This window comes from Ostrinia furnacalis, unplaced genomic scaffold (genome assembly GCF_004193835.3).
Source record: "Ostrinia furnacalis isolate ACB-3 unplaced genomic scaffold, ASM419383v2 OfSCF2357, whole genome shotgun sequence".
NCBI classification, from domain to species: domain Eukaryota; kingdom Metazoa; phylum Arthropoda; class Insecta; order Lepidoptera; family Crambidae; genus Ostrinia; species Ostrinia furnacalis.
In genome coordinates, this window is record NW_021132596.1 from 715,321 (window position 1) to 859,499 (window position 144,179).

Genomic DNA, 144,179 nt, shown 5'->3' on the forward strand with positions numbered 1-144,179 from the left:
ATTCGTCTTTAGAATAAAAAAAGAAAAAAATTATAAAAGTTTTATTCTTTAGAATAATATGGCGTTTCAAACAATAGTCTGGTGAAGTGAGTGTCTCTCTCCGAAAAGCGGGACCGAGCCTGTCCCGCGCGGGACATTAAAATTTGATTTAAAAATCGGGACGTCCCGCCAAAATCGGGACGTCTGGCAACGCTGGTACTAATGCAGCTTTGTGCCAAAGTTGACAGGATGGCGTTCATTTCTTCTTTTAAATGCGTGGCTGAGTGTATTGAATGGCAAAGTTGTACAGGCTGATTTCTCTTAACCATTTCACTGCGTCTCGAGACACAAAGAGAAAATAATATCCATGTTTGAAACTAGTTCACCCAACTAATACCAAGAGCCCTATTTCTTTGGGACGTGACAAAGATTTTACAAGCGTGTTTGTTTCCTTATTATAAAAGCCCATTCGCACTCCTATTTCGTTTAACCTAATTTAACTTGAACCGAGGATGTTTTGCGGGTAGATTAGCTTTATTGTTTTATTAGATACGAGAAGTTGCGAAACTACATGTCAACTGCTGGCGTTATTTCAGCGCTGTAAACAACTTTGGTAAACAATGTTGGTATATTTTAGCTTTGAAACTATGTTGAGCAATAATTGTTGTTGTGTTTACATTTTGTGTGTATACTCAAGACATATCTCATTCGCTTTTGTCTTATTTGAATTAGTTTACTGCCAAAGCTGGTGTTTGTTGTCTGTGGTATAGGGTGCTACAACAGTAAAAGCGCTTTTTAAAAGCGTACTTACAAAAATAAATGAGTTTTATGTTTTTTATGAGTTTTAATTTGAGATTACTGTTGAGCATGTCAATGATTCATGACACAATGTTGTATAAGTGAGATGTATAGCGTAATAAACCAACTTTTAACGACTCTCTCAACTCTGAACTTGAAGCATTGCCTAATATGTATTGCGATTAAATCATGACGGCGGTTAATTAAATTATTGCGACGTATATGGAACTTGTAACTTCATTTCCTAATATGAATGAACTATTAACGGGACAAGACGTGCGCGGAATTTGCGTAAATAGTTCTTTACAATTCAATTACGTAACTACCCAACAAATACGTATGTAGGTCGACTTATTCCAATTACTATTCCAAACTTTAGGCCTAGAAAATTGAATATAACATCACAGAATTAATCTGGAGCGAACTCGAATTAATATGTTAGATTTAATTAGCAGCCTTCAATAGACGGATGGAACTCGGAACATCGGCTTTAATTATAAAGTTAATTAGGGCGGTTTGATGAAAAATTTAAATCTTCTCTCAAGTTAATTTCAGGGAATCTCGGATTTTCTTGTTCGCGCCTTGAAAGACTAATTTGATTCGGGCGGGAGTTACCGCCGGAGATTTGGTTCTCGACGCGGTGATTTTACATGCCTTTGAACCATGGGTTCGATTTTTATGGTCAAAAATTCTGCTGTTCATTAAAACCATGGACAATTACTCTTATAAACAATAAAACCATGACATTTGTTACATTACCTTGATATTTTATCATATTATGTATGTGTTAGACAACAAACGTCAAAAATTTGTCAAAGCCACGATAGCCAAACAGTGAAGGGACTGGCCGACTCGAGATCCGAGGAACGCGGGTTCGAAACCCACCGTCGCTCGACTATTGTGGTGAGCCCACTCGTAGCACAAGCTTATTTAGCTTAACACAAGGGGCTAATGGGACTATTTAGTAATTTGGGCAATACAAATTGCTAATAATCTTTAAAAAAAAGCCTATACAAAAAACACCGGTTATGTTATGTTTTAGTTACGGTTAAGGCAACTCAGGCTTAGGCTGAGTTGCATCATCTTATTTTAACTTTGACAAACGTCAAAAATCTGTCAAACTCCATACAAAAAGCACCGGTATTGTTTACGGTTAAAATAAGATGGTGCCACTCAGCCTTAGAGTTTCTTAGTCCCACTTTTTCTTGGAAACTAGACAACACCATAGTAGCAATATACCTACATTATTATTACTTGTCTACGGTAAAAGCCTTTACTAACGAATGTTGCTTTTGAACTGCTTCCTCTAACTTCATCAGTAAAGTATGAAATGTTATCATAGTATGAGGATGAGGACCAACTAAGTTAAATTGCCTCCACAATTTTTGATCACAAACTCTGTTCTAAATTTCAAGTACATATCGCCGTCAGCCAGTTAATACCCTAACTGGTGTGGTCTCCAAATTTGTGATAGTGTATAGTTATGCCCGAACTTGTTTGACGAGGGTCCATGCAGGTTATCAGGGCACTTGATTAGCTGAGAAGTGGGGTCACGTCGCAACTTGCCGATAGACTCGTAAACTAGCGATTCAATTAAGCATGTATAGCCAATGGGTGAGATGGTGTTTTGAAGAGGCTGTTCTTGGTTTATAGCTGTATGAGAAGTCACCTTTGTCAGCTTATTATATTACAGGATATACAAATTACAAGAAATGTAATTAAAAGCGAGCTAGGCAGGTAAAATATCTTAAATTATGTCCTAACTTAAATCTTAAAAACTTGTAAGTATTACTCAAGATTGAAGCAAATAAATATATTTCATTTCATTAAATTATGTCCTAAATTGAATATATCTAAATATTCAGCCACTAAGCTACCTACCTCACTTCCTCGCCACACTATCTAGTTTGCCATTATTTAACGTATTCCACGTTTGTATGGTTTATCTGTACAAATTGGGAGTGGACAGGGCAATTTATGGTGACAACCTCCACCTTTGGCAAAAACCATAGAGATTTAAAGCCGGTGGGTATTTGGGTCATGGGGGTATAACAGAAGTGCTATTTTGGCTCAAGTACATTTTGTTGAGTCTATCGGTTTGATAGTTAGATTAACTGGCTTTAGATTTCATGTTCCATTATATTTCTTTTAGATGTATTTCATAATTTAGTCATAATTTTTCATCAGTTGTTAAAATATTCTTAGTTATCCATTAAACAAGGTCTTCAAGACTGATTAGCGTGACAGTCTACATTATTAGTTGATGGAAAACAATAGACCGTCAAAGAGTAAACCTAGAAATAATATAATTATTTAGTATACTAATTTTCTTTGAAGTTTCTTCTGTAAATTTAATTTATTCAGTTATGTAAAGTAATTTCGACATCTAATTAAGTTTTCGTTTATCTTTAAAGAGCAGGCTTTGCGATGTATACGCGGGAATTAACTATTGCAATGTAGGCAAAAAAGACCTACTAAATATTTTTGATAGTTTATGTTTACTTAATGTAGATAAAATAATTTTGTTCACATTCCCCTACAGTAGAAGCTTGCCACAGGAGGAAAATAATTTAAGATATAAATTGAATTTGACATTGAATACACTGACATATAATCAATGCAAATTCCATGTAATTGACATTAACAATTATTTAAAAAATAAATGTTTATTGACAATAGATAAATATAATTATCTAAATAAATATTGTAAAAGACGAATAGCGAATTCGCTATCATATTTTATTAAATATTTAGCCATTAATTTGGCTAGCCAAACTGCTTTTATTGAGCAGACCATGGATGTTCGACCCTTGGAATCTGTTCCAAATCATAATTTAAATTACATCGTAAGACAATAGAGGATAACTCTGGCATACAAAATTCGGGTACAAAGAAATTTAATGGTTTTAATTTAGTGCATCAGAATGTACAAGGCTTCTCCGGCAAAGACTTGGAAATTGTATGTTATTGTATGTGTATATAGACCCCCATCTAGTAACTATGAATTATTTGAAACCACAATGGTATCGGAAACGTTCTGGTCCTCGAGCTGGTCTTCGAGTATGCAGGTTATGATCCTCCATCCTTCTTCTTATTGTGTGCTCACTGACATTCACTAGGCTTGCTGTTTGTAAACGCTGGCGTATCTCAAACGTAATGAGAATCCGATTTCTTGATATTGTAAGCACGATTATCGGGTCATCGCGCGCTGATTTACACCTCAATTCCCCACTTCTTGGTCATCTTGTGTAAAAGGCGGTCTGGTCATGCTTTTTTAATGTGTATCTTAAGTTTGTACGCCATAAATTGAAAGTTTCAGCCATCTCCCGCTGCATACGCCCTTGACTTCTAAGCAACACAATTTGAGCAACTTGAGCTGAAGTAATGGACATTATTCTCAAATTATGGAAACGAGAATAACCCTAAGATTAATTTAAAAACAAAAAACAGAACGCCAAACCCTTACAACATTTAATATCGAATTTAAACTTACCCGTACTCTTTACGCTCCAACAACGAAATACGTTTCTAGAGTCAAAAAAGTTAAACAGACACATTTTTTTATTAGTCTAGCCTCTTAAATTAACAAAAACAAATGTTCTGTTAACATGTCACACGAAACTTAGGTATACAACACCTATTTGGCCTCATATCTGGTTGTTTAGGCTTGGGCCAAATTCCGTGCCGCTGAGTGTAGTTCAAAGAAAGTAGTTGTATGTGGAGACTTTAATATCAATATAATAGAAGATTCCTCTCTTTCAATACGGTTTTTAAATTTATTCAAATCTTTTAACTTGTTAAATCTTTTCTCTGAACCAACTAGGGTGACTCCAACATCAGCTACTTGCTTAGACAATATATTCTATAACTGCTTAGTGCTAGAGAAATCAATAATAAATTTTGTTAATTCTGATCATTGCGGTCAAATAGCGTCTTTTCAACACCATTTTGTGCCATCGAGCAAGGAAATAGAATATAGACCAGTCACTGCATNGGGACCCTACTTTTTTCCAAAATAAAATTTAGCCTATGTTACTCGTGAGTTATGTAGCTTTCGAATGGTGAAAGAATTTTTAAAATCGGTCCAGTAGTTTTTGATGGATAGGCATCCATTACAACTAAACAAACAAACAAACAAACAAAGTTTTCCTCTTTATAATATTAGTGTAGATGTAAAAAAATACTCAAAAGTTTTTAAACAAGTTTGTACTATGGCAAAATCTATTTACATACGTGACAAAATTAAAAACTCTGGCAACAAAATTAAAGCTACTTGGAATTGTATTAATAAAGAAACTTGTAGAATTATACCTCGGGATGACACATTCGCATTAAAAATTGATAATAAGTATATTAAATGCAATGATAAGGTAGCAAACGCATTCGAAGGTTACTTCTCAAATGTACCAATCATAACAACAAGCAATCTTAATTCATGTTCATTTCAGGCAAAGTCTCTTCTCGAAGGTTGTGTTGATGTTTGCAATAGCCCATTAAAATTTAGACAAATAGACCCCATAGTTATTATAAAAACTTTCAAAGAACTAAATATAAAAAAGACAGAGGATATATGGGGCATATCAACAGACATAATAAAACCCATCATTCCTCTTATAGCTCCCCATTTAGCTCATATCTTTAATGAATGTATTAACGAAGGTCAGTTCCCTACCCTGATGAAACATAGTAAAATCATACCATTATTTAAAGCAGGAGACAAAAGTGACCCATCCAACTTTAGACCTATATCGATACTACCTGCGCTCAGTAAAATATTTGCAAAAATTATTTTTAATCAACTACTGTCTCATTTTAACTTAAATAAACTGTTTCATGAAAAACAATATGGGTTCACAAAAGGGAAAAGTACGACCGATGCAGGGGTTGCTCTTATCAAACACATTTTCGATGCTTGGCAGGACGCTTGAAATTTGGCATGCAGGTATCTTAGTAAACTTAAAGCTTAGTTACAACAGGATATTGCAAAATTCCCACGGAAACGGGAGTTAGCGGGAAAAAACATTTGTATGAAAAAATCTAAACCGCGTGATAGATGAAAGGGGATGAAACGGGATCCACGCGTACGAAGTTGCGGGCGGCCGCTAGTATTACATATCATACTAGCTGCCCGCCCCGGCTTCGCCCGTGGTACTTACAGTATTATACATATAAACCTTCCTTAAGAATCACTCTATCTATTAAAAAAATAAAATATAAGGTGATTCTATAACCAAGTGTTTTAATTTTGTCAAACTGGTAATGACGTCAATTTTGGGAGAAGGGGGGGGGGGTCATTAAAAAATGACGATAGGATGATTGTAGGGGGGGGGGTCTAAAATCTGAAAAAATCGATGACGTAATTTATGGACGGCCCCGTAGATATTTCGACCAAAAACATATTTAATAGTAATTATTGAATTTTGACAGTTGATTTCCGTTCGATTTGGATTACCTATTAGGTACTAACTTCTGAAGTCGAACCTTAATTTCGAACTCCTCCTATGTTCTTCTGATTAATTTCGTTGCGGGTCCAATGACAGTTTAACTTTCCCCCGGGACAAACTTGACCTTCACTGGTTTTTATTGGCGGTCAAGTTGTAGATCCTGGCTGCACAGGAGTTGCAGCGGTGGGAACAAGAGCTGGGAATAGTTCCGTTTACTAGCCTGATGCCCGAATGAGTTTTTTCTGTCATAAGAATAACCGCCAAAAACATGGTCGTAGGGTAAAGACCCCGTTTGTGGTCACTGTAACTTTTTTGGTCACTTTGTTGAAATTAGTATCAAAAAACTGTAAAAAAATAATATTTTAAAAAATAGTTAAAAATTAAGAATTAATATAATTAATAATGTATAAAAATATTTTTAATCCCGTATTTAATAGTTAATTCATATTTCGGAAAATATGAAAGGCTTAGTATCCAGCGAGGAAAATGCAGCCAGGAGCCTCGTAACTTTGCCGCGCGAACACTCTTTTATTTTGGAGAAAACAATAAGTTTTTATTTTTTTATTCTTTTTTTAGTTAAGTTTGTGTTTGTTGTAAAATATAATCTGTTTATTTTAATAAAACTGGAATATGTATTTAAAAAAAATGTTTACTAATATTATAAAGAGCAAAGATTTTGATTGTTTGTTTGGAGGTAATGGGCTCCGAAATAACTGGATCGATTTGAAAGATTCTTTCACCGTTAGAATAAAAAAATAGTTAGTAAAAAATCTTCTGTTAAATTACTGTTTATTATTTAAATTAGGTAGATATTTCCTACGCCATTTTCCGCAATTTGGCACTTCACGTCACACATTATGTAATTTACCGAAGCTATTGTCAAATTATTATGTATTAAACAGGACACGTTCAGAAATCAATATTGCTATTTTATAGTTAAGTTAAGACCACTTTTTATTGGCGGTGCGAAGTTCGGCGGGACCGCTCGTATCTAAAGCTCATAGCAGACTTATCAACTCGGAAAGGGATCAACACCGTATTGTCTTTCGCGCGCTGTCAATCGCGAGGCGAGGCGTTTACGTTAGAGTGCGGATAAAGGTTCGGTCAAACCAATGCGAGATTGATCGATATCACTGCACGCCGGCTGATCGCGTGTGATCACGTTGTTTTGGCCGAACCTTAGTGTACGTTGTAGTATGAAGTTTCATACAAAGAATACTGAACGCCTGGAGTAGATAGGGTTAAACGATCCCATTCCGTGTTGATAAATGTGCGACGTCCTTAACCATGTGTATTTCATTTACAGGATACAATAAATGCTTACAGCCAGTTAAAACTGGCCCGTGTAAAAGGCACGTTCCCAGGTAAAGGCAAGATTTCTAATTTTATGTTAGTTAGTGCACTTTTTTGGTGTCGATTTTAAATTTTGTAGTGATTTTTATTTTTTAAAGACTTTATTGCACACACATAAGAATGATCCGTACAAAAAGGCGAGCATAATGCCATATGGCATTCTCTCCCAGCTGACCTTGAGCAAAACTGAGAATTTGAGTAGGCGGTGCTAAAAAGCTACAAAAACACCAATATAATACATAATAATTATTATAATATACATATGTTTACAGGGTGTTAGGTAAATGGGTATATTATGAGCCGACACTAGCCCATGTTAACATATTATGCATATAAATGGTATGGTGAAGTCAGAATATTGATATCGACAATACAATTACGCACGAGCGATAAGGATGGGTAGCTTGGGGTCATTGGACGAAATTCTACGTGCTCGGCGACCGGGCTTTAGCATGAAGGCGCTGGATGCTACTAACCGGACGATCTGGAACTCATTGGGCCTATGTTCAGCACTGGACGTCCTGTGGCTGCAATGATGATGATGAAGAAATTAGTTCTTACAAAATAAAATTGTCAAAATAACTCTTAAGAAGCGTGGTGACTTCATACGCGGGAACCCCGTTTTACCCCTTAGGGATGGAGTTTCTTAAAATTCGTTTTAGCGGATGTCTAAGGACTTACCTGCAATTTTTTAAGATTTTAGGCGTTATAGTTTCTGAGATTTTGACATTAATAGTGAGTGGTAATTCGCTTTTATAGATGACCCACGCTGAACTGTCCCGCCAAACTCAATGACAGGGGGGCGCTACCATCGTTCAACTATATGGTTTTCAACATGGCAAAAATCGGAACCAGCGATCCGGTATTGACGGTGGCGCCCCGCTGTCAATGTCATCGATAGGACAGTCCAGTATTTTGGAACTATATGATTCGAATGTTTCAGATTCGCCTACACCAAAGAGAAGGGCTGCCACAAATTCATATATGGTGGTTGTAAAGGCAACGGCAACAACTTTGAATATTATGGACAGTGTAGGAGAACATGCATGACTCCCCCACAGCAAAACAGTAAACATTTTAATAATAATAAGAGATACATTGTCAAATTATAAACTTTTAATAAAACTGAATAAATGTACTGAAAAGTCTTTGAATTATACCCAAACTCACTCTAATTTTTTTTAACGAATTTACCGATGATATTTGTTTAAGGTAACGGCTACTAGTTCGTGATAGTACGTAAGTTCGTAAGTTTTTTTTCTAGCTTAAATAATAAGCAAATGGAATATTATTTATAAAAATTTTTCATTACTACAAAAACTCTATTATTTAAGCTATCTAAAAAACCAAGTACCAACATTGTGGCGCCAAAAATGAGAGCAATACGAAGCTTCAAACTCTCAGAGAGCCAAAAACAGCCGAGCGGCTTGCAAAGGTTGCTCTCACCGTAAGGTTAGCGCTCCAACTTCTTAAGCTTATAAAAAGGCGAAGGAACGTCTATTTAAATAAAACTTGTAATAGTGGTTTCATGTGTTCCTTGACAATTGATATGGCTTAGAAAAAAGTTATATGAAAACGTAGAATTCCTTTAAAATTGCGATTAATTGACTCACGAAATAGCGTACATATAATTTTTCGGGTGTCCCCTAATAAACTTGCTGTTCCATCATTTAGGTTGCATAAGATAGGTAATTCATTCTTGGGGAAATGTATTACCATATTTAACAAAATACCACACAACCTTGTCGAATTGCCAATAAACAAATTTAAGATACATATAAAAAATACCCTTATGTCCAAAGGGTACTACAAGGTTCGAGACTATATTGATGACAAGGATGCGTGGTCAGTTCAGTCTGCACATATTTGATGTACTTAAATTTGACTATTCTTACCGTTAGATAATTCCTGGCAATAAGTGGTGACTGAGTTTGTTCCGGCGTTTCTTCTCAGCACTTGCCATATGTTTGTCTCGAAGCGCTGGTAGGGCCCAAAAGATAAGGAGACATGTAAAGTGCCCCATAAGGGCTACCTTTTTCTTTTTTTATTATTTTCTATTGACGTTCATAAGTGCCACTTGTGGTCTAAACTGAATAAATATTTTTGATTTTGATTTTGATTTTGAATAAAAACCCAACTAGTGAAAGTCAAGTCTGTCCCAGGAGAAAGTTAAACTGTCATTGGACCTGCAACCAAATTAGAACATAGGAAGAGTTAAGGTTCGACTTCCCTCTCTTCTTCCGAAGTTATGAACTAGTTTAATTACCTAGTTGCTTCATTAGTATTTTTGAATAATAAATTGTAATTCTAAAACAGTAACTAGCTAGTGCCAGCCCTATTGCTAGCTTTCAAGACAAGAGAAAAGCTTAACTAAGTATCGGAAGTTCGCTCTGATTACGATGTTTGATGGTAGAAGCTTTTAGATTATTGCATTAACGTCTTAACGAAAGGAAGGAACTAAAAGCCTAAATAAGCCATCATTACATATAAGGGCAAAGGTGAATTACAGTGTTAGAGGCACTGAGAAAAGCCTCTATTAGTATACTTGTGCTACAAAGTTGAAAATACTGGGTGGAATTTCTCACAAAACTTATTAACTTTCTCACTGTATTACTGGGTGGAACTTTTCATGATTACGTTAGTTTATAAAAAACTTATTAACTTTCTCACTGTATTACTGGGTGGAACTTTTCATGATTACGTTAGTTTATAAAAAAATCCGTCTGTGAAAATTCGTCCCAATTTCAGTATAAAAATTCAGTTTTAAGCAAAGTCTACTTTTAAATCATTCAAAATCAAAATGTACGTAATTACATTAAGTACTTTGTCTCTATGGCGTGCGTATACATTATTATAGATCGTTTTATCCATGAAGACGCGCCCCACCATTCTTCCGCTAATGTTAGAGTGTTATCGGTACACGCTAAATTATTCATGAGTGCACACGCACACTACAATAATGACGCTCGGATTGCTCGGATCAAACTCCCCGCACCCCGCGCTTCCCTCGACCAAAAATTCGTGGATGAAACGATTTTTAATTTGCGTGATTTGAAAGAGTTTATTCACCTTTACTACATTTCTCTCGCTACGAACTTGTAGCTTAACTGCGGAACACGTAGCACAGAGCTACGAAGTTCAGCGCTCGTAGTAGGTATAAGCTACGAAGATTTGCTACAGACAATGGAGCAAGTTTTGTTTAGTTAGTTTGTAATTTGTATGGTACTGGTGGTCCTTTAGTATTACGACCCCACCTAAATTGATTTTATTAGTGATATCGTTCTATAATAATATGATTATACTGTAGTTTGAGTGTAACATTATACGTGAAACGGGTAAACAAATCCAGAAACCAGACACAATAAAAAGTCTATTATTCGAGGGTCACGGTGACCCAATGGGGACTAATGTCCCAATAAAATAGTTACTAACTAGACAAGTTCAATGACACTGTAACATTGCATTGTCATTCAAGTTACATACCTAAGTAGTTTCTACAATCGAACAAAAGTGGGTCACCTTTAAGCATTTGAATATTACTGAGACATGAATATAGTGTCATGGAAGAAACCAATAACAAAATAAGCTGTATCGATCTGTTACAAAAACACCACAATCCTCCCTGGTAATCCCGAAGGAGCAAAATGTATATAGTAAATAATAGTGACGTACGACCGTCTGCCAGCCGATACGGCGCCGACAGAATCGATGCGCGAGCGAGCGCGGGTATTCATAAGTACCTAATTTGTAAGTCTAAACCATAGATCAAGTAAATTAATCGAGCACTTACAATGAAAAAGTACCTACACGATTTTAAGGGCAAAGTTTGCTCAATATTCACCTGTTGTGAATTGTATATGGAGTGCTCACTGTTTAACTGTATCAAGTTCTTTTATCATGTAGCAAGGTAATTATAACTTGTTTTAGGTAAGGTAATTATAGCTTTTTTTTTATGTGACAGGAAGCAAACGAAAGACGGATCACCTGATGCTATTTAAGAATTAATTCCGCAGATAAAACTTATATAGCTGTGAAATCAAAAGATAATTTTAGCTTAAAAACGTCGTTATAAGGTTTAAGTTTTCATGAAAAAAGGGTTTATAATAATGAGCATTAGTCACGAAACTCAAGTGCGAAAAAAGCGAAAATTATTTTCACAAGCAAAATATGAAAATGTTAAACTTGGTTTTGCATGGTTCAATTTTCCTGCCTAATGTTCAAATATATTCCAGAGAACACAATAGCTTCTTATTGCTTGCTTAACGCAAAGGTATGGTAAAATATTCAGCTCTAATTGAGCTTGATGTTAGTACCGCAATTACAGAATCCCTTTTTCTTGCGCAACCAAGAAAACCGGCAAAGAAATAAAAAGATAACAGCTCGGATGAAAAATTTCCTCCCGGGGTATCGCCGAACTCGTTATTTTTTATCTGTTTTCGAAGCAAGATTCCAATTCTGTATTGCAGAAACTCTGCAGTAGAGAAATCACATTGGTTTGCGGTTTTCGGTAACCGTTTAATTTCCTTTGTGAGGGTATGTTAGACGTAAACGTATTTTCGCGTGGAGATACGAGTATAAACCAATTGCGGTTTGAAATGACACGAATATTGTTCTGAAACGGGGACGAAACATATGAACCATTTGTAGGCTTATTTGAATAGACGGTTTCACAGCCGCTTTGGGTTTTTAGGTTTATCTCTGTCCGACCACTCCTTTGTGATTTTATTTGATGTTGGTTGGCAGCGTGAAAATTACCCCTATTTGAATACTTTAGTCACAACTTTAGGCATTTTGTTTGTCATAAGAGAAGAGAAAATTGCGGAAAAGTAACGTTGTGGAAAATATGAAATATTCCTATTTTGTCCTAGCTGCCATCTGTTGAGGGGTAGATATATTTAATCCTTAACGCCACCGCGCCGTGTCCATATTTTTGATCCATCCATCCCTCTCACTGATAAGAAGTTCCTGGACTGAGTGACAGTGATAAAAATAGACCTAGCCCCATGACTCATTTTTCGTTCACATGAACAGTATGAACACAGGATAATTTTTTCCTTCTATTCGATCCAGATACCAGACTGGAAACCACCACAGTGTGATTTCTGAACCATGAAACTCTTAAGTCTGAAAATGTTCCGAGGATATTACTCTATTACTCTCCACCCTAGACCAAACAAAGGCCCGGTTTCCACCAAGACAGAACAGAGTGGAGCCGATCGGATAAGTGTTTTGAATAACCAATCAGATTTCATTACTTCCACTTCTGCTCTCCGCTCCGCACCGGCGCAGCCCCGTTGTCAAATTCTATAGAAAACTAGCTGTGCCCGCGACTTCGTACGCGTGAAAACCCGTTTTCGCAACATTTTTCATTGTTGCTCTGCTCTTATTGATCGTAGCGTGATGTATAGTAACTAACACTGAAAGAATTTTTCAAATCGCACCAGTATTTCCGGAGATCAGCGCGTTCAAGTAAACAAACAAACAAACAAACAAACTCTTCAGCTTTATAATATTAGTATAGAAGTATAGATTAATCCGCCTGACACTTCTCCGCTCCGTTAGGTACGCCTTGGTAGAAACCAAGCCTAATATTACATAGAAACCCAAGAATGGCCACTAAAGTAAACGGAGCAAGGTCCAGAAATTGAAGACACCTTTTCTCTAGTGATTTGTATTTACCTGACAACGAATTGGCTGTAGGGATCTGCCACGGGCAATTTCTCAGAAAAAGGTACGACACTTGTTTTTATGGCTTTAGTTTCGTTGGTGTAAATCACATGGGCGGATATAAATCGTGTGAGAGAAGTTTCTTTCATGTAAGTAATTCAGGCTTTAAGTTGTTATCAATTAAGATAATTTTTGTCATCATGATCAGTCATTCATGCAAGACCTTTCTGGCTTCTTCCAATGATATCCAGTGAGTGAGCCTAATCTTTTTGTTTTTGTTTTCGTTTTTCTTACATTTATTATTTTTAACTTTTTACCAGGAATACGAACCCACGACTTTATGGGGTTACCGCTCTACTGAGCTATGTAGATATTGGCTGATTTTTCAACTGAAAAGTATGTTTTACATAATTGTTTTTATTATTTAAAACAAAACCTCTTACGTTAAGTTGTTAACAAAATAATTGTTATCCAACTTCATTACCCGAATTTCGTCTGCTTAGTCTGCGTAATGAAATATTAAAGCGCCCAAAAGCTTCTGGTTACGCAATTCGCGTAAACTCGTCTCCCAAAAGGTCATTTGTGACAGCGTAACATACGTAACAGGGTTGGCACTTGAATGAGCTTTTGAGTACTGTAATTTTAGGCAACTTTGTTAACTTTATAGCACGGTAATTGTCTTAACGTTTGTGTTAGTAGCGCTTGGCCTTAGTTTAAGTTTATTAAACCATCTTTGTTTAAAAACATTAAGGCGTACAAATGGTCTATAAAGGTCTACGACTTATATGCTAAGCATGAATGGCTCTATTCTGGCCTGAAAATATCTCTGCATAACATTTTTATAACACTTTATATTGACATTTACAGTGAGAGCCAAGTTTACCAGCACGACACTTCTCGTAAAAAACAAAGTCGATTGAAATACTGTAGGTATGGCCAGATATTCCTTTTTTTTCATAAGTACCTATAGCCAAACTGCGAGTCAAACGATTCTGAAACATCAAGAGGCATACATCGGCACTAATGTTCTCAGTATTACTACTATTACTTCAATGTTTTCCAATGTTCCAAAAATCAGAACTTAACCCAGAAACCCAGTATTGATAGTAGCGCCCTCCTGTCAATGTCGGGGTTGCACCGGCTGGGACGGTTCAGTGTTCATCAACTTTTTAAAATCAAATGACATTTAACTTTCAGTTAAGTTACTGACAACCCTATTTTAAACTTAAGTTAGTTTCATGCTGCTGTAGGTACATTACAATGTTGTATAATGTTAAATAAAGTACCCAGTCTAGTTGAACTTTCAAACAACGGCTCACCCAGACCTTGAATTTGATGGACTAATGTTCTTTGTTTGGAAACATCACTAATTTCGTGGTAATTTCAATTCCATTACTGTATTTGACTTTGAACGTTTTTGGTTCGGGGAATTTCGTGTAGCGTACGTTTGCCCATGTTTTATTTACCATTAGAATACCTGGTTTCCACGTATGTAACTTAGGTGATTACTTTCTCATTAACTTTAAATGTCACCAAACCTAATAGTAGGTATACCTAGTATGGTGTGTACGTATAATACCTACCTACCTATATCTAATTTCAGAAAAAAAAACCGGTAACATTTTGTTGAACTTTGAATTCGAATCGAATACATGGCATTTATTTTTTACTAATTACTACGAGAAAAATCTCAGCGTATATCTACCAGTTTTAACTTTCTGTTAAATAAAATGAAGATCATAAGTTGGACGCTATGCGGACTTTTTCAGCATCGTCAGAGAAATTAAAACTGGAATCCTGCTTTGTCAAATATCTAAGGAATGGCTTACAGAAGACCTTTTCGTAAATGAACTTATGCAGCTACCTACATCATACTACTTGTAATATTCCTCTTACTTATTTCGTAATAGACAAAAGCCCCAAAATGTGATGATTTTATTTTCATTTAGTAGGTAGGTATAATTATGTAAAATAACTATCAATGTGACCAAAATGATCGTTTTAACAACACGGGTTGAAAACGACAACGGTGTGGTTTTGGAAATCAAATTCATCATTATCGCCTACGATTATAGACACGAACCGTGCTTCCATATTTTATTCAGGCAACACCGCCACTTGAAATAATAACGGTTATTAGCGGTCATTTCGAATGATTTATGCCTACCCTACACGTGTTGATTCTGAATATATTAAGGTAGGATTTTGGGATTTCGGATTGATTAAACAAAAACTATTACTTCAGTCTTCAAGCACTAAAATGACTACTGAGCCTAAATGGACATGCAAGATATTCTAAATAATAAAAAAGTAAAGGGCTCTTCATGTTTTCAGTTGACATAAGGTCCTATGTCCCCTAGATGGGGCAGAGGGCGTCCACAACAGTCCTCCATCGTGTTCGGTCTTGAGCTTCGCGCTTGATCTCGCTTGGTCTTGCCGATTTTATTCACCTCGACTCGACATGTTTTCAGTTGGTTAGCTGAAAATGTCGGAATAAACTTATTCAGAATAAATGGTACAGAATTACAGTAGAACTTGAGACGGGCAGACTACGTTAACAGAAAGTAGGTTAAGCCGTAACAATAAACTTTAACACCCGTATCCACAAACGATGCTTACTTGAGTGAAGCAGCAAATAGAACGCACAGCGTTGAATAGAGCTCTGTGATTGGTTCATGTGCGCGCACTGTGAGACCTCATAGTGATGTTTGTGAATATGGGCGTAAATATGTTTCTATAGTATCATATACCTGATACAAGATAAGTCGCCTAAGCCTAATACTTATCCTCCTCAGATATATACGAATAACAATACTAGGATAATTTACCTCTCAGTTAATACCACTGAGATATGTCATTCATTAGAGAGAATGTGTCCATGTGTGACCACAATTATCAGTGATTGATTGATCAATTTGCTTTGTCGACGCACTCAATACAGCTGTACGTTATTATGGGAATCATAAGTATGATTGTGATCGATTTACCTTAAGTAGGTAACATTAAGTTGTTTTGTAAAGCTACCTTAAAATAGAAATTGAATAGGGGCACATTTCCAATGAAAATAAGAAATGTTCCCTTAAATTTTCAATTACAAAGTTCCGGTCGAGAGAGCCCATCCAGATTGCTTTAAAGGCATTTCCAATAAACCGAAGATCTCCATTTATATACGAAAACGATTGTGATAAAGCGAACCAGGTTTTTAGGCAACTCCAGCTGGATTTAAAATATTGGCATGAACTCTAAACGCAATTAGCAAACCACAAAATAAAAGAGAATAGCCTAAATTATACTGAATAATCATTTCTTTTTTTTATTTTTCCATTATTTAAAATTATGCCATGTAAAAACGCTTATTAAAAGCCTAAATTGCAAAAAAAAAAAACTTTTATGAATCGTATAAAAAGATAAGAGCCTTATTTTTATAATGGAATAAAATTATAAGATAAACTTAGGCTGTATTGCACCATAAACATCAAGTCTGTTAAACTTTATACAAAAATCTTCTAAATCACTGGAATAACCAGGCATTGAACGTCATTATGTAAAAAGAAAATTATTACCCCTGTACCATCAGCATTAACATCAAAGGAACGCAAGCTATCTTATAAATAAACGTAAACAAGTATATTTTCTTTTTATGATCAAATGCTCTTCGGGATGCTGTTACTTTAATGCTGACTGTACTGTAAATAAAGGCAAACGTGAAAGGTAAGCTTAGCACAAACAACCCCTTAGGTTTGTAACAAAACCCTTTGTTCTCTTTTGGATTAGAAGCCGCAAAAACACACGTGTGTTTAGCCAACTTTCAGGACAATACCTGAAAGAGAGGCTTTTGTTTCGTAAAGCTAAATACACGGGCGTTTCGTCAATATGGACACAAATGGAAATTGTAATGTTTTTGGAACATATGTACAACGTATGTTGACCAGGTGTGCTTGCTACTTCGTAGGAGGTGGTTAGTTACCTAATAAAGTAGGTACTTGTTCCTGAAAATGTACAATGGAATCAACGATATTTATATTTGCACAGAATTTTCATAATATTGGTTCTCTTCATAAAAGTGTGAAGCCAACTCGTGAAGACTTATTTAATTATTATTGATGTTCTGTCATGGAAGGCTGACATGGCTTAATTCAACAAACGGCTTAACGTGTCCTTCACAGAATGAGCACGGGTATTTAAATTGGTAACTTTCATAAATATTATAATGAAGCTTTGCTGTCGGTACTTTGTTATGTTATCTAACAAGAACTTTACTTTATAATGCTTTGAAAGTTTGCAGTTAGTTAGGTTAAAGTTTGTAAGTGGATAACTTGGTCAACTATATTCTGCCTGGATTATCTTGATACTATGGCAGTAACAAACGGTGGAGTTTAGAGTGCCGTCAATTTTGGTTTCGCTCCACCATTTTTGTTCCTTCGAGCCGGGTACTAAATATATAGACTTTATTTAAAGGGCGTCACGCGTCCATCATGACAGACCACTGGGAGCAGGTGGCGTGGAAATGCTATTTTTGGTCCTTCGAGCCGGATTCTAAATATATGTATAGACTTTATTTAAAGGAATTTAAAAGTAAAAATACGTTGTTTGTTCCAGCTGCTCCACAGCGATGCTGTGCGCTTCCATCATGACAGACCACTGGGAGCAGGTGGCGTGGGAGCGCGCGGCTGTGGTCGCGCTCGCCAACGCCTCCAACACCGCACTGCAATGGTTCCTTGACGATAAAGTCGCTAAGGTAGGTTTACAAATACAAATAGTTTATTCAGTACATAGGCCCTTACTAGGGCATTTATACACGTCCCAAATATAGCTTGCCCTACCACTAATTCGGGACAAAATATGGGCTGGTGCTGAGAACAAGCGGCGGAAGAACCACACTCTATCTATAGATGTTTTCACGAAGACGCCCTCCACCAATTTTTGGTCGAGGGAAGCGCGGGGTGCGGGGAATTTGATCCGAGCAATCCGAGCGTCATTATTGTAGTGTGCGTGTGCACTCATGGATAATTTAGCAGGTATCGATAGCACTCAGACATTAACGGTAGAATGGTGGGGCGCGTCTTCGTGGATGAAACGGTCTATAACTATCTTCTTTACCCGACTGCGCCAGAAGGAGGGTTATGTTTTTTATAGTCCCATAGATAAAGAAGATGGATTTAATTTCGCAAGTAGTTGCGCAATAAAAGATGTGATGAAGTGATTACGGATTCCAAACGGACATTCATGAATGTTACGAGTAGGTACTTTGAAAGCAGATTAGAGCCCAGATTAAAGAGAGTACAGAGCGGCGCCTTTTTGTATGGGCATGTTTTTGATAGCATTATTAACTCTACAGTCAGATTTATAAACAATTGCTATCGATTTTTTTATAGTTTACTCTTATAACTACTTCTTCTGGTTGCGGACACTCCTCTTCATGAAAACTACTAGAAATTCTGGGCAACCAAGTTCTTGACCTATTAAAACACAGCTAGATAGAGAAAGTAGAGGTAGATTTACATGCTCTATATTATATGCTGTAACAACTCTGTCGGATTTTATAAGCCTTCAAGGCCATATAATATGCCTCAATCAGACCGTGCCCCGTACCACGGAACATCTTTCTTATCGAACAGGTTGATTCAAACTTTCAATGCCGTTGTGATAATAAAAACATTGAACGGTGGGAACAACCTTCGATGTAATGTGTATTATCAAAGTACGTTCATGTGAACACTAACAGTGGTTAAACATGGGTTTGCTTCAGTATCATTAAATCTACTGTTTGTTTAATGGACTAGTAATTTGTAGAGCGTAACTTATTCAGGCCATTTTCTGTTTAGCCTAGGGCGTATAATACCTACGAGAACTAGGGTTTTCTAGGTTGGGTCTAGACTAGAAGGTCAGTTACACGTGGTCCTAATGTTTGTTCGGCGTCTTATAGGTCAACGACATGACGTCGTTGGAAGTAAAAAGAAAATAAGTCTGGATTTACGAGTAGTACCACTCTTTGGTGTGCCTTTCAGTAAACCTAATATAAATTATGTGGTCAATAAACATGTACAAAACAAATTGTTATAAAAATAAACAAGAACCCTTTTGTAGTCAAAACCATAGGCTTGAAACATAGAAGTCATGAAACGTTTGTGGAAAAATAACCCTTAAAACTTAAACACTAATGCCCGTTTTCACCATCAATCCCTAAGTTTAAAGTGACCCCTATGGTAACACAGTCAGTAATTTCGTTTTCATAGGGGTCACTTAAAAATTAAGGACTGATGGTGAAAACGGGCATAAATGTATTTTCTAAAGTCACACAAAGTAATAAATCTGAAACTTATACATTAAATTGTAACTCACCAGGCTTGATTTCGAAGTGCCGCTTTTCAAAAGTTCGAAGAAACTTCAGACAAGTACAGAAAGTACCAAAATTTCAGACACTGAAATCTCGTCGAGCTTTACAAGAGATGACACTTCTTGAAAAGTACTTTATTGTCCCCGTATTTTATGTGATGGGCGGTTTTATGAGAATATGCCTAACATTAAACTAAATTATTACTGATGTTACTACGTAATTTATTGCTAAGGCTAGTACCAAGAGTTTCTTCACGCGATTTCACCTTCGTAATGTCATAGGAAGTTTTTATAAAAAAACACCTGTAAATAATGAAGACAAGCTGTTCTCAATAGTGTTGTTATAGTACCTACATAGTACTTATGGCAATTTATTGATTGATATTATTATAGTTACTTAATACTCTACATATAGCAAATTAAACATAAAACTCACATTTAAAATCACGTGAACTGCATATTGTTAAATTAAGTAATTTCAATAATACATTGAACCTGCATTCTATGCATGATGTAGGGACTTAGGAAGTATCGCTAATAACAAGAGCATTAATATCTTATGATATTGCAGGTAAGTACAAAAACTATGAACTTTGTCGTCAAGTCTACCTAATTTTACCGCTGTCATTAGAGGCCAGCCTAGTTGACCCAGAAGCTTGCAAAGGTTAGCTGTCTAGCAGAGAGGACATGAAAGAGCCCAAAAATAGGCTTTTTTAAAACCATATTCAGCCGACTAAATATTAGCCTCGCTTCATGTTTTTTTTTCGATTCTGAAACCTCCCCTGTGGTTACGCAGTTGTAATTCGTACCACGACAGAGTTTTAAAACTTTGCCTACTAATTGTATTACTTATTCAAGGCTCTTGAAATGAGCGCTTAGCTTGGGGAGCGACAAATAAATTACCTATTATGATTCAACAAATGTTTCATTGTCTCATTTGAATATTGTTTTATCTCTGAAATAACCCAATAATAAAGTTAAGAATTAAAATAGGCATGTAATTTGATCTAAGTGTCTTGAATTTATATTATTATCATGGTTGTTATGCGTCTGTATACTTTTCTGTTTATTCGTCTATTTAACTCATAGCAAAAATGACGACATTACCATATAATGTCTTTAGTTGCTACTGTAGCAATGAATTGATGGCAGAAGTAAATAAATCGCACTACCAACTCAAATTCCTCCATGTATTGACATAGTCAGTCAGCCAAGGCTGAAATTACCTACTAATTGATACATTCACTACTGGTATACTTTAATTTGTGGAACCTTGAAAAAATCTTGTTAATAACTGGCTGAAGCACTAAAAAAGAAATTAAAACACAGCTGTGCCGACTTAAAACATTTAAAACCCCGGCAATATTGTGACGGCAATTTGGTGACAACAATACAAAGAAATGCCTAGTCTAATTGATTACTTAGAAGAGAAGACAAAAGCTTGAGATCACCTGATGGTGAGCTTTTAACTACGGGAAACTACGTGACTATTTCTACCTCTCGTTCCCACCGCTGTAACTTATCTGTAACCAGGATTTACAGCTTGATCGCCAATAAAAACCCAAACAGTGAAGTTCAAGTTTGTCCCGGGGAAAGTTAAACTGTCATTGGACCCGCAACGAAATTAATCAGAAGAACATAGAGGAGTTCGACTTCCCTCGGAAAGTGGAGACATCCAAAACCACAAAACAAAACTAGCCGACCTGAACTGATTTTCTTCAGGCTTGTTTAGTATCAGAAATATTCGCAATTAACACCTAGTAAATTCTCAATTCCAAAACTGTCCTAATCCTAAATTAGTCTGAAAATTCCAATTTGTTTGTTTATTAACAAAGTTATGTTCTATCTCAGGTAAGCTTACGTTGAGCCCGACATAATTTTCCCAAACCTTGGCAATACGCAGCACGCGACGACACTGGAATACCAAAATAAACCCATAATTGAGTTCCCCGACCCCTTTCATTAGGGGGACGAATATTTATGTCTCATTTCCGAATTATGAACATTATGGGGACCTTGACTTTTTATAAGTTGCCGCGAGATTTCATGGTGTTTTATGGTGATAATCGGTTCTTTTATGGTGGTGTTATTATAATAGAGAGAAGATAAAACGCAAAGAAAAGTGTCTTGCCCGTCGGTGTTATGAAACGACGCTTAAGTAGGTACCTATTTGAAAGTAGATTACAAAAATAATAAATAAGAATACGAAGTTTTTGAGCTTCATCACAAATGTTTGATGATACTCAAGGTGGTAGAATTTCAGTACGAAGGGAACAATGACAGTCTTATACTTTTTTCACTAAGTTTTTCTCACGTAAATAATTAAATGATACACTTTCACTAAGCCTGAAATATAAAGTGCCAAGATTTCTATAAATAATTCTGAAATTTCGACAATACCTTAATCCATTCTTGGAAATCCTGAAATTGATGTTTTGTGTTTTGAACAGAATCGTGTTGCTAAGCAGAATAAGGCTGAGTTGCACCACCTAAACCTAACTTTAATCGTAACTATAACATTAACCGGTGTTTTTGTATGGAGTTTAACAGATTTTTGACGTTTGTTAAAGTCAAAGTAAGATGGTGCAACCCAGCTGAAGTAGCACAGTAGCTCTAGGCAGGTCTATTTTAATAACGGAAATATAGGTGTACCAGAATCTCATGGCAAACAAAAATATTGGAAAAGTGTGTTTTTCATATGGCAATTGTCTATGGTTTAATTGTCACCTGTCATTCCTGTCAAAGAAAATTATGAAATCTGTCAGCCGCTGCAAAATTTTTGTAATCTCTTCTTGACTGTTTGTTATTTTTGTGAAAAAGTCGAAAAAGTTCAAGCAACGCATATTGTTTTCAATGTGAATTGTAAAATAAGTTATAATTCAAAGTCAATCTTTGATTCTAAAGCGCGCGTCGAGTTGACAGTAAGTTGGACTGAAATGTTTTGATACATTTAGTTTATTACCCAACTGCGTCAGAAGGAGGGTTGTGTTTTTTTATTTTATTCTTACTTAATAGCTGCTTTATCGGGGTTTTCAGGTATATCTTACAAATTGGTGCAGATGTTATGATGACCATGTAAAGAAAATTGAAAAAGATTTCATCAAGCAAGACTGAATAATGCAGAAGTTTCTAATTTTTTCTTCTAAATAAACTTGAAATAAATATTAGTAAAACTAATAATAATTGTGAAATAATCATGAAAATATCTCTACAAATAAATAAGTTACAGGGCCCTAAAGTTGAACTATTCACGCAATTTTGATCGGTGTATTCACGACAGTCATTCGGAGTACAAACAGTAAATCACCCCTGATCCAGCCAGTGCTGTTGACAGGTTTAATTTTTCAGCTAGGGCTTTCAAGATTCTTTCTTAGTATTTTGTAACCTTTTTTTTAAATATCCCAGACCTGGCCATATACAAAAAGAACAGCACCGCCTATGTTTCAGTTCCACGCGAAAATATGTAGGTAATTTAAATAATTTATTTCTCAGACATTTCTTTATCGATTTAAAAAAAAACTTCACCGTCTTTTAGTTTTGGTATATATTTTAATCCCATTCAGAGAAATATAGTGTTTTTAACATCAGAAACTTCTCCATTGAAATGCTGGAAGAGCAATTTATTTACAATACCTCTTTATCTTGATCATCTGTCTATTGAAGAACAAGAAATGCAAGTGGAGTTCTTAGAATCGTTTTCTAGTTCTAAATGAAGTGATAAGTTAAAAGTATGATGCATAATAAAATTAGTTACTTAAAGTAATATACGATTTATTTAATTTCCAAGACATTCTGATGTATAACAACATTCTTCATACACATACCTACCTAAAATGTATATTCGTACTTCATGTTCATTAGTATTAATTAAAGTCATAAAAGTAAAAAATTAAACAGTATCAAGATCGTTTATTCCAATTTCCCCAGTATTGCTCTCAACAAAGTTTATTTTCCCTATTTGCCATGAGATTCTGGTACACCTATAGCTTAGCATGAATTATTTTCCCATGAAATATGAAGTTTTATTATACCTAAAGATTTAATACTTTAACATTTTTTTTCTGTTATATCGAGAGATGTAGCTACTTGAATTGTGTGTAAGAACTCGTAACATTTTCGCAAAGTAGAGTGGGAAACAATTTTCTTACGCAAACAAAAATCCGTGCCAAAGCACCTTTCCGCGCACCTATGCTTTTTCAGCGAAACGTAGGGTATATGCCAAAAGATTATTCAAATAAGGATACAAAACTTTAGTAAATACGAGGTATGGTAATACGAGATATGACTAAGGTTTTCGACTGAAGTTAAAAAAAAAAAATCTAAGAACTATTTAAAAAATAAAAAATGTAAGTATACTTAGTAGCACCTGTGGAAAGTCGAGGCGGGTCGCTAGTGTTAAAATAATGTGCTTTTAGGACCTATTTAAAGATATACAAGTAACAATACATTTAGCGTCTTTCTGTTCACAAAAATCAGTGGTTTCAAAGGAACGGACGACAAAGAACACTAATGACCGACGTTGTCTCTAATTGGCATCTAACAAGCGTTAGTACAGCCTTAAATGTGATGTTGTACAGCATAGAGCTTCGGGAATAATGTTATAGCTACTATAGTAGAGAGTGTACCCAAGCTTTATCTTATATTTTCCTTTTATTTTTGATTCCTGTGTAATCTTTAATGTATTTTTTTCGTCAGCTAGTCAACGAGGCCCTATTAACTTTTTTCAAACCATTACATGTTTGTTACCTACCTATATGTAGTGCTTCGATTAACATGCATTCGATTTTTCAATCATCAGTTAACTTTTAACTGAAGTATAAACTTGTAGACATATTTCTTATACTGAAACTGTCAATATGCCAAACTTATTATTCAGTTAAAAGTTATCCGACGATTGAAAAATCAGCCCTAACACTGGGTTGCACCATCATACTTTAACTTAAACAAACGTCAAAAATTTTAAATTTCGCACAAAAAACACCGGTTATCGTTATAGTCACCGTTAAAGTTAGGTGGTGCAACTCAGCCTTAAAGGTAGGTACTAAATTATGCATAAAGCTGTGTGCTTTTATGCAAAGGATGTGCATGAATTATGCTTACGTGATTCTGAGAATGTACCTTGCATTAGCATTAGATGCAACTAACATAATAATAACTCTAGTGTCGCGTTAGAAAATTGCCCTAGATATCGCTTCGCATTTTCAGCAATAGGAATGCATAGATTAGGTATTATTTTATTTGGGCCGGCCGTTATTTTCACTATTTTTTTTATTTTAGTGTGTGGAACCTGTGACCAGTTTACTTTGAATTCAATCCTCCATGTGAAAAGTGATAAAAACGAGGTTATTCTGAGTTCTCGGTTTTGCTGCTGACATATTTTGCACAAGTATCTACTACCATTGCGAATTATCGACCGCAACTACACTGCGAATTTATCGACTGCAACAAAGAACTTTATGGTCCCAGCACCATGGGACCATGGGGTGGCTCTTATCGGTCGCCTTGACCCCATCACGCGACCTTTACCGATAACATACTTACCTACTCGTAGGACGTTATCTGCGAGTGAGGCGAATAAAATCCGATGGCACCATAGAATTAATGAGGGTTTTTAGGTTATATTAGGTACTTTTTATTGCAAAAAATACTCGCCTTTAGGCTACTAAGGTACTAAAGTTACACTGGTATCGAGAAGGTGTCAATTTTCGATATTATATTTTTAGCAAAATTTGATGAGTATTTTTCGTGGCGAAAATTTTCCTTGAAACATACGAAAATTCCTAGCAAGCTTAATTCGATTATTTACTAGAACATACTTATCTTTACTGGCGTATCTTTTATCAGTATTAACTAATACGCAGTTATTATTTCATTAACCACGAGCTCTTTGTAATAGGTAGCACTTAGAACTTTTTCAAACAGAAACATTTTATTAAATTTCACGCTCACAAAGTTTCCCAAACAGACAGGCAACAGTATAATTGGACATTGGATATACAAGCTAGTTGGAATTATAAATTAATAAAATTTGTCTCGTAATCAACTAATGGAAATGGCTATACTGCAGTAATTACAATAACCACTGCGGTATTTTGTTATTTCCTATCTAACTTCGTTGCGGGTTCAATGACAGTTTAAATTTCTCATGGGGCAAACTTGGCCTTCGTTGGTTAGGTTTTATTGGCGGTCATTCTGTAGGTAGATTCGAACTACACAGGACTAAAGGTGGGAATTGGTATAGTAAGTATGGGAAATTGTAAACCGTACCCATCTACTCGTAAACTGGCTGGCTGTGTTATATTTTAAATCAGTACCTAACGAAAAGTTGCCTAGAGCCACAGCATTTGTATCATTGTCGAAGCGAATTTATCTTTATTCTGCGTTTGTTGTGAATTTTGAAGCTCATAGCTTTACAACAACAACAACAGAAGCATGCAAACAAACTTATTTACCGCATTTAGCATTTTGAAATGTTAATTATGTGTAACTAATCTCACAGCCGTCATATTTTACCTTAGAACCTCTTAGATACTTTGACATTTCCTATTTTCCCCTTTAAAGCCTTCCAAAATTAGGAGACACTGTAGGGCTATAAAAACTTAAATTTGTAGAGACAAAGGCTTGCAATATCAAGGCACACTACAGGGACAATAAAAGTATTGTAAATATAAATTTAAATTAGATTGTTTAAATTAAATGGAATGCTATTTTACCCAATATTAAGCATAATCCTTGTATTGCCAGAGCCTTGGCAGGGTTCTTAGCTTTGTGCTATACATAGAAGACTGCATAGGAACTAAATACGACAGGCCATCAAGGTAAACTTTGATGCATCTTATGTAACTAGTGAAAGCCATTTTACAACAAAAATTGATAGTCTGATGTTATGACACCCTAGTGGTCCCTTGAAACCTCCCTAAGACTTTACTATTGTCTCGTTTTATCGGCATTTCATGGATCATTTTAAACATTAACTATTTACTTATTGTCTTTCTGAGATGGTTTGCAGAGTTCACTCCGCATTGCGCTCTACAACTTTCAAGAATAGAAAATCCTGGATATATCCAGCTGCTCCCAGCTCAAAGGAGCTCTACACTTTTAGTTCTTACAAAATAGAAAATTCTGGAGAAATCTAGATGCTCCTAGCTCCATACCAAGCACGTAAATCGTCATATTGCAAGACACTGTTGTTTAAATATTCAGTCGCTGAAGTGAGCACGCGTATGTTTTCCGATGGCAACCGTCACGTGCTGTGAATCGCTGAATACGTGATTAGTGTCCATCTATAGACTGTAATAAACATACATTCTTAATAAATTAATAATTCTACTTATAACACGTTTTTTCAGCAGCTAATTATGCGATTGCGGTCAAATACCTGCCTTGGCAAGCATAAAAAAAAAAAAAAACTATCATTTCATAGTAAAACAAAGTCGCTCTCGCTGTCTGTTCGCTTACATCTTTTAACTACGGAAAGGATTTTAATGTTTCAGCAATAGATAAGAGTGATTCAAGAGGAAGGTTTTATACCCGTGCGATGTCGGAGCGGGTCGCTAATTAGCAATAAAAAGTTATGAGTAGGTAGGTAAATTAGTCAATAAACAAGGCCAAGAAGAAGGCCAGGTGTAAAAACGAAGTGTAATCTTAGTAACATGTGCGTACGATTCAAAATAAAGCAATGAAACACCACTTTTTAGTCTGGCACTGCATATTTGAATGCTAATTAGGCTTGGTAAACAAAGTAATGAAAAAGAAATCATTTGGTTTTAGTACTAAGAAAATACAATGAGGATAAAACCGAGTTATTCACCGTAGAATCTGGAATAGAATCCCTGCCATTGTACTAAAGTTTCATGAGATGCCATTTGTATCCCAATGACTCATCAGTGACAAACATAATATATAGTTTCTGCACCGGAAACCGGAGTAGCTGTTTCCCTATAAGAGTCGTTTTGGCTCAAACGAAATGGGGAAAAATATAGAGAACTAGCGGCCGCCCGCGACTTTGTACGCGTGGACCCCGTTTTTTTACCGCCTTAGGGGTTGATTTTGCTAAATCCCGTGTTAGTAAATGGAACCGCCATGCAAAATTTGAGACTCCTAGTAGTTGTAATTTCTGAGATTTCGTGGTGAATGAGTCAGTCAGTTCGCTTTTAATAAAAGGTAGAGAAGTTTCGCGAGTTTTATATGAAAGAGGGCTTGTTTCGCGCGTTCGTGTCAAGGCTCTAGCAATTTAACTTCAATGAATGGAGTACGAATTTATTGATTAAATCGATACCTACAGTTAATCGCTTTGAAATGGACAGCGATTATCCTTAATTGCGTACCAACGTTTTTAAATGTATTGGAATGAAACGTACGTTTTAAGGGCCACATGAATATTTAAATTGTGATTGCTCATTACTTACTTTCTAAGGCAAAACACAATTATAATTCTTTGAAACATGAAAAAGTTTGTCGTAAAGGCCATCTTGCCTTGTTCCCAGCGAGGGAACTAGTTTTTAAGCTAACATTCGAGTTACTTTTAGCTTCTATTTTACGACCAATGCATGGTATACTAAACAAAGCCTTCTATTCGAGCCTCAAACATAGCTTGCTATATCACTGCTGTGGATTCCGATACTTGCTGATGCGTCGGGTCAAGGCGATCGAGGCGCCAAGTGAATTTAAGTACAGTCGCTTTGGAAATAAAGTTTTGATTTCCTGGTAATAAAGACTCTTTTCTACCACTAGATTAAAGTATGTTAGTTGCTTTAATATAAGTGACTTCTACATAGTATGGTGTGGTAATAAATTCTCCTGACAGACTTGCGATTGTGCGAAGCCCCTTCAAAACTTCAGACGTGTCTCTAAAGCTTTATAATTTGTGATAGAGTCAATATCGAATCAAATGAAAAATAATCTAATGAAAGAGGTAGGTACATAATAATAGGTACTTGTTTAGGTACATGACATTTTAGGTAAATGCCTGTATTAAGAATCAGGGGCTTGGGATATGCTAGTTAAATGCTACGGGACTATTCCCACCTCTCGTTCCCACCACTGCAACTCCTGTGTAGCCAGGATCTACAGCTTGACCGCCACAAAAACCCAACCAATGAAGGTCAAGTTTGTCCCGGGGGACAGTTAAACTGTCATTGGACCCGCAACGAAATTAATCAGAAGAACATAGGAGGAGTTCGAAATTAAGGTTCGACTTCCCTCCATTGCAAAGCGGATGACAGGTGACAAACAAAGGTTTAAAACCTTTAAGAAAAAGATTTAGTTAAATGCTAGACATTAATTTACTTTAAGCACTGGATTTAGACCAAAATTCAAAAGACCGAATTACAGCTTTACCAAGCTAAAATATAAATCTTTTCCAGCGAGTAATCTTCTACACTAAAATTAAGAGAAAACAATTTAATAATAATGTTTGTAATAAGCTCCGAAACTGCTGGACCGATTTGTGAAATTCCTTCACCATTAGAATCACACATTATTTCTGATGAGCATACTAAGTGGTACGAAGTTCGCCGGGTCATCTAGTCCTCGATAATATTTTTTTCTATTGCCGAGTGTACAGGCGCCTTGGGCACTGCACCCCGCTTGTGCACGCGAGCTTGCATTCGAAGGCCCCGTTTATGGCTATCGATTATGACCCAACCTTAGCACAGTTTAACTTTCAGGGAGTTAAAAACTGCTGATAACTGGTTTGGTTTCGGTAATGTTTGTCAGTTAAAAAATATTTTTCTGCCTTAGGTGTAAAATTCAAATATAGGTTCTATGCTTTAAATTGAGCGTCGAATTTCAATATTTAGTTCCTTCACTCCTCGATGAGTAAGTCCTTACCAATCAATAACCAAAATTGAATTCTGAACGGTTCATATTACGAGTATGTTTTAATTGTTTTGGTGAACTCTTTTGTGTGATGTATTAATGATTTAGTCATTGTTATCTGTAATACGAATTTAAGCTCACTTACTAGGTCCGGTTCCAGTCGCTCTTGAAATCTATTCCATAACAGAATTGGACACTTGACCTTATTTCGGGTTGTCTCTTCTTCATCTTAGCAGACAAAGAACCACTTGAGTTGGTTTCTAGTTTCTTTAGGATTATAGTAACTGGAGTCCCACCTTCGGGCACACCAGCGCCGCCAAGACAGCTAGGAGTCGGAGTGGTCCCCATGGCCGAAATCGGTCGGATGGATCATCATCATCATCATCAACTGGAGTTAAATTGCAGTTTCATTAGAATATTGCTGAATTCGACAAATAAATATTAATTATGATTTTCCACCTACTAATTGTAAGTCAGTATGCCTATAAACCGATTTATTATGAAAACACGTGTTACCCAGTCCGGGGAAGCCTTATAAATCCAAGCACTAAGCTACATCAAATTGGCAAATGGGTCGAGTAATCGTATTTGTACTTAATTACGGCTAAGATTTGGTAAACATGTGGGTAGAACCGTTTTGATTAATTGTGGGTAGTTCTGCTCTGGTTATATTTAGGAAATACTGTAAATAATAATTTATTGTTTATTAGACTAGAATTATAAAGTTGCGGGTCCAATGACAGTTTAACTTTCCACCGGGAAAAACTTGACCTTCACTGGTTGGGTTTTCATTACTTTTTATTGGCGGTCAAGCTGTAGATCCTGGCTAAACAGGAGTTGCAGCGGTGGGAATGAAAGGTGGGAATAGTCCCGTAGACTAGAATTATCTTACGTTTCGCTTGCAAGTAGACGATCTCCGCTCAAAGATTTTTCTTCGTAAACACATTTTGCGTACCACTTAATTGGTGTGCGTCGTAAAGGACAAAAGATCTCAAAATAATCTTTCAAACGTAAACTGTCCTCTCTACAATTAATTTAATTCTTCTTGTTACAGATCGAGGAAACTGGTCACAATAGGAAGGGAGCTGGAACCTTTTTAGTGCCGATGAACGGCGGAATATGGACCATGTGCGTGTCTCTGGAAGGTATACCAATAGAAAAATAATGTACCTAATACTCTACAAGTACCACACAACAAAATATAAGACACAATTTCATAAAACGTTCATATTGAAAACGTTCGCTAAAGGTCAAGACTTCAAGATTCTCAACGAAATTGATTCTATTCGTCGTTACAAGACGTTATGACCTTACATTTGAAATAAAAAAATTGATTAAAGTGACACGAATTTCACCGTAGTCAAAATGAGTTTGCCGGATTTTTCCACTTTAACGAATATTCTTTTGCAAATACCAAAAAGATTTTGCCACGACATATTTCTTCTAAATTAAGGAATAATGTTTGTTAATCTTATACCTACTTTTAATCCTTTTTAGAGGAAGAAGTAAGAATGCTGTCAAGAGTCGGGTTCCCCACAGAACCGCTGTGCACAAATTACTTAGCGGAGAGCGATGATGAGGAGCCTCGGGCAGATTGGCAACATCGTAAGTATCAATCAAATATTTTTTATTTTCTTAAAAACATGTAGATAAGTAACATGTGTTCTCGTATCATACATCTTTTAACTCTACTCCTAGCTGTTCTACATTATTGTTGTCATACATTATAGTTCTATGATCTATCACACAAGGCTCTACCTACAGGATCAATATCAGCAAAAGCATAACATATTTCAAAATTACCGAATCAAGGTAAATTAAATAAGTTACTTATTTCTTTATCTATCGTAACAAACCTTCCACTAACTTAAAATTACGACTTCAGTTAGCTCTTCATTAAACTCTAGGATGTTCCTAAACTGTTTCCCAACACCGAAGGCCGTGAAAATAAGACCCTGTCAAGCTATATTAGCTCCCCGACGCGAATGAGCGCTTATTAAACGAATCCTTTAGATCCCTGCCATTTTTCCCTCATTTCCCCTGACCTTGGCAACTCGCTGGCCTAGAAACTTAGCTCGTTTATCAAATTATTTCGACGAAAATGAATGAGTGGAGTGACAGCGTGATTTATTTGCAAGTCACAACTCTTGTTTTTTATGAATATCATTATGCATGAGGTTTCGAGTGAACGTGAAAACGAAAATAATTTTATAGTGGCAATTTTTTGACACATTTTTGTTTAATAGAATGTTCGAAGTATACTGCGTCGTCATGTTAGTACCTAAATGAAAACATATACGTGTTAAAATTTTTTATTGCACGTAGTATGATAGATCGCTTCCTAGTGATAAAACCGCCTAAAAAACCACTTTTGAATTACTTATAAATTGTAAAAATTGAAGAGCGTCTGTGTCTCAGGTTTCATTTAACGGTGGTAGCTTTTATACTCGGCTAAAAATAAAAGTTAATAGAATAGGAAGATAATACCAATGCCTTAGAGTGAAAACCTCTTAAGTGTAAAATAATTAATTTTCCAGGAGAAAGATAAATCTGCGTGCTGTAATCTGTAAGATTGACCGAAATTAATAATATAAATTAGACTTACGCTCTAAGGCGACCATACGGAGTATCAGTACACATAGAAACCGACACTAAATTACTCAACAAAAATAAAGGCCCCGGAAAACTTGGCTTTTAGGGCAGTCCAAGTTCTGCAGCGGCTTATGAATACGTAATTAGCGACTATTCCGATTCTGACGGCTGACTGGAGCACGGAATGCCTGAGTGGGCTGCATTATAGGCTGTTTCCCCCAGTTACTTTAATGGCAAACCGAGTTTAACGCTCTATTTGTGTTTTCAAGTCAAAGGCTTAGAGAAATGCGTTTCGTTTGTGGCGATTAACTTTTGTGGTGAGCGAAATTAAAATAGTTCTTCCGGCGACTGGGACCACTCATATATTTTAGTACAAAAATATTTTTTATGGATCCAGGGACCGGGACCGCGGTCCCAGTTTATTGCGGTTCCAGTAGCCGGAAACCTCAAAGTTCCCATTAAAATTAATACAAGTCTTGGTCATCATAGGAATATAGAAGTCACTCATCAGTCACCACGTTAAAGGCCGATTTTGTACAAGATTTTCCTTAGATATGGCGTGATTGTTGTGTCCTTCACACGAACTAATCCATCCACCATCCTTCCACCATCCCCCTGCCGTTATCGGGAAACCAGACGCAGGTTAGCGTATCCCTATATTGTTGACATTCCACCAGCTCGCACTAAGTGCTTCGATGACTCTTTTATAATGCGAACAGCTCTAGGGACTGGAATTCGTTGCCTGCTGCTGTCTTTCTTCCCGAAGACTATAATCCGGGCCTTTTCAAGGTGAGAGTGAATAGGCACTTACAGAGCAGATATGTACCATCCTAGACTGCATCCCACTTAACATCGGGTGCGATTGTGGTCAAATACCTGCCTTGTTTTGCATTAAAAAAAGTCCTGATACAATTTAAAGGCTTGCCATCTCCAATGGCACTTTGGCGTATTTACAATCAATATTTTATCCAATTTTCCAGGGATGCAGAACCTATCAATATCGTGTGCGCTCGTGTGTCTAATCGTGCTGGGCAGCGCGGCTTTGGTCGGCGCGTTCGGGATATGCAAGCACCAGATCAGCGCCGTCCTCATTACAGGAGTCATGTACCTCTTGGCTGGTGAGTAGACAGTACTATAATGCATATTAAGAGTAGGCGCATACCGTTGATTTTTAGTTGGCCGATAGTTGTGCCCGATTTTAAATTGTATGAAGAATCGGCCAAATCGAATCGGCGTAGTGTGCGCACTCCCATACATGCCCAATGCCCATACTGACGAAAAATCAACGGTGTGCGCCTACTCTTAGTGTATTAGTAGAAGTTTAAATAAATTCATTCAATACGAACTAATGTAGGTACACATTTCCAAACGTATCCGCATTTCGCTCTTACCGGCGGATATTTTTGTCTTTCTGAATCTTTTGTAAAACTTTGCGTTAGTTAAAATTACTGGCACTTCTGTGAACATTACTTTTTCTTTTTTTTTTAATCCTGATTTCGCCAGTATTTTACTCGTAACATGGCCCATGGCCATAATGGATCTTCACTTGTTTTTATTTATCAACTGTTTGAATGATGCAAACTTTGCAAAACGTTCCAATATCGCGATTCTCATTTGTTTTTGTTGATCACCTGTTGCAACAAAGCGTTCTGTCCTTTCTTTATAGGTCTCTTCGCAATGTTCACCTTGATGATCATCCACTTCAAGAGAATCCAGCGGGTGTCCACCCGAGGCAGTTCCCACGGTGACCACACAGGGGACGGAGTGATAGGCCCTCAGGCTCCTGCCCTCTCCCTCTTGTCAGCTAGGGAGTTCTCTACCGCCTGGTCACTAGATCTAGGCTGGGGAGGCGTCGCATTGGCCACCACGACCTCTTTATTATGGATACTGCTCTCAAAAATCATGAGGTATAACCCCCTGTCTGCCATGCTGCTGTGAATGGGTAGGGTAAGAAGGTGACAACGTCAGAAGTCTACAGAACGAGTAATTTGGTAACAATAGAACGGTGGTGGGCGCGATATTTGAATGTGAGCACAAGTAAGGTACCTACGAGGGGCGGCTGAAAAGTTTTGAGCCTAAGTATCTTCAAGTGTTATTATTGACTCGCACTAAATTTAATTAATTTGCCAATAACCTACTTGGTATATGTACAAAGTTTCATTTCATTAGCGTCATCACGCTTTTAGTAATTAATTCGTAAACATCATCATGTCTCAGTCATCCGCGCAATGTACGAAATTGAAGTACACAGTTGTCATAAAATTCCTCAAAAAGAGGAACAAAACGCTGACGGTAACATTTGATGAGATGTTTACAGTTTATGGGGAGTCTGGGCCTTCATTTGCCACCATGAAAGATTGGATCCGATAGTTCAAGCATGGCAGGGAGTCGCTAAAAGATGACCGCAAGTCAGGGCGGCCAGATTTCGCCATTAACGAATAAAATAATGAAAATTAAATTAATCTTGCTTTAGAGATCAGCGAATTAAGCTGTGACAGATAGCTGAAGCCATAGGAATTAGCATGGAACGTATTGGCGATATTTTTCATACTAATTTGCACATGAAATAGGGGTGCGCGCGATGGGTGCCAAAAATGCTCTCGCCGCTCGACATCCAGCGTCGAGTCACAACTTCGTAGGAGTTTTAGTACATCTTTGGCCATAATCCTAGCAATTTTTTTTCTCACATTGTCACTATTGATAAGTAATAGATCCGGCAGTACGATGTAGAGTCAAAATAAGAGTCAATGCAATGGATTTAAAAGTGAAAACGCCGCCGCGGAAATTCAAAGTGGAGTGATCGACACCCAAGCTCATAGACACTATTTTTGGGATTGTGGAGGAATTTTATTCATTGACTACCTATTTAAAAAAAACTACAATAAACGGAGATTGTTACACTGTACTGTTGATAAGAGTGCGTCAAGTGGTTGTTGAAACATTGAGAGGCAAACTGCCGAAAGGAAATCTGTTATTGCAAGACAATTCGCCCGCGCACATCGCGCATGTTGCATGGCTTGCCCCAGGTAAAATTGGATTTCAAGAAATTAATCACCCACTACACAGTTTAGTCCAAATCCCTAGCTATTTTGTCTAATTCTCAAATTGGAAAAAAGACCTTCAGGAACGAAGATTTTTTAATGACAAAGAAATTAAGGCGACGTTAAAGGCTCATTTCGAAGGCAAAGATTGCGAATTTTTTTTCAGTGGGTTAAAAGCTCTTTTACACAAACGTAAGAAGTCCGTTGTAGTAGAGGGAAATTAAAGAGGAAAATATATTTTTTATACTTTTCTATCGGCATTTTTAATACCCTAGGCTCAAAACTTTTCAGCCGCCCCTCGTACATACACAAGAAGTTCCGATAACAATCCAAAATTGTCATGGTCTCTAAAGAAAAATGCAACTTTATGTTATGAAGAAAAAAACCCTATCGGATCACCAGAACGGATTTAGGTTTAAATTACTCGTAAGTACCTTTTGACACAAGAAACAACGAAAAGCACGTGGATTTAACACTACAAAAGCTACGTAAAAATAAAGAAATACCCCGAGGAGTGAAAATATGGACCAGTGTGTATGGCGTTGTCTTAAAACAGTTGGTTTTTTTTTTACTAATAGATAGTCAATTAAGCGATTTTAAAATTGTCAAACTACAAATGCAGTCAATTCAATTTTAAAAGCCTCGGAAAGATCTCATCTAACCGTTGTGTTTTTAAGATGTTTCCAGCCATGCTTTCATTCTTACTGCAGATTTTTAATACTAAAGTCCTGAGAAATACGATACTATTATTTTTAATGTCAAGTCCTACGCTTTAAACAAATAACTTGTTATAGTAATAACTATGGTCTAGCTTTTACCTTAATCAGTACCTAGCGCCCGTATTCACAAACGATGCTTGCTTAAGTGAAGCAGCAAATCGAACGCACAGCGTTGAATAGAGCACTATGATTAGTTCGTTTGTCACCCTGTGCGTCCACGCGCACTGTGAGACCTCATAGTAATGTTTGTGAATACGGGTGTAAGTAAAGTATGGGAGCGGCACTGAAGGGTGTTTTTGTAACGTCAAACGTCAGCGAGACTTCAGATCTCCTTCAGATTTATATGACTTACTTGACTTATGGTCCTATGTCCCCTAGATGGGGCAAAGGGCGTCCACAACAGTCCTCCATCGCGTTCGGTCTTGAGCTATGTGTTTGATCTCGCTCCAAGTCTTGCCGATCTTCTTCGCCTCGTCTGCCACAGTGCGCCGCCAAGTTTGCTTGGGGCGACCACGCTTGCGTTTTCCTTGGGGGTTCCAATCCAGAGCCTGCTTGGGGATGTGATCGGGATCCCTTCGGAGAGTGTGGCCAATCCAGTTCCACTTACGGCGCAGATTTATATGCTCTGTCATAATAATTATGTCAATGTCACCCCTTCTGTGCCTCTCCCATACCTCGGGCACTGACTGAGTTGACCTATAACAAGTTTAATATCTGCGCAAACTTTACGACAGCATTGGCAGTAAAATATTCTAGTTAATTTAATACTGTTCACTTAAAACTTTTCTGTATATTGAAACAAATCCTAGCATTCGGGTTTCGCAGAAATAAATAATAAGGCTTTAGGTCATCGTTTCTCAATCTGAAACAAGATATCTAAAAAAAAAGATAAAATAGATTTAAAAAAAAGTTTATAATCAAAATAGCCACTCACCATTGAAGCTCTTAAAAAGAAAAAAAATAAGTTAGGACCTTATTACGCTTTCAAGTCTTTCGTGAATAACATTTTATCAAAGCTATTATAATTAATTAACTAAGTCATTTCATGTTTGTAACTTCGCCAGTTTTTCAGATAAATACACTCAGCGGCACGGAATTTGGCCCAAGCCTAAACACCCAGATGTGAGGCCAAATAGGTGTTGTATACCTAAGTTTCGTGTGACATGTTAACAGAACATTTGTTTTTGTTAATTTAAGAGGCTAGATTAATAAAAAAGTGCGTCTGTTTAACTTTTTTGACTCTAGAAACGCATTTCGTTGTTGGAGCGTAAAGATTACGGGTAAGTTTAAATTCGATATTAAAAGTTGCAAGGGTTTGGTGTTTTGTTTTTTGTTTTTAAATTAATCTTAAGGTTATTCTCAATTCCATAATTTGAGAATAATGCCCATTACTCCAGCTCAAGTTGCTCAAATAGTGTTGCTTAGAAGTCAAGGGCGTATGCAGCGGGAGATGGCTGAAACTTTCAATTTATGGCGTACAAACTTAAGATACACGTTGAAAAGGCATGACCAGACCGCCATTTACACAAGAAGACCAAGAAGTAAGGAATTAAGGTGTATGTCAGCGCGCGATGACCCGATTATCGTGCTTGTAATATCAAGAAATCCGGTTCTCACTACGTTTGAGATACGCCAGCGTTTAGAAACAGCAAGCCCAGTGAATATCAGTGAGCACACAATAAGAAGAAGGATGGAAGAACGTAACCTGCATACTCGAAGACCAGCTCGAGGACCAGAACTTCTCCGATACCATTGCGAAGTGCGACTTACGTTTTCTAGAGAACATGCAAATTGGACGTTAGACTAATGGAGTTAATCTCTTTATGAAAACTGTCTGTTCGCGTATTAATTCTTCTCCGCACCTTCTCTATACACTTTCACGGCCGTCTGGAGCTCTTAAGGTGACTCTGCAATCATCGATCCATAGAACTTTACTCCATTAGCCTTGGACGCATTTGCATGTTCTCTAGAAAACGTCAGTCGCACTTCGCGAAGGTATCGGAGAAGTTTTGGTCCTCGAGCTGGTCTTCGAGTATGCAGGTTATGATCCTCCATCTTTCTTCTTATTGTGTGCTCACTGATATTCACTGGGCTTGCTGTTTCTAAACGCTGGCGTATCTCAAACGTAGTGAGAACTGGATTTCTTGATATTGCAAGCACGATAATCGGGTCATCGCGCGCTGACATACACCTTAATTCCTTACTTCTTGGTCTTCTTGTGTAAATGGCGGTCTGGTCATGCCTTTTTAACGTGTATCTTAAGTTTGTACGCCATAAATTGAAAGTTTCAGCCATCTCCCGCTGCATACGCCCTTGACTTCTAAGCAACACTAGTTGAGCAACTTGAGCTGGAGTAATGGGCATTATTCTCAAATTATAGAATTGAGAATAACCTTAAGATTAATTTAAAAACAAAAAACAAAACACCAAACCCTTACAACTTTTAATATCGAATTTAAACTTACCCGTAATCTTTACGCTCCAACAACGAAATGCGTTTCTAGAGTCAAAAAAGTTAAACAGACGCACTTTTTTATTAATCTAGCCTCTTAAATTAACAAAAACAAATGTTCTGTTAACATGTCACACGAAACTTAGGTATACGACACTTATTTGGCCTCATATCTGGTTGTTTAGGCTTGGGCCAAATTCCGTGCCGCTGAGTGTAGATGAATAATATTTTGTACTCATAAGAACTAAAAATAAATAATATATGATAATAAAGGTTGAGAAACGATGTTTTAGGTGATCGCAGAGCTTGCAGCCGTCCATTGCTATTTAAAGTTATCGTTACGCCTTCTTTTTAAAAACTATACTTTTCATAATACCTGTTATAACAATTTTAAACTTTTAAAAATATTATCGATGTTATTCGTATCGTTAAAAATTATTTTATAATATTTAAACATCTGTTTATAACAACAGTTACAATTTATTACTTATTTAAAGTTTAAAACTTATAATGAACTTAAAATCATAAAATGTAAAGTCATCATTCTATAATTGTCAATTTCTTGAAAACAAGCTTGAAAAAATGTTAAATCTGATACCTATGTTAAAATTAATTTCATGTCGTCAAAATGTCAACGAAATAATATATTTTTGTTCTTGATGAGCTGAATAAAAAAAACTACGCATAATCAGTGACGAATGCAATAAAACAAAAAAGAGTGTGTTGTTGAAAGATAATGGTGCTGAGATAAAAATAAAAATTTTAGTTAGTTCAATGAAAATAGCTGAATTAGGTAGAGTTTTAGTTGTAGCGAAGTTGAATAATTTATTGAAATGAATATTAGTTATGTGTAGGGAAATATTGAGTTATAATCAAGATAGACCTCAGATCATAGAAGGTTACTAAGAGTTATTAGTATTTATACTTAGAAGAAGTTAAAAAAATCTAATAATAAATTATCAATTCCAGCTAAGCAAGGCAAAACAAATGGTCGAAATGTGTGAATAATAAAATATTTGATGTTTTACCCCTAAAGATAGAAATTCGTGAGTAATAATTAAATATAGTTAAATTAATATAAATCGCAACGCTTTATGAATTGAATTAGGTGTAATATACAATTGAATAATCATTCATGTCCAAATTCACACATTTTGACAAATTGTAAATAGTTCTGCAGTCTTAACAAAAAGAGGCACTAAAAAAATAGCGTAAAAAGTTGTACCCATATATTTTATTATGATGAGCCTAATAAGATTACCAAAAAATCAGCAAATCAGAAATTTTGTTTCATTTTCGAATGTTCTGTAGTTATACCCTTTTTCGTTAAGGCAGCAGGCAAATTTGCCAAGGGTGTTTGTTCTCTTGTAGCTGAAATTAATTAGCTTTCACGAATTATGCCAAAATGACATCAATTTAGTAGAGTTCGTTCCTAGAGATATTTAAAAAAAACGAATCGGTATCAGCATGGCTACTCCCTATAATGTTCTCTGAAGTAAAATTATTATCCATTCCATTCCACTCACTCAAAGCAAGTTGTTCGCATGAGCGACAGAGATGCACATACCTAGCAACGATATGGAAACAGAACGTTAGAGAGTAGTTACCAACTAATATACCTCGTTTGGTTATCCGCAACCACAGTTAGTGAAACGCAACAAATTAATAAATGGCCAATCTTTTGTGATTCGCAGAAAACTATCTCAGGAACCGTATTAGTTAAAAGTAGAACTATTATATATTTTACGACTCTACTATACTGTAAGCTCTATGCACTGTTTAGTTATACAGTCTAGCTAAACTAAATTAATTCAGTGTAAAGATTTCTAGTCTTATAAATTAGAAAATCATATTTATTATGTATGCTGATTTAATTTTTAGCACTTGGACCATTGTAGGTGTTTTGTGAATATCCAATTGCTTATATGTTTTTAAAAGGAACGAATATAATTTACCTGTGATTTATTATAATAATGTACCCTTAGATTAATAAAACGCAACGCTTTATGAGAGTTTTTTTAATCTAAGAATGTACCTGTCAATTTCTTGCATGTTTTGTGAAGTTCTTTTGAGGTATGAATTGTGTATTTCAAGTAGTATAAAAACAATTGTGAAACAAAATTATATTACGCTTCTTGGATTGTAAATGATGGTTATTTTCTCTAATACAAACGCGAACGCTTGTTTCACTAATCTAGTCTACCAATCATTCGTAAGAAACAATGGTTTGTGAAAATGTACCTAAACGGTCGTTAGCCTGTGAGACAGGCGCCGTGAGTAGGCTTGGTCTACACAGGACGATGGGGCACAAGAAAAATACCTTTTGAACCTGACGGTGATTCAGTTGTTGTTAGTTTCAGTTTGAGAATGGCATACAATCAACTCAATCGATACGTTATCGTATACTCTTCTTATAATATACTCTTAATCGCGTGGTGGTTGACAAATCAACTCAATCTTTACGTTATTATATTTTATGCTCTGAAACGAGTACAGTGATTGTCAAACTGTTTCTAAGCTTTGCTGAACTTTTGAAAGGTAACCTAAAAAGCTTTGGTCATTGACTCGAAATAACTCTCCTTTTAAAGCAACTAAAATGCTATACTGGTTTTCAGTTACAGTCAATGATGATCATTAAATATTATCATGGACAATTTTAGAAAGTATTTTTAACGAAATATCAATGAAATACGTAGAATACTTAGTGTGATCTCCGTTACATACAATACAAAACAAAGAAAGAGACATACCCAAGCAATTTTGGTTGTTTTATCTAACAAGTAAAAAGAAAAACTTTGTCACTTTCAATCAAATGTTTATTTCACGAAGATGAAAAGAGACAAAACACTTTTTTCGTTAGGTAGTCATAAATATTATACTACTTAAATTTATTTTCACATGCCAAATCCGCGCCTGTGTAGACCCCGCCTTACTAATTAATGTAAATGAATAATCTACGCTTCACGCACTTTTATGAAAAGGCGTTACATTGTGATGTTTATTTCTCGGTGTTGCTCGGCGTTGTGTTGATACTTCTTTTGTACTTTGAATGCATAAAGCAATATTATTTTGTTTATACACGGTTGTTTTATTTCACTCTCCCTTTTCAGAAAGAATATCTATGCAATAGGGACGCTGGTGGGGCTCAATCTCCTTTTATGCGATGTCCTACAGTGGGACCACTATACGAGTCTCTCAAATATTAATTTATTTATGTATTTATTTTAGAATTACATTGCTAGTCAGCAGGTATTATAAAAATGTTGTTTACTATGTCTGCTGCGAAATATAATTTTCGAAAGCCAAAGCCATGGATCAAAATATTCAAAAGGACTTTCATCCGATCACAGGCCTACCTTTGTATGTATGTGTTAACATTTTTGAAATAATAAAGACTATAGCGGACCACACCACATGATGATACACCAGACAATCGTGGTATTTTTAAAACAAAACCTACTAGATCTTGCAGTATTGTTTTATGCAATAGGTACTAAAACTGCTACCAATCTATTATGTAGGGGAGACCTAGGAGAGTTGTGACAGAGGTGAGTTGTGACAAGGACGATTTCTCCTTACTTAATAAAACTCATTAAAACTCATTTATTTCTGTAAATAGGCTTAAAAAAAGCACTTTTAATATAGTTAGGAAGCTGGAAAAAATGCTTGTTTGTCGCTTTTAAGACGCTCTTCTTGACTAAGTACCTGCGGGCGGCGCACGAGGCACGGTTTCGTAAATATGACGTCTGTGTACAAAAAAATTCGAAAAGTAAGTTTTTCGTCAAAATTTTATTTCAATTTAAATCATGTTTTAGTATATGTGCACTGTTGTGTTATTTTTTCTCAAGTTGCATGGTTATTCAGGTCTCAAAATGTAGCACTGATATTTTGTGTGCGCATCGTGTTTAGAAAATAAAAAATATTATTCGAACCAAGTCGTCATTTCAAACACCTAGGAGAGTTGTGACAGCCTGTCACAACTCTCCTAGCTTACTTAATTTTTCTGATGGGCCATTTCCACGATGTTTTTAGGTGTTTTTTTGTGTTCTTAATAATTTGTTTAATTGCCTGCTGCTACTTTTTTGATTCTGAATACCTAATAACTATACATGAATGCCATATAGAGGAACTGTTTGCTGGAGTCGAAATATAGGACCTGGCTTATGAAGTGATTAAGTTAAAAACGGTTAAAGTTTAAGATACGCTGCGACCTCTTACAATCTAAACTTGTCAAGATATATTAAGAAGAAATAGGCTTATCAAGTAAACCCAGAAGGCGAAGCTCCGTCTATGGATTATACCACCGCGACTATTTTATTTTTACAGAAGAGGAAGAAAATATATTAAGTGACTATATTATCTAAAAATGTAATAAAAAAAATCCAGTGTCGTGGGAGAAAAATGAAAGCTGGAGAAATATGGCTCAATCTGTGTAACGATATCCTATAACTATTTGTTTTAATTGTTACTAAAGGATGATTAAAGTACTTTTTTTCTAAAAAATCATATTTGATTGAGTATTATGGTATTTTTATATCTAATAGATGAAATACAATGCTGTCACAACTCACCTCGGTACCTGTCACAACTTACCTCGGTGCTAGGAGAGTTGTGACAGAGGGAGTGGTCTAAGATTTTGGTGATTTTCTTAGAAACCCTAATACTTTAGTTAACTTTGGTGATTGTTTTAAAAACAGAAGGAACGGCGCTACATTAATTTGTATGATTCATAGCTGTCGAATGTTTTTTGAGCGAGATATGGCCCCTAAAGTAAAAATTGTCACAACTCTCCTAGGTCTCCCCTACTTTACCAGTTTTACGAACTCTTAAATTAATAGGGCAGTAACTTCGAGCCGATGGCCGTTGGGGCAGGAAAGTTCTCGAGTGGCGACCACGGGCTGGAAGACGTAGCGTGGGCAGGCCTCCTACTAGGTGGACCGACGATCTGGTGAAGGTCGCGGGAAGAGCCTGGATGCGGGCAGCGCAGGACCGTTCATTGTGGAAAACCTTGGGGGAGGCCTTTGTCCAGCAGTGGACGTCATTTGGCTGAAAACGAACGAACGAAAGAACGAACGAACTTTTAGCTCTGTGATTGGTCGGCAGAATATAACTCGAACACGTTATTAAAACAAACTGTATTGCTTTAGAAATAAAACTGAATTCTATAATTTTGAAAATAAAATATGTTTATTACGCAATGTAACAATCTTAACTAATGTAACTATTATTTACACGATAACTTGAGTTTTCTTAAAAATTAACTTTGCTCTCCGCAGGTCGAAATAAAACTTAAGATAAACAAAATAAATACAATATAGAATATTGAACGACATGTTTTAAATACGACTACCTAAGTAATGTAGCAATGAAGAAAAATAACAATCACATGTCTTATTTCCGAATAAGGCGGTGGCAATTTGCCATCATATTTTGGACTTTATTTTATTGTCCTAATGTCCAAAACATTTTACGAGAAAGACGAATAAAGGGTACAGAACACATTATACTGACCTCCATCCCTTTTACGCCAATTTTTCAAGTATATTAACTTCAGATCAGTTTTTAAAACTTTTTATTAATAGGGGCGTGGCCTATTTTGGACATTGGCCATTCTTTCTCTCTCATTATCCTGGCTTTAATACAATTTATATAGCTTCAGTTTTCATATTCTAGCTTTAGTATAATTAATAAGTATAGCTTCAGTCGTCGTCTTGTAGTAATTGGTCTTCTACATCAATATCCTCCGCCTTTCGTTTCTTGGCTTTAGGCCTCTTTCCGTGCATCATTTCGAGTTTCATTTTCTTTGCCTGCTTTTTCTTTTCCTTTAGCTGTAATTTCCTCTTTGCCGCCTTTTCTGGATTGTGCACTTTTTCTTGTAATAGAACCTGCAAATAAGGAACGAGATTACATTTCATTTTGTATCAATATGACACGTTATTTTAAGCTTGTCCAAATGACGCGTTTTCACTCGAAAATTTTGTAATCGGGCGATCGTGAGATACTAGAGGTCCAATATTATTATAATCTATCTACGTGCAGTAGCGCGACTGCAAGTGGGTAGTTAACTAAAAGTAGCAGGTAAACGGGACTATTCCCATGCACCTCTCGTTCCCATTGCTGTAACTCCTGTGTAGCCAGGGTCTACAGCTTGACCGCCATTAAAAACCCAACCAGTGAAGATCAAGTTTGTCCGGGGAAAGTTGAACTGTCATTGGGCCCGCAACGAAATTAATCAGAAGAACATAGGAGTTTTTACCACCCAAAATAAAAAAAGGAGTTGGAAGTTAGGGTTCGATCCAGTGTAAAGCGTAACATACGTAGTAGCGTCCAGTGCAATGTAATAACATGATGTTAATACCAAAAAAGAGGACCGACGACCTCATAAAGGTAGCAGGAAGGCGTTGGATGCAGGCCGCTACCAACCGCGCGATATGGAAATCATTGGAGGAGGCCTATGTTCAGCAGTGGACGTCCTGTGGCTGAAATGATGACCATAAAAGATGAATAGCAAAAAATACGAACCTTTTTCCTCTCAACCCTCCTAATATTCAGTCTTGTCTGCACCTCAGCCACTAGTTTCCCGTACTCTATATCCCCAATCTTCCTTCTCAACTTCTTGCCCAGCCTCCCCGCGAGTTGCTTGACAGGCGACGCGGGCGCCCCCACGTCACCGACGGACAGTTCGCGCACTATCGGCGGTAGGATGACGTCAATGATCTTGTTTAGGTCGTCCGTTTCTAGCGAACTTATGAGGTGGGTCCACATTGTGAATATTGATATTCTCTGGAATAAAAGATAAAGACTTTAGGCCATAAAAACAAGAAAGTTGATAGCAAATGGGGATTGAAGACTGAATACTTTGATGAAATTTAAAGTTTACAGTCTTAGCCCCATTTTTTTACTGTTATGTGACGACCTTCTGCAATATATCATCGATTCATCAATATCTATGCAAACTAACTTATCAAATTAGTATATTATAGATTATAAAAACTATATTCTGTTAAAAAATTCATATCAACGTCTGCTTAGTTAATTAGTAATTTCAAAATACAGGTGTGTCCTTACATTTAGCTAACTATGTAAAGTTCTTGCAACTCACGAAGGCGAGTGAGCTTTACTTGTGGTGTGTACGTGTACATGCACATAACGATAGTGTAATGTCTATCAAAACTTTTGAAAAACGAACAGTAGCGAGCCACCACACATGTAAAACTCACTCGCCTTCATGAATTGCAACAACTATATTTCAAAACATACAAAATATAGCCTGACCAGGAACATAAAAACCCTGGCATAGAGGCGCGTCAATTGCATTTGATAGTGCAACACTGAGTACAGTCGTACATGTGTTAAATTAATAGGCAAAATTTATGTAACAGGATTCAGGATTACGGGCTAATTTGATATTTTCATAAATTAACGAAAAAATATTATTAAAGGTAACCTGGTTTAAATAAATTAAATGAAACCATCAATCGAGCTAGTAGGATTTATTTTATTATTCATCAATAATCAAATTCAAAACTTGAATATTCAACTGCAATGTCTGCTCATGAACGCTTCAAACTCGGTACTTCTATCCCAATTCCATAAAATTCAAAAGTTAGAAAGTGACAAAAAACTTTAAAATAGGTAGTTGAAACAGACTACAGCTAATTTTCATAGTGGACTGTACTATACGATAAACATGTCAGTCAATTTGACAACCTTTGTCGGAAACATTATTCAATGAAAATATTGTCCGAACCGTAAGTATTTCTCTTCGACAAATACATTAACACACTGTGAACCACTTTTCTTTCACGACTATAAAAATATTTTAGCAATTTAATTCACAAAATCAATTGCACACATTTAAAATAAAGTTTGTTTACACTTTGACAACAATAGACTGACATGCAAGGTGACATGTCAATGAAGTTTTCAGTTACTGTTGCCATTAAAAGAAATTAGTACCATTAGTTTTCCACAATATGGCGAGGGTTTTTATGTTCCTGGTCAGGCTATACTTACAATATTAGTAGAATTAGGCGCCCTAGCCACTTCAACGTTAACGGCTTTCCTAAGCTTGAACAGTATCCAGCGGAGATTCACTTTGGCCGTGGTCTCCGCTTCCTCCTTACTCTCCTCCGCTATGCATTTGGGGGTTAACTTGAAACTGGACATGTTGTGGACTAGCTTCAATATTTGGAAGAGTACTGATGTCACCTGAAATGGTATTTGAGGATTAGTTTGAAGTGTGCATTATTTTTGATGAGGCGTACAGTCGCCTTTACTAAAAAAAAACAACTTGGTAAGATGCCACAGTGTTGACTTATTCGATTTTTCCTCCAAAATTCAAGTATTTCAGACGCAGGTCTGTTGATGTTTTTACGGTCCAAATTCTCGTTTACGATCCCCATAGACAAGTTGCAAAACTTGACAGTTTATATTTCGAAATCGCTCTATGGAACGATGCAACTACATACAAAACATTACCGGAGTGAAATGATTTCGGAATTACAACTATCGCGTTTTGTAACTTGTCTAGTAAGAGTAACAGGTCTACAGAATGAAAGCAAATTCCAAAAGTAATGCTTTCAAAACTAACGCCATAAACTAAATTACCACTTCGCAATAAAACACAGTGGCGCCGCCTAAAGTTTAGTCTCTAAACTACCAAATACAAAAATGTTTTAATACAATCTTACCTCCTCAGCCATTTCCTTAGTAACGGACGGCGTGAACTGCGCACATAGATCCAGCACCAAACTCCTCAAAGACACCTCCGTATCATAATAGATGAACCCTCTCTCACTTTCAGCTTTCTTCTGCACCACCAGATCCAACTCCTCAACATTCACAGCACAGAGAATGGTGCCCAGAATCTTAGCCGCGCGTAATCTTACCCACGCGTGTGGATACCCCAATAACGCTTGACACTGTTGAGCTAAGTCATCAAAGTCGCTTATAAACTTCTTATCTTTGATGCTATTCGAACAATTTGTTGTTATCCTATCAATCAAGTTTAGAATCTGAATCAAACTGTGGTCTTTCTCTTTCTGTTTTTCTTCGTCCGTTTTGTCGTCGGATTGCTCTAGCCGTAGTTTTACGAAGCGGCCTTCGGTTATGTCGTTGCTGAGTAGAAGGATTTTGCTGCTGACTAGAGAGAGGACGGTGCTGAGGCGGCTTTTGAAGTCGTCGCCTTCGACGTTTACGAAGCGAGTGCTTAGTTGCGCGGCGAGCTCGAAGTGGATTGGCTGGAACAAATACGACGTAGGTTATTAAGGGATGATTGCCATATTCCATGGGATCAATGTTTGTAAAGTTTTCATTCACTAATGTGTAAGATAGCGTTAAACATGATTGGGAAGTTGGGAACCGTTGTCATACGCCCACAGACTTAGAGATATATTGCTATCAGGCATCAACATCACTAAGACGCATGAATGAATGAACGAATGAAACGTTTACAATCTACTCCAATCTAAAGTATATTGCATTTTATACCTAACAACTAACTACAGTAAAAAATAATGATAAATGACTCTTGGCCTCCGACAGTAAGAATCTCCAATTTGGTCTGTTCTGCGCCATCTCAGCCAATTATTGACGTGAGGACCGCGCATTCTCTTAGCGACTTCGTCCCAGTTATGCCTGAAATGACCAACCGGTAAACGGCGCCATGGTCGTCCTAAGTACCCAAACAATAAAACTAAACACAACATCGGTTCTAAACTCACTTGGGTATCCTGGAAGAACGTCAGCACCAGATCAAACAGTTTATTCCTGTCCAATGTGGGCAGTCTCTTGAGCATAGCTTCTAAACAGGCGGCGGCGGCGGCGCGGCACTCGGGCGCAGAATCGTTGAGCATTGACGCGCCGAGCGCTAGTAGGAGGTAGTCGCCATGTTTGGAGAGTTGTTGCTGGAAATTATCACAGAATATCAGTACCAATATAAATAAATGTTTACCACAGACTTTCAGTATCACTATACAACCCGGTCGAGTTAACTGCGCGTCACATCAACGCTCTGGTAAGAATGGGTCGAATGCGGGAAGGTGTGCGGGTGAGTGCGAGGAAGAGTTCCAGCGAGGTGCGCAGTTAACTTGACCTGGTTGTAATTATTATTACAGACTATCAGTTTTACCATCTGACAATAGGGTGTTGTAGTGACCTTGTCAATTTATCAAATACTTTAAAGCTGTCAAAACGCGATAGGATTTTGTTACGATAATTATGATTTAGGATTATGGCGTCATCGGGTCACGAACTGAATACTCAATAAAATATGTTTTACAGACATTTGAAAAATATCTTGGTTTTTGAAGTTTAGAATGAAGTGTTTGTTAAAGAAGGCGTCTTGCATTTTTATTATTGACGCCAATTACCCAAGGCCAATATAGTTAACGTTTTCATCTTTATTTTGAAATAGAGTTTTCTGTTAAAGTTATGACGTCACTTTCTGAATTGTCTAACTATTCAATACTTTTTAGTTGTCCTATAAACAATGGCACATTTCGCATAATAATCACAACTCACCACTGGGAACTTATTGATGATCATGTCCAGGAACTTCAGAGATGATTCCCGCCCGTGCTGTAGCTCGAAATTAAGCTGGGACACGAAGAACTGAATGAACTTGTCCATCTTCTTGCCGGGCGAGTAGTTCGTTAGGTACGTCACGAATATTGTGCGGGCTTCTTCCCTGGAAATAATTCAATAATAATAACATTAAAGTCGCCGACACAGCCCAACGGATTAGCAAGCTGAAGTGGCAATGGGCAGGGCACATAGTACGCAGAACTGACGGCCGATGGGGCAGAAAGGTTCTGGAATGGAGGCCGCGTACCGGAAAACGCAGCGTGAGACGTCCACCTACAAGGTGGACCGACGACATCGTAAAGGTAGCAGGGAAGCGCTGGACGCAGGCCGCTACCAATCGATCAACATGGAAAACATTGGGGGAGGCCTATGTTCAGCTGTGGACGTCCTATGGCTGAAATGATGATGATGATGATGAATAACATTAAAATAATTTGTACGGCGATTCCTACAAGACCATCACTTGGTTAAGCCGTGAAGTCTTCTTTTTCGTTACCGGAACTGCAAGTTTCAAGAGTCCTTAAGAAAATAAAATAAAAAATAACATAAGAATAATCACACTGACAATAATAGTAACTGAGTTTCTTGCGCTGCTTCTTCTCCGCTGGCCCATTCATTGTCCCGAAGCAGTGGTAGGGTTAATACTGGGACGTGTAAAAGTGCTTTTTAAAAGCCTATTTGCAAATATAAATGAGTTTTATGATGAGTTTTGTGAACTAGCGAATTACTCAATCTGTATTGAGTGGTCATTGACATTATACAGGGTGCCCCCAAAACAAGAAACAACAGGTCAATGACAGTTTCAAACTTACCTCGATTTAGCTGATTCACTCAATATACAGATCTTGGATATCTTTTCCATAACTTCATGCAACTCTGTAGAGACGAGTTTCGCTTCTAGAATAGCTTTCAGCAGAGTGAATGAGTTGGCTTGACGCTCGTCGTTCATGCAATCTTCTTCTGCATATAGGAGAAGCGTTTTAAGCTGTTCGGCCTCTAATTTGTAGTACTTCACGTTTCTGATGAGGACTGTGACTGCCTGTAAGTGAACACAAAGTACTTTTAATAACAATAACAGTAATAAATAACATAATTTGGTCCCTATTATGAGCATAATAACGACTAAAAAAGCCTGTAATGTAAAAGTCTGTGATAGGAATTAGAGCTATTACATTACAAGCAAATGTTTCCAGTATGTTTTTCATAGATCACAAAGCAGGTATTTGACTGCAATCACACCTGATGTTAAGTGAGGTGCAGTCTAAGATGGTACATACGCTATACGTGCCCTATTCACTCTAGCCTTGACGAGTCAATTAAAATGGGAGGTTTCACAGTGAAAATGTAAGAAAAATTATTATCTTTACTGACTTACCTTAAATGCATTCCTGACTAGATGATAATTATCGTTCTGCTTACTAATCTCAAACGTGGCATACTTGTGTAAAATCGAAAATATCGTTTTCACCACATCCTGTATCATTTCTTCCAACGTCGGCGTACTAATTCTAATAGTCCAGAGAGTCAAAATGCATTTCATAGCCACAGTCGTTACTTTGACATGGTCGCTTTTCAACGCATCAACTAGCAAAGGTATCAATGGATCTACGAATGCTTTGCAGTCCATTCTTGGGACTTTCTCTCTTTTGAGTATAACATAAAGAATATTCATGCTGAATTCGACTAAAACGTGAGAGTTGGCTTTGCCAGAAGTTTTTACGTTCCTCACTTGCGACTCTTTACTTCGTTTAGGCGTTTCTGGGATGATGAAGCAGTCTGGTTTCGCTCTAAGCATTTTTTCCTTCTGGGCCTCAGTTATTTCCCTCTTAGGTGCACCTAAAACGAATTCTGGAATGCTCTCCGAGGCGATACCGTGAAGGAATATGAATAGAGACTCGATATCAATGAATTTGTTAGTGACTAAACCACTTGATATGTGCATAAGAGCTTCTTGCACTTTTAAAACCATCTTTTTGGAGTGGTGCTTTTGTAGAACCTCTTTGAAAGGCAATAGAAGGTTGATCAAGCAACCCTCTGTTATATTTTGGGATACAATCATAAGAGTGACGTAGCTTTTCTTGCTGGGCTTTGCTTCGGGCGTTTTATAATGTAGCTTGTCCACTTCTTTTTCTTCTGATAAATCACCAAATAAATCATTTGTGCATACATCTAATATGTAATCCAAATTCTCGTTTAGTTCACCAGCTTTGAAGTCAGATTTCAAAGCGTCTAGCACAGTGTGTATTGTAGAAACTAAGACGTGACATTGGAAGCCTTTCGTGAGTAGTAAAGTCAAGTGTTCGAGTAAGATGCCTAAGTAAGAAGATCCGACAGTTATCATGATTTTTTTGACGATATCTCTGGCTGCGATACGCACTTGTTTCAATGGAGATTTTAAGAAGGAACACAGTTTTATGATGATGCTGGAACAAAAAAAAATCCAATGAGCATAATAACGAATAACGCCTGAGCAGACGACGCCGCATCTCTTCAGTCTGCCCGCGACCATGACTCGTGCAACCGAGTTGAAACGTCGGGAAGGTAAATAAATATCTTATTTATCGTTATAAAAGATTTTGTTGCAAAATTCCGTGGAGTGATAAAATTTTATAATAACAAAATTCGGTATTTTCGATTCGAAACAGTGCACAGTGTAATAGTTTTGGACAAGATACCAAACTATTCCCACCTCTCGTTCCCACCGCTGCAACTCCTGTGTAGTTTAGATATAAAGCTTGACCATCTTTAAAAACCCAACCAATGAAGGTCAAGTTTGTCTTAGGGGTAAGTTAAACTGTCATTGGACCCGCAACGAAATTAATCAGAAGAACATAGGTAGGAGTTCGAAGTTAGGCCCAGAACAGACGGTGAAACGCAACTGCAACGAAACTGCAACTTTCTGATGAATGAAACTGAAACTGAAAGTTTCAAACTGGTCGCGTCATGTGTGGTCTCTCAACGGACGCTATGGCAGAAACTTAGATGCAACTCAAAAGTAACTAGCAGTTGCAGTTTCGTTGCAGTTGCGTTTCACCGTCTGTTCTGGGCCTTAAGGTTCGTCTTCTCTGCAGTACAAATCGGATGACAGGTGACAAAACAAAGGTTTAATAACCTTCAAGAAATAATAATAATAGTGTCAAGCTGAACACCACCTTACATGATTGTATTAGGGTTCACTTATCATCACTTACCCAGGCAGCTGGTGCCTCAAAGGCTCTCCAGGCAGTCGCTGCAGCAGTTTAACCAAAGCAAGCGCAATCGGCACTCGCATCATTTCTTCCTCTTGCCGTTCGATGCCCGTGCGGCGTCTGTTCACCTTGTGGGACTCCTCGTGATCTGTCATCTTGCCTATTGCTCTGGAAACAACAAGTTAGATAGAATAGAAAATTTACTTGACATAAAAAATTAAAGAAAATAAACATAGAGAGAAACAAGTGGAACATCCGTGCTAAAAAGCCACAGTATAATGAAGACATAAGAGTGTCTCAACTAGAGATGAAACGGATATCCGGCAACTATCCGGTAGGCCGGATATCCGGCCTAAATTTACTATCCGGCCGGATACCGGATAGTAACTCACTATCCGGCCGGATACCGGATATTAAAAAACTACAACAATTTCCTATTAATGAAATGAAATACTTTAATCTTAGAGGTAAACATCAATAAAATGGCTTATAATAATGACCGGTTTTATTTCAAGTCCAAAAAGTTACATAAAGCCATAATATTAAGGCCTTTAAAAAAAACTAATTTTTTTTCTGGGCTATATACTCTAATGACGAATACACAAATAGTAAATACAGGGTGACTTTTGTATCAGTATCCAAATTTTAATATAATAATCTATGAAGCGAAAGACAAAACACGTATTTTTTATTTTTGTATCGTCCAGTACAAAAATGTCAAAATAAAACACCCAGAAACAGTCTGAAAAAACACTTACACCGTGGTCACGGCTCACTCGCTTACGCACGCACACACGTACGCGCCTGCCCGCGCCGCATTTCATTCATTGCGAATTACGATTTATAAGTTGTCGATTTTCCCTTCATACTTTCACGGGCTTAGGACCGTCAAAATGCAAAAGATTTCAAAGTGGTAATTAGTTTTAATTAAACAGACTTACTAATTTATGGTAGAAAAATTAAATACCTACGACAATAATTACGCTATCAAAAAGAAAATAAAATCACCGAGAGCGGTAACAAAAGTACTTTTCNCATCGTTACGTTGACCGCACGAAGCCGCGACGGAACGATCGGCGCGCGCAGCGATACGCGCGTCTCGTAATGGGTTGCGCGGGCGACTGATTGAAGCGCCGCGCGCGCGGCCAGGCCGGCCGGTCGAGCGTTGCCACACGTTGCCAGCTCTCCGCTCGACCAGCTCTCCCGCAAAATGTTTACGCGCTAAGCGCGGTAACCACACTACGTGATTAATTGGTTAGGAAAAAAATAGTTGATGTTAAAATTTGACCTACCTATTTTTTATTAAAAATGTCATCTATAAACGATACCTAATGTCAGGAAAAAATTTGGATACTGATACAAAAGTCACCCTGTATACACGGTGGCCAAAACAGTGAGGTACATCAAGGTGTATCACCCTCATGTGTATAATACGATTTTGCTTAGTTTAGGAGATAGAGTTAATTTTGTGATATTTTAAAATTCCATGACCTAGTAGGCTTTAAAAAAAATATCTTATTTTTGGGTTGATTTTTCTCAGATTTCTTTTTTTTGACAGATTCGATATTAATTGCAGATATTTGAAAAAAATAATCACCTTCCTATCTTTGATGCAAGATACAAAAGTTTTGCTAGAAACATTAAATATATAAATAAAATATCATCATCATCTCATCATTTTTCACTGATGGTCTGATGTCATGATGATGCAGTTCGGTCAGATTACGCAGCAAGTAAACGAATCACACACTCACGAAGGCAACCGAAATCGCCCGAATTTATCTGCCCCCTAGACAAGTGGCAAAATCCGACATTCTATTCGGACTGATTCGATTTTCAAGTGTGACTAGTCTAGTCTACTAATAGACCCACTGATCGCGTTCGAAGCACCTGTGCGACGCTAAACTCGTCACGACATGCAACGAGACAATGGGCCAACTATCCGGCCGCCGGATATCCGGCTATCCGGCCTAGCAGCTGGCCGGATATCCGATATCCGGTATCCGGCCAAACTACTATCCGTTTCATCTCTAGTCTCAACACAATCTATACTAATATTATAAATTAGAAAGTAACTCTGTCTGTCTGTCTCTCTTTCACGCCTAAACCACAGAACCGATTTTGATGAAATTTAGCATAGAGATAGTTTGAGTCCCGGGAAAGGACATAGGATAGTTTTTATCCCGGTTTTTGAAACAGGGACGCGCGCGATAAAGTGTTTCTGTAACAGACAAAATTCCACGGAAAGCTAGTTTTTTATAAAAAGAAGAATATGAAAATGAAATCTTTAAAAGAACTGACATTATTACTCTGAGCAAATGTTTATCAATAACTAGAATATTAAATCTGCATGGCTGTTGCTGTTTTTGGAAAAAAAGGCGTTATCGACTATCACTAAATAGGTCAGGCTCTAAGCAGTAAAAAAATATGAAAACATTGACGGAGACAAAAATAATTAAGGACTTACCTATTTAATTGAGGGAGTAGACCAGCTGATAGTGACTTTATAATCCTCTTGGCAACGGAAGGTGAAACACTTGTGATCCGTTCAAATGCTGGCACGTCCGAAACTTCTTTAGACGAATCATCTTTCTCAGCTTCATCATCTGCCGCTTTCAATTCAGATTCTACATCTATTTCTACTTTGTCTTCTTCTGGCGTTTCATTCTCTTTTATTTCAACATCATCTGTTTCAGTTTTCTTCTCAACCACTTCGGCATTTTCACTTGTATCAGCATTTTGTTCTATTTTAGCTTTCTTTCTGCCTAATTTTATGGTCCCAGTTTCAGTATTAGTAATCAAAGCTTTTGGCAAATCGATGTTCTTAACTTTAGAGAAATCAAAGTGGAAAGCATCCAGGATGCCTACTAATATACGAGTCAACTGCTTTTGATGTTCTGTGGAATGACGCATTTTGTTCAAATACGTCTTTAATATTACTTCGTAATGGTACCATGGAAGTAACCTGCAGGAAGTCGAAATGACTTCGATGCAAGCATCTATCAACGTATTTTTGTCTGTGTACTTGTCGTCACAAATATACGTTGTTGCTAAAGGTAGAATGAAATTGGTGAGCGTCCTAGGAGTAGGACATTTCGAAACCTTTTTGGCAACTTTGCAGAACTTCATCAGAGCTCGAACTCGTCTATGCATTTGTAAATGACACATGTTCTCGAAGAAATCTACTTCAATATCTTCCTTGTTGGTCAGATGGGCGAGGTCAGATAATACCACGTCTGCGTCGGGTGATTCTCTGGCTAGTTCACCAAGCAACGCGATGCTTTCATTTCTGAGAATTTCGTTTTTCGTGTCTCTAATCCCAGAGGAAATCAGAGACAGTACTGTGTCTCTCACAAGGAATTGCCCATCAGTCATAGACCAATATTTGGAAAGGAGTTTCGGAAGAATTCTCTTCAAACACAGACCAGCTCCATCCCTAAGACCAATGTCCTTCTCAGTACGGATAGAGTAAAAGCAGTTGTTGACGATCAGAATCGCAAGATCTAAATCGATTTCGTTATTTTCTGAGAGCTGATATATTTTCTTGTAAGCGTCTATTCTTCTGTCAAAATCAGGCTGCTCTATCCACCTCTTATTGTATGCGTTCATTTCAGTAATGATACTAGCCATTCTGGTTAAGACATCTTTGTTTTTATCAGCATTCTCAGCGATCGACGAAAGCAATTTGATTAAGAGTTTCCTGACATCGACTGGTGCGACTTTATTGAATAGAACCGCTATGTTCTTTATGTAGATTTGGGGATTCGTGCTGTGGCCCAGTAAGTTTATTATAGTCGTCACAGCATGCTCCATGTTTTCTTCAGCCATATTCATGCACACCTTTTTGACTAGAATTGGCAACAACAAATTCAGCAGATCGTCGCATAACTCGGGTGTCGTGACTAATTCTGTCACTCTTGAGAGGATGAGCAAGTCTCTTCTATTAACGGTGTTCGATTTCGCCGAATTCGCTATACGTCGCTTCATGACTTCCAAAATACTTGGAATGTGCGGTATCAATATAATACTTCCAAAATTTATTTCCTTTACATTCTCTATGCTTTTGCTGTCAGTAGTAGGTAAGACGTTGAATGATTCTATTGGAGGAACTTCTTTCTCCTCATTATCTTCTGCTAATGTTAGCAGTTTCTCTATCATGTCCAAAATAGTGTTAACAACACCAGGAGTTGTTTTGGGTGCTAACAGCAATTGAAACAGTGCAGGCAATGGGCACAAAGTATTATCCTTTTCAGAAACTGTCACCAACAGAACATAATACCTTGGATTCTGGCACCATATGTTCAACAGTTTTAACAACGCTGTAGGCGTATGGATTCCTTCAATGTGTAATTTTGGAATCAATGGCCAAATAAGCGTCTCGTAAATGACGTACAACTCATCATTGCTCCAAGGATATTCATGAAACTGGTCAAATAGCTTTCTAAGTGTTCCCAAACAAAGTGTTCTGAGGTTCTTCATAATTTTGACATATCCAACATGGACTCTATCTCCTTGGGATAAAACAGCACCAACTAAAGAGCATACCGAATAGAATATTTTAAAGAATTGGTTCTGCAAGTCATCTTTCAAGTAACCACCAAAGTATTCCTTGACCACCTCAAAAAGATTCAATATACTGTGAAGCTTTCCAGGACTTGTGATTGATTTCAAATCCAAAGTAGCCATTGTGTTTTCGAGTATTTGCCTGGGCTCTAAGGTCAATTGTTGTTGTAAATGGGAAAAAGCCATTTCAATAAACATTTTCAACTCGTTTTCATTACAACCAGCTAGATATCTCATCACAAGGGATCTCCTCGCTTGGCCACCGCCTTTCTTATCCGCGCCTAATTTCGAAGTCATTTTTCCATAAAGTATCCTCAATATTATTGGAACAACATGCTGTCTGTCATCAGGCTGAATATTCTGGGAATCTTCTGTGATCTTAAACAAAGTCAGTTCATCTTTGAATTTGTTCTCATCAACCAAGTTGTACAAATTGCTTTTGTATGGAGTGACACTTTTATTTTTGTAGTTCAAAACGCAATCTAAAGCAAACTTCTGAAGTCCTGCATTTTTGTGTTTCAGAAACTCCATGTAAAGTTCCCAGAATACTGGTTCTTTGTGGAGTGCTCTAGGATTTTTGAATTGCGCCAGAACTTGCATTATGTTTATGAGTGTTTTGAAAATTATTTTGCCTGACGCTGTTTCTTTCGGTTCCTCAATAACTTCTGGAATATCTTCTGCATTTGCAGCATTTTCAATGGCCGACTCATCGACTTCCATTGCAGTATTATTACGAACTTCAACATCAATTTTCAGCGCATTTCCACCATCATTCCTTCTGTATTCACCCTCAATAAAGTTCAAAAACAATACCACTACATCTCGATTCTTAGCTTCACAGACTTGGACGCAGTTGGTCATGACCTTCAAGATCAAATTCCTGTAGTTGTATACATCTGGTCTCTCAAATATACTATTGTATTCTGTATACAACTGCCTCAGAAAGCTGTAGTTGGTGTCTATTTCACTATCGAATTGAAACTTCTTTAGATCCTTCTTGGCGTTTTCGAACGATATCGTCAATGTCTTGTAGAATGGTGGCCAGAATTCTTCCGCGGTAAGCGCATTACCATATCCAGCGATAAATTCTGAGACTGGTTCCCAGAGCAATTTGAAGTTTACATACAGAAACCCGAGCATATAGTTCAATGCAAACAAATGAAAATCTGTTTCTTTAGCAAGAGTGTACTGGGTGGTATTGAAGGTCATTTTTTGCAGCATGTTTATCTGAGCCCTGTACTCTTGGATGGAAGGTTGGATGGACTCTACGGCAAAGCATCTACTGAATATGGAAAATCGTTCAACACTTCCGCCAACTTGCGCAGTCTTTTCTAGCTCTGGGACATTTTCGAATAGCTTGTAAACATGAGTTGTCAGCAGACGAACCTGAAATGAAAAAGTGTAGTTGAAGAACATAAAAAAAACTACCATCGTAAAAACCATCATAGACTGCATCTCACTTAACACCAGGTGCGATTGCGGTAAAAATACCTGCCTTGTTATGCATTAAAAAATCTTTAACTCAAGAAGTGTTATAAGGATTTTTCCATAGATAGATACTTACAATATGAAAAGGCGACGACACGTTATTCCTCAGATATGAATCAATCAAAGAGAGGTGTGCATAAATTAATCCGTTTTCCTGTTCATATGCTGTCAAATATAAGTCCAGAAGATGCAATGCTGCCAAGTAATTAGGATCTGCAGCATATGGCAGTATCACACACAGGAGCATTTCAATATCACAGATGGTTTTCAACTTCTTGCAACTGGAAATGTGAATGGCACTTTCCAAAGCGTTTGCTAGTATAAATAACACTTGTCTAGCACACCTGGAAAGGGCCGTATTATCGCAGTGAAATTGGTTGTTCTCAGACTGCACTGCAATGTTATAAGTGTTCAGAACTTGCAGCAACTTTGCTATGAGCTTGCTAAGTGTCGTCACACAGTAATCCACATCTTTATTTTCTATGTGTGGCAAGCAGAAAAGAACATTCATTAACTTCGAAGGGTTTTCCACAATATTCTCCATATCGTCATTCAAGACAGTATTACAATGCTCCATGAAGTCAGGAAGACCAGCCCCAAAATCAACTGGGTATTTCACCCATTCGAAAAGTTTTATACCATTCATGGATAAAGGAGACTTTCTCAAACAAATCTTGGTCAATGTACACATTGCTTCATTGTCAAAGCCGGACTGAAGAACGAAATTAAGGAATGGGGGCAAAATGTGCATGTCAAACTGTGCATAGTCAATGACATTTCTTACAAAGTTAATCAAAATATTTGGGTAAGGCAATGGGAGTAGGACTTTGACAATGATCCCTGCATGTTCCTGGGACAGTGATACATTTGGAGATAAAAGCAGTAGGGCACCAATTTGGGCGCACACTTCGAGTACATTCTCAGAGAACTGTTCACATATAACTTTTACAAGCAAGAGCACAAACTGTGGAGGGTTGGTTAAGTATTTTCCATTCTGGTGTTCAACAACTTGACCTGCAAGCCTCAGAATGTATTCTAGTCCTTTACTTTCTTCATCATTCTCATTCAATATTTCTTCAATAAACCTGAGAGCACTAGACCAGAATATTGTGTACTCCTTGTGAGAAATAGTTTGTAGACTGTCTTCAATGGTTTGTGTGAGGACTTTGAATAGGACATCTTGATACTGTTTATCATCTTTGAGTGTCTGCAGTAGTAGTGGTAAGAAGGTGTCTATGCAACTATGGAACTTGTTACCAACTCCTTTTATCATTTCAAATAAAAGATGACCACATCCAGTGATAGCCTGTAAAATACAAAAAAATAAGCTTTACAAAAATTTTTTTTTAAAAGTTAGTCAGCCTTAGGTTGGTAAGAAAGTCTAAGTTGCTAAAAGTAAAATAAATACTTACATCATCATTTGTCTTCAAATAATTTAATAAAAGCTCAAGAAACTTCTTTTTATCTCGTATATCTCGGGCAACAAAAGCAAAACTTTCAGCTGCAAAATTGTTAATATACTGAGGATGTTCTTCACTAAGTAACGGAATTATTCTTTTCAGGACAACTGCTATGTCTTTCTTTAAATTCGGTTTTAATATTTTGAAAAGAAACGCCAGGCAAACCAAAGTCCATTCCAGCCTGTCTGCATCTTTTGTGTTTAATAGTTTTATGAGTATATCTAGAAATCTAGGAAACTGTGGGTAGAAGTCGTTGCGTAAATCCTTTGCTAAAGATACCAAGATTCTGAAAACATTAGATACAAATTAGTTTATAGTAGTTTTGTAAATAGATGAAAGAAATGGCATAGTAATTAAATATCAAGGTTAATCAAATAATAGGGTTTTATGTAAAATTCTATCCAGGACAGAAATGTAGCAGCATTTCTGCCCTGGATAGCTAGATGCATGCTTGCATCTTTGCCTTGTTAACACAATTTAGTTTCTTTTATTTCTTAATTTAGTAAACTTAATCCTATATTACTTGACATAAAATAGATAAATCACTTACTCCAATAAAGGCTGCAGACACAACTGATCCTCCAAATTGAGGTATCTCTCTAAAATGTCAAATACTTCTTCTTTTTTGTGAACCAGCTGAGGAACTGTGATGATTCCAAACACTTCTTTACGGAACTTCTTAAAGTTTTCTGTCAAGTTGAGAGCGTACCATTTCTGTATCGCCAGGTGAAAATGTGTGTCGTTTTCATCAGGATGCTGTGTGTATGCATGCTCGATGTGGTACAGAGCTGCATGACGGATGTCAATTGAATTGATACGTTCTGCAAATGGTACAAACTGCAAGAAAACATAAATTTGTTAGTGTTAAACCCAGAGAAAACTATATTTTTCTGCCAAGCAGAACAAATGAAATATTACACATGTTTCTAATGATCTCTGCTTGTGTTATTGATTATTTAATTTTGTGTACCATGTGTTTAAGGTTATATTATTATGAACTTAAATACTTAATTAGTATAATCAATTAGCTAAAGTTTATTACTCTGTAAGTTAGAAATACTAGTATATTTTTTGGGGATAATTTGGTTCCTCTTACGACTTAATTTCTAAGAACTTAAAACTTTCCTCAAATGTTGTGGTATTTTATTAAGCTTTATTAAATTAATAACCTAAGGTGTATCATTTATATAACAATATATTTACCCGGAATGTGTTTGTAGTTTTATGTTTCACAGGTTTACTCTTCATTTTTGTAAGTTTTTATCACATTAAAGTTTTTACAGAACGTAAACAAACCACACGTGGGGCTCCGGCTGCAAGTGCAACTGTCAAAAGTGTCAAAAAAAGTGACATATTCAAATTTTTATTTCTCGAAAAAAAAAATGCTAGAGACGTGACATCACCGGTGCGCCAAGGATTTGTCCCGGTATCGGTAGGTGACTCCTCATCGTCATAATGGGACAGTCTTTTATTCAATTTTTGACTTAGGTTCCAGTATTTTCAGTCCAACTTGTTGTGCAAGTCCACTAAATCGCTTTATACGTGTGTGTGGCTACCATAAGGGTCAAAACGCCACACGAGATGTAAGCGCAGGAATAACAAGTTGAATGTACACTTAGTAGGCAAATAAACAATTTGAATTTGAATTTGAATTTGACCTTATGAGTATTTTCCTCGTAGATTTTCCTTGAAGTTGTCCATGGGCTCGAATGAGGATCATTTCGATTTTTAGCTGTGAATGCAGATTTATAGGGCTAAGAAATCCTTAATACACAGTGCAAAAATTTTTGTTCTACGACAAAAATTGACGAAGTTATGGCCAAATTACTAAAAAAGTTCACTGACCGCCCGGCGCGGGGACGATGACGTCATTATATCCGATCCGAACGCTGCCGGCGTACTGCGTGGATAGAAAATATTTTTTTCTAGCCAAATTATCAGTTTTAGAGAAAAACTTGTAATGACATTTATTCATCAGAATAAAGTAAGCTATCGATAGGTAATTTTTAAAAATGGAAATTGTGAAAAATAACGCAAAAAATCCATACGCTCATACGATTCAATGGCACGCAGAGACGCGAATGGGGTCTCCGCGGTGGTATATTTGGGGGGGGTCTAGATGATGATTACGTCATCGTTAGTTATTTACGTTTTTTCGGGGATTCCCGCAAATAATACATATGCGTAGGCACTCGCTTTGAGAACTGATTAGGGGAACTACCGCAACATTAGGGAAATTACCGTGCGCTATTCACTTGTCTAATAATTTACTCTCGTGCCGACACTGCCCATTGAAATTTGAGAGTCGTAGTCCGCATATTAACCTCCCGCGCGCGTGTTTTGTTTGGATACTAAACGTATTGTAAGCATTGAAACTCTATGTGTATCAGTTAAACCTAATATTTTCATGAATTTTCCTATTTTAAAAATTACAATATAAAAAACATTTATAACTAAAAATGTTTACGTAAGCATAGGGGGAGGGGGTAAGTGCATTGCTTACTTTTGATGACAAGGGGGGCGGGGGGGTAAAAAATGGTAAGAAATCTGCTTACGTAATACTTGAACCCATTGCATCGAATCCTATGAAAATGAAAATGTCTAAAAACCACATTTTCATAGGATTCGATGCAATGCGGAGACGCGGTTGGGGTGAGTGTAACTTAATGATTGTTTGTATTGAACATAATTAGACATAGCAATACTTATTTTTCACAATTTTTATTTTTAAAAATTACTGGTCGATAGGTTACTTTATTTTGATGAATAAATGTTATTAAAAGTTTTTTTCTAAAACTGATAGTTTAGCCGGAAAAAAATATTTTCCATCCCATTAGTACGCCGGCTGCGCTCGATTCGGATATAATGACGTCACGCGGCCTTGCGTACGTTGACTTTTAGCGGCAAAAACGGCTTATGTTTATTACTTAATATCTTCGTAAGTAATGGTCCGATTTGGATAATTCAAAAAGATATATCTTTCTTATGTCTTAAAGATTAACGTAGATACTAGTTTTATTGAATTTTCTACAACAGTACTGATCCTCATTGGTACTGTGGTCTGTGATGATCTTATTCAGATTAACAATGCAATGACCTTAATTAGTTGTTTTTTTTAAAACAATTTACCGGTTTTTACTTTTTTCGGTTCATCAGTAGCTGTCACTGTCAGCTGGCGTTCGCCGAATTTTTTTGTTGACAAGTGAATTGAAGTGGTTGGTGTTTCAGATTTATTTAGTTAAAATTGGAAATATTTACTTGTGACTAAATTGAAGAATAATCTTACAGAGTTTATTTATTTATTTGTACCATTATACTGTTCAATGCTTGCCAGGATTGTGAACTCTTTGCCACTCGGCCTATCTCAACAGATAACGAAGCTCTATTTTCAAGGTAAGAATAGAATTTTATCGTAGGTAATAGGTTTGTAAACAAAATAATATTGCAGCTCTAATAATACTTTGATGTACTGAATGTATCTGTTTTATGTTACTGTTGTTTTTATCCAACGAAAACGATAGAACCGTGTTTATAAACAGTTTGAACAAAATAGTTTGCGTTTTGTGTATCATGTTTTACACAATAAATAAAGTATATACTTTCCAGAGTAGCATTATTTTGTTTAGGGTAACATGTTGTAAAAACAAACAGATTATGTGTATAACAAAATTGGTAAACCATTATTTAAATGGTGTGTACCATCTTTTCAGTGCTTTTTTGGCTTACCATACCATCAATGATAACAAATGCCAAGTTATCTAGCATTAACACTCGCTCCTCTACACAATCCAACCACTTCAAACATCTCAATTTATTTGAATTTTTCTTATTTAAAATTTTCAGCTTTGGTCCGCAACCAACGTGAAGCTCACAGCGCTATTGAGCATCTCCAGTACAAAAACATGGATGTGAAAATTCTGCCTGCCTTGCAAGACAACTACATGTACCTCATTGTGGATAAGGCCACAAAAGAGGCTGCAATCGTTGATCCTGTGGACCCTGGTGCTGTATTGAAGGCTGTGGAGGAACAGGGTGTGAATTTGACAACTGTGTTGACTACTCATCATCATTGGTAAATGTTATGTTGTTACCAACTTCTAAATTAGCTTCCTCTTATAATCATAGATGTAGGTATATCAGTCAACTACTTCTTCTGTTGCTATTTTGTTCTGAAATGTTAAATGAATCAACTACTTACATTTTCTTTACACTCATTTAAATGAGTTCTATAAAAAAAAAAATTCACTGTGTCACATAAAAAATATCTTCCAAATTACAGGGACCATGCAGGAGGCAATTCTGACTTAGTGAAACAGCATCCTGGTCTTCAAGTGTACGGTGGAGACGACCGCATAGGTGCCTTAACCAAGAAGGTTCAACACAACACTCGGTTCAATGTTGGGAACCTAAATGTGCAGTGCCTGTTCACACCGTGCCATACGTCAGGCCATATCTGCTACTTTGTATCTGCTCCAGAAGAAGGAAATGATCCAGCAGTTTTTACAGGTGATTAAACTATGATTAAAATAATCTTGAATCATATTGAATACCCATTTAGATGTGTCTAATTTTAGGTTTAAACGGTACTAAATATGTATATCAAATTATTCCAGAACTTTAAACTATAGTCAGAAAATTCCTGTCTTTCAGGTGATACACTGTTCCTGGCTGGATGTGGCAGGTTCTTTGAGGGTACAGCTGATCAGATGCACCAGGCTCTGATAAACATACTCAGTGGACTCCCAGACCAGACCAAAGTGTTTTGTGGCCATGAGTACACTTTACAAAACCTGAAGTTTGCATCTCATGTAGAACCTACCAATGAGGAGATAAAGAAAAAGATGGAGTGGTCTAAGGACATGAGAGAGAAAGGCAAACCTACAGTAAGAATATAAGAAATACTGCAGTGTGTATGTTTTTGCCTTTTTAATTAAGAATGTAAAGCTATGTTTTTTCTTGTAGGTCCCATCAACTATTGCAGAGGAAAAGTTATACAACCCATTCATGAGGGTAAATCAATCTTCAGTCATGAAGTTTGCCAAATCAAATGATGAGATTGAAACCATGAAAATTATTCGCCTCCACAAGGACAACTTCAAAGCTTGAAAAATATATTAAGTATATCAACAATGGAATCGTAGGCATTTGATTTGGGGCACAACCACAAGGACAACTTCAAAGCTTGAAAAATATATTAAGTACTAGCAGCCGCCCGCGACTTCGTACGCGTGGACCCCGTTTTACCCTTAGGGGTGAAGTTTCGAGGTTTTTAGGGTTTACCCGGAAATTATTCAAACTTTTCTCGCTGTAAAAACCATCCTTGGACTTTAACAAACATTTTAAAAAAAGAATTGGTAAAATTGGTCCAGGCGTTGTTGAGTTATGCGCTTACCAACACATTTTGCGATTCATTTTTATATTATAGATATCAACAATGGAATCGTAGGCATTTGATTTGGGGCACAATATATTTTTATTTTATTGTTGTGGATTTTTGTTATGAAATAAAAGTTAAAATTTTACAAGTACATTTCTGTTTATTGTTGTTAAACAACTCAATTCAGTTCCTTACATAAGCTGGAGTTTGTATTATTGATACCTTTCAAGATTAAAATTTGTAGCAAGTTTACAATGAGTTTCAAAATACAAAGTTATAGATTTATTGCTTTTCAAGCTTTTGCAATTCCAATTTACTAAAATCTGTATGAATGATGTACAAAAACTTGCCTTTATAATAAACTCAGAACCAGACAAATTAGAGATGCACCGAATGTAGATTAAACCGAATACGAATGTTCGGCCGAATATTCGGTTCAAAATGTACCGAACCGAATATTCGGCCGAATCATTCGGTTCAAATTTGATTAAAACTTAAATTACCAACTAATGTTGACTCTTAAAGTTTCTATAAATTTGTTTTTTAATTTCATTTGTGAACGGATGATATAATTTGTTTATTGTTGATTTTAAAGAATTTTATTTGACTTACATTGAATTAAAACTACAAATAGTTATAACAATTCCTAGTTCACCATTCACTAGCATACCTACATTCCTAGATAGATATTTATTTAAAAAAACTTATTTGATTTTATAAACATATTTGAATACTTGTGTTGGTTCCTTAAGATAGTAGTTATTACATTACAACTATTCTAAAAAAAGTTTTCTGAAAATAGTTGTTTGTTACTCAAAGCAGTTTTGGCAGTGTCCTTAAATTTTTCAATTTCATAAAAAATAAATTTATCTTTTTATTTCACAATAAATAATTGGTACAAGTAGTTTCTGGTTCATTTTCAAAAACTATAAAATACTTTCGCTATAAACCACACTTATTTAGTAATTAGTTAACCAAACTGTTTAATTAAATATTATTTTTTTAATTGTTAACAATACTTTTAATATTCGGTAATTATTCGGCAATTCAACCGAACATTCGGCCGAATACGAACATGAAAAAAATATGCCGAATGTACCGAATACGAATATTCAACCGAACATTCGGTGCATCTCTAAGACAAATACTGAATGGATTTTGATAAAATAATAACCACCTTTGAATTTGGAATGGAGAAAACATAGGTAACGGTAGCAAAGTTAGCTCAAACAAGTCTAGGCTGAGAGTACAGCCTTATTATAAAACGGTTATTCCCTACAATTACAAATTGCACAACTGAAAAGTTGCTGATTTTTTTTAGTTTTATTTCAATGCAATCAATGACGTTTTACAATAATTTATTAACCTAAATACCTATCTAGACTGAGATTTAAGTGAAAAAAATTAAATACAACCTTCATTGTCATTTTAGAAACCTTTACCACTAACTCAAATGCAACTTTCTTAGTGAACATTTCTGCAGAATCAACTACAGTTCTCTTGTTGCTATTACAACAACATTATTCATTATTATTAGCCTATCTTAAAGCTGACTATCACATTAAAATTAGGTGGTATCAGGGGGCTTTTGTCATTGTTCCTTTTTGATGTTATATGCAGATAATTCTTCAACATATTTTTCCTTTGATCTTTCAAATCTAGCAACATATACCTGGAAACATAAATTTTTGATTATTTACATTACATTACAATGAACTACACATCATCGCTTGCCTCTCTAACTGACGTAACTGACATTTTGCAAAATTTTCAGGCGATTAGACAGATCGATTCGTCTTGCAAAACTGATTATGATGGTGTAAACTCAAGTTTCGAAAAAAATGTCAGATACGTCAGTTAGAGAGGCAAGCGACGACATTAGTCATGAAAAATAGCTTACAGATACATCAAGAAAAATCTCACCCTTTTCTCATCTGTACTAAGTGATCTCCACCTGGAAGCCAGCTGTCTGGTCACTTCAGGTTTAGATAGCTCAGTTCCCATCTCAGAATTTGCTTCTGCTACTAACAGTGGTCGCTGTTCTTGGCAAAATATGAAAAATGCATTGCAAGGCTTTTTTGGTGCATTTGGATCTCTTTCAGGCTGAAAAACATAAATAAATCTTTGTGTAAGTAATTAAAACCCTGCTTTTTCTGATAACTATTTTCCTTTTTTGTTATTTAATTTTGCTTAAAAGCGAAATATATCCTTACCTTGTCAGCTTTACTTTTTCTCTTAGGTCCAGTTTTTTTGCCACCTGCTGTGGTTTGCTTCTCCGCTTGCTTTGAACTAGTTTGGGGTTTGTTCGTGGCGCGATTTGGCTTGACAATCACCTCGGGTCTCGATTCCACTTCCATCGACGCTGTTCTAAACCCATCTCTATGCCTATCCAACCTCTCTATCAACAATTTGATATCCTTACGATAGCGCTTAGTTACTGTCTTCGCTTGGTGTATCCTGCAACATCATCGAATGCCAATACATTCACAAGAACCTCTAACACCGAATAATATCGCTAAAAACACGAACCTATTCACTATTCGTTCATTATCCTGTTGCAAGACTTCACATCGTTCCAATAACAACTGATATTTTCGCCTATAAGTTTCTTCTTCGGGAGGTAAGCTAACCATATCCTCCGATTCGTCAGAAATATTCGAACTAAGCTGCTGGACTGTCATTTTAATTTATTTCACAGCTTCAAAGTTCAACGCGATCAAATTTCTTTTTATTTAGCTGTCGGCCTGACATTTTGTCCTATTTTCTAAATGTTGGTATTACACCAACGTTCGGATACGTCGAAACTGTGCATCGAAACGACAAAAGTAAATAAAAAGAGATCATAAAATTCTATACATACTGTAGTTTTCTGGAATATCCACGTCTTACTTGAATGGAATTTCGCATATTTGCGAAAACCCCTTGAGAAAAACTCAAAAGAAAACACAATTTCTTTACAGATTTTTTCAATTGTATAATCTGTGGGTTTATTCTACTAAATTAAAAAAAATGCACTTCCGGAAAATGCGACAGTCAAGACGCGGGAAATTCAAAATTTTAATAGCTAACATCCGGCGTCACAAGCCGCGAGCTGAAATTACCGGAATGAACATCGGTGTCCAAAATCGCATTGCGGCCGCGATTGCGCAGTTGTTGCGCAAGTCACATAAATATTCTATTTATTAACTTCGCAGTTCACAGCCTCATGCCACTCAAAACAAATTTTATCTCAGTATTTTATATCTAAATGTATTCAGACTGTAGTTTATAATAATTCGACTGTAAAGATTTGTCCTCGGATGGTTATCTACTTCGCAAGACTGCTACAAGTTGAGTGGATTATTAATAAATATTAAGCGGTTAGAGGTTAAGATTAAATCTGTGATGATAGCAAGTTTGTGGAAGTGACGAAAACTATTTACCAATGAGTCCCAGAAACAGAAATGAGATGGATTCTGGCGGTATCGAAGCGAACTATGTTTATTTATTTCATATTGTTATTTCTATTATATTTATTTTATGCTCTGAATTCTTGTTTAGTTGACGAAAAACAGGTGAGTCGATTTAAATAAATACATTTTCATTAATTAACTTTGATAACAAATTAAGTTTAAATGCGCAGTAGGTATATGTAAGCAACAGTAATATATTTTTGACGCTGGTGTCTTTTTTGTTTTTTATCCACAACAAAGATTTTTTGAATAATCTACTTTCAGTTGACGATCAAATATCTGTTTTTAAAACGTCACATATCGAGCTACAAAAGCGCTACAGTGCGCTTCGCTTCACTGCTGGGACTGGACTGGTCGGAGAACAAGTACAGACGGCTGAAGAACCAAAACTTGGTGCCGGTGAAGAGGCTGCCCGATGCGCTTATTATAGGAGTAAAGAAGTGCGGCACTAGAGCGTTGCTGGAGTTCTTAAGGTATTTTATTATTATATTTAAATTATGTTATTAAAAAAAGGAGTTCTACACGAGCTGATATTACAAACACAGCCTACTTAGAAGACTGATTAAAAACTAGCATGGCGCAGACCACCGATTTTTAGTTGGCCGATAGCTTAGTTGAGTCGGGCTGTTAATCAGTATGGAGATGTATGAAAGTGCGCACATTACACCGATTTGCTATCGGCCGATTCTTCATTCAAATTAAAATCGGGCCCAACGATCGCCAACTAAAAGTCGATGGTTTGCGTCTAGGCTTATAGCAACTCTACTGTGGACTCAAAACTTAAAAAGTCCCCAAGGTACTTTACTTAGCCTTAGTTTTTGAGGGTAGGTAAGCTTAATTTGTGTTCCAGGTTACATCCAGATGTCCGGGCTGCAGGATCTGAAGTCCATTTCTTTGATAAGTTTTACCACAAGGGATTCGAATGGTACAGGTAAGAAACTTATTTTTCGTATGCAATAGTGTCACATCTCAAGAAATTGATTTTTCGAGAAAATAATATTTTATATGCGCAAGTGATTAAATATCCTGCTTTAGAATAAATTTATAAAGAACTGAGCCATGAAATGTCCTTTTTTATAATTATTGTCTTTATTTATTTACTTACTACACCGCTAATATAAAGTTTCAACCTTTTAGGGACAGAATGCCCCCTACCCTCGAGGGCCAGATCACGATGGAAAAGACGCCTTCGTACTGGGTGACACGTTCGGCCCCCAAAAGGGTGTACGCTATGAACCCTTCAGTCAAACTGTTGGCTGTTGTTAGAGACCCTGTTACAAGAGCCATTAGCGATTATACGCAATCTGCCAGGTAAATGTGTCTCTGTAATCTGCAAATTAATATTTATTTTCAGAATTTGAAGTAACAAAAGAAATAGTAGCAGCGACTTCAAAACATTTTTTTTTAATTTTTTGATGGCCTAATGATTCGACTTATTTGCATTTTGGAATAATTTAATATTTTTTAGCAAAAGACCATCCCTTCCACGCTTCGAGGATCTAGCTCTGGTCAACAGCACAGTTGGCTGGGGTGGACCCTGGTCAGTAGTGGACGCGTCGTGGCCACCAGTGAGGCTTGGCGTTTACGCGAGGCCACTTCGACGCTGGTTGAGGAGATTCCCGCGATCAAAACTATTGCTGATCAGTGGAGAAAGACTGGTTGCTGATCCAGCTGCTGAAATGGCTAGAGTGCAGGTATAAAACTGGTGTTTAGGTTTCAATGTCAATATTTGTTACGTGTACAATTTTTTGTTTTCAAAAACCTATACTAAAAATAAAATGTTGCAAAGATGAACTACATAGCCTGGTTTTTTCAAATAATTTTAGAAACATTTTTACAGGAATTCCTGGGTCTCAAGCATGTGATAACAGAAAAGCATTTCTACTTCAACTCAACTAAAGGCTTCCCTTGCCTCTTGAAGTCAGAGAGTCGGCCCACTCCTCACTGCTTAGGAAAAACTAAAGGAAGAAGCCACCCTCATATAGATCCTGTGGCTATTGAAAGGCTAAGGGACTTCTATAGGCCTTTCAATGAAAGATTCTACCAACTTTCAGGTATAAACTTTGGATGGCCTTGATAAACTGTTGTGATTAATGTAGTATACGGCCAACGATTTATAAAGTTAAAGTGCCATCATAAAATTGTAATATAAGTATGTACTTGAGGCTATATTGGTGCATGGAAACTAAACAACGAAAAATTATGTATACGTTTTGTTTGCAATGAAATGAAAAATAATAGCATTTAAGAATAGTTAATTTAAGTACTAAATTATTGGTTAAAACATTAGTTCCTTTTAGTCTAAATATATTCTGCACATGAATGTAGCTGCTTCCAGTTCCTAGCTTTGATTAAGTATTCCTTATACATGTTCCATTGATTTTCGATGTTTTTTAGCTTCATAATTTATACGATTATGAAGCATGTTATTCAAATATCAGTTTAAAACTATCACTGTCCGTAACTATATCAATTAACGCGTCGACTAACTTGTTTAGCTTTAAATCGCAGTAAGTAATCTTCCTTCTAAAATATTTAATTAATTAAGTTAATATAATGACATAAGACCCCGCGTATCGGGATAAGGCAAGGCAGAAAAAGAAGAATATAGATAATAAGCCATATTGTATCGTCAATAATTTGGCCGAGATGTCATATTTATTTGCATTCATCAACGGCATCGTCCAAAACTTAGATACATTTGGTTTTAAAGAGTTGGAAATAACTTGACAATTTACCACAAAACGAATTTTAAACGATGGTTGTGTTAAGAGGTAAACGAAATGGATTAAGTAAACGTCATATTAATAGTTATTGCAATAATTGTCATATTTCTTTGCATTCATTGCAACAACGGCATCGTCCAAAAGTCATTTTGGTTTTAAAGATGTCTAATAGTACGTAATAATAAAATATATATAATAAATCTAACAATTATAGTGGTAGGTAAATGTAGTGGACGTAGTGGTGTAGTTTTTACAGTCACCACTATTATTATGGAAATGCCTGAAAAAGCTCAATTTGTAAGTTATGACATTGTTGCACACAAGGAAATGTAGAGTTTAATACATATAACGGATCGTCACCTCTTGTATAAATAACATTGTGATAAACGTGTTTGTCTGTTTAAGGTATTTAATAGCATTTCTGTTCTGTTTCTGTGATAACCTTAAGATAAACCAAGCATAGTTTACCTACTTTATTTGTACCTACAGGTACTCGACACTCGAATTATGTCAATACTTTTTATTGCGTTGCTTGCGTAAGTTCGTCATATTATAGATAAAATATAAATAAAAGTATTAAATAACAGAAAAAAAACAAGATATTGAAGTAATCTGCTGTTTGCTTGATTAACTATAATTAAAAAAATATCAACTATTAACAGAATTTTGATCAGATTCTCAATTTATTCTATCACAGGTTTTTGAAAATTGTTTGTGTATAATGTACAACTGGTACAACACACAACCTCGGTAGTTCGGTAGTTAGATAAATATGGTAATGTCACTATAGAAGAGACATTAAAATTAAAAACAATTAAGTACCTACTTTTTAAGAGAAAATAATAGCTCAATTAAAACACCTATTATAATACGATATTTTTAGATAGACATAATAATCGTTTAAATAATAAACATCGATATTTATTAGTAACATACCTACCTAAACTTTGATTCCCATTGGGGGTTCAAAGTTTAGGTAGGTACCGCTACCTCATAACTTTAATATTTTGAGGCTACATGCGAAACGAAACCAGATCGAAACTTAAGTATGAGTCCTGCCTGAGATTAGTTAAATTTTTAAAGATACAATAATCATGAAGTCTTGACTTGAACCTACTTTATTATGAAAATTGCACTTTATGATAACTCGCACAAAGCAAATATCGGCTTGTGATAAATATTGTCCTTAATATTTAATGAATGATACGGCGGCGGTCTAGATATCGATGTTTATTATTTCTTATCGATATAAGGCTCGCATTAAGAAACGACCTTCAAGTACGAATCTACAATTAAAAATAGATTCAAGTTTGTGATTGGTCGAAATATTTAAATCAACCAATAATATGCTTGGATCTACGTACGTCGATAGAATTTTGAGCTTTAAAAACTCTACAATTAAGCTCAAATTCGATTAAAACCCAAGCATAGATTCGACTTGCGAGAGGTTTCAACGAGCCTTAAGGCGCGCGCGCACGGGTCTTTTGTGACAGTATGGCTCTACATATACAGGTTGTTAGGTAAATGGGTATATTAGTAAATTTTGTAAAATCCGGTTTGTATGAAAATTAAAAAAATTAAAATGAAGATTTTTTTTTACTTCACCATACCATTTATATGCCCATGTTAACATGGGCTAGTGTCGGCTCATATGCCCATTTACCTAACACCCTGTAGAATAAGTACTACGTTGTTTCTTTTTCTCTTTATAAAAGTGTAAAAGAGAAAGATATGCTGTCACAAAAAGTCACCCGTGCGCGCAAAGCCTAGTAGTTATAATAATTTGCACTGAGCCATCCCAACACACGTGCCATGTAGACGCTATCAATTATTAAGCTTGCCAAGTTGTTAGATATTTAAAATAATAAAGTTGCCAATGATATAAAACCTTGTTTTATTTATCTTCACATAACATCAAGTATAAACAGTTTCACTTAGAATAAATAAATACCCGACACTGGGCAAAGTATGACATAAGTTATTCTAATATTTTTCCAAATTGGAAACCTGTTTTCGGTAACCCTAACGTGATGACAATTAATCAGTGTTGAATTTAATACTATAGATACACAATAAAGTTAAAATTCCAGGTACTGACCGCTTGGAACTGAGGGCTTAGTGTGATTTTACATCAAAAGTCGTCAGTAGTAGTGAGCGCGTTTAAAAAATCCATGAAGATTTTCTTTCTTGAAAGTATCCGCTAGTGACGACGTTTTTATGTAAACTCACACTAAGCCCTCTGTACTACATTACATGACTATTTGGATTGATTATTAAATTGGACACACAAGTGGTTCTTCTTAGCATATTTAGAGAATAATGTAGGCATGACATTTTAACAAGTAAAAATGTCAGCTGCCCACATTTTCCTTCAATAACTTTTACAACCTTACTATTTATTTGTAATAATAAATATTGTGTGTTTATACAAGATTAAACAACCAGTGGAGTAATAAAAATTATAGTATTTCAATTTTCAAAGACGGTTTTGAAGAGGAACAAAAATGCAAAAATCACACATACTTACACATAAATATACATGCACATTTAATTATAGATTAGGGAGCGACCCCCGACAACATATTTTTATAAGTGTGGTCACTGCCTAATTGTAAATGTCTCTTACAAAATACCAAGAGCCCAATTAAGAAAATTGACAACAGCAATAATATTGATCTTGCACCTAAATTTTTTTTTCTTGGCTTTCCCGGTTTAACTATATTATAGGTCGCTAGCAGCAACACTGTGTGATAAAAAGAGATGCGTGATGCTGTCGCCGTCACTTTGTGCCGTTACGTCAAACAGAACCGTTTTTTGCAACTATTTGACAGTTCGTTAGCATTTAATGGTACGCTGAAAATATGAACTCGAAGATTTTTTTATGAGAAATAGGGCTTAGTTCACTAGTGACTGCGTAAAAAAGTGACATTAAATGTACAGGACCCCTAGCGAATGACAGATTGTACAGCGCCCCTAGCGGATGACGTTTAATGTAAACTCAGACAGACTAAGAGCGCTTTCACATTTAGGCGATTTAGCAACGCGACAGTACTTATTCTTATCTATGAACGCGACAAACGCGCGACAGACGCGCTGCCGAAAATTTCATACTATGTGACAGCGTATGCTCACATTATAAAAACGCCTCTGCCGCGCTGCAATCGCGCTACTAACGCCCTAATGTGTTCATTGATTGAACAAAACAGTGAAATAATATAATCCTGACACTGACCCACAAATACGCAAGACGTCAGCGCGACAAGCTTAAAATACCTGTTAAATTATACAGACAATCGACAAAAAAGATAAAATACAAATCTTTGTGCAACCATCAACCTCAAGTGCCTTGTCTCTGGTTGCGCGACCAATAGCATTGTTGTCACGTTTGTTAAATAAAGCTCTTAACTTTGTCTAAATTTTGAATATGTAAATACATGCATAGCACACATAACTGACTAGGTCCAGCGGTCGTGGAGCGGTACATAGTTATACGCTATGCATGTAGTAAGTGCTTATTCATTTTCATAGAAACCCAAAAGGCTTTCAGCCTGTTTGGAAACTCGTTTGTTGCGTTCAATACGTAAAATTGGATATCATACCTACTTAATTAATAAGTCTTATCACATTGTAATAATAAATAGTTTACCGCAGCTCGTTACACGATACGTAGACTGGCAAATCGCTAGGGTTCATCTGTAGGTAGGAAATTGATCCAATACCAACTACAGCGAATAGGATGGTCACATCGTCTTCATACTTGGCGTGGAGAGATGCAATGTCCACACCGAGAGGGCATGCAGCGGTTTCTCTGAAAATAAAAGAGCAAAAGTGAAATTGAAATCCGCATATTCATTATTTAATACAATTATAGTAAATAAAGAAATTAAGTTTATACTTACTCAATACACACAATCCTAAAATGCGGTTTTGGTCTGCTCGCCTTCCGGAAGTTTTTGACATCTCGGTTGTAAACATCAAAATCGATTGAAAGATAATTGTTTTTATCGATATCACTATTATTTTTTATGATACTCAATTTCTTCAACACGGCAAGCATGTCAGTACAATCATCCAGTTTCACCAAAGCCTTCAAATCTATGTTATTATTATCCATCATTGCTCTGGTATCGAGAAGTGCATTTGTATCTTCAATATTTTGTAAAAATGCAATTTTAAGATCTACCCAGTTGTCGAATGACTGGTTTTTATAGAATTCTGTTATGAATTCGTCATTCTTTGTTTGAATAATTCGCGCAATCATAATATCGCGTTGAGTTACTTCAGGCCTGCCAAAATCATCGTCATTTGGCACCCATGTTTTTTTGAATGCCTTTTCTAAGGAAACTTGATTTGAGCTGCCTGTCTGTGCAAGAGAATCGCCTCTAGTATTTCGAGCTAGCCTCCTCAGGATGTTGAAAGGATTTCTCAGTTTCTTTCCCGTATTCTTCGGTTTCACTTCAACAACCGAATCAGAATCTGAGTCAGAATCCAGGTTAATGAACCGCTTATCTATCACTTGAAAATTTTCGTTCATATAAATTTCAGCTTTGAATGATTTGTTGAATGTTTTGATGAGACCGGACAGTGCTCGCCGATGTCTGCCAGATGTTTTATTTTGGACTTCTAATGATCTAAGAGCGTTTGCCATTTGTCGAATTTTGTTCAGATTTTCATGAAACAAATCGCATTTCTCGTCCTTTTTGGGTTTTTTGGCAGTAGATGCTTCATCATCATCCAAATCAATCACTTCCACTATGTTCTCATCGTTTACAACTTCATACTCTGCACTTAATCGTAACTTGGTGAGATATCTATCATTGTAAGTAGTAATGATTTTCTGGAGTGCCTGGATATTCTCAGGTTTCACATTTCCATTGTCGCACAGGTGTTTGAGTTTTGCTGCCAAATTTTTTATGGCCTCAAAATGTAATGATTTCGGTGACGCCTTTCGTCTCTTTCGCTGGTTTTTTTGAGTATTTCTAGGTGGGTTGTTAGAGTACCCAGGGAACGTTGGCATGTTTTGCATCCTTGGGAAAAATTGAGATCTTGGATTGAAGGGCATGTAGGGTCTTTGGTAAAATAGATTGAATTGGTAATAGTGAGTGCTGGGTCTGTAGTACGCATAATGTCTATAAGGTCCGGTGGGTCCGAATTTTTGGAAAAATGTTTGCATCGGACGAGGATTTGACGTGGTGGTCAAGCCAGAACTAGTTACTCTTTTAATATGAGCTCCGTTCACTTCATCTGATAAACTGTATGTTGCTTCGGACACTGTGTTGCTATTTTTCTTTCGAATATTCTCTACATTGATAACATAATACAATTTGTTCAAGTAAATGTTGTGAGGGATGTAATCATCATTTGGCACTTTTATAGTAGCAACTTGGTTTTCCAATAAATCAGGGCAATTCTCGAATTGTTGGTGAATACTTGTTTTAGATGTTTTGTCTTGACGATTCATAAGTTTATGCAACTTCCATTGACAGTACCTTTTTAAAGGGTCTATATTTTCACTGTCATTTGTTGAGCATGCATCAGAAACATTAATATTATTCATTGTTGCTCCACGGATTTGGTTCTGCAAACTTCTATCACTGTTAGCATTTGAGTCTGAAAATAATAATTGGTAATTTAATAATTATGTAGCAGTTTTGTGAATCTTATGGATATACCTATTTGTTATTAAAAAGCTTACCTGAAGTTTTATCTACATCCATTGATAAATCTTTATTTGTCTCCTCATTGGTATTATCATTGGTTTTCACTTCATAGGTGTTGTTATCACTATCTTTCTCTTCAGAAATAATAACACATTCTTCTTCCATCTCCTTATCACTAATTATAACTTTGTCTGCATTTTCTTTAGGTTTATCTGGTTCATCTGTTTCTATCACAATGGGCGTTTCAATCTCCATCTCACTATCTTTTGTTTCAACATTAGATTCTACTTCCAAGTTATTATCACCAGTTTTTTCTTCTTGAGCATTTTCTTCAGGTTTATTTTCATCTGCTTCTGTCACGATTGGGATTTCAACTTCCATCACATTATCATTATTTTCAATTGTATTGTTCCCATTAGATTCTTCTTCTAAGGTATCACAAGTTTTGTTGCCTTCTGCATTTTCTTTAGGTTTATTTTCCTCTGTTTCTATCACAATTGGCGTTTCAACCTCCATTAAACTATCTTTTGTTTCAATTGTATTGTTTACATTAGATTCTTCTTTTTCCAAGGTCTCATCATTAGTTTTTTCTTCTTCTGCACTTTCTATAGGTTTATTATCATCTGTATGTGTCATAATAGGTGTTTCAACTTCCATCACACTATCTTTTGCTCCAATTGTGTTCAATTCACATGCATTTTTAGGTTCATTACTGACAATGTTTAGGTTTTCAACCATTTTTTCATTGGTATCATTGTTTTCTGACTTATTGTCAGTAGTTTTTTCATCTGAAGTTGTAACTGTCTCTGATACATTGGTTTTAGTAACATTTTCAGACTTTAAATTGTCACTTTTATGCTCATTAACTGGTGGTTCTACTTTGGGGACGTGTTTAAAAACTTTGTACCCCAATCGACTTAAAGAAGCATACACTTTGTATTGGACGATGGTAATGTCATCAGAAAGTAACAAGGAGTAGGCTTGCTGAAGTGATACTGTTACTCCATTATATTTCAATACCAGGCAATTCTGAAATAATTTATTTACTTATTTGACTTTATTCGGAAAACAAACAGTTATTTGACTTAATAACTAATCTGATATAAAGCTTTACACTAATTATATGTTTTCACGCACAATAACTGAGAAAATCTGTATTACAGCTAAAATATCTTAAGTTTATTTAATTTGTAAAGTATTTTTTTTTTTTTTTTAAATATTATTACCAATTTGTATTGCCCAAATTACTAATAGTCCCATTAGCCCCTCGTGGTAAGCTAAATAAGCTTGTGTTACGAGTGGGCTCACCACAATAGTCGAGCGGCGGTGGGATTCGAACCCGCGTTCCTCGTATCTCCAGTCGGCCACACCGACCCCTTCACCGTTCGGCTATCGTGGTTTTATTATAAGTGTGTTTTAAAAGCCTATTTGCAGAAAATAATTTACTTTTAACACTTTATTAAATGAATTTTGAAATTAGGTAGCATTTTGGAACCGCAGCAGCAGGAGACAATAGACGTCTAAACATTCGCATTGCAAATCTTGTGACATACATTAATAATAATGATAATTTCACTATAGCACTTTTCTGTTTAGTGACGAGATATAAAAAGTAAGTACAAACCACTTCAATCAAAAACAAGGCTTCTTCAGGTCTCAGGTACAGCTTCTTATCTCGGTGGTGTCCAAAGAACTGCCAATGGCTACCAGACTGCTTGGTGACCTCCGCAAGTTGAAGCTCATCTTGCCACTCTGCGTGGCTCAGTATACCGCTGAAATACAAAAACATAAAATTGTAGACACACTACATGTTTACAAGTATTATTTCATATTTATTACATGTACCAACTATTATTATATTTTCAAATCTTTTATGAAACAGAAATCAAATCATATTATAATAAGTATTTAAAAAGATTTCTAAATTATGAATTTAAGGTTTTGTGTTTAAAAGGATAGTGCCAGGGTCTGGACCAAGTGCTGCCCAGAATCAACCCATAGTCCTTTTTGTTCCTCGGATCAATACTAATGTGTAAACCGAAGCGCACTGCAATCTATCCCTGGAGTTAAGAGAAAAAAAGAGTTTTGTTTTGAAATATTTACATACAAAATATCATCGATGTATACGTACTACGCATAAGATTTCGCGATTTTGGCATTAAATAACACTCGCTATGTTGAAGTTAACCATACTGCATCCGTACACCTTACTTTAGTGCGACTTAGACATTCTTTATAAGCGATCTAGCGCTGTTGCAATAGTTTGGTTACTTGACAGAAATCGTTATTTCCAAAATGAATCAAGAAGTTTTAGTTCTCTATCCTTGCGAAAAATCAATTTATTGGTGTATTACAATGGATTATTGAAGTTATTGTAAGCTAAAACTTCTTGCTCTATTTTGGAAATAATTAATTTCGGTCAACTAACCAAACTACTGCAACAGCGCTTGATCGCTTATAAATAATGTCGAAGTCGTACTAAAGTAAGGTGTACGGATGCAGTATGGTTAAGTTCAACATAACGAGTGTTAATTAATGCTAAAATCGCGAAATATTATGCGTAGTAGGTATACATCGATGATATTTTGTATGTAAATAATTCCAAACAAAACTCTTTTTTTCTCTTAACTCCAGGGATAGATTTCAGTGCGCTCCGGTTTACAAATTAGTATTGGCCTGAGGAACAAAATGCACTATAGTTTCTTTCTGGGCAGCACTTGGTCCAACTTCCATACATGGATTGGCACTGTCCTTTCATAATTTTAGTTTGTTTTTATTCCAAATGAAATAGCACAGCCAACAATCAAAAAATATATTTGAATTTTATTTTACTAGTCTTACAGTCTTCATCGCAATTATATTCATTATCATTTTACTCTACCATAAAACATAATCTATAACTCCATCTTTTTGTAAATAAATAAACTATTTTTTTCCATCAAAACATACAATTATCAGCTCCAAAAGGTTCAATATGTGTGACACCTACGTAATAATCGATACTCAATAGGTAACTACCTCTTTTCAATCCTTTCAGCCTCGACCAAGTGCTTTCTCGCCTCCAAAGCAGATTGTATCTGTTTTCCCTCCAGCCAAGATCCATCCGGCTTCACATCTTTCAGACCTACCTCAGGTAAAGTCACATCGATCTTGATAGCACCTTTATCCACTATTTCTTCTCCCCTGGCAAATGAACAACCATATTGAATCGGTACAACAAAAATAATCTGAAAAATGTTTACACCAGAAACATAGCACGCAAACTTACGATAACAACTTGGATTTATCCATTTTTCTACAGTATTCTTACATTGGTAGTAAATTAAGGGGTATCTAAAACAATTTTAAAACTGAAATAGTCCCAATCAACCATTTAGTCTCAATTAATTTTAATAAAACAAATTGCTGAACCACGTTCGGAATCGGCGAATTTCGACGAAAACTGTCAAAGTGACAAATTAAACGTCAAATGAAATTTTATGCGTTCCGATACACGCCTAATATGTGTAAACGGAGTTTTTGGCAAGGTAAGGTTATAGGCATCGTCTAGTTACTGAAATAAATAGTAGAATTCCTAAAAAGTGAATAGCAGAACTAGTCAAGTTCACGAAATAATATGTGCTAATTCTGCTCGCTGCAGGTGTTGGACTCAAACTATTTTTTAATAATAATAACCTTCTCATATGTAGTATCATTAACTCCTCGTACTGAGCTATTATTATACCTAGTTGTGTTACAAGATTTCACCACAATAGTTCAACGGCGCGGCGGCGGGGTTCTGGTAATGGGGGTAAGAATTAAATTAAATAATATTGTACAGTCTAAAAGCCCTACAGTCGTCTGGGGAAGTCTTGGGGTAGTTATCCCTTCATNCTCTAGTAGGTACCCATAGTACAAGCTTTGCTTATTAGCTTTGCACCTACATGCGGCATGCCAATTACATAGTATATTGTCTTCACCAAACGCGTATAATCATAATTAGTGCTCCAGTTACTATGGTTGTCGCTATGGTGTACTCATGTCGTGTCTAATGGTCTTGAACTAGCAGTATTTTCATTGGCAAAGTCTCAGGTGCAGTTAATAAGTTAGAGAATTCAACAACTGATATTAAGTAGGTAAGAGTAGGCGCACATCGTTGATTTTTAGTTGGCCGATTGTTGTGCCCGATTTTAATTTGTATGAAGAATCGGCCAAATCGAATCGGCGTAGTGTGCGCACTCCCATACATGCCCATACTGATCAACTGCCCGACTAAACTATCGGCCGACGAAAAATCAACGGTGTGCGCCTACTCTAAGTATTCTTTGTTTAAATTACCTCAATCTCAACTGATGTAATTTAATCAGGTTATAATAAGAAAAGACCATTAATGTTGGAAGAATATTTTAAACAGCACGTCGAATTAAAAAGCACGTCACTATGTTTGTGGTTTACTTATGTCGCACGGTGGATCGAAATGGCATTAAAGTGGACATAGGGATTTTTTCCGGAAAATCGAATTTTAAAAATTGCCAATCGATAGTCCTTTGCTCACTCATCACGACATGTCATATCACATTTTTCTCTAAACCTGATACTTTAGCTTAAAAAAAATAATTTGTGTTTTTTTTGTATGAAACGAGACATAAAGTGCTAATTTTCTCCGAAGACCTGCTAGATCGTGACTTGAAACAANTTTCCGTCTTTGTTATTCTCATTGCGCGTCATCTTGGCGTCTGACAGAAATATGGATATGAAATCACTCAAAACTCAGTCGACGACCGATTTACTAGTGTTTTGCTGAACTAAGCTTTGTAACAAAATCGAATGATTTGCACAAAACTTATTATTTGGTGCTGTAGAAATATTCAAAGTGGTTGTTGCTTAAAAGCATCACTGCCAAATGAAGGGTTATAGGACTTATAGGTACCTATGTGAATATAACAACGTTGAGGAACCCTGCCTACAGTGTGTAGACAAATGATACTATTCCCGGTTTTGACATTATCTCTACGCCTCATTTAACTCCATTAATCTTTGTATTCACGAGGAAATCCGAAGTGAAACTTGGATGATTCCTATTTCCTATGTATGTAGGTATGAACGTTTGATTGAATAAACTCTACAGAAAATACGTAGCAATTATATTGTTTATGTATGAAACATTTTCTAAGCCTTCAAAATATAAAGATCTACAGGGTGGAAACGTTAAGTGATCTCACTCGATTATTTCTAAACTATACAAGATATCGAAAAATTGATTACTGATTCTGAAAGTGCTTCACAAGCTCTTTCAAACGGTAGCAATAATAGGTTACAGAATAAACTGGATCTATCCGAAAATTCAATGTTTTCAGCTTCCATACATGTAGTTAAAACCACGTAATATTAAAAACTATAAACCAATGTTTTAAGTGTTTATTATTGAATAAAAAAAACTTCTATTATTGTTTGGCTGGCATACATTTAGTATGGAGGCTGAAAACATTAGATTTTCGGATAGATCCAGTTAATTCTTTAACCCAGTGTTTTTCAACCTGTGTTTGTTGTTTTAAAGATCGATTTATCCGAAATCAAATTATGCAAATGCATAAATGTTTATACAGGGTGTTAGGTAAATGGGTATATGAGCCGACACTAGCCCATGTTAACATGGGCATATAAATGGTATGGTGAAGTCAGAAAATGTATTATCATCATTTTAATTTTTTTAATCTTCATACAAAATAAATTTTGTAAAATCCGATTTGTATGAAAAATAAAATAATTAAAATGAAGATATCAATTTTTTGTCTTCACCATACCATTTATATGCCTATGTTAACATGGGCTAGTGTCGGCTCATATACCCATTTACCTAACACCCTGTAGATTGAATAATTCGGTCCCTACAACATCTTTGTAAAAGGCATGAAAAAAAAAGCGAACGGTCGGGGGGTCGCAAAATTTTTTTTCATACTAGGGGGGTCGTGTCATGAAAAAGGTTGAAAAACACTGCTTTAACCTATTATTGGTACCATTGGATAGAGCTTGTGAAGTACTTTCAGGATTAGTAATCAGTTTTTCGATGTCTTGTATATTTTAGAAATAATCGAATGAGATCACTTATCGTTTCCACCCGGTATGTATTTAAATACAAAGAAGGAAATGGAAAAACCATGTGAAGTTTTCCATATCGGCTAAAGACTAAAGTTTCCCAGATTTAAAATGGTCTGAAAAACGCTTAGCTGTAATTTCGCCGTAGTATAATTTTCAGTGGTGCAAAGCAAAACGATAAGTACTGAAACAAAACACGGTGCACTACAGAAGTCAAGTTCGCGTGACCGCATCGTAGCTTACGCCATACGCTACGAAGTTGTAGCCACTACGCGGCTACGTTGTAGCGTAGCGTGTCGGTGCATATGGCGACGCGTATCGATCGCGGAGACAGCCGAGTCCGCCCGAGCGCGTTCGACCGCCCCCGAGTCCGCCCGAATCGCGTCCATACATAGCGGAAGTAATGAAATGTACAGAAAGATATGAACCGGAAAAATTGTCGCTCTCCTTTTTCTTCGCGTCGCGTCTTATCCGGGTCCCTAAAAAGGCTTCCTTTGTCGGTTTTTCCTTTCAACGCATTTTTCCCCGGATAACGAATGGATGTTATATGCAAGACGACGTTTTATTGTCTCTCTGTTTAATATTCTTTAAGCTGTTTGCGTTTACGTGTGTTGTATTTTCATATTTTTTCTATTGTAATAAGAGTCGGAATGAGATTGTTTAGCTGAGCATGTAGTAAAGTCATTAAAGTTTGAGTTAATTGGCGTTCATGGAGAAAGGTCAGACAGGGTGTCGCTGGGAGTTCCCAGGTTACGACCGCGGGCAGCACGGGCTGGAGGCGGTTTGACGTATTGTTACGCGAGTAACCCGCCCCCGCCGCCCGTAAAGCTTACTACGATAGTCGTAGATTCACGCAAGGCAACGCCGGCCGGCATTGATCCTCATATTTCCATTTTGCTTTTAAATTTCGAATGTTTTTTCGAAAATAAATCGAGTCGCCCGTTCGCACCCGCCCGCGATCGAAGGAGGGGGGTGGACGCACCCCGGATACGTATGATGTTATTTATGGTATATTTTGACGTGCGCGCTCGCTGCTAACTTCAGGCCGTGCAGGATAATGGGGTGATGGATAGTGTTATCGGTCGCTATTCACCGAGAATCGTGTTTAAATCGTGCTTTTATTATTGTCGTGTGCTGTGGAAAACCCAATAACTTACAGGATTAGCATAAAGCTGTGTTCTTTCAGTGATCGTAATAAGGTTGTACCGACCGGCGTTTTCTTCAATGCGGGCTTTTATATTGAATCGCTCGAGACAATTGGCTTAATGAATCTTGTTATGTTAAGAATAAATTGCGAGCTTTTGGAAAAGTGATGTGATTTTTGTGAATAAGATCGAGATCAGACCACAATTGCTACTCGGAAAAAACATAAGGTTAGTGTATTTAATTTTGTTGTATAGATTTTATTTTAAACTGCTAATAAATTATATTTACCAACTTAATTAGGTATAGTAAATATAAATGACTTAAATAAAACCATCAAAATAAAGATCCAAAAATTTTACTTTTTGAGTTTGGAATAAGATCTACAAAAGTAACAAAACCCCAATATTTAAATGTAATAAAATCAATACCTATGTAAATTAAAAAAATGTGATAATTTAATATAATGAAACGTGGATTAACTACTATTCCCGTGTATTAATGAAACGTCTTCTTCAGTTAAGAAACGCAGGCATATTAATTTAAACAAGGATGTCATCTGTTTACATTTATACGGTAGGTGCACTGATTACGTTCTATTGCAGCTACATAAATAAACCAAGCGACTTGCATGAATATTTTACGTTTAACGCCATCTATTATGCACCTTGTGAAACGCGTATTAGTTTCTGATCCTGCCGCGCAGAGCAGCGCCAAAGTGTCAGTCGCCGACACGCCTGCAGTCACGCGGCGTTGACGCGCGTCGCAACATGTTTGCGTGGGTGTAGATCGCTCCGTGATACCAATTAACACTACTGTGTTTGCTTCCTTATCAAATCTAATAAGTGTATATAAGATCGTTGTTGTGATTTACCGGCAGTACCTGCCACAGATAAAGCTGTGTGCGTGTGAAATAAATGAGAGTGCAACAATTTGTGTATGTGTTTTGTTGTTGCTGCGACCGGGGGCAGGATTTTGGCCGTGCAGTGAAGGTCTAGGGCCGGTATGAGAAAAATAAACGGTGAGGATGCAAATTCAAGAAAGCTTGAGTTTTGTTTTTTGCATTGCATGGAGTTGGGCTTAATGGAATGAAGATATACACTTATAAAAATTCCTACCTCAAAACATTAAATGGACATGTTGCGGTCAAAGATAACGCAATGGACATACGAAACGAACAAGTCAAGCAGATAACTTTTATGTTTTCAAATAAGATAACCTTTTTGCGAGCTTCGCCTCGATACGGCGCGGGTTGGGGTGATTTTAAATAACAGGGGAACGTTGAATGCCGCTACCTTTGGTAATAATAACAGTAGGGAAACACGAGTACCTACCGAGTCAGGTCATTGATTCACATCTGCGCCGGTGGCTATCAGCTGTGTCAATTTGAAATACAATGACATCGTGTTTGAGTTCAATTATTTTCCGAATGACTCTGAGGTTTGTATCAAATGGAAATCTTGCAACGTTATGTCACAAAAACTTCCAATTGGACAAAAAGTGTACAAAAAGTGGCACTTGCTCAACTTCGGCGTAACGATGAAAGTAACATCTCGAAATAGAGTTGCCCAAGCGAGGGAAGAACGGTCGAAATCATTAACCGTAGCAGATCCCATACAAATGGCCCATAAACGTAATCCGACAATGTTTGATGGGTCGCCGTCCCCGCCAAGGCGCCTGGTTACGAAACCGGCGGACTGCTAGGTCGCCGGGTCGACGCACAAGACGATAGTCTCGTCAAATGGCAGAAACAATAAATAATAAATCGACGTTGCGTAATAATAAGCTCGACATAATCGCCTTTGTCTCCATAATAACCGTAATTATGTTACACCAAAGCTTATATCATTATTGACCATTAAAAATATCGTTTCGTTAACGTCGCCAGTAGTCAATAAAAAGGTCCGCTTTTAAGAGCCTTTAACCAGGTGCACATAATGCCTTGAATTATATTCTTCGGTTTAATATCCATGGCGTCCGAGGATGTCACACGCTAGGAGGCAGCAACAAGATTTATAGTTTAATTATGAAGACTCAGCCGACACCGAACATCTATTTGTTTTAATAACACGTTTGGCTGGAGACGCAATGCGAGACACGGTGTATTTGAAATACATAATTGTTATACGAATATGCTCTTATCATCGCTAAATTGGAGACGAAGTTCGTTATTGGGAGTTTTGTGTGCTGAAGAAAATATCATGGAGCGGGTTGGAGAGGTCATCGCCCGCTTAGTTAATATGCCTGCACGTACCGGCAGAAAATCAAATAAACAGTCGCTTTCATCTCCGGTTTATCGGCGATGCACTTCTTAGCCTTGCACTTGGGTGAGTGTGTTCAACTGTTCACTCGCCATACCCATTACTCAGGCGATCGAAGGTTGTCGACTCAATAACACTCCGTTTCTAAGTTATTTAAGATGAGTTTAGTGATGATTTACTAACAACAGAAGTTTAGAACTCTTACGAAGTCCGAAAACTGTGGATTTACCTTAAAATATTTATAGATTTGTTTTATAATCTTGGCAAAAACCCAGGCTAGACTTTATGGACTAGAGCTGGTAATTGCTTAGATATCTATTTATTAAGACCTTAATTATAAAGAGTACGAGTAATTGCGTTTTTAATAAGACCCATTGTCCAGTAAATTATTGTGTTTATTGCTTCCTGCATCGGTTACTTACATCCATATGGGTAGCCACAATAATGTGTGGTCTTTGTATATTACGAAGGCAGTTGATTCTTGCTTTGTCCATGTTTGTTATTCATTAGTGGGAAAACTATTGCCGACAATCATACGTCTAATAACCGATAATGTCTCTATTGATTTTACCAGTGGTTCGGAACAGCTCTCCAATATTGACAATGAGCGGTAGTTTAGACGCTACTACGTGCTTCGGGAGTTGATGAGGTATCTACGTGACTCCCAGTTCATTGCTCCAGTTTTTTGCCACTTGATCTTGTGAATGAGTTTGCAGACCTTGGACGAGACAAGGATCTTGGACAGGATTTATGGTTACAAAAACACTTTACGCGTGCTCGGACACTGTCCGCACATAATGAGGCGACTTCTTATCTAGTAAATTACGGCTTTTGATTCTGGCTCGGTTCAAGTTTGAGTTGGTTTAGTTTTTTATAAAAGTCATGCGGGCACGATCATTAGACCGCATGGAGTTATCGAAACAGGTTATCACTTTCAACCGGCCGTAAATTGCGCTGCGAGATCAATGGGTGTATGTAACTAGGCGTGTTACGGCGCGTCAGTGGCGTGAATGCTGATTTTCAATACGGGCACATTAGCAGTAGTTGCGGTGTCGTCGTGCGTGATTGCCATGTTGATTGAGATCGCACGGCTGTCACAAATTGTCGCTCCAATTCGCATGTGACGGGAATATGTTTCCCTACACAGAAAGCGGAGAATGTTAACATGGCAACAACTGCCTTATTTATTTTCATCTAGGCTTTTCGCCTTCTTTAATACCAGTGAAAATGTTCTAGCAACACGGTTTCCATGTCTCATAAAAATCTTTCTTATTTTCTATTCATCGCGCAAGCTTTCTTGTTAAATAAGAAGCTTGAAAGTAAAATACTAAAAGGCGAAATATTTTTTCTAAATTATTTCTGGAAATCATGAAACTTTAGTAGTAAAGTTCCTCAATATATTGAGGTCCCTATATTTTCAACAGGTTTTTTTTTATCAGATCAGTTATCAGAATAAAAAATGTTAAGCTAAAAGGCGTTGCTAATCCGATTAACCTCCATTGCATCCGAACGTTAATGAAGATAACGTCATTTATATTCTCAATCTAGAGGACAGGTGAACAGGGATACTGGCTCTTGAGGGGGGTGTGATATATTCAGAGCCCATTTAAATATTCCCGAGGGTGATAAGGGGAAGGGATGCGTGTCGGTTAATCAAGTAACGTGATCCATTTATCTGGAGCACTCTTGATATGGTGTCGGTGAACTTTAGAATATTGTAAGCCCATTTGGGCACGGATTGAATATGGAAGCGGAAGCGGCATAAGCGCCTTACGAACTGTGAGCTCGGAACGGATCAATTTAATCCAAAGTTATGTCGGCGATTTGTGACTAATACAGTGCTTGAACGACGTGATCGAAAATTGTTTTGGTTAAAGTTGAATGAGATAAGTTGTAATAACATGTTGACAGAGTTTCCCACGTTGTTAAGTGGCTGATCAATGTCATGACAATCGATGTTGATAGTCGGATGCCTTTGCAAGTATTTGTGTCACAGGCCACAGCCTCGAGTGTTGTCAGTCTACGAGTCTGCTCATTTCCGCTATTGAGCCATTCCGGAGTGTTTGCTCGTGTTATCGGTTTCTTTGAGAGCACCTTTGGATGGAATTCGATCGATCGCAATGCAGTGAAATTGGAAACAAGCCGGCGGTGGCCGGGTGCTGCATTTGCCTGGTTTTACTGCATTCGATCTATTTACGGGTTTATGAACGCCGATAAACTTGCGGCGCGTTGAACCGGGCGCCGAACAACTTGGCGGTACGTCCATCTGCATTTATATTTATTGTTTTTGTACACACGGCAAGTCATATTTCTGTCAGTGAAATCGTCTAGATAGCTTTGGGTTGTGCAATGAAAACTCAGCAATTGCTTGAGAGCGAATTGAGGATATACGAGACTATTGTGTCATAAGCGTTGTATTTACATTGCATAGCAATTTATTTATGCAGTTCATCAGTATTGCACGTAGTGTGTTTGATTTGATGTAGTTATCTGCTTGATACGAATCTATTTATTTTTCTTGGATTATTTATTAGAAGGTTGTCTCAATGTCAATTATAGGCGACTTTGAACGCAACAGAATACATTAAATGTTTATTATTTAATGTATTTATCTCACACAATGATACTTTTAAAGCATTACTTGTGATTCCAGTTAATGTGAGCCATAACATGTTGCAAAATGATCTAGATTCCTTTTTTGTACAGTCATATGCACCTGGTTATCTGGAGAACAACTGATAGCCTTATTGAGCAGATCAACCTACTGTACCCACCTATGTAATGAATAAAATTGTCACTGCATTATTATTTATTTAAAACGTAGTAGAAGCTACGTCTACATTGAAAGGATATAAGGTAAATGTTGCACCAACGCAAATTATTGCAGTGTCTGAACTACGGCCAGCTTTATCAATAAGATCTTATCGTGGCTAGACCCTTGGTGTGGGTGTATTCGCCTCTAAAAATGCAAAATAAAACCATACAAGTTGGCAACCGAGTGGATAAAGAGACATCGCAGTAATAAGATCTGATAAGCACACCGAATTACTGAAATCAAGTAACTGCAGTTACAGATGATAATGATCATGCTCGCGTAAAATGTTTTTAATTTTATTGAAGCAGGTTCTGTAAGAATCTTCCTTAAAAAGTCGAAGCAGGCTTGACTTGTAGATCAATATGATATCTTTAAAAATAACATAATTATAGTTTCTTAACTAAAAGAATGAACAGCTGCTGACGATAGTATGAAGGTAAAGTGAAGGTTTTGTGTAAAAATTATGTGTAAGAAATGGAAAACATGCAATAAGTTATGTAAAGTGAATAGCTGTACACCTGGAACTGAGTTCCCATAACCATTAAACAGATACTGACATTTTGTAAAGTTGTCATGGACATAATATCAAAAGGGATCGATTTTATTGTTATCAAATGAAATCTTTTGCGCTACCTACTCAAATTGGAATAAAAGTCTTAAAAACGCAGTTTAAACTACAAGTTATCGTTATGGAGACACAATTTGAATGCTACACGTTCACGTGCGCCGGATATGACGTCACAGTTATGGCACACACGTACCTACCTGTTCTGCTTGACCTTCACCTATAATTTAATGTGTTTTAGAAGTTGCACCAAAATAAAAGAAAATACTCTTAGCTGCATAAAATGAGTTTTTGCTACAGAAATAGCTACATTTGTTCTGGTTTCATGAGTTTTATTCAAGCCCAAGGCTGTATACTGAATTCTGCAGCCAGAATAAAAAATAACAAGCAAAGTTTTTCTTTTTCATTCTAGCCCGCTTGAATTTACTTATACATATTAATCATAGCTCTTTGTTACTCTACTAACGGTTAAGTTTAAGCATTAGCAGTTATTTTAACGCATCTCAATGTACAACTGTTACTGTTGAGAGCATCTATTTGAATTGCAACTTTCACTGGCAAATGTGTTTGGTCCAGATCTGTCACTATCGAATATCTTTTTAAAAGCAAAGCAAGCGGCACAAAGGCGTGCATGGATTCTTCTGCCCTAGGGTTATGTTGGGAAAATAAATAACCATTATGTATGACTTTCTTGGTTGATTAAGCATGGATCGTGAGTCACGAGATTGTCGAAAGCCTTCTAGCTACCGTGTTGTAGCAACGCCATGTTTTGTTCCTCATCGTTAGCAAAGCATATTATGAAGTAACGGATATCCTGTCTTGTACGACTTGTACGTATCAAATTCCCGTCAAAGGTAGTGATTTCGCGCTAAAAACCAACAATGCCGCCAACCTTTACACAAAATATGCGTTTGGATACACACCAAAACATACACTAAAATCTGAAAATGTAAGGAGCGCACCTCCAAATTGGTGATAACGAGATCATCATTTAAATGAAATAAACTTATTTAGTTTAATTAAATCTATAAGAGTAGGTGAACAACTGCACTTTTGTAATGTTTGATTTGTAAAATAGTTTGTCTTTTACAAGTTGGATTATTTACTTCCTCTTCCCGTGAAAGCCGTTGTTGTTTACTCTTAAACGTCTAAATTAGCAAAGGCGTTTCATTCTTAATTCCCTTGAAGATCTCGTGCACGGTTCACACGAGCCCTCCCCGAGACAATGGCTGCCCTTGTGGGTTCAAGATCACGACCGCCTCTGCGACCGTCGGGCCCGACGCGAATATCTTATGTAAAACGGGCGGAATTAATATTCAGACGTTGCCTTTGTAGCCTATTCGACGTTGGAAAGCAGCATCTTCCACGGTTATTGTTCTTTTAGAAATTGTCCGTGCTGGCCGCACAACGTTTTGTGTCAACGTTAGCTTTTATTATAGTAGCGAATAATGTTAGCATCTTTGTATTGTTACGTGTTGATGGCGTTAGAATATTGCCTACACGTCAATTATGCAAATAAAGTGTATTCATTTTAAATCCATCTTACGCGTTTTAAAAAGAAGATAGCATTTTAAATGGCAAAACATTTTAATTTTAGATAACCTACTGCCATCAGTGGCTCACTATCTATGTTAATTTTTGCACATTTTATTATACTTTTGTTGGTAAGAATAAACTGTAGCATTTTTGCACATTTTAAGATCCTATCTTTCACTGTGTAGGCTTAATTTTATTTATAGTGTACAATTAAGTAAAATTGAAAATATTTAGTATTTGATTACCATAGTAGCACAAATAGTAGTACCTTGTATACTTGCCATGTTACACTGTTGAAGGTAGAGTCATGAAGAGATATTTTCCCAATCTATCATATCTACCTACTACCACTTTGCAATTTTCTTGAAAGTCAAGCAGATATCGGACCATTTCTTACAACTTTCATACTTCACAGCTTGCTAAAGCTTTTTGTTATCGCCTAGATACTTTACTAATACCAATATATTGGCAATTTATTCTAATTTGTACAGGATTCAGAAGGCATTATAAATAAACAATCCGATACAATACACAGACTGCATTGAATGCCGGCTTCTTCAACTGGTTTTCGTACGACTAACAATCGTGAAACTCAAATAATTTTCTAGGTAGACCAAACTATCTGAGAGTTTACCTAGGGCATGAATCGGAACCTATTTTATAAGGAAACTATTGTGCATTCTCTTGTCGGTTTGGTGACCACTTTAACTGTCTGTTACACGTTTTGTTTAAACAATTGTAAAGTTATCATCATTCACTAAGGCTGGGTTGCACCATCTTACTTTAACTATGACAAACGTCAAAAATCTGTCAAACTAAATACAAAAAACACCGGTTATCGTAATACCTAGTTACTGTCAAAGTTAGGTGGTGCAACTCAGCCTAAAATGTAGTCTGTGATTGCTACTGATGAAAAGACTCCCACATTGAATGATAATAGTCTATACCAGCTTGATTCTAATGCTAATTCGCAATAATAATACTCGTATGAATGACAAATATGAATGAATAAATTACATAAACTATATCTAGCCAGACTTAACAAACCTTGCATGAATGTTTTTAAAACATACAAGCATACAGAAGATATACGTAACTACCTAGATATTATTTGTTTGGTAGGTACTTGTCCTCTTTCTGTATTACCTTGAAGCGTGTGCTGACCTGAGGCTCACACTATTTGTAGATATTATCCCTTTTTAGATATCTCCTAATTTTAACAAATTGATCTTTATTATTTCCATTGCGTCAACATTTACTTTTAATTAGGTTTCAAAGTCATTCTACTACAGTCTTTCGTTTTAGTACGGTACACAACGAAGCCAAAATAAATTCCAATGAAAACGAGACATCACTCTAACAACAGGTTCTCTTCACTGCTATCATTATCAGGATAATAGCGACACACAGCCAGCCTTGCGGAACTGGGCTTGTATTAACATTCTTTGTTGAACTTTACATAACAAAATATACCGTACCTATTTTTTAAATGTAAATTCAACGTACGCAAATAAAGCAATGTTGGAACATTTGTTAAACGCTATTGTTTTAGCTTGCTTTAGGTCTGGGAGTGTAATATTTTCAATTTTAATGCAATGCAGGTACGGCAGGAAGGAAGTGTTGGTCGTAAGAGTTGATGTGGAGTTTATAGCTCTATATTATGTGCGGGTAGCATTCATTTGTCTTCTGGAAATGAACATATTTTAGTGGTTTCGTACACGAATATAATCAAACGTAAGCACTCGTAATTGCTTGCATTTGTTTTTATGTTGGATGTTAGTTTTAATAAGATGCACTTAAACTTACTTATTCGTAACTACCTGTTACTTTTTTTTACTTATTTGTAGTTTGAAACGCAGCGGAAATTAAATAGGACAGTTACTAAATAAACTTTTCATCTAAAGTTCACTCGTAGTAAATAGAGAAGAGAGGAACTCATCTATTTTATTTCTATAATTTCTTATAGCTTAAAACACGTGATTTAGTTAGGAACTATCTTACTACTAAAAGAGAATTTAATAACGATTCAAATTTAATTGAGTTATAAATGGGTTCAGTAAAACTATGTAGTTCACCAGTACAAAAAGTTCGTAAAGGGAAGCCATCGAAAACAATTTACCCCAGTTTTTTGCTACACCTCGAATCGAAAGTGCCATTGTCAATTTTCGCTATCGGCCATATCACCCGCCCCGCCTGTATCGAAAAACAATGGCGGCGAAAGTACTTACGTTGCTAACAAGGATGGCTTGATCAAGATAAAATGGTTTTTTATTAAATTTTCGAACACTCATAACATTGTCTTTCTACCAAACTACGCTTAATTGAATGTACCGAATATCTGATAAGATCTAGAGATTTTGGTGTTTTGGCTTTGACACCTTCTTGGTATACCTAATAGGTATACCAAGAAGGTGTCAAAGGTGAAAGGTATTACCTATAACCTCATGTCATTCCTATAAAATCCCTTTGGTATGTATACCTATGACCTCATGTCATTCTTATAACATCCCTAGCGTTTCCTCGAAATGCGGTCGATATAAAGAAGTTAATATATCCTAGACACTTTGAAGACATTTAAAAGTCTCCCGGAAGCCCTAACTAAGTAAAAGCTTATTATGGGTACCAGTTATCAGATTTCATCAAAAAGTTTACACATTCATCAATCAATTAATTATTGTTAAAGTTACATGTACTTACGCTAGTGTTTGTATTGTGCGGGGATTGAACCCGCTACCTCTGGCTACTTCTTTGTCGTATTCTCCACCACTGCATCAATCGGTCGTCAAATCTTAAAAAGTTGTAAAAATTACAATATTATTTGACACTCGTTAATTAGCCCGGTATTATTATCGAGCATAATAAAGTTCAGACCATGCTTAGCAAAATCTAGGGTTAGCAATCAGTCAATCGATAGAGTTTAAGTTTATGTAACGGACACTAACTGGAAGCGTCAAAAGTGACATAAATAACTCTTGGCGGATGCAGGATTATGCCGCACAGTCATGTGCGAAAGGCACTCTACCGTTTAAGATTTGCTCTATGATGGCAAAATTTATGGCGCTATTAATTATTATGGGAAATAGTTTACGCAGTATCTGATTACAAAGGGTTAGCCAAGTTTAAAGTTAACTAAAAGGTGTTTTATTAAAAAGTTTAGTTTTAGGTGATTTTTCAGAAATTGTAGAATTAAGTTTTACAGGTTATTCAGTAAAAAATATTAATAGTGACAATTTAAACATTTGTCATAAAGTGCACTTAAACTTGAATGTGATTTATTATTTGTTAAAAAAAATGAGTTTTAGCAAATGTTTCTCGATAATATCCATGAAATCCATGAAACGTTTTTATACGACTGGTCACTTTTCGAAATTAGATGATCAATTGTATTCATTTTCCATCCATGAACACAAATGGCGTACTTAATTTTTTGTCGGATTCTCCACCACTTCACCAATCGCTCGTCAAATTTGACAATTGCTAATTAGACTGGTATTATTCTCGAGCATAATAAAGTTCAGACCATGCTTAGCAAAATCTAGGGTTAGCAATCAGTCAATCGATAGAGTTTAAGTTTATGTAACGGACACTAACTGGAAGTGTCAAAAGTGACATAAATAACTCTTGGCGGATTCAGGATTATGCCGCACAGTCCTGCGCGAAAGTCACTCTACCGTTTAAGATTTGCTCTATGATGGCAAAATTTATGGCGCTATTAATTATTATGGGAAATAGTTTATGCAGTATCTGATTATAAAGGGTTAGCCAAGTTTAAAGTTAACTAAAAGGTGGTTTATTAAAAAGTTTAGCTTCAGGTTATTTTTGAATGACACAACCAATTTAAGAGTTCGCAAGTTTTGAGCCCTAATTACTTTTATTAAATTGTATAAAACTTGTTTTGTATATTTTTCTTTATTATCTATTACATTTTTAACTGAAATATTTTTAAAGTTACCAAAACTGAATTACATTTTAGTTACCTACGACTCCAAAATCAGTATCAACTTCAAGTAATAAGGGTAGTAAGGGCGCTAATAAAACGGGGAACGTTCCTGAATAGAAAATCTATAAAATATTTAATAATGTAGGTCAGATTGAAATCTATAGGTAAATAACCAATTTTCAAAACTTCCAGTAAACTTTCCAGGTAAAACTGGTATGACTGGACTACAGGGAGACTTGAATCCCACGCACTACCCCAAAATGGTGGTATTCATATTAAAATTCACAAGCTATGTTTTTGTGTGCGGCTGTCCATACAACTTTGTCACTTTCGAGTCGTGAGTCACGAACTCGGCAACGACTTTCGTTGCAGCCATCCACCACTGTCCTTCGTCATAAATTGCAAATCGTTACCTTATCCTTGCACTGGGCTACCAAAACTTTATTATAACTGATACTTACCGTAATCAAGAGGAGTTGCCGGAAGAAAATTCAAAAATTCATTTCGGCGACTTGGGCAGTTGCACCGTGGGCCAAGCTGAAAGTAAGCCAAGTTGCGGGAAGACTCCTAGTACAACTGATTGTGACCGTATTAAAGTTTAACTGATATTAGTTAAGTGGCCAATAAATTCAGATCTGGAATTTGTAGGATTTGGATTATTAAATGATACATTTCGTTAATTAAACCATACTCATACCTACATAAAATATGTAAAGGGGTTAACCATTTATTTTACCACATAATGTGGCACAAAATAATGTGCTTACACATGGAATTATCTGACTATACAAGAGTCAATTGCTTCTTGTGTTTTTCAACACGACAAAAATGTATCCATACTACACAATAATCTCACATACAATTACGATGAAGTATACCTATTCAATTTCGACATTTTTTAAATAAAATTAAATAAACTTTCTTGTCTTAATTTTTAAAGGCCTCAAATTATTCCTCCCAACCTAAACTCAAGTAAATCTTCTAAAATGCTTAGAAAAAAAGATACAGTAAATTATTAAAATACGGAGCTATTATACCTAATTGGTGCTAAGCCCTTCCGGCAAATAGTACCTGACCCGTTTTACGGCTAGACCGGGATCGCGTTGTTAGCAAAGGTGAAGGCTGAAGGTGCTATACGACTTTTATGCGGCACTGACATTTAGTGGTGAAAGTAGGTTGCTTTTGAAGACTAGAGTATGACTGTGACCCAGCCTGAAAGATGCTTAATTAGTGAAACACAAAACTGTTTTTCAACTGATGAAGAAGCAATCAATCAATAAATAGGTAGAGCATCTTTAGTCTTTACTTCAATCAATCTATGTAAACAAAACTCTACTTTGGATCCCAGGAAACGGCTGCGGGTGACTTATGCCCGTTTTCACCATCAATCTCTAATTTTTAAGTAACCCCTTTGAAAACAAAATTCCTGTTACCACTTAAAAATTAGGGATTGATGGTGAAAACGGGCATTAAATTCTTTATTTAAGGCCAAAAGTGGCTCTAAAGGCAAAAACATCATCAATATCTATAAAAGCCATAATAATAAAAGTCACTAAGCATGCTGGCCATTAATATTAATAAATAGTTTCTACTCCTTTGTCCGGTTTGGCAATATTTTAAAAACGTAAAGCTTTTTTCTTTGGTCAGCGGTTGGCATTGTTGACGAAGGACATAATGCCTGTCTTCAGAAAAACCGTCGGCGCCAGCCCGTTTCAACAAAAGCCCTAACCTTTTTGATTAATTTATTCACAAGTGACATACAAATGAATCACTTTACATTGCATGAATGATTGATTTTTTATGTATGCAAATTGTTATGTGTATGAATACTTCGGGCAGGTTTCTTGACGCATAAATACCTACCTACTCCTTCGAGAAAGACAAAGTATTTTAATTACCCTAAAAACCGTTCGTCTTACGATTTTAAAATACAAGTGGTGTTTATTTAATTAAAATAGTTCCAGAATCCAGACTAAACTCGTTTCGTTCCAATGGATTATCACTAACAAAATCCTCTTCATTCCGCTTTGGTGCTAAGCAGCTTCCAGTAATCCTGGAGGGCGGCCATCGCCTTTGAATAAAGCGTGCTCCAATTTTGGTCACGTTTATTTATCTGAAAACTGCAACTCATCAAACTTTAGTAATCAGCGCCATCTTTGCATGGTGTGCCAAATAAGAGTTTTTCATAAATAATTTCCATCTCAATCTATGTTTGACTTCTTAATCAGTTGATTGCCGTTCGGAAATCGATCTCAGGTGACGGGGATAAGGTCGGTTGTTGAATGCGGGGACAGTGGGAATCTGTGAAGTACTTAATGTTTTCAATTCTGTATAATCGGTTTAGAATTTGGAGAGTTTGGCGGCAGTAATTGGATTGGTCGAAGTTGGGCGCCTCGGCGGGGTGAATTTTTCGAAGGACTTAACCGCGGGGCTTAGGAATCTATCGGCGGACGTATCGAGAGGGAAGCCTGGCAATGGCCGCGTTATTTTAATTAGCGAGTGGTGTGGCTCTGTGGCAAAGTAAATCACATTAAACGGTTTACGTTTTGCTACGCGTTTTCAATGGAATCAAGCCTCTCTGGGCTTTTAGCGGAGCTGGTATCGCGTAAGTACTTTTTTCTGTTAACATTAGTCATATTGTCACGTTGCATTTAATGCAGGTATTACAAAAGGGTAAAAAAGTGCCAAAAGAATGTTGCGTTGAGTTATGAATCATTCCATTTCTGCTCTAAAAATACACTTTTAATCTAGTTAAGTTCAGAAGTTTGTAAATAAAGTTCGTTTTACCCAATACACCCAAAGTAAAGTCTTTCCTGCAGCCTTATTACTGCAAAATTCATGGACAAATTCATAGATAATTTCGTCATGCAGGTCTTATGTGTGCCGCAGACGCCCCGCTAATGCGTTGCGATTAATGGGTGCGTTAGGGTGACGTAAGTGTCTCTTCAAAGTTTAAAATGTGTCTGAAAGGCCATACATTATGCACTCACGCTTTAAGAGTAGGCTGTGTTAGTAAAAGGGCCGTGGGCGATGTCTGCCTTAGAGCACATTTAGACTAGTAATTTAACATAATGTAGCACCGTCATAATCGTAACGTTAGGCTTGACATTTTTGTCAGGGAGAAAACCGGAAGCGTGGTGACATAGACTAGGTAATAATAAAAAAAAACACGTCAAAATTAACCCGTCCGCTATCCATGAGGTAAACCTTGACTTCATAAAGTTCTACTGAAGAGTCCATGAGATTACGTAGCTGGTAACCAAACTTTGACTTCTTAATTAAAGGAGTGGCGAGCTAAGCATTAGACCCCTCAGGCAAGGTAGATGATAAATGCCAGATTCGGTGGTGTGCAAGTGCATGCATAGGGAAAGTCATATAATCATGGTATTGTTAACTTTAAACAAAGTGCTAAAATATCAGCGTTGCTTAGCGAAACGGTTAGGGGTAATCCTGGAGTCATCAGATATTTCGGGAACAAAGTATGTACTACGTAACGAATTTTGTATTAAAATTTTATTTGCACCATTCTGTTGCGTTGTCCTAACTCTAGGGACAGCTAGGAACTGCGATGTTTTCCGCAAACAATATGACCCTAGCCTTTACAGGCAAGAGTGAATAGGCACTTACTAGGCAAGAATGTACCATCTTAGAATGCATCTTCATTTAACATCAAATGGGATGGTATTTGCGGTAAATACTATAATAGAATACCCAATAAAAAACCTGTTTCAACAAATTAGGAGAACAGTAGTTTAAAGTTTTGAATTTACTGTAAGTACACATAAAACGAAATTCTCTATTGCGAAACTCGGTCTGTAGCGCTGTGCGAGCGAATAAAAGCTTCTTTACAGAGCCTTTAATTAAATTTATCTTTTAAAGTTCACTGCATTAGCACAGTTTTCTAACAACATTAATTGCAGATAAAAACGCGGTTCAAATGGCAAAGTTTTAATAGTTGGAGCTTATTGGCGGTGTTCGATCACTGCCGGGAAATAATTTGAAACTTTATCGTAATGAAAAATGTGTTCAATCGTACTAGTTGGCACCCCCGCCCGCCGTCACCGGCCAGGGTCGACAGAAACAAACATTTGAAGGTATGTAGCAGTTACGATAATTTAATCTTCCAAGGATGGATAGAAAATTGTACACAATGCACACCACATAAAACTGACGATAAGGAAGAACACAAGTTAAAATATTGGCTGGAAAGAGTATTGATCATGACAGCTGTTTTTTCTTTAAATTTCAATCAATTCGAAAAGAAAAAAAACTTATTATGTCAATTTAATCAACCTATCTCAAAAACTATAAGAGATACTTTGATCAAACCAAAAATCGTTGAAAGAGTTAATTAGCATGCATCACCTCTATTTTTTTTAGAATTTTATACCCCGTAGTTATAAAAATAGAGGGGGGGGGACATACTTTTTACGACTTTGAGAGCTGATATCTCAAAAACCGTTCACTTTAAGAAAAATGTTTTTTAGAAAACTTTATATCATTTTAAAAGACCTTTCCATTGATACCCCACACGGGTATGTACATCGAAAAAAAATTTTCATCCCTCAGTTACATGTATGGGGGGCCCCACCCCCAATTCTTTTTTTTACTATTTAGTGTCATAATTTTGTAGCGGTTCATACAACACATATTCCCATCAAATTTCATCACTGTAGTACTTATAGTTTCCGAGTAAATCGGCTGTGACAGACGGACAGACGGACAGACGGACAGACGGACATGACGAAACTATAAGGGTTCCGTTTTTGCCATTTTGGCTACGGAACCCTAAAAAATGCAAAAATTTTAAAAATACGTAAACAGTCCTTTGACCGATCTTCATGCGAGAAAATCGCGGTCTAAATTAAGTAATGTCTGCCAAATCCGTATCAACCCTACTCGTGAAAAATATTGTTATCGATTGCGCGCAGGAAGCGGAAATATCGCGAGAAAAGTTCAAAGAGGTGCTGCGAGCGCGAATGGCTGCAGTTCATTCACCTTTACACTTGGCGCGGTGCGTGGCGATTTCATGCGTGACTTTTTTTTTGTGAAATTTGGTCAAGGGATAGAGTTTTCATGAGCTTTTCTTTTTTTTTATGCAAAGGCAATGGGATTGAACATAATGAACATGCTGAAATGATTTTTTTTATTATTTTTTTCGAAGTGTATTTGATTTTTTCTACATAACTTTTATTTGCATTTAGTGTGTTAAATAAATGTTAGCTCAAAATATAAAAATAAAATTATAATAAAAAAAAACTTTTTTAAAAACAAGCTTTATTCTCTTAATGCAGTTGTACTAAAACGAAAAAAATAATTTTATGCAATGTTCAAGTAATTTCGAAAGCTTGTATCGCGCATGGAATTTATTCTTCTTTTCTCTGTTTGCGCTACAAGCTTTCGAAATTACTTGAACATTGCATAAAATTATTTTTTTCGTTTTAGTACAACTGCATTAAGAGAATAAAGCTTGTTTTTAAAAAAGTTTTTTTTTATTATAATTTTATTTTACACTTTTTAGTTTTATCTCAATCTGGGCCCTGGTCATCATTTAGCACCAAAGTGCTCGGGAAGACGAATCCAACGAACCCAAACTCGATAAGTTTCCGCCGTTTCGTTTAGGAGTTCCTATGGCCACCTTCTGACTCTATCATCAGACCAGCTCAATGGTACCATAATATTGCATTGTCATCGTACTTGCATAAGTATACCAAATTGCAGCTCAATCGGTTAAGGAGAACTGGTCTTAATTTCAGTTGCAAGATTTGTCCCACACATACTAACAAGTGAAGTCAATATAAAGCTTGTAAAAAGCGCTACAAGCTTTCGAAATTACTTGAACATTGCATAAAATTATTTTTTTCGTTTTAGTACAACTGCATTAAGAGAATAAAGCTTGTTTTTAAAAAAGTTTTTTTTTATTATAATTTTATTTTACACTTTTTAGTTTTATCTCAATCTGGGCCCTGGTCATCATTTAGCACCAAAGTGCTCGGGAAGACGAATCCAACGAACCCAAACTCGATAAGTTTCCGCCGTTTCGTTTAGGAGTTCCTATGGCCACCTTCTGACTCTATCATCAGACCAGCTCAATGGTACCATAATATTGCATTGTCATCGTACTTGCATAAGTATACCAAATTGCAGCTCAATCGGTTAAGGAGAACTGGTCTTAATTTCAGTTGCAAGATTTGTCCCACACATACTAACAAGTGAAGTCAATATAAAGCTTGTAAAAAGAAATCCTCTGATGTAATACTTTCAGTACTACAGACATAATCTACTTTAAATGATTAGGAATTTAATTAGTGAAATGCATCTTTACGAGCCGTATCATTTCCAACAAATAATATAATATCCTGCTGAGCATGCAAAAGCAACATTAATCATTGTTTTTATGCAAATTCACGCGGAACTTACCTTGCCTTCAAAAAATGGATTGTTACGCCTAGCCCGCTGGGTCGCTGGGCCTTTGAAATATTACTCAGTAATTATAGTTGATAATAACCAGGTTCAAAGGGCCGATTGTGTGTAACAGCCGGCTGAAATATTCAGAAGTATCCCGGGTTAATTAGCTGGGTTTTGTAGGAAGAGAATTTATGAAGCGAGGGGAGGTCGTCAGGCGAAAGTCATGGCTGTAGGCTTGGCTACAGCAGGCTTTTTTGCTTTATGATTTCACATAATTAATCTACTTTGGTGCTTGTTTTTAGTTAGCGTGATTAATCTTAAATATTATAAAGCGGCTGAAGCTGAATGTCTGGGTGGAAAGTCTGGCCACCAATAAATCTACTTATCGTCTAAGGGGTGAATAGCACATGATGAAAATTTAACTAAATGCAGCATGAAAGGATTTTTTATGTCAATCAAGCAAGACAATTACAGCAATGTTTATCACCAGCAAAATGGTTTATAATCCAGGAGTAACAACTAGACTTAATAATGAATGACCTTATGTCACACCAAAACATGCAACAACTTCACTCTACCCAGTCCATAACAATTAAAACGGAAGGCCCTCTCAAAATAAATAACCTAGCATCGCCCTCCTAGTCTATAAAGCAACCCTGCCGTGAAGAGTGAGAGTTGTAATGTATGGGAGGGCGAGGCAATAAGCGTCCTCCCTTCTTGACCGGGTGATATCCCGGCGACGCGCCGTCTAGTGCTGCCCAACGCAAATATCGATTTTAGGGAAAACCGGTTTTACACGCAACAGTTTTCATTATTTGGGAGTTTCATTCAATAGAAAGCATGATTTATTACTTTGTTTTTGTGGTTTACGAATAACTTTGTGGGGTCATCGCACTGTGTTTATTCAGCTGTACGAATCCTTTGTCGAAAGGGGACAGACAATTCAAAGAAAGACCAATAAGAAGTGTATTGGAAAACACATCTTTGATATTTTTCCTGTTGTCGGTTAAATATGTGCATTTACATCATTGAGAGATTCTCGGAACATGACAAAGAATAATTTACTTACAAAACAAGACTGTGTTTCTGATAGCTGACTTAATTTGACGAATTTTTAAGCTATGAGATCATTGCGCTACGCATTATACATGATAATCCTTATCGAGGTTTTTTACTGTTTTAAAACTAGATAAGTGTTCTTATTCTAGCAGAAAAACAGTATTTTATGTAACGTCCTTTACATGAGTATAATTTCAAAATGTAATTGAATCTCGCTATAGATTATCCCAATAAAATTCATCATAAAATCTATCAATATTACAGATAAGATTGCAAGTTGCAACACTTATTCATTGCCAGTACAACTTACACAACCTGAGAGGCGGAGGTTGTCTTAGTCCATATCCTCTCAGATCACTCTTTAGCTACTCTACTATTTTTATTTTAATAGCAAATTACACTGTGTCAGCAGAACCCTCGTTGCAGAAATAATTTTAAGTTTAACTGCAAGATTTTATGGCGTTTCATAATTATGTTGGTAGACGGCCAAGTATGTCAGAGATAGATGTGTATAAAAGTAAGGACTACTGTAACTGGTATTCCGTGTCCATTAATGATATTCAGTTTATTACCTTTGTCGCTCAAGAGAAAGATGAAAATGTTGTAATACGAGCTTTTATAGAAGAGAAAAACTTAAAAAATCTATGAACTCAAACTCGTTAGGAGTTATGTGATGCAATAAGTTTTGGTTTCATTTATTCGGGACTTAAGATCAAAGTAAGCATACTTTTCATCTCACAAACGTGTTTACATGCCTACATTAATTTAATTTTTCATTAGCATTGTCAGTAGCTAACAAATACATATGTACATGAATTAAATAAATAAATAAATAAATATCTTTGGACAATCTCACACAGCGCCATCTAGCCCTAAAGTAAGCAATTAATATGCTTGTGTTATGGGTGCTAGCTTAACGGATATACTACTTATATACTTTTTTTTAAATACATACATATTATACACAGTAACACCCAGACCCGTCACAGGAATTAAAATTCATCATTTCAATTTCTGCCCGGCCGGGAATCGAACCCGGGACCTCTCGGCATAGTAGTTCGTTCTGAACCACTACACCAAACGGCCGACAAATTGCCGACGAATTGTAAATTCCAAGGTTTATTTAGCTCGTTATTTATGTGAATTTGCGGTAAGACAAGACATAAACTAAAAATAAATTCCAGTTAAATGAAAAGCCCAACAGAGGAGGCAGGATCGCGCTGTTTGCGGGCAAACTTTGGAGGAGGTGCAGCCTGCGCCAGCTGGATTCGTTTCCATTTAGTCTGAAGATATCGGAACAATAGAAAATCTGAGGTATTAGACTGATAGAAAATCTGAATGTCTAAAGCCCTGCAGCTAGTAACATAATTTGGTATATTTCGATGGGTGCCTGGAACAAAGCCGCAATAGCCATAGCAGCAGTTTTCCGATTAAGTGATTTTAGTTAACTGCGGGTCCTATACATCTTTTGAATTTTTTTCAGAATTTTATCTTTGAAACTGCCTGATTTACCAAAAGCACTATGGATATTGAATCGTTATTCCCATTCACCATTTAAAATTTGTTGACCGGAATAATCGTGCCATATACAATGTTAAAACTTTTATTTAAATCTTCTACAAGCAAACGGCTATTACTGTATCCTTCAGATCAGCGCCCGAGGCTGCAATACACTATTGCTGTTTGATTAATTGCACACTTTTTACCGGAATAAAACCACAATGGACTCTTACGGAACCGACTTTCAATGTATGAAGCGGCAATATGTATTTCTACCTTTTTTAAAGTATATTCTAAGCACTATAACCTTATGCACATTCAATGTTACTCCAGAAAAAATAACGCATCGTTTGATATACAAACCGTTTTGATACGCCTCATAGTTTAGAATTATTCAAAATTGACACTAAATCTCTTCTCCTGTAAAATTGTGTTTTGTCGATTGCGGCGGGGGGGGGACGCGCATTCCACGGATCGACAAACTTAGCGCGAACGGGTAGTACTTATCTTATTGACTTCAGATTTATATTATGTTGCTTGATAATGATGAATTTTGCTATTATGTATCTTCAACATACAAGTGTGTTATTTTCTGTTGATTTCACCTGCGACCGAGTCATGTTACTGAATTCCAAAGGTATGCACGTTTTATGCACGTGTTGTTGACTTGCAATAGGACACTTCAATGGAACTTCTCTGATATTTTTCATGGGAACTGTAACGCTCCATCTTTATTATTGACGCCCAAAGTCTTATCAAGGTCTTAGACGATTTTTTGTCGCATTTTCTTCGAGCAATGGAGACAGACTCTGTGTTTACTAAACATGGCGAAAAGCGCACATGTTCTGTGGAACCGACGAGTCTCAGCTGAGGTGTAAAACTGTATGTTAGTGTTTTCCTTTGACTCACCCCCTGTGCTGATTAAAATGATCAGTCCAGCAAATTAAAGTTGAATAATTCAATAGACAATTAGTCGAAGAAATTTCTTGTACATCGGTTTTCAATGACAAAGTAAATTAATATTATGCATTAGAAATTAAACGTTGTAGCGTTTGTTGATCCAATTAGCATAATAAGTAATCAATCTCAATATCCAGTAACATTACACCTTTTCCTTTGCAGCGATTATGTATGCACATTATTTTTCTTGAAAAATAGCACTTATTTCTACCGAATAAAGTGCCACAGTGTTTACTTACTTAGTTACTTTGATGTGCCGTCATCCTATGAAAACTTTTACTTAAACAGCCATACCATAAACAAAATTTGTGCGTACACCGGCCTTATTCACTTAGCGAGGACAGGTGTTTTGCTAAGTAGCTATGAGGGTTCCGTACATAACCTTAGTTTTTAGATAATTAACGAGACCCCCATATTTATGTTACGGTCGTAAACTTGGCAATAAACTTGTGGATTTACAGCCTTTTAGTATACCAGCAGCTCTTATTGCTACAAAAATTAAGTCATTAAGGACTATTTCTTCGCGATCCTATCAAACTATCAAAGTACAGTAATAAAACATATTTTCTCATAAATAAATTAAGTTTATTACACTTATTATTTCGTAGATGTATTAAAGTGCATTAATAATGAGAAAGAGCATACAATGGCACACAAAGAAGGACGCATAGCTACCACAACCTTGACTTTTAAAGCCAGTAACATGGCTGAATAAAAAGTACGCCGCGTCCATGAAAAAAAGTTAAAAAGTAAAACCCGTATAATCCGCATTCGCTTTAAACAATGCCCGATGAGCTATGTTTGCGTTAGGATTAGCGTGTTTGCTGTTCTCATGATATTGGGAGTGTAAACTGAAACTGGCATGCGTTGTTTCAACTTTTTAAACCACGTACGATTTGGTCAGGAAAAGAAAAATACTTAAATTGGAAAACAAACGAAGGCTGACCTCAGTTGAACAAAGAAAGCATTCTGGACTTTCTTCTGTAGAATATGTTTTCAAAGGATGATGGGCACAAATGTATGGAAAGTGGTACCCGCTCCAATAGCCATAACCAACATATATTTTAAAAGGCCTTTAGATGTAGGAAAATGTCTGCTATGGGGCCAGTTCTAATTCACGTTTTGAAAGCAGTAATTCCACTAAGTATTATTAAATGATCAAACGAACTTACCAAGTGAAGTTCGATCTAAATTATCCTGTTTTCGCCGAAGAGATTTAAGTTCCCTCCCAACCCGAAGATTTCTATATCTTCTTCCCTGGAGGTAAACGTCAATGTCATCTCTTCTCTAAATATAATGAGACCGCTCGGACACCGAGCCCACAGCGTGGTAGGGGTGGGGTTGCCCGCTCTTTTGTTTTTTAAATGGCTACTGGGTAACATCTCGCATTACCTCGGAGCAAAAGAATGGCTACTGGGTAACATCTCGCATTACCTCGGAGCAAAAAATGGCTACTGGTTAACATCGCGCGTTAACTTGGAGCTAAAAATGGGTCAAAGTTACGCGTCGTGTCACAACGCTTATAATAAAAATGTACGAGCACTTGCACAAAATAGTTGTTACAACCAACCTTGTGTTGGGTCTAATTCTCGTCACTACACTGCACAACTTAAAATAATTACGTTTTTTGTCGGTAAAAACGTCCTGGTGACGTCACTTAAGAATTTTTCTTATACTGCGTGCGGTCGTTGCGCGTGCGCACAAAGGAATGAGACCGCTCGGACACCGAGCCCACAGCGTGGTAGGGGTGGGGTTGCCCGCTCTTTTGTTTTTTACTACTACTGCGCTGAATATTGTGTGCGGATTGGCTTGTCGTACAGGGGTACTACATGGTAAAATAAATCTCGGAGGCGAAAGCAGGATAATAATGAAAATATAACATAATCATCCATGTATACGAGTATGTATTATGATTACAATCTATTAATATAACTAAAAGAAGCATTGAAAAGGAAAGGATTATACCTACGATGAACTACCCAAGCTATTAGCCCTTTATTCGCTTTCATCATCATCATCGTGAACATTTTAGCCATAGGACGTCCAGTTGAACATAGGCCTCCCCCAATGATTTCCACAATGGCCGGTTGGTGGCGGCCTGCATCCAGCGCCTTCCCGCTACCTTTATGAAGTCGTCGGTCCATCTTGTGGGTGGACTTATTGGGTCTTGTGGGTTTATTCGCTTTAACAACCCATAATAAAACCCTTAAGAAGTAATAAAACTTTAACCCCTTTATTACTAAAAGTTACATCCTAGTTGAACTCTAGCTTAAATTGTCATTTGGTATGGAAATGTCATTTTAATCCAAGGTTCTTCCTAGGTGTAACTTTTTATTAATAAGGGGGTAGTAGTTCTTCAAATAAATAAATAAATACTAGCTTAACGGATATACTACTTATATACTTTTTTTTTTAAATACATACATTTTTAAAGACCGTCACAGAAATTAAAATTCATCATTTCAATTTCAATTTTCAAATAAAAATATTAAGAAGTATAAACAATAATAGAGTTAAGGAAGGATGCTGGAGCAGTAAGCCCTTCCTGCCTCGCATAACCTAAGTACCATACGATGGACACGTATGATACTTCTTCTTCTTCTTCCTCGGTCCCTCACTGATGAGGGTCGCGACCACAGATAGTGTTCCTCCACAGACTGCGGTCATAAGCTGTGTGGACCGCACGATGCAAAGTCCTCTCACCGCGTCAGACCATCTCATCGGTGCCCTGCCTCGAGCGCGTCTGCCTTCCATACTGTATGATACTTAGGTTACACAAAAAGTATGTTTATCTTCGAACGCAACCAGATCTGAGGCTGGTGGCCATAGTAAATGTTGTTCGTCTTGGTAAGACCTTTCAAATGACACTACAAACATAACTATTGGAGCTGGGTACCATTCTGCAAAAAAGTATGTTTATCTTCGTACACAACCAGATCTGAGGCTGGTGGTCATAGTAAAAGTTATTCATCTTGGTAAGACCTTTCAAACGATACTAGACACATATCTATTGGAGCCGGGTACCATTTTGCCCATTGTCCATTAAAACGCGTTTGGTTGAAACTTTTTTTTAACTTTTAAAATGAGGTGTGATATGTGTTGTTTTTAATTTTTACTTAAAATTTACTGCCAAGTTTCATAAATACTTAAATTAAATTCAAATGTAAAAAAAAATACTCGTAAATACTAACTTTGATCCAATTAATTTTATGAAGAACTACTTATCATGTTACCATGATAATTGAAGTCACAATAATACTAGAATTAGAACGTGTGGAACAAACGGCCATGGGCGATCGTAGTCAGACGTCTGCTGTATTTATTATAATAAATTGATGTATGACTGTGATGAATGGATCTACAATAGCTGTATTGGAATTGTTAGAAACACATTTGTATCTACTACTGTGCGTGGTTATTGTAACAAATAGGTTTTGTGAGTATTTTTGATGGAAGCACTCGGGGTAATTTATGACGAAATTATATTTTAAAGAATAATAGCATTTTAGGCAAACCTAATTTATTGTGTTGATTTGGAAATTAGGCAGTTGCAGCAAGAAGAATTTAGGACTGCCAAAGAGTTTCTGAACATTTTGATAATTTTGTTAGAAATGTTTTCATGATATCCAAGTTATTTTCTAAATAAAAGTTATCCGGCGAAAAATCAGCTTAGTTAACCCTTAATAAGTACCTAGAGGTAGTAGCAAAGTAGGGAGCTTGTGCCTCACGCGAGACAAGTCGGTTATTAATGGCTGACAACATTATCAGACACCTCGCGGCGTCCAGTCGGCTTCACGTCTTCTTGAGGCCGTGCTCTATTTGAAGGCCAACTAGTAGGGTTGTCTGAATGGTTCACTTAAAGTCAAATATAAGGACCATAATAACAAATTAACGCTAAACTCAATCCATGCATAGATTTTGTCTTGTCCAAGTAATGTTAATTCAACAATAGAAGCCTAAAACTATGCTGCAGACTTAACTAATTATGAGTGAGTAGGTAGCAGCAAGCAAGCTAGTGCCTCACGCGAGACAAGTCGGTTATTAATGGCTGACAACATTATCAGACACCTCGCGGCGTCCAGTCGGCTGCACGTCTTCTTGAAGGACAACTAGTAGGGTTGCCTAGATGGTTCACTTAATCTTAACCTTTAACTATGGACGTCGGGTCTCAGAGGCCCACCCCCCTTTCCGATTTCTCAGTTTAAACACCTTCCCGCCACGTACTGCTCTCGACCATCTCAGTAGCTTCAGTTTTAACTGTGTTTGGACCGAGGAGGCATAAAATCGCGTCTTCCGGCACTTATTACGTGAGTAATAACCATCCAAAATTTTGTCCGGGCCTGGGAGACCCGATGACTATAATTTCCATACAAACATACTTGTATGGATGTGACTTGTCAACTATAATTTTTTTATATTATATTATTATTATCTTAAGTAAATTGCTCTACTTTAAGAATACTTAATGGCAGAAAGTATCTGAGTACATCAGCTATATTATTAGCCCAACTATCTAAAAAACATTTTAGGAGTAAGGTATTACTTGTAGACGATTATTCTTTTGAGTTTAGATGTCTTAGAATTCACCATTGCTGCAGATTCCGATTCTGAATGGTGTACATTTGGTCTATCAAAGCTCTCAAAGAAAGATAACACATGCCTGTAGAGATAATTTGTTTTTAGTGTTCTAGGCCACTGTGTATAATTTTAGTAACTTTAACGCTTGTCAAAATTTTTAATTTATGTCCTTCAGAAATTTTGTTCATGTTTTTATGTTACATGGTTATTAATTAGCAAGGAAAAAAATATTACTTTCATTTATTAATAATCGACTGTAATCAAGGAGCCTATATGTGATGGCAAGTCAATTAACACTGAAAAATGTCTAAGTTTTTTAAATTTGCAAAAAAATAATTAAATGATGGTTAAAATTTGATTACATTTACCATTAAATCCTTTATTAATAGTTATTAGATATGTATCAACTCTTAAATTAATTCAAATTAATTCAGATATGAAAATAAGAAGAATTTTAGATAGGGGTCTGTGAGACCCGACGTCCATGGGAGTGTGATTATTTTTTCACGTCCATAGTTAAAGGTTAAATTAAAATATAACGACTATGCTCTAGACTTGATTCGAACCTAGGCACTTGGGGTGGTGGATATTATGTATAACTCTAGTTAAGAAGTATTCAAATAAGTTGACAAGCACATGTAGTTCGGATCAATAATATTTTCTATACTTTTTAATATGTACTACTTACATTTAAAAACTTTCTTTACATAAAGAGCGTTCGTTGATAAATTATACTTCTCCGAAGCTAAAAAATTCGTAGAATCATCATTATAAAACAAAATCTTTGCGTCCAAATCTGGCACAATAAATAACCATGAACGTATAGGATCTGCCGACTTGAAACCTACCCTGGGATTCTGCGAAGCGTCCAGTTGCCAAAAAAGGAGCGGCGCTACCGGCCTGCCCGCAGTGCGGTCAGCGACGGCGCGGGCGCAACCGGCGCGACATTATGCTTAGAAACATTTAATTTATTATTAGGAAAATATACAGCTTAGTGTTATACAGACAGCATAGTAGAAAACTTTTACATACGCCTAATTTTCCCTGCTAATTTAACATTGATAAGTCGAACTTTTTGTGGGACTCCCTTTATACCCTTGAAGTGATCTAGTTCAACTAATTGTAACATTTCTGTGGAACTCTTATTATATTGCCAAGTGATCTAGTTCTGGAAGACTGATGTGAATTTTTGGATCAACGTCATTTTGGAGGGACAAATGGATTAACCAGCTGACGTGTTGTGTGTGTTGGAAGAATCCTATAGGTTGGTTAGCTAAACTGTCAATTATTCTTTTGAAATATCCTTCCATATTCTAGAAACAAATCGTAATACAGGTAATATAGGAAGCATCCATCATAATAATATTAAACAGTTTGAAGAGCCCTTCATCTGACAGGACTTTGCCACTGGAAATATTCTGAAGCGTTATGAAGATGAGGTTTTACCACACATTGTTCTTCACAAATAGAAATCTCTGGCCAAATGTAAAACGCTGCAGGAATGGCCTGTAATAAAATGGAATAGAAAATGCCCATATTGGAGGAACACTAACATATATCATTTAAAGGCAATTCAAATGAGACAGTAAAGAAAGGGCCTAGAAAGTACTTTCAACTCATTTCTGCGGATGCAGGTAAATCATAGATGGTATAAATGCGTTGATTACGATTGTAAACTTTATTAATTATTAGAATATTGAATGATGACCAAAGGTGAACAGCACGAGATATGATTTACTGTGTAAACGAGCGTTTAACGTTACTTTCCTTCTCAAAGTATACTTCAATATCTTTCTTGCTTATCATGTTACTCCGGTTTTATAAGAATAACGTTAGTGATAGCATTTTATCAAGACTATGTAAAATGAGAGTGTATCTTTCGCACAAAATTAGGGGAATTAAAAAGAGAGGGATTTAAACAATAACACCTATTAAATCACTAGTACTTATTCAAAAGTTCTTAGACAAGTTTCTTCAACCTCTTTGAGGTTTCAATTCTCAGTTGACTTTTTCCAAGCTATAAGAGCAGTAATTAAGTAGGTGTGCTCAGCAATGAAACGGCTATAGCTAATGGGCGGTTGTCAATGCTTATTACGGGCTCGTTGTGCTTGATGGATGGAGGTTCGATGTCCCGCACTCGTTTACTTGTCTATGGGTCAGTAGATTTCTTATCTATGATCAACTTCCTTTTAAAATACATGTGACGTTGTAATTTTATTGATTTAGGTATGCTTATCAATCGATCAAGGATCGAAGTAACTTAACCAATTAGTTTAATAAAGTTAATTTTTTTTATGCAGAACAAAGCAAGTATTTGACTGCAATCACGCCTGATATTAATGATTCTAGGATGGTACATAGGTATGTACCTGCCCTGTAAGTGCCTATTCACTCTCGCCTTGAAGAGGTCTGGAGTATGTAGTAGAAATAGAAACTGGCTTCTCCATGAGTCTATTCAATTGTGTCTTGAATACATAAGAAAAAATACTTTGGATGTAGACGTAGATGGAACGTTTGTATCGAATAATATTTTATCGCAATGTTTTTCTGAACAATACCATCTTTATACTGACAGCCGTCGTTCGCAATACCGTCTGGCAGGTTCATTGTTATGCCAATGCCTGTCAAACATGGGGGAGTAAGCATTCACTTGTCAACAGTGTTCTAGGCTCGACGGATCTTGGATATTCCATGTACAATAATGTACATAAATAAGGGCTTTTAGGCAATGTTAACTTTAAATATTGCAACACCTTATTTTAACCATGACTTTATAGTTATGGTTATCCATAACCGGTTTTTATTGTATGGAGTTTGACTGACTTTTGACGTTTGTTAAAGTTAAAGTAGGATGGTGCAACCCAGCCTTAACAAACTGCAGCTATTACGAGTATAGCCAAATTCCGACAAAGGCTACTTACTGATTTGTCACTATTATTAAATTATTAGTAAACTGTGGTATTATAAAGCAGTTGTTTGATCATTTAAGTAGTTTCCTACATTGTGATGTGGGAAATACTACTATCGATATGTTCAATTATGTCATGGCAAACCATTACACGCGAATGCAATGTTATAAATACCATTTAAGTTACCTACGTCTACGTCTCACGATTTTATAAAATGTAGACCTTATTTCCTTATTTACCTGATGTTTTTGATATCCTGTGGTATCTACAGTAAGTACACCAAACCTGATTCTAAAATATATTTGACTTACTTTTCTGGGAATCTGCTTCCAAGTTCTAAGTTTTATGTGAACTCTATTATTTAAAAGACCCCGGTATTTCTGGTACAGGTGTAACAAATCTTTACCCTACCAAACGAAGCCAAATAACGCTTATGATAACCGTAATGCAGATGTTTGTTCACCTGATGTGCCCAAATGAACGTGTTCCGTGCCCACTGCCTGCGTCATTCAATGGCTGGCACTAGCACGCAACGACTCCGATATATACCTTTACACGGACATGCTACAACTGAAAATTGTACAGGATAGTGCGAATTGAGGCGAATAAAGCACGAAAAAGTCACAGAAAACTGATGTTTGTTTTTAAACATACTTACCTACCTACATTTATAAAATCAGCCGGCCTTACGGCCATTGCTGGTTCTAGACGCAACCTTTCTGCCTGTCGTTTCGTTTATGTATGGTTTCTCTCAGCTTTTCCATTTCGGTTTTCGAATGACGTACTTACTCTTTGACACAACGTAGGGTCCTAACCACTAGACGATCACGGGTTTTTATGGCGGTCAAGCTGTAGATCCTGGCTACAGAGTTGCAGTGGTGGGAACGAGAGGTGGGAATAGTCCCGTTACTCTCTGACAATCGCATCATGTAAATTCCCCAAAAGCACATGACACCCATGCGTGCTGACATGACGCCCGCGATGACGCCGCGCTCGCTGGCATAAAAATTTACTGCCGTTCGGCTCGCACGTTAATGTGTGTTTCGGCACAATTCGCAGCCGAAAGAGATGTTGTTTACCATTTGTTTACCGTACGTACCTCGTTTACATTCGCCGAGGCACTGTTGCGGTGTTTTTGCAAACGAATCATGTGATTATTTTGGTGTGAACTGTGTGTTGATGTTATTGGAACCATAACTCTAGTGTGGATTGAGGGGAAAAGTAGAGCTATCGAGAAAGCACCCAATAGAGTTCACTACATACTCTCAGGAAGTCTGGTTTTTCTGTGAGTTGATCGAATATTTAGCGGTTTTGATCGAATCGGATATTTGCTCCTGAAAAAGAAATCCTCCACAGATAAGAATATTAGTCGACGAGAAAAGGCGAAGAAAAAAAAATTTTGGTTACACTTAAAGATCCTCTTTTATAAAAGAACCTATTTTATAAAACCATATAATTATTATGTGCTGTGTATTTTGGCTCTCAAACCACGTCGAAAGGAATCTATTCAATATACAATATACCTACTTCACCAATCACCAATGATCTACGTGTGGGAATAAGCAAATTGATTGAACCATCAATGTCTACTAAAAGCAACAACGTTTATTCTTCAGTACCAAATACTGAGCAGAATCCATGCAATTGATTGGAAACAGATGAGCCGGCGTCATTACGCTAGTATCGAATGAGCACTCGAACTGATTGACGGCTCACAAAGAATAGATAGTAAACAGAGAGGCTACAAGTTTACAAATGTTAAATTACACCGTTTAATTGCTGCCAGTATGTTTGCTCTACAAGTTTACAAGGGTAAATGTTGAATTCATTGATTTCATGCCATGGACATTGGACATTCAACGATGTAAATTAATTTAGTAAAACTATAATATAAACTTGTGCAATAAAGTAAAATGTTGTAAACGCTACCTATACAAAAAAGATTGGTGCAGCTGATTGGGATTGGATATTTCGGTGTTTTAAACGATCAGCATCAATGCTAAGGAACAAAAGAAGTCTTGCTTGGGTCATTTTCTGCAATTACCTTTTTAAGCTAAGTTGTTTCTTTTTCTTCCTCTCCTGGGTATGTCTTTTTCAATTGTATTTGGGCTCCGTCCTCTTCGTTCTAAGTTCAAGCACAGAATAACAACGTGTGGCTTATTGTTTTCTTTTAGGCATCATACGAGTGGGTCTTCTGTGTGCGTTTGCATTGCCAGCTTGTTTTGACAATCGAGTCGAGAGCAAACAGATTGTATTACGAGATGTCAATAGCGAATCGGTAATCGAACTGGGATTTATACGGTCTGACGCCTCGTTGACTCCATTATTGTTTATTCACGTACACATGTACGTTTAGATTTTTCTAATGCTTGTATTAAGGTGGTAACTAATTACTCGTAATCTTTCGTTGTTAAATAAAAGAGAAAATTAATTAAAACATAGATGCACGATTCTGATGTGAGACATAATTTTGTGTTTTGTGAAATCCACGTCAAATAATATGTATAGTCATGTTTTCATCAGTGGAAAGAAAGGAAGCCGTCAATAGAAGAAAAATAAATCTAAGTAAACTAAAATGTTTTCAATTTCATATACGAGTATCTTTCAGATCTGTTCGATTTAATCGATTTTTGTCTTCAACCAATTTGCAGTTCTCACGCTTTTTCCCCTAAGATTCCTTTTGAATCTTTTAATCTAAGTTCACAACGATTATCCGCGGCATGCCTTCGCATAACCTTCAATCCTTCCCATCTATCCAGCATTTAGCTCTTTAAGGCGCTTACCATCTACGTTCTATTCGTATTCCAGCGACGCCTGCATTATCCGCAGTTTCACCAAAATGGTGAGAGCAGCGATCTGTGCGCGTTGAATTAAACATTTGAATGCTGGTCGAGCCTTGAGCTAAGGCTACACTAGGTCCATAAAATCACTTTTTTGAGGGCCAGCCTTAGTGCTTTTCCGGTAACCCCATCTGGCCGGGGAGCAGTGTTCTTGGCTTCAAAATCGCCGCAGTTACGACGGGCGCCTCTTCCGTTCTGGATCCTGCCTGCCACACTGTATTTTAACGGCGGCGTGAAGTCTGGTCTGTTTGGAAATAGAGCCTTAACTAATACTATATTATTACCACCCATTATTCCCACTGCAACTCCTGCGTGGCTGGCTATTGATCCTGGGATCTACAGCTTGACTGTCAATAAAATCCCAACCAGTGAAGGCCAAGTCTGTCCCGGGGGAAAGTTAACTGGCAGTGAGTGGTCATTATGACGTTAACTTGGGCGATACGTATTTCAAATCGTCCAAAAACATACAGGATACTTACATATATTGTGGTGACCGAAACATAAGACAAGCATCCATGCCAGGCAACTAGGACTAGACCTTAAGCCTAGAGCCTATGTCCTGAGAACGTATTCACCAAAATGACAAGATAAGTGTCCATTATAAAGAACTGAACTTTATTATAAAGCTTTACTAAACGGTAATTCCACTTAATTCCACACATCCACACTGCAAATTGCGTTATTAATTGGTTAGGAGAAACACACTACAAGCAGTGTGAGTCCAGCTTTAGAGCTGTTAGGACTTTCTTTACCCAGTAATTATCGAGGTGGTATTGAAGGCTTCGTACCGTTGATGGATGGCCTCGCATTTAATTTTTTACTCCAACTGAAAGGCTCTAACTTCAAGTAATAAAGTTCATCATACGTGCACAGACAGTTCTTTTTATATTTAAGGCGATACACATACCAGTAAAACGGAAAAGTAGTTTGTGTACTCGTAATTGTGTACAACAAACATGTTGTATGTGCAAGTAACTGGCGCAATATGGATAGCATACATTAGCATTTATTTCCTCAAAAAAAAAAAATCAAAAATAATTTTGTGATTCAACGTTCTTTCTAGTTACAGGCATGCCAGTTACTTAGTACACACAATGACAGTTGATTGTACGTGTAAGGAACGGTATAGAAGTGTAAGGCTGGGTTGCACCATCTTACTTTAACTTTGACAAACGTCAAAAATCTGTCAAGCACCGGTTATCGTTAAAGTTACGGTCAAAGTAAGGTGGTACAACTCAGCCTAATAGTCACCTGCCTGGCACGTGTATCGTCACTTTTAAGCTGCGTGGATTACTTTAATTATTTACTATAATTTACCATGCCAATACTAAGGGTGGGTTGCACCACGTTACTTTAACTTTGACAAACGTCAAAAATCTGTCAAACTCCATACAAAATACACCGGTTATCGTCATAGTTACGGTCAAAGTTAGGTGGTGCAACTCAGCCTTATTAATTTAGTCTATACTGTAACTCATGTATGTCCCAAACCGAAAAGCCCTTCAATGACCTCCTAAACATAACCCGTGAAGTTCCCAACTATCCAGGGCGAGCTAAATCAATTTAGCTAGAAACTAACTTTAGCCCCCGGGTCCACTCTCTAATTCGAGGAATTGGCATTAGCGCTCATTGATATATTGCTTATTAAACGGTGCTTACGGGCAGCCATAATTAATGCGCAATCGAAATCAACTGGCCAGACTTTCTAAATCATTGATAGTGCACTGTTGATATATTGTTGTGGATACAGTATATCACGGGCTGTCTGAAAGTATACAAAAGCAATGAAGCCAGAAGTAGAAAAATTAGGTCTTTCAAAAAAGTTCTTACAATCAGATTGGGGAAATTCCAATCTGTATTACCTATTTATTGAAAAACTCTCGTAATTTTTCTTTGCTCTACAGAAACTAAAGTTTCATGTCTGTATAATATAATTGTTTTGTTCTTTTTGTTCACACTTCGGCTCATCATCATTAATCTCTGTTTATAACTAATGCTTTAGTAGGTACTAAACATAGTTTTACAGGATGCAGTTTTTAACAACCTGTCTTCTTAATAAGGAAAAAAGAAAATGGTAGCGTATTAGCAACATTCCTACTTGATTCTTATCTGATTGAACTGGATTTACCACAACAACGACGATAAATGTTGCAGTGTGTGATAATCACTTGATAAATCAAATGTACGTGCAAAAATGAACTTTCAGCTGTAGTAAATATTATTATAATCCTTTCACACACTTGCCAATTTCACCTTCATCATCATCATCATCATCTCTTATAGGACGTCCACTGCTGAACATAGGACTCCCCCAATGATTTCCATAATGGGCGGTTTGGTAGCGGCCTGCATCCAGCGCCTTCCTGCTACCTTTCTGCTACCATCGGCCGTCAGTTCTGCATACTATGTGCACTGCCCATTTCCACTTCACTTATCTAATCCGTTGGGCTATGTAGCGACTTTAGTTCGTTTACGGTTCTCTTATTTTACATAATATTATTGCCAATTTCACCTTCGTATTATTCTTATAAAGCCTGCGGAGTACAAACGATCCCTCAACTAGTTGCAAGTCGATTTATACCGCGAACGCGCTCCCCAGTCAAATGGCGATAGTTCCCAAGAACTATTTGCTGGGTACGGTCAAAGGACTACCCAAAAGTTGGGCAAACCATCACTGTAATAACCACAACTGTTCATTGTGAAGATAGTGATGGACGAGTGTCGATATCGATATGCGTTTTTAAATAAAAAACAATATTAAACGTATTTTAAACACAAAATCAATACGTGGCTTTCATAAAAACTTAAAATAGGTAACACTTATTAGACAGTTGTTGTTGTTGTAGTAACACTTATTAATATTTAGGTAGATTTGTACACCTAGAGCCTATTTCAATTATTTGCGAAATGTATTTTAATAGGTTTCTATTTTTAATGTTTACTTATGGATAAGATAAAAAATATTCATAAGCGGTTGTTCGTTCTAAAAACTAAAACAGCAATAAGTTTAAGCCTTCCGCCTGTTATATTGTATCAGGAACCATAGATCTGAGATAGAAAGTCGATAATTCAAATTAGGCGCGCAAATATCGATGTTAGATTATGTCCACCGATAATTATTCTAAATTAGGTACGCCTGAAGCTTGTAAAAAAAAGAGATAGTATCGGAAAGTTCGATAGATTTATATCGATAAGAGCATACATCCCTAGCTATTCACGTGATAACCTCTTTCCGTATGTTAAGAGTCTGAGAAATCGGAAATTAGGGTCAATATTCAATCTTCGCCAAATTGTTGGGAAGTCTTAAGAGCGTTTACGTCTAGCGTGGCATGTCAAGTTTAGGTAATTTCGATGCTAGTTTTATTCACACTAAAATAATTATGACTGTGTGCGTGTTCTCACGCTCTATAGTTAAACCAAAATACTTTGATCCACCATCGTAAAAGTGTGCCAGGCTGTCAAGTGACAGCTCAAGGAAACTATAAAATCTTCAAATCTTCCAACACCGACTCCATAATTATAAATAGGTAATGGTATATGTATACATTAGTCCTAATCAATAATAAATACGTAAATTCTTTATCAAATAGTAAATTATCAAAGGATTTTTATTATTTTGAGAATATTTTATACAGCCTAGCCTATGTTCAGCAGAAAAAAAATTGAATTTTAATGGTGAGAGATTTTTTCAAATCGGTTCTATTCAAAACAAACTTTTCCTGTTTACTATTCTTTTTTTATCCGGAAAATGCATAACATTTCATATCCACCAGCTGCGGGGGCAGCTATTGGGTTATGTGGGGTTCTTCCTACCAGAAGGTGGGTAGCCCCTACACCCACTAAAAACCTGACTGTTTCTGCCATGATCCATATGAGTGATATGAGGGAACGCGGGACATCGCCATTGGCTGTTGCCTGTAGCATTCGTCCTTAGCCGCCACCAGACACCTCCATGTCTAGCGACCGAGGCCTGTTAGGAAGGGACAGTTGGAGACCATAAGCTGTCCTCTTGCGCCCAGGGTGTCGGCGGCGGATAACCGGAGTGTCGGCTGAGGCCTCTCGCTCCCCCTTTCCACTGCTTCTTTCTGTGAAAGAACACTTTCACAGAAAGTAAGCACACTATACCATAAGATTATTTGTCTCATCATATATTTTATACTAATGTAGATATTGTTTCCGAAAGCGAGCGGGTTCATTCCGTACCTGTACGCTTCATGCGTTCTCTAGCAAAAGCTGAAAATCAGTGTTCTGCCCTTTTGAGGGTAGTGTTTATACTGAGCTCTTTGCTTTTTGCATCGCTGCGGCACACATCACTCTGACGCAGGGAACTATTTGAAACGCTAGTCATCTTTATCTTATGTTGTTTTGTCACTTTTGTTATGTTGCAACTGTTGAAATTATTACTAACCTGTGTAACAAAATACCAGTGGTGTCACCTAGTGTGTTTCTTGACTAACTAACTTTATTTCGATATTGAATTGAATTTCAATAGCAACTATACATAATGTGTGTGTTAAAAGCATTAAAAAAAAGTGTGTTACAACAAATAAACAATTTATCTATCTATCTCACGCCTCTTCCCGATTGGTAGGGAGAGGTCATTTCCAACCGCCGCTCGTTCGCTTAGGCTGGGCACTGTTGGAGCGTGTCAGTCTGCTGCGGTGACTCACGTGCCAAGACTGCAGTGTTAACTGACAACCATCTACAGGCTCTCGGCCTATACGGTGGAGGAATGGCCCGAAGCACCCATGGCCCGGTAGAACCTGGGTCGCCCTTTGTGTGAGGCGATCATGCCGTCGCACCCACTCCTCTAATACAGGCAGAACTGCCTCTATGGTGCGACGTAAAATTTGGCTGACGGCCAGGCGTACCCTTCAGCACTCTAGGGCCTAGATCCTCAAGCCTCTACCTTTTGGTTTCCACCTCTCGTGGTGCACGTACACGTACATTTCCCCTTGGGACCTATGGTCACCTCGCAACTGGCGTCTATTCTCGGTTGTCGACACTAGCTTTGTCGCCACTGAGGATAAATGGCATAAATAATATCGATTGTCACCAGTGGTGACACATACTTTCCCAGTTGTAGCTACAGGCTTTCTCACAACTTATGACAAATTAGAAAAATACATCCCAATTATGCCTAGTGGGGACGTACACAAATATTGACGCAAATGTCATCGTGCATGACATACGTAAAGTAAAAGTCAAGTAAGACCAGATGAATACAAATATTATTAATTTTATTAATAATTCGTACGCGTGGACCTCGTTTTACTCCTTAGTTCGTAAAATCTGTTGTTTGATATCATGTTGATAGATGGCGTTTCACGGCTTCCCCCGCATGAATATTTACGAACGGCAAAAACAGTAGTTTGTCCAGCGCTGTAGATTTTAACCAATGACGATAGATTGCGCTTTTTAGACACGTCTTATTTATTTATTGAAATTTATTAGTCACATATCGTCATAAATTATAGCCTATAATTATGTTAATCTGGTTTATAAACAATAATACTGTAAAGTTTCAACAAAATCCGTTCAGTAGTTTTTGAGTGAAAGAGTAACAAACATCCAGACATCCAAACTTTCGCATTTATAATATTAGTAGGATTTTTATACGTCGCCACTAATGACAATATTTTTTTTCCCATTTATCCTCAGTAGGGACATAGTCAGTGTCCACAACCGGGAATAGACGGACTGCGGATACTATGCGGTATCCACGAATTACCTCAGCCTGTGCCTCAGTGATATCATGCGTTGCGCTTTTTTGAACAGTAGGATGCTCCACGACTACACAGCACTGCCATACTCGAGCCCCATATAGGACCATATAACGCGCGACGCAAAAGTATAGTCAGCGACTCAGTGCAGCTGGGCCTCCGAGATTAGGCATCAACCGGCTTAGTGCGCCGGCGGTAGCCAAAAGCTTAGGGGTGAGACGATTCAAGTGGCCGCCAAATGACCACTGTCCAATAGAGGTGGGCGCCACGCCGGCGCGCCGCCGCCGCTGCGAATTTTTTCACGCCGCCGCCGCCGACGACCAGCTGTCGGCGCGCCGATACTGTTATTGTACCAACTACTTGCAATTTATTCCTCTCCTATATACTGTACTAATTTGTGTTTCGAACCAGAAGAACTATTTTTTTATTCAGTTGAGCGGCTATTCTAGTTCAATAGTCCTAGTATCACTGCGACCGGTACCGATCTATTGTGATCGCCGCTATTTTCCTTACAGTTCGCCTCCGAGTCCTGCATCCATTAGGAATTGCAGTATCTTTTGGGGGGCGATATGTTTTACATCTTGTGGGCTTAGGATGTGTTTGCCCAGGTGTAAGCTCCGCTTGCGCATCAAAGATCCGCAGTCCGTGAGAATGTGTAGTGGCGTTTCATCTGCCTCTTGGCACATCCTGCGCGTTCTTGATTCTGACAGTCCCATAGTGGACAAGTGCTTGTTTAAGCTGCAGTGTCCAGTGAGGGCTCGAAATATTTTTAGCGCATTTTGATCCTACTCAGTCCTATGATCTGCTTAGAGCATTTTCGGTCATAGGCTTTTATGAGAGCTCTGGAATGAGTTAATCCTGGCGTGTCTGACCATACCATAACTTAAAGGATTTGTTTAAATAGATTTTCTCCAGGGTCTTTCGAGCGAGACTTTTGGGAATGCCACAAAAGGGTTCTGGACCATATTGTGTTTCCCTCCCCTCCCGCTCTGGCCAGTTCGTCGGCATTTTCATTGCCCACGATTCCCGCGTGACCTGGAACCCATCTCAGCGTTACTCTGTTACGTTCTCCTAGGGTATTCAGTCGACTCATGCAGTTTTCTACCAACTTTGAGGTGATTAAGTTGGAGTTTAAGGCCATCAGCGCGGCCTGACTGTCTGAGTTAATGTAAATTATGTGGTTGGCATAATTTTTTCGCAGGTTAGCTTCCGCACATTCAATAATGGCGTGGCCTGAAAGATAGAGGCAAATTTACCCTGGCTTTTAGATAGCCTAAGCTTCGGCTGCTCTCTTATACACGCCAAAGCCTACGTTAGGGCTCATTTTTGACCCATCAGTAAGCCATATAACAGAAGAACTAACTATATTTATTCTTTAATGCCATATAAATTGGTACACACGGCGAACTTAATGCCGTTGCTATACTAATAAATTGATTGAATAACCTAACTATATAACAGTTAATCAAGTACATTATTCAAGTTGCTGCTTGGTCTAGTAAATAATTGATTGCGAGAGGCGCCGGTCCCTCTTGCTGTCAAGAAAAAATCCCCGCCTTCGTCTGGCAGATAACCCACACTATTGGACTATACTTTAAGCGAATCATTCACACAGAGATTAGCAAATATGTCTCGGAATGCAAATGGGAACCACAACCTCTGGAAGGCAACAAAGTACCTCCCTCAATGTGTTCTCCGCTTATTAGGTCCGGTAATACATGAGCGCGAACTGACAAGAAAAATCTCAGACAAGCCGGTTTATTTAAACCCATTGACACGGATAATCCAAAAAAATCTACAATTCAATCAAAAAATAAGATCAAGCATTGGACTTGATCCGAAACTTGCAGCTATGCCTGCCTTTGATTCCTACTGATGATGATGATTCATCCGACTGATTTCGGTCATGGTGACCACTTCGACTTAGCTGTCTTAGCGGCGCTGGTGCGCCCGAAAATTACTTACATAGCCGATCTTCGCGGCAAACTTATAGTGAATGGCGGCAGATGGACGGGATTTATTACAACATCGCATTTTGCGTCGAGTTCAGTTGTGCGCTGCTCCTTGAATTCGCAGACTCGCCTCTACACAACACAATCTCCCGCCATTCTAGGTGCTGTGCTGCCAAACCTTCCCATTGTGATTTGAGAGGGCCCATTTTGCATCTTTTCGTATGCTGCTTCTGGACATCTTTGTACTTGACTATCTGAAGAGTTGACCGCCATGTTTCCGCTTACCCTCCCCAAGTTCAAAGTAGAAGATTGATTCCTACTACGCTAATTGAGGACGAAAGACGCAGGAGGACAAAGTGACTGACAGCCCACAGAATCGCTAAAATTAAGTGGCAGTGTGCGGGGCAGATAATATCTTGTAGGGGCAGTAAAGTTCTTGAGTGGCGACCACGAGCCGGAAGACGTAGCGTGGGCAGGCCTCCCACTAGGTGGACCGACGATTTGTGGAAGGTCGCAGGAAGTGCCTGGATGCGAGCGGCGCAGGACGTCTTTCGGCTGAAATGAAAGAACTAACGCTAAGAGAGATGGCCACACTAAGTGAGAACCCCGCAAGTCTCTTAACTTTGGAAATGATCCATAAGGCTGGCAAGTCGCCTAACGCTCTTATCGCTCAATTAATCTGACATTTGTATTGTTAAAATTATGGAAAAGGATCATTCTTGCTCGTTTATTCCCTTGCTTAAGTATGACCCATGTAATATAGTATACCTGACCATAAATTTTGGCAGAAACCATACCAACCATAATCAGTACAATGTTTGGAAAAGAAAGAATCCTGTACGTCTGCTTTCGCTGCGGCTTCAGCTGGGTTTTTTATAAAGGACTACTGTATGAAATTAAAAAGTACCATCTAGCACACTTCTACTACCTGCAGTGCTGATAGATTCTTATCTCAGTGACAGACAGTTTTAAATAAAACTCGGTGAAAAAATCTTCTCTTTTTAGCTGCAGAGCTGGAGTACCCCAGGACTCTGTATTTGGTCCGATACTCTATGACATCTACTAGTAAAGTAGCCCAGACAACAGAACGCTGCGGCCTTCCTCAAATGTAACTGTGATCTTAAAGTGACTAGACTGTTGGCTGACAAAGTCAGCTGCTTGGCTGACCAAGTGGCGCATGTAATTAAGCCCCGAAGGTCTCACCATATTATCATTTAAGACGTGAAACTTATCTACTCACATTACTGCAAGTACTGTTAAGGGTACTTTTATCGGCACATTGGTACGCTCGCCTTTAAATACACGAGAAACTGATCTCGGCCAAACCCGCTATCCAAATGTCAAAGTATCTATGATCAAGAGAGCTAATTTACTAAGGTAAACCACTGCTCTAGTGGCTCAAACCCCAACCAACTGCAAATCACCTGATTAGTCTTGATGACAGATACTAAAAAAGCAGATTTAAAAAAAATACCTAATGAACAAAGGTCAAACAAGGTCACGCCGCCGACGCCGCCGCCGCCGAGGTTAAAAAGTCGGCGCGCCGCCGCCGGCCAATTGAATATCGGCGCCCACCTCTACTGTCCAACTAACTACAATCCGAGGTACCTACCGCAAATATTTTCCGACTGTAATATGTTGTGTATGTTCCCCCTACAACTAGGTGGGACCCTGCTGGCAGAGCATTCCTATTAACTATTCTGTAACCACCTATTTATGGCAAATAAATTATTAGTATTATTCCTCTTTATAATATTAGTAGGTATACAATTATACATACATAACTTGCTGTTCCAAATTTTCGTCATTCGTTTTCGTTTCATCGCTAAAAATAACTTAATTTTATTTTTCATTACGTCTGAAATAGAATTTGTAGTAAAAATAGACTGTAATGAAAAATAACAATAAAATATTTTAATTACCACGTGATCGCAAAATCTACCACCAAGATTTTGCGGATACACTATAAAAGTCCAGCTACCTGTCAACGTACGCGTGACACATGTCAGCAGAGCACCGAGCGACGTGACCTCACTCTGGAACGCCTCGAGGCGGACTGAATTTGAACGATTCGTGCGCGGCGTTTTATAGTACTTTTCAAATACTCATAGAAAAAAATTTACAATGAATTATTTTAAATTTCAAAGTAAATATTTTAGATAAGATATTCTTCTATTATATTAAGCTATTTTTGTGTTGAATAAAGGAAGAATATTGGTGAAAAAATCACTTTGATTTTTGGGTATTTCACGTTCTTTTAATTTGTGATTTCTTATTGTAAAATGCTTAAATCTAAAAATTTTCTCAGATAACTATTTGCCCAAGGATCTATGCTATAGGATATAAATGTTTGTTAAATCGTTTTCACAGTATTTTTATAAAAATTTCAGCTTGTAAACTGACGCTAAAGTGGAAATTTACAAAACCTGTGTGGACTTATCTTGATAGAATTCTTAAATGCTAAACTAATCGCAATATTTTCTCAATTAACTATTTAGACGACGAAATTGCCTAACTATTTATGCCTATAACATATTTGTAGTATTACTAGTTAATGATTGTAACGAGTTGAAAAAGTACTGTTTTTGCGCCAAACGGCGTAAACGCTCTTAATATTCCGCATGATTGGTTCTTATTGTTATTTTAACGCTCGCGGCGTTTCCTTATTATACACTAAGTATACATAATATAGCATCAGTTCCATGAAGATTGTCATAGGAAACGAATACCGTTATTTACAAATATGCACAGCAACAGCACATCAGAAAATACATTTTTGTAGCAATATCGCCTCTATGTCACAGTGTTTAGGTTGAAGTGTTATTGAATCTACATACGTACAACATATCGTATTCATCGTGTATCGTACCGATCAATTCAAAACTTTTGTCAAATTCTGACCGAAAAACATTAGCCAATCAATCAGTGACAAATCCGTCGCACCGTGTAAACCTCTCGCGACAGCGCACTGTATTTTTACCCCACGTTTAGGGTTACCATCTACAAATAAAAATGGATACTAACTCGTAATATTATGAAACGATAGAGCGTTCTTTTTATGCATGGGATTTTGTTTTTAATCTTAAGCTCTGGTAGAATAGATTAAAAGCAGGTCAAAGCTCGTACTAAGATTCAAAACTTTCCGCACACAGAATCATGGTTTCACAAACCAAAATCAAAGATATTTTAAATAATAAAATGAAAAAAAAACCTTCTCCAAAAATGCATTTAAAGTTTTTTTTACTTTTATGAACATTAATACATAAAATAATATATTATGATGAAATAATTTTCTACTATTGAGTTCATTTTAAGGTCAGTTTAATTTTTCTTGTACCTAGTAAAAACTAGGATTTTCGGATATATCCGAACGAGTGTTAACCCTACCCTACTGCATTGCTGACAGACGTGATTCCCATTACACTATTGTAAAATTTAGCTCAAAACCATTTTGTAGCTCCGCTTTTTGTTCAGTTTCAATCTGTGGGGCTCGCTACAAAAACTTTTCAGCGCTTAGTTCATTTTTCAGGCTGCCGGTGTCACGTTCCGCAACTAGCTCTCGCATTTGGATCTTTTTTCAGGTACATTCTTTTGTCATGGTTTTCAGTGTCATTCGGTTACGGGCGACTATGAGTTTTTTCAGGTTATTATACTCTTTGTCACGGTTTTCAGCGTATCATTCTGTTTTAGGCGACTATGCTTTGGTTTTCATTAGAGTTTTTGGACTAAATTATAGAGCGAGGGGCACGGTAGTGCACTCTTTTTGACTTGAGGTGTAGAGTAAGGGCGTCTAGAGTAGAAGCTTGGCTCTACATGAGATTTGATAACTTCTTCACAATACGAGACATAATTACTTATTATGATTCATCTTGGCAACATTTTACATGAAAACGTTTATGTGGATATTTTTAATCCAAATATAATACTTATACACAAGTAACGCCAACACACTTTTAACACAAAAACAATCATTATAAGAATAGAGAAATAAATTATATTTGACAGCCGCTACATTTGGCGGTTAGCGCTTCGCTATGCGGATGCGGGTTCGATCCAGTGCCTTCACATTGTTATGTGTAATTGACTCAAGCACCTATAACCGTTGTTATTGAGTCATGTTTATTTTCAAGTAACTAAGTTTATGGACTCTGCTGAATTTGGGGCTAGTCATAATTTTGGCACAATTAATTTCCTGACTTAAAACCTAGTACAGTCAGCGTCAATTAGTTTGTGACACCCAAAGTAGTCAAAAAGTTGATAACACAACCTTATTCCAATTGTAACAAAGACGTGTTGCGAATGCGAACTTTTTGGCTACTTTGGGTGTCACGAACTATTTTACTGCTGACTGTACGTACATACCTAAATATTTCTTTCTATGACATGAAAATAGCTTTATAACATACTTAAACGTTACACAGCTAAATCCCTAAGCTGTAAATAGTGGATTTACGCAGCAAATGTGCGCTTAAGCATAATCCATTTACCTGCATTCGCGCCTAGCTCGCTACACAAAGGCGTTTGTATGGGGCTAATAAAGACTTCCATGCAGCGTGACGGACATACAATAGCCGCATATACATATAGAAGTTATGTAGCACGTAGGATGTCGCTTTAGTTGCCGTTAGAATACTCGTAGTTCCGGAGTAAAAGCATTCTGTGTTTACAAATCAATTGAAAAAATGCCATTATACCGATTAAGTGCGAAAGTTACTGATGTGAAAAATTACCAACGATGTACCTAATAATTACTACTTTTGCCAATAGCATTTTCATGAAAGATGGGACATCATGAAATTAATAGTTGAGAGGTAAAAATCTGGCCCTCCAACCTAGGCCATTTACCTACTTTCTTGTCAAAGTAATTTGAAAATTGACACTCTATAATTAACTATTTAATTACCATCGATATATTGTTAAGAGATAAATAATAATTAACCCGCTAATTCCCATCAACGCTTGCTAGCCAACAGCGGGTCGGGTGTCATAAAATGTGGTCGCACAAGTTAATGCCTTCTTATTTTATTTTGATTAGGTATTTATGGACATTGAATATGATACTTTCCTCAAGTTTAGTGTAGAATACAGCCACAAACCAAAAAGAAAAGCCAAGTGTTTGTGTGAAAACACACAGTGCATCAGAGAATAATTGCAAAATCACGAAACTTTGTAATAACTACGTAAGTCATTAGATCAACTGCAAGAGTACCTAATCAAGAGTACCTAATACTCTTAGTACTAAAGACAAATTTTTCATATCTAACTGCTCGGTATATCTGAATACTTGACTGATTTTCTGTACATTTCAGTTTGGTAGGTAGGTAGGCACTATGGTTATTTTCACTATTGAGTTTTTGTAGTTTCAAGGCTCTATAAACGTCGCTCTTATAGCAAACACATCTACCTCGAAGAAATCAGTGTTTCAGTCTGTTGGCGACAGATATGGTAACACATTCTTTAGAAAAATTGAGGTGTTTCTATTCCCTCGGCTGTAAACTATCCAATAACAACAACGCACCATGACTGGTTCTAACGAAAGGCGATGTAAAATTTGTCACATCACATTTTTATGGCGTGAAAATTTAATCGGTTAGGTTAAGGAGCTTCGGGTGATTGTCGACGTTGATTACAACTTTTATGTTGTCTATGAATATCAATGGTTTTCTTTATGGTGCCCTCAGTACTTGTAAAGTTGTATGTGACTGAGTTTCTTCCGCCACTTCTTCTCAGCACCAGCCCATATGTGGTACCGGAGTGATAGTAGGGAAAGCTATATTTGGGACGTTTAAAGGGCCTAAGTACTGAATAAAATCTTTGCATTTGAATCTTGATTAATGTTTTTTTATCCACAACGAGGAAGCTCTTGGCCTGTATCTCACCTGATGGTAAGCGATGATCAGGCCGAAGGTGGAAGCGAGCTACACCCGGAATCCTCAACCACGGAGGAACTGGCTATCTTACCTCTAACTGCCGGAACACAACAATGCTGTTAACATTGTTGTTATGGCGACAGACTTAGGTAAGATTGTGGTAGCTAGCCAGGCGGACTTAGAACAAGCCCTACCACCCACCAAACCGAACAGAAAAATCTGCCCCCACTGGGAATCGAACCCGGGACCTCTGCGTCTGAAGCAGGTGGTCTTACCACTAGACCACAGAGGCGGTTGGTTAAATAATGTTCTCACTTTGAAGGATCTCCTTTGCAAATAGATTTTGATATAATTCTCTGTACCTTTATTGACGCAGAGTCGAAACTTCTAGTTAAGTACTCAGACTAAATTAAAATGGGTTTTCGGTTAAGTAAATACTTCTACGAGATCTAAGGTTAGTTTCATCGTTTTTTGCTGTAGAAATAGTTGTCTGTAACTGAATTATATTTAATTTATAAAGGTTGCTGAACTGTTGTAACCGGTGACCAAACTAAAAGTTGTGGTTTAAAAAAAGTATTATCCATTGTCTAGTGCCCATAGTACAAGCTTTGCTTAGTTTGGGACTAGAAGCGTAGTGTAAAATGTCCATGGATATTTATTAGGTATTTATTTATCTGACAGATAAGTTCTAAATAAGTCTTTAACTAAAAATAATGTATAAGCTCTACAGTTACATTCTTGATGCTATAATAACCAGATTAAAAGCAATAATGTTAAACAAAAAAAGTTTCGCAAATATCCTTCGAGTCTGTGCAATTTATTTCAGTACTTCAGTAGAAAAAGGTTGTAATAATGGAACTTTTTGTTACAGGTCAGTATCGCAATATACTTGGTGACGGCAACCAGTCTAGAACTTCTGAATGGTAAGATTATTTCTAGGCACTTGTTTACTGGAGCGTGTAGTCGCTTTTTTCGGATATCAAGATAATTATTTTTATGAAGACTTTTATTTTAGGGTTCCGTGAAAAAATATTTTTAATACACTGTGTAAAACTATTGTGTTTTACCTATAAGCTATGTTTTAACATTGTGATATAATGAAAACAACATATTTAGATACATACCTGTAATAAACATCTAAGCTTCGTAAAATTGATTCGGCGCATCGTTTAAAAATATGTAACTAAAAATATCTACTTACATACTATAAATTTATAGACAATAGGTACATGAAGTTGACATTCAAAATATCTAAAGAAATTTAAATCCTGCTGGGACAAGACTTTTTTAGCTGTAGACGTGTAGCTAAAACAAACGAAAGAGCATTTATAATACGGGACCCTCACATCGCAGGTTTCGGAACTTGACCAATTTTTTCTTCGTCCTTTTGATCGCCAGACAGTTTTTGTGTCATCGGTACAAAACTTCTCGAAACTAATAGGTCACTTTATACGATTAGAAAAAAACGTCAGTCATTTGTCCGTCCCAGTTATCTAGATTTCTCTGTATAAGCACTTTAATTTATCTTGCCCGTTTTGTAGAAAGGTTCGATGCTGCTTTGTGTTGGAGGAGAATAGGTCCTCTCTTTTATAGCTATTCTTTCGTATTCGATCCTCAAGTATTTTTAAAGAAGTAGGTAAGGTTATTTCGTGACTATGTTGTAGATAGAGTTTTAACTGTTTTATCTCTAAATGCTGTACATAATTGGATAGATTCCAATGTATGGGAGATGGAATGAGTTACCTACTTGGTTTTAATGTGAGAAAATGAAAAGTCCCCCTTTTCGGTTTGAAATTTCTCTTCAGGATTTGTTATAACAAGTTTTCTGATGGGTTTAAATTAATTCAGGATCTCTTGGACGAAAAGATCAAATTAAATTACCGATCTTAAAGTAGAAAGAGTTCAACTCTAACGCGTACACCATGAAAGAAAACCCCAAGGGGTATGCTACAAGAGCACAATACTCGTAAGCACATTTTGATTTAAGTCGTATTCAAATCGTCCATATTTTTTCATTAACAAATAACCTAGGAAGTTCTGAGCCAAGAAATTATCTTACAAGTGCCACTGTACTTGTAAATTAATTTCGTTCTGTAAGACGTAATTGAATTTGGCAATTAATTAAAATGTAAAGGTTGAAGGGCTTCGCTCTTGGATAATTCGATGAGTATTTTGTGAAATTGTTCTGTATTCGTGGATGTATAAATTAAGATGAAAATTTTGGAGAAACCTTGACTTTTCTGTATCTCCGGGGGTATATTCCGAGAAACGATTAAACATAATATTGGCTCTACCTCGTTCATTTACGTGTGTATCAATCAACTTAGTATATCTAGTGATAAACATGTAATCATGCATCGTTATTAGCATGGTTTCATGGTGAAAGATAGATAGTCTGACACCCTGTAAGACAATTTTTAAAACAATCACTTCACCTCTATCGGTTTCTTCTAGTCTTAAAATGTCATGGAATTATCTAGAGGTAATTAAATAAAACGAACAGCATTGCTATGATGCTTGTTGTCTTTACATAATAAGTATTACTTTTGTTTCATTAATCAAAATTGCCTCAGCAATCGCAGATTCTGAAAGGCACTAGCAATCGAAGAGCCGATTTTCTGTTGTTTCTTCTGGATTTATGGACCAAGTCGATTTTCTGCTCTTTCTTCTGAATTTATGGCACAAATAAAACATGACAAGCTTGTATACCCAGCTTGATTGAGTAAATACATCAAACTCGCTTCCATCCACGGGTTAACGCCTCCGTTAGAAGGGACCTTACACTTGTCCCTCGAATGATGTCTGACAAATGCGTCAATTGCCGCCACCGGACGTCGGGCGGTCGTCGGACAAATCGCGGGTGTCAACCCTGACAGCGCTCGTTTGGGCCGTGACCGACTGGATTGGGTAGGGCTGTGAAAAAATAAGTTTTAAGAAAGTATTTTAAAGTTCTTTTCCAAGTAAGGTATACAAGAAATAATCAGACATTAGTCAACCTACCTAAGGTAGAGGTTGAGTATCGTAGGTCATTGTAGACGTTCGTATCTTAATGAGCAATAAATATAGCTGTTCTGGAAAACTTCTGTTTTGCAGCGTCTTCTTTACATTTGAAAGCTTATAAAAAGAGCCAAAGTCACCTTGTGTACCTTTTCCTCTTAACGTGAAACAAAAATATGTTTAGTTAAAAAATATCTTTTTTGATTACGCATGTGTTTTGCACAAAATTATTTATCTTAAGTGTTATCTCATATGAATTTAAGTTTGCACAATTTATTTTGCGTAATAAATTAAAAACTCTCCCATCTCGGGTCTTGAACCCGAGTCTTCTGCTATCAAATCGAGAACTATCAGCTGCCAGCATCTAAGTCATTGACCTATATCGCGGGTGGTCTATTTGCCTTGAAGTGCGTTTGCGCCATTTCTAGATTGCCTGGAGCTAGCACTAATTTGTTTTATTATTATTTATGCTTTATTTATAGACATTCTAATGTATTACAGTTTACATTATGTGGAATATGTGTAGCACTAAGTTTACAGGAAAGATGATGCATGAAATGCGGTGAATTTGCTGTTCAAGCTATGTAGTTTTGGCAGAGCAGAATAGGAATAATTATCCCATTCATCCTATGGATGTCGTAAGAGTTGATATCAGGTCTCCAGTCTCCACAACTGGTTAGCTGCTGCGTAGGGATTGTAGGCGAAATCCTCCATTTTTTGCCTCCGATAAATTGGAGAGAGCGAGCAGTATCCTATAGTAGAGACTAAACGACAAAATGACCTGATGATGATAATGACACTTTTGTGTAAAATACTTTATTTACTTAATTACTTATATGCGACAACCCTAAGTCCTCGAATATCCATTGCCCGCTAGATCAAACACGCAATCGTTCGATGTTATAGGGTTAACAAACACATTTCTAATCAAAACTTATTTGACATGCCTTATCAGGATACAGCAAAACAGGCCCTTAACATATTATCAGCCTGGTTTCAACATAGACCAGTGGTTCAATAGATGCCGTACTATAATTCAATAGAAGTCGTACTAGATCAATAAAATAAAAAACTTGTGGTGTCTTCGGGTATTTTTTTAAATATGACGTCAGTATTAGCTGTAATTTTTGTTGTAATTTAGGTATATCACCACTCGTTACCACCATTGCAACTTCTGCATAGCCAGGATGTATCATATCGTCAATAGCATGTCGTTAGTCGTGTGTAATTAATAAAATAATGCTAATCTTCAGACTCACGATTATTTGCGGGTGACACTGACACATTTCGTTTACCTAGTACCTAGTGCAATCAAATCAAATACATAGGTACTTTATTCAGTACATAGGTCCTTTCCAGGGTACTTCTTATACACGTCCCAAATATAGCTTACCCTATTACCACTTCGGGACAACATATAAGGGCTATTAAGTGGCGGAAGAAACTCTTTTTCAATCAAATACAGCAATTTATAACTCACATGACGCATACAGAGTGGTCTATGCTTTCAACAAAGTCGTATAAACTGAGGTGGTTTCTAGTCTATGAGATCATTTAAAAGTCTCGTTTGATTAAAATCTATGATGTAGTTGCTTGTACAGATTGTTATTTACTGGCCGTTGATTTCTTGAAAGTCATCAGGGTAATTGTAACGTCTTACGACCGTTGTACAGCTTGTTGCAATTAGAAAAGGACATAAAAGTGTAAAATAGTGTGGTGTAAATTATTTTTATGGAGTAGGCTGGTCATAATTCTGAATTTGCTGATTTTGTGCTCCGTTTGGAAGCTGATTTAATTTTATTGATACTACTAGCTGTGCCCGCGAGTTTTTTCAACATTTTTCAGTATTGTTTCGCCCCATATTGGCTATAGGGTGATGTTATTGTATAGACTAAAGCCTTGCACGATAAATGGGCTATCAAGCTAGAAATCACATAATTTAACTCTTATTTAATCTAAACTCAGAAACTACTGTTTCAAAATATAAATGTTATAGAAGTGGCAGCCCTATCGTCCTTAGATCGTAGGGCTGTCATTATGTGACGGATGCACCGAATGAAGGGCGCGAATATGTTCGCACGATTATGAAGGTCCGGTCCGGAGATAGAACATCTACTTTGGAGCCCAGTGTGATAGAATATCGCAGACAAGGCCCGATGTTTGAAGCGTTCAAGGATATTGGTTTGTTTGCTCTATCTATGTCATAGAGTTTCGTAGTCATTTGTTTTTGCAGGCCAGTGTAGTTAGTCTCACCCATAATAAAATTCAAATTCGATAAATTAATTTTAGGAGAGATTTTAGAAAAATATTTCGATACTCAAAAGATTGTAAGCGCTAGAATCGGATTAGTGCCAGTTTTTACACCTATCTACTTACAAACTTATTAAAAACTGTATTGAAAACATTGTAGCTAAAACCCGTTAATTTAACATCAACTGTATGACATCGATTCGATTCACATGTCCCTCTGTTCTATCAAAACGAAACTGAAAACCACACTCCACTCGATTGGCACTAACAAAGCGTTATTAACTGCTCCAAGTGGCTCCCCAAATCGATTCCGTATCGAGTACTCGTATCTCGATGTAATGCATTTCACTATCGAGTTGACATAAATACACCCCATCGCTCAACGGGCGAGTAGTGTGTAATTGATCCTTTTTATTATACTAGAATCGCGTAACTATTATGAACTTTGTCTGTGAAGATTTAAAGTTGGAGATTGAGTGATGGTACGTTACAAAGTTTAACTCAAATGTTGTTATCGAATTACTGGATAAGGAGGGAGTTGTGAGTGTGATGCCGCTATTGAACGCTTTTTACGTAACATGAACTTTATTCCAATTATAAATAACTCTTTTATAAATATGGTCACAATGACAAATTAACTAATAGTAATTGATTCACGCTCTATGATATACTCGTACTAGCAAGTAATATGGCGGCGAATAATAACAAAAATCGTTCAAGCGAAGTAGGTACAAAAACTTGTTGTTGGATCTTCTTGGAGATGTATGGCTGATTTACCTATTTATTCTACGAAGTGAGCTAGTAAAATAGAAAGTAATAAAACTTTTCATTAAACACCATACCTTAATTTATCATATCTCTCCCATAACCATAACTCTTTCCCCATAACTGGCAAAGAGAGGCCGCCAACCAATATGGCGGACATCGTAACGATTCTAGACTAGCCTCGCCCGCAGGACGTGCCCGCCATAGCCCAGGCACATCCGCAAATGAAACTAGACAGGACTTCCTACTATAAATTCTTATTCCACTACCCCTCTCGCTCCAACTCGAAGTAAAGTAACTAGTGGGACAGAGACGAATCCGTACTTTCGCATTGCACAGTTAAGAGCTAGTGTTTAAAGCTGTCGTTAGGCTTAACTATCTTGTCTTTCTTTGTTAGAACCGATTATGTTACTTGGGTTATTGCAGTTTTGTTCATTCCAACTGCATTAAACGGCGAACGTCTACAATGCGCTCGTTTGATATTTAACAATGTACCTAATGACTGTTGTAAATTTGTAAAATAGCCGTGGGATTGTGTTGTGACCATAAATTGATTGTAATGTTGGGATCCCATGGACTAGCCTGTCTTGTTTCATCGGAGAAATCTGCGTAAACTCTATGTAGGTTACCGCGAGTTACATTCACAACTGGCGTTTGATATCAAATAATAATGAGGTAGCCCTTTGTGTTTTCAATTTTCATGTAAATGGGAGAGGAATTTCCTCTGTCTCTTTGTTAGTTTTGCCACGCCTAAATAGCTGAGCCAATTTTGACGAATTTTAGTGAAGATATTGATTGGATTTGAGAGAAGTGCAATGGCTTCATTTAGGAACAAAAAGTATAAGAGGACCTGAAATTAGAAACACCTCCAAAGTAAAGATAGTGTTGATTTGTTGTTTTGTTACCGAAGTGTTGTTTTTGCTTTCTTTCAAATACCCAAACTTTATGGAAATCCTTGGGGGAGGTCTTTATCCAGCAGTGGACGTCATTTGGCTGAAACGTATGAACGAAACGCCAACAATGGAACTTTGTATGGATCTATCTATTACATTATCATGCTTTTGGTGTCAGACAAACGAAACGAAGTAGCGCGGAGATACCTACTGTTTGTCATTGTCAATAAGCAAAATTGATTTGTGCTCAAACGAAACACGCTATTACCACTTGCTGTAAGAGTGCTAACCGAGCTGCAAACACTTTGTTTCTATTTTTTACAGCACAGCAATTGTGTTGTCGCGTTTTTATGGATTCGTCCTGAGCTCTCCAGACAATGTCAAGTATTGTCAAGTACTTGGAGGGACGGGAGCTTCTGTAATACAAGTCCTAACATTAAATTATGTGTGTTAGCAAACTTACAGCAGTTAGCGGTACCAAATTAGGGACTAACTGGTTTATCTATGCCTTAGTGAGACTTTGAATAGGTGTTGTTACCAATACAACTTCACAGCACATGAATAATGCCTGTTCCAAAAATTTACACTATATCAGTTAATATGTCCGTACTTGCAGACTTGCATTTCAAAAGTAATGTACCTACTGTTAATTATGAAAAATCTAAAACGTTAAAATAACGGTATCGCTGTGGCCAATGAGATGCTGTAGGGCCCAAAAGATAAGGAGACATGTAAAGTGCCCCATAAGGGCTACCTTTTCTTTCTTTATTATTTTCTATTGACGTTCATAAGTGCCACTTGTGGTCTAAACTGAATAAATATTTTTGATTTTGATTTTTTGATTTTGTCATAGTGACATTGACAATACGTCAATGTCACACGAGAATCAAACGTGAGAATAGAGGGACGCGCGGAGACGACTCCGCGCGCTTTTGTGCTAAGTGCAGTAAGATAAAATAAGGCAATATACTGTGAAAGTTGAGTATCCAGTGTTTTATTTAGGGCTGATTTTTCATTCGTCGGATATTTTTTAACTGAAGAATAAGTTTGGCACATTGACAGTTTTAGTATGGGAAATGTGTCAAAATGACAAGGATATTCTTCAGTTAAAAGATATCTGACGATTGGAAAATCGGGCCTTATGAGAATTGATCGACCGGCCTTTAATAGTACATACGAGTAGACTTGGTAAGATAAAAATTTACACAAACAGAAATAGAACTAATCTCAGTATTTATTGTAATCACATAAGGTTTACTCAATCCACTAGCTAATTAGGTATCAATGTCAACTGTTTTACTTTAAAAATACTAGTTTCTATTTGCATTATACCTTTCAGTTCCCAACCATCGTATCTAACAGCTTCATGTCAACATCTGATTCGAATCCCGTGATGAATCCCATGATACGCCGGCCGAGTTTGACCGCATGATGCGCAGCAACCTCACGATCCGTCATTCACACTGTCCCAGTCTTCACGATGTAACTATATGTTTTTTACTCTACATCCATGTGCCAAGATGGAACTAGCAGCGGTTTTTTTATTTATTTTGGCTTTTCAACAATGAGTACATTAAAATTTAAAATACATAACCAAAATTACATGTATAAGTGCCCCATCACTTAAAGAAAAGCACTGCATCTGCTAAATAATGTGTAACTAAGCAAAAAAAAAATGCAAATACTACCTACTACACTACAGTACAATTTTATATTGCTACAGTATACAATAATACAGATGCATCGAACATATTCGCAAATGTTTGTTAAGTACAGTAGAGACAACCAATACAGTATTTAAATAAATTCAGTTAATTTTTAGTACCCTCGTTACAAACCAGTAACTTGTACCATAGAAAGTGACGATTATTACCATGGATCTTGTAAATCATGTAGGTCCAATGTCCACTCGACGGCGATTACCATGCCGGTGTTATCACGATTATTATTCAATTTACTGCAAATGTGGGTTAGTTGTTACAAACTTGTGGATGCTTACTTAATGGAGCTCAATACCGTGTTATTTTGTAATGAAATTACGAAAAATGCCTTTTTAACTGACCATTTACGAAGGCACAAATTTTGGTATCGAGAGCTCTTTTAAGTTCGGTAAAGTACATCTTTCAATTTTACAGTCTGTAATGATAGTCTTTTGTTCTTTGAGACTTTCAAGAGACTGCAGACCTTGAGATTCTTTGCTTTATTGGCTATTTTCTTTAGACTGAAAGTTTTAAGTAATTGTTGCTGTAATTTATTTAGGCTTTTGGAACTTTCAGTGTCATAATATCAATGATACGACTAGGGCTTGNATGTTATGAATAGTTGAATTCGACATAATAATAATATTACATCTCCCTGCCTCACAGCTCGCTGCAGAGGAATCGTAGAGGAATCGCCCTCGTGTTCAGCCAGGCTCAAAGACCTTCTCATAGTCTAAGAACGCCAAGCATATAGGCAAGTTAGACTCTTCTGTTTTCTGTATAACCTGCCGTATAGATGCGGTATATGGTAGTGTAAACGTTTCGATAACTGGCTTCCTCGAGAGACTATAGGTCATCGAACCTACGCGCGAGACTATTCGTGATGGCTCTCAAAAACAGCTTGTAGACATGACTCAGAGTCAGAACCCAGATGGGTCTGTAATTATGCTTTCTCCTTAATAAGGCTTTTACCCCTTTCTTAAAGAAAAACACCATCAAGCATTTTTTCCGTGCCTCTGGCATTATTCCCTTTTTTTTTTTTTTCGTCAGGAAATGCATGAAATTGCATACCCACTGGCCCGGGGGAACCAGTGGGTTATGTAAGGCTCTCCCTACCAGATGGGCACGGCCTACTTACTAAAACCTGACGGTGTCCTCCCAAAGTCTTTGGGACGGAGCTGCGAGTCATTGTCCGAGCTAGACGGCCTAGACATTCTTTCGCGGCTCCGCCCCGGACTGTGGCTCGCTCTGTTTGAGCAAGCCACGACTGGCTTCAGGGGAGTAGTACCTCCCCTGGTCTTCGCTAACGGTGCGCGTGAACACATGCGCGCGCCGCCGCCACGGGTCCTCCTTTAGCGGCCACCAAACACCCCCGTGTCTAGTAGCCGAGGACCCTTAAGAGGGGGCATGGAGATGGTAGTGTCTCCTGCGGTGTCCTGGACGTCGGCGACGGTTCGGTGGAGCGTCAGGCGAGGCCTCTCGCTCCCTCTCCGCCGCTTCTTTCTGCGACATGACCTCCTCACAGAAGTGGAGCACCGCATGCCATGCATCTGGGCTCTCTAGCATACGAGGCAGGATGGCCCGTAAGGAGAGTTCTTGTCCTACCTGTTCCACGAGGATTTCGCGCTCTGCCACCCAAGCTTGGCACACTTCAAGTGTGTGCTGCGCGGAATCCTCGGTGCCCTCTCGACAATGCCAGCAAGTGGCACTTTGCTCCCGTCCTATCCGAAATAGATAGTCGCCGAAACAGCCGTGGCCAGTTAGTATTTGGGTCGCTCTATAAGAGAGACGACCATGTTGCCGCCGTACCCACTCCTCCAACACCGGATGTATGGCGTTTATGGTACGACGGCCTGATTTACTCTGGGCCAGACGGCGCTTCCATGTCTCTATGGCGACATCTTCATGTCTCGTCCTCTGTGCCTCGACCTCTCTGGGTGCTGGTCGCTGATCCTGAGCTCTTTGGTCTCCTCGCCACTGAAAAACTGCGGCGAGGACCAGGGAGTCGAGATCCCAGGGTAGGGTTCCGGCTAAGGCCAGGGCTGCGTCTGTCGAGATGGTGCGGTAACCTCGCACCACTCTTGTTGCCATGAGCCGTTGGACAGCAAGGAGCCTTTTGGCGTTTTTCTTGTTGCCATGAGCCGTTGGACAGCAAGGAGCCTTTTGGCGTTTTCTCCAGGAAGGGCGTCAAACCACACAGGGGCTCCATAAAGGGCCATGGAGCGGACGACGCCCATATATAGCTTCCGGCGCCATATATAGCTTCCGGCTCTGGCATTATTCCCTAGAGTAAGACGGAGTTACAGTCTATGAAGGACTTTCAGTATCGGCTTATCACCTGCCGCGTTCAGAAGCTCCGAGGTTATTCCGTCATCACCCGGTGCCTTCTTGTTCTTTAGCTGTTTGAGAGCCATCCTAATCACGTAAGGGCTGATGTCCGGCTAATCTTCGGTATAGTGTCGAGTTAGCTTAGCTGTTGGAACTGTCCTGTGGCTGAGCTATTAACAGGTTTTACTCTATCATCCGCTCTCTTCAGCTGGCTTCGCCCATTAGAGTTGTCTCTATCGAACATTTTGGAGCTTTGGTTTCGCCCTATTGCCTCTTTAATATTATTACTAATAAAGTTGCGAATACATATCTCAAGGACTTTCTTATCTAAGAACCTATTTTGATACTTAAACGTTTTGAAAACTTAAAATAATTTATGAAAAATTTCAATATCGGAATACGATATTGGCTTCAGTTCCGGAATTGAAATATCGGAAAAAATGTATCCGAAATTCCGGAGTTACGAAATTCCGGAATTCCGGTATTCAAGCCCTAGATACGACTATTGTAAGGAAACTTTAATTTTAACGGGAAGTGAAAAATTTTTGGTTTGTGGTAACACAATCATGGGTTGCACCATTTATTATAACAAACTTCAAAAGTCTGTTAAACTCCATACAAAAACACCGGTTAAAGTTATAGTTACGGTTAAAGTTAAAGTGATGCAACTAATGTAGAATGTTTGTCATTTGTCGTAAAATTAATAGCCCACATTTCATCTAGGACATGACATAAGACTGACAGACGGCATCGGCCAGACGATGACATCAATTAGGCCTCGTTCCGTCTAATAAGCATAGATAAGTGCGTACGCGCATTACAATGTTATTTACGAGTGGAATTAATTAGAGACCATTACTAATAATTACGTTGATAGTTCTGGTACTAACGAGAATTATTTGTGAGGACATCAAAGGATATTTAGTGGAGTTTCGTTATATGGATTGCGTGATTTTGAGAATAATTGCCTTAATTTGATAGTTACTTTCAAGACTGATTTTAATTTGCTTGCGGATTAATTAAATATAATTACAACTAATAGACCACTATTTATTATTTTACTAAATACGTAAAGTGTGTGTTTATGCTATTGGGTTAGATTAAAATTATCATCATCATCATTTCAGCCATAGGACGTCTACTGCTGAACATAGGCCTCCCCCAATGACTTCCACATCGCACGGTTGGTAGCAGCCTGCATCCAGCGCCTTCCTGCTACCTTTATCAGGTCGTCGGTCCACCTTGTGGGTGGACGTCACACGCTGCGTTTTCCGGTACGTGGCCTCCACTCCAGAACCTTGCTGCCCCATCGGCCGTCAGTTCTGCGTACTATGTGCCCTGCCCATTGCCACTTCAGCTTACTAATCCTTCGGGCTATGCCAGTGACTTTAGTTCGTTTACGGATCTGCTCATTTCTGATTTGATCTCGTAAAGAAACATCGAAGATTAAAATTATAATTCTAAAGACTTCGCCTCATGCCGTGAAAAGCTTAAGAGAGACGAACAAGATTTATAGATACTTACGCATAGGCTTTTAGTATTAGAAAACCCAACGTTGTCTTCCTTAACAAACACAATTAACCGAACCGGATCCATATCAGATGCTGGTAGCTTTCTATACCAGTTCTATACTGACATCTCTTATTTAATTGTTGAGGCCATTGTGTGTACCTAGGGTTTCTGCTCGAGCCTTCTCGAACTCGAGAAAACTCGAGAAATTTGGCTTTGTTCGAGACGAGAAAAAAATTACCGGAGCTCGAGAATTCTCGAGTTTCGATTTTGAAGCTTTAATATTCTTGAAAGCCTATTTTCTTAGTCAAAAGTAAGTTTTTAATTATTTAATAGGTCAACGTTGCTTTTAAACTGGCCTAGTCTTTCCTTTTTAACTGATTTGATTTGCAAATAATGATATCAATCTAAACTAAGTAATAATGTTCACCAACGAGTATACTGTATTTATTATGTACACATATGTTTAACTCTGACTGATTTAAAGACTGAATAATTTGTTAACTAGACAGTTACCTTACGTAACAGACGTTAGGTTAGGTACTCGTGCCTCCTCGTAAAGTTTATTCAAGTCGTCATCTGTAAGAAATTTAAAAAAAATAAAGTTTTTTTTGTTCATAAAAAAATCTATTGAAGGTAATTTTGCTATTTGGACTTATGTTGTTTAGAAAACGAGTGATTCAATTGTAGCTCCAGATTTTTATTGTTATTTATCCTTAAAGTACACGCGACTTTATGACTTTTGTTATGATTATTAGTAAATATTAATTATGAAAGAAGATTTTATTTTTTGTTTCTTTCCTTACCAAAATAAGTGGTACTAAATTTTAATATTTATTGTTGTGCATAAAAGTAGCTATATTAGATTTAAAAAACCTGTTTTTTTTATTAAACTTCAACCGATTTCAGCAGTTTTCATTAAAAGACTCGAGACCCGAGAAAACTCGAGACTTTGGCCTCGAGAATTCTCGAAACTCGGGAAAAAAAATAAGTCGAGAAATCAGAAACCCTATGTGTACCTCAATATTGGCCACCAGCATTCTAGAATTTTCCAAGACGGAACACATAAAACGGGAAGTATTGCATTGCATTTTACGTTGTACTCTTAATTTATGGAATATCTAATGCCGATATTGCAAGGCTGTCTATTATAATGTTCTTTCTAGTGTCAGATTGACATTACGTACGTAGGTAGGCACTGCGCAGTCAGTGTTTTTGCATTATAAATTCAGTCCGAGGTGGTTCTGTATTCACTTTCATAGTAAAGGCATCGATACACATGCTACCAAGCTGGCGATATCAGCAGTAACTCCAATTTTTTACTGTTAAAAAACGCCTGTCAACTCATCTGATAGAGCTCATGGTAGTTTTGCCAAAAAATGGAGTTACTGCTGATATCGCTAGCACGGCAGCATGGCAGTAACTGGTACACTTAGGTTGAGTTGCACCACCTTATTTTAACCGTGACAATAAAAATAACCGATGCTTTTTGTATGGAGTTTGACAGATTTTTGACGTTTTGTCAAAGTTAAACTAAGATAGTGCGACTCAGCCTTACCAGTTGCATAACTTGCACGTAGCATGTTCCACCAAATGTCACTGTGTATATTACGCTAACTGACATGCCTGCATCTTGCGAGCGAGACAATCGCACAACATTTGATTTTAAATTTTTTTACTTGGAAATAGCGGCGTACAAGAACGCAAATGGCATGCAAGTATATCCACATTGTGCCAGTAATTTGCACATGCCGTGGACAAGCATGCATGCAAGCTACTTTACTGTTTTCTTGCATGTGTATCGCCGCCTTAACCTATTAACTTTCTCCGGAAGGTGATCGAGTTACGAACATTTCTTCAAGATATCTACAAATACAAATACAAATCTATTTATTCAAAAGTAAGTAGGTACATGCATATAAAAACAAGCAACAAATGTTTAAGTACAGACATTAATGTATCTTACAAAATATTATGATTCTAAAAACATTGAGCTTTGCTTCCTAAGTTAGGGCAGAGCCCTGTATTTTAGGATAAGCAAGCGCTCTTCCCATAGCGAAAATTCGCAAAAAGATACATTTTATAGCTAACTAGGTAAATGTAATTTTTGACACTGGTAGGTATCTCGAAACAAAACGTGTTATAACAAGTTTCAGTTCAGAATCCAGAGTAACTTCAGAAGTCGTGACGTTTTTAGCAAGGGATTGTCTAGGTATAGTAACGGATGCTCTCTCTAGCTAGGTGGTAGTCACACAACCATCTAGACACGTTCGTTGCCTGCAACCTAGTTTTGTAGGTTCAGCAAGATTTTAAATAATATTTCCCGTTTTTGCAACATTTTTCTTTACTATTCCGCCCCTATTGACAATAGGGTGATGTTATAGAGCTTAAAGCCTCCCTAGATAAATGGATCAAACATTCATTTTCCTCTACTCGAGATTTGTATTTTTGAGTAAGCCGTTGCACATATAACACTGATGAAACTAGCATCATTCTGTCAAATTTTAAAGTATCAAAATAGGACATCATAGTTTTCGGAGAAATAAGTAGAGTAGGTAAGTAAAAAACCCCTAAAAACCTCCCCGTAAGACGCTTCGGTTAAAGTCTAACGATTTGGCTACTTCTCTTGTTCCGGGAGTTTTACCTAGGAACTATCTCTAACGGATTACTAATGTTTGGCCAAAAAACGTTTCCCAAATTATCACATCGCAAACAACGTTTCGCAAATTTTTATTTGGCAAATTCTCATTTGGCAAAACAACTTATTGCAAACTTTTAATTCGCAAATGTCGTTTTTGGCATATTATTGTTTGGCAAAGTATGTTTTGCCAAATGTTTCATTTGGCAAAAATATTTCATGATAAACTATTTACAAAATAATTTGATTGGTGCATAGAATGGA

At 37.0% G+C, this 144,179-nt stretch overlaps 6 protein-coding genes across 11 annotated transcripts; 3 read left to right on the forward strand and 3 right to left on the reverse strand.

The window, feature by feature from the left end:
* Positions 1–17,842: 17,842 nt before the first annotated feature.
* Positions 17,843–35,973, forward strand: LOC114355191 (uncharacterized). The gene is made up of 6 exons (XM_028307896.1): positions 17,843–17,979; positions 30,451–30,541; positions 30,894–31,001; positions 32,969–33,106; positions 33,655–34,035; positions 35,331–35,973. The coding sequence occupies exons 1-5, from the start codon at positions 17,854–17,856 to the stop codon at positions 33,924–33,926; spliced, it is 735 nt and encodes a 244-aa protein (XP_028163697.1). The 5' UTR covers positions 17,843–17,853; the 3' UTR covers positions 33,927–34,035; positions 35,331–35,973.
* A 7,804-nt stretch (positions 35,974–43,777) lies between these two features.
* Positions 43,778–60,806, reverse strand: LOC114355156 (small subunit processome component 20 homolog). Its single transcript, XM_028307841.1, has 14 exons — positions 60,690–60,806; positions 60,037–60,323; positions 59,439–59,772; positions 58,103–59,332; positions 54,443–57,924; positions 51,979–52,143; positions 50,163–51,210; positions 49,600–49,826; positions 48,725–48,890; positions 47,926–48,108; positions 46,894–47,442; positions 46,217–46,411; positions 44,723–44,983; positions 43,778–44,085 (listed from the first exon to the last, which is right to left on the reverse strand). The coding sequence occupies exons 1-14, from the start codon at positions 60,732–60,734 to the stop codon at positions 43,900–43,902; spliced, it is 8,358 nt and encodes a 2,785-aa protein (XP_028163642.1). The 5' UTR covers positions 60,735–60,806; the 3' UTR covers positions 43,778–43,899.
* A 1,834-nt stretch (positions 60,807–62,640) lies between these two features.
* Positions 62,641–65,903, forward strand: tzn (hydroxyacylglutathione hydrolase tenzing norgay). 6 transcript variants are annotated; one of them, XM_028307878.1, is made up of 7 exons: positions 62,641–62,879; positions 63,330–63,558; positions 63,766–63,992; positions 64,137–64,369; positions 64,449–64,574; positions 64,655–64,684; positions 64,912–65,014. In XM_028307878.1, exons 1-6 carry the CDS (start codon positions 62,810–62,812, stop codon positions 64,670–64,672), a joined length of 903 nt encoding a protein of 300 aa, XP_028163679.1. In that variant the 5' UTR covers positions 62,641–62,809; the 3' UTR covers positions 64,673–64,684; positions 64,912–65,014. The 6 variants fall into 6 exon arrangements, with proteins under 6 accessions (XP_028163679.1, XP_028163681.1, XP_028163680.1 ...); XM_028307880.1 differs by having other exon boundaries at positions 64,655–64,681; positions 64,913–65,014; XM_028307879.1 differs by having other exon boundaries at positions 64,449–64,568; positions 64,649–64,683; positions 64,915–65,014.
* A 280-nt stretch (positions 65,904–66,183) lies between these two features.
* Positions 66,184–67,636, reverse strand: LOC114355179 (non-histone protein 10). Its single transcript, XM_028307883.1, has 4 exons — positions 67,393–67,636; positions 67,077–67,320; positions 66,787–66,966; positions 66,184–66,535 (listed from the first exon to the last, which is right to left on the reverse strand). The coding sequence occupies exons 1-4, from the start codon at positions 67,542–67,544 to the stop codon at positions 66,455–66,457; spliced, it is 657 nt and encodes a 218-aa protein (XP_028163684.1). The 5' UTR covers positions 67,545–67,636; the 3' UTR covers positions 66,184–66,454.
* Positions 67,637–67,952: 316 nt separating this feature from the next.
* Hs3st-B (Heparan sulfate 3-O sulfotransferase-B) lies at positions 67,953–73,679 on the forward strand. The gene is made up of 6 exons (XM_028307874.1): positions 67,953–68,417; positions 68,580–68,788; positions 69,166–69,246; positions 69,453–69,626; positions 69,784–70,009; positions 70,156–73,679. The coding sequence occupies exons 1-6, from the start codon at positions 68,307–68,309 to the stop codon at positions 70,390–70,392; spliced, it is 1,038 nt and encodes a 345-aa protein (XP_028163675.1). The 5' UTR covers positions 67,953–68,306; the 3' UTR covers positions 70,393–73,679.
* Positions 72,959–80,137, reverse strand: Tsen54 (tRNA splicing endonuclease subunit 54). Its single transcript, XM_028307873.1, has 6 exons — positions 79,970–80,137; positions 79,720–79,884; positions 78,326–78,473; positions 76,737–77,730; positions 74,941–76,651; positions 72,959–74,849 (listed from the first exon to the last, which is right to left on the reverse strand). The coding sequence occupies exons 1-6, from the start codon at positions 79,990–79,992 to the stop codon at positions 74,684–74,686; spliced, it is 3,207 nt and encodes a 1,068-aa protein (XP_028163674.1). The 5' UTR covers positions 79,993–80,137; the 3' UTR covers positions 72,959–74,683.
* Positions 80,138–144,179: the final 64,042 nt, after the last annotated feature.

Bases quoted from the DNA above. Each gene is read 5' to 3' on its own strand.
- tzn (XM_028307877.1), top strand. From the start codon at position 62,810: ATGCTTGCCAGGATTGTGAACTCTTTGCCACTCGGCCTATCTCAACAG. The intron at 63,559-63,765 runs GTAAATGTTATG...TCCAAATTACAG, and splicing joins TTGACTACTCATCATCATTG to GGACCATGCAGGAGGCAATT. The intron at 64,370-64,448 runs GTAAGAATATAA...TTTTTCTTGTAG, and splicing joins GAGAGAAAGGCAAACCTACA to GTCCCATCAACTATTGCAGA.
- LOC114355191 (XM_028307896.1), top strand. From the start codon at position 17,854: ATGCTGTGCGCTTCCATCATGACAGACCACTGGGAGCAGGTGGCGTGG. The intron at 30,542-30,893 runs GTATACCAATAG...AATCCTTTTTAG, and splicing joins CATGTGCGTGTCTCTGGAAG to AGGAAGAAGTAAGAATGCTG. The intron at 31,002-32,968 runs GTAAGTATCAAT...CCAATTTTCCAG, and splicing joins TCGGGCAGATTGGCAACATC to GGATGCAGAACCTATCAATA.
- LOC114355179 (XM_028307883.1), bottom strand. From the start codon at position 67,544: ATGACAGTCCAGCAGCTTAGTTCGAATATTTCTGACGAATCGGAGGAT. The intron at 67,321-67,392 runs GTTCGTGTTTTT...ATGATGTTGCAG, and splicing joins AATGAACGAATAGTGAATAG to GATACACCAAGCGAAGACAG. The intron at 66,536-66,786 runs GTGAGATTTTTC...TTATGTTTCCAG, and splicing joins TTAGTACAGATGAGAAAAGG to GTATATGTTGCTAGATTTGA.
- Tsen54 (XM_028307873.1), bottom strand. From the start codon at position 79,992: ATGGATAAATCCAAGTTGTTATC. The intron at 78,474-79,719 runs GTAGTTACCTAT...TTTGTATTTCAG, and splicing joins GCTGAAAGGATTGAAAAGAG to CGGTATACTGAGCCACGCAG. The intron at 77,731-78,325 runs GTTTGTACTTAC...AAATTATTTCAG, and splicing joins CCTTGTTTTTGATTGAAGTG to AATTGCCTGGTATTGAAATA.
- LOC114355156 (XM_028307841.1), bottom strand. From the start codon at position 60,734: ATGAAGAGTAAACCTGTGAAACATAAAACTACAAACACATTCCGG. The intron at 60,324-60,689 runs GTAAATATATTG...GTTTTCTTGCAG, and splicing joins AAACTACAAACACATTCCGG to TTTGTACCATTTGCAGAACG. The intron at 59,333-59,438 runs GTAAGTATTTAT...TGTATTTTACAG, and splicing joins ATTTGAAGACAAATGATGAT to GCTATCACTGGATGTGGTCA.
- Hs3st-B (XM_028307874.1), top strand. From the start codon at position 68,307: ATGAGATGGATTCTGGCGGTATCGAAGCGAACTATGTTTATTTATTTC. The intron at 68,789-69,165 runs GTATTTTATTAT...TTTGTGTTCCAG, and splicing joins GCGTTGCTGGAGTTCTTAAG to GTTACATCCAGATGTCCGGG. The intron at 69,627-69,783 runs GTAAATGTGTCT...AATATTTTTTAG, and splicing joins GATTATACGCAATCTGCCAG to CAAAAGACCATCCCTTCCAC.